Raw genomic sequence first — 144,179 nt, 5'->3', positions numbered from 1 at the left:
ATTTGCAAATTGTCAGGAATAATCCTGACACCGTTTAGGAGATCTCCCTCTCCACTTCTGTTTCTTGTATGTCCACCGGGTGTGCTGCTGTTTCTGCCTGCTCTGGGTTTTATCCTCTCTGTCTCTGCCTGTCTTTATAACTTCCTGTTTTCTGTTTCATGGTTGCCTTTGTTTTGTGTCCAGACTTCTGTCCTGACCTGATCTGATGTTTCTGTTCTGTTCCTGTGTGAGTCCTGGTAACGTATTAAAGGTCCTTGCCTACAATTTGGTTTGTCCATTGTCCAGTCCTGTTTCTGCCCTCCTGCTGCCGAACTCTGCCTGTGACCCCGACTACAATTCTTGCGCCATCTGCTTGTGACCCCATTTACGATATCTGCTGCCTGCCACCGGCCTCAGCCTGACCCAGATGACATAGCTCTGCCGCCTGCCCTGGACCCATGTCCGTGACCCCGATGATCCTTGCCTTCTTCTTGCTGTTCTGGCCATCGATGTCCTACCTGCTCCTGAAGTCTCCCTCGTGACACAAATCTTGATGAAAAAATAAAAGTTAATCTCATAGTAGTCTATATTGTATACAAATATGCATACGAGGGTGCTATATTCAAACCCATGGTCGTACCTTTTATTTGTTGATAATATTGTGACTCAAAACAAAAATATTTTTTATGTAAGATAAAATGTAGTAATACATAAGTAAAAAAGGCAACACGAGGGTTACCTGTATGATGACGTGTACGAATTTGCTTAATGACATCCATACCTTCTTGATGAGGAATATTTGTGCATAAGCAACACATCCATTGTTGTAAGGATGAAAGGCTTGTCCTTCAAATACAGAGTCCAAGATTTAGATAAAAAAATTAAAAGAATCCTTGATTTAGGATTTCATATGTGTGACAGGGTGGATTCACTATCCCAATAATATACATGGGAGTCTTATGTATAGCTCTGGAGTCCGGCAGTGACCTGGTTAATCCCAGCTTCAGAAAAGACTGGGATAATTAACCAGGTCCCAGCTGCCTCATTAACGGGCTTTAAAAACCCAGATCTCTCACTTATTCCTGCTTCCGGTCTGAACCAGGGAGACACACGCTGGAGCTCTTGAAGTAGTCATAGATGATGTTGCTTCTGGTTGCTCACACATGGTGGTATCGGAACCTGGATTGAGAGAGAAGATCGTAGATTTAATAAACTTTCGAATTTAAATAGTTACATTTTGAGCCTGAAACGATCAGAAGCTACTACAGGTAAAAATGTAAGGCATTTGGATAATACTTTTAGTTCAAAATCTGATAATGACCTGTTGGTCAGATTAAAAACGATTAATTTAGTCTTTTGTTTATTGGTATCAGAGCTAGTGGTCTTAATGGGTGTGTCCTTGGCTTTCTTTTGTTCCTTCTCGTGGGTTTATCCTCAGGACTTTCTCTAAAACAGGTTGTGCAGTGGAAGTGGATGAATCTGTAGAGATGTTCAATGTCTTGAATTTGTGGTACAGTTGTAGCAAGACTTACTGTTTTGAGTACCGTGACTGCGTGCGAGATTATAGCCATGTGAACACTTGTTCGCTGTGGCTCAAGTGCGGTCCACTACGGTCAGCCAGCATAATTATTTGTGGCATTTATTTATGTAATTGCAATTCAGTATGTGTCCGGCATATGGCACACTGAATATCGCTGCCCATGCCCATGTGGGACCTGCCAAAACTGTCACACATGTTTCTATACAATATACAATGTAACAATGTTACTAGCAATGTCTAGAAACACTTTTTCTTATTAAGATGGCAGCCAGACCCCACCAAGCATCATATCCTTCCTGGGCTGGGTGTTCCCCCGTGGAACCATGTCTGGATGATACTTTTCCTTACCAGAGTAAGTGTGTGAATACAGTATTCTAATAATTGCATGTTGTGTGTGTTTATGTATGGTACAAATGATATACCCAATATACTGTTGTGTTTAACTCTCTTATTACTTTGTTTTATAGAGGGACACTAGGTGACCTAACATGCTCTTCTGACTACGGCTCAGCGATCAGCAGGAGGAGCAACAACGGCTTCCTTGGCACGGACAGGGACAATGACTTCCCATGGTGGCATGAGGAGGGTGAAGGCAACTATGAGGAGCTGGATGGGGTCTCGCGGATTCTCTAGACTGATCCCGTGAGTATCGTTGTCTGTGTGCTGTACTGTACGAAGTGCTGATTTCAGATGCAGAATGTGTATTGAATGACTTGTTTTCTTTTAAAACTGCAGCCAGAATTTCAAATCCAACTTCTCCATCTTCAGGAGAAGGAAGAGGAGGAGGTCCCCACCCTCAATAACTTGTATTCTTGATTTGTCCATGAGTTCTGGGAACCCATTTGGGTGTCTGTGTAGATTTCTGTGAGGGTACTGGGTGCCTCCTGTTTTCCCTGTTGCACCAGCATTGCTATTGTATAGACTTTTAACCTTTTGAGTGCTGCCTATATCCTATACTTTCTAGATCTATTGTTATATTCTTCACTTGCTGAAACCATGATGCAGGGCTATATTGAAAGTGTACGGGACATAGGAATAATTTTAGATGACTTCAGATGTCGTTTAGTGGTAAGAGCACTGAAGCTGGGTGAATTACTGTAGGTTATTAATTGAGACTCAGAACTGTATGATTAATTTATTACATACGGCAGATTGCACATTGAATATCTTTGCCTGTGCCTGCCAAAAACTTCACACGTGTTCCTATACAAGATACAATGTAAATTGTCACTAGAAATGTCTAGTTTGAAACACCATGACGTTGTTAATTCTGACCTTGTCGGCGAAAGGGCTCATCAACTGAATCCTGTATCCACTTCTTCACATAGCCGTCAAAGCTCATACAATTATGTCTTTTGTTGTTGTTTGTTTACAAAGCAGTCGATTTTATTCCAAAATCAGGGGAGCGCAAAGAGTCAGCAGACTAAGAATAAACAAAATAGACACACAATAGTGTAATACGTCCCTACAGGGAATAAATAATTTCGGGGTCAGTAGATGATCCCACACATGTTCTCAGTTAAATCCAGCATAAATCCCAATCTCTGCCAATTGTTGTATCAATGGTCGGTGTAGCAGGCAATCTCAAGAGAACACATGAGACAATAGAGCAGACTGTCTGTAAACTTTCTTTATGTATCAAAAAATAAAACAGTTAAATGCACACTCACAATGTGAATACTCTTTAAAACAGTTAGCTAAAGTATATCTGAGCTCCCAGGCTGTGGTCTCACTGCCCCGGCTCATGTCAATGTCATCACTGCGAAATGCTCAAAGAACTAGATTGGTCGTCACTTCAATCTAGGTGCAAAGTTCACCTTTCCTGTCTTGCCTTCAAATACTTTATGGGCAAGCTACCCATCTATCTGAACAAGCTCCTCACCCCTACCACATGCAGCACTTATCATCTGAGATCAGACTCCAAAAGACTGTTAATGGTCCCAAGGCTCAACAAAGGTTCAGCAAAGTATCTGGTTGCTCCTCCTTCTCTTACCGTGCACCCCAAAACTGGAACAATCTAGTGGAGACTCTCACAGCCACCACCAGTCTAAGTTCTTTCAAAACTAAAGCTGTCTCACATGTTAACATCTATAACTGTTACATACATCTATAATATATATTATCTCTAACTGTGCATGCAATGTCTTGTATATAATGTTTACCCTGTTCACTTATTTAACTATGTATTGTAACCATGTATTATTTTCATCTTAACTCTATGCCCAGGACATACTTGAAAACGAGCGCTAACTCTCAATGTATTACTTCCCGGTAAAACATTTTATAAATAAATAAATGACTAAGAAATAACATGAACGTCTCGTCAGTGCATCAACTACCTGGATGGGGAATGGAAGATGGGACGCCGTGTCTCACTCTGTCTACAGACTCGCAGACTCTACGCGTTTCACCTTTACAGGCTCAGGTGTTTTATTATATTGTTATTTTGGTTTCTAGTATCACTTTCACAATTTTATTTTATCACTAATTTCACAGCTTGTATTTACTTTATTAAGTCACATCTGTGACACTTAATATCCTGGATCTGCTACAGTATATGCAATTTGGCTTTTAGGACTCAAGCATAAAAATTTATGGTAATTATACACTTTTTCTGGAAATGAAATATTAGAACATTTTTGTGTGTCCATTTGCTTAACAAGTACCATAGCGACTGAGGGCTGTATTTCTTTTCGCTTCCTTGATTAACGTCATGACATTTATATGTGACGTGACATCTACGTGGAATTCAGTCGGCGCGGGATTTAGCTGATGCGCTTTTTCGGTGATAAGGGAGAGGATATTCCCTAAGAAACTCCAAATGGTTTTGATTCCCCAAGTCCTGATGATGGTCCAAGCTGGGGGTGAAACACATTGACAATATATATGTAATTCCAATAAAGTAATCTTTTTTTAAGAATTTGTTTGTGTGCCCTCTCTTGGACATCTACACATGTGGGATCTACCACAGGAAAAGACCGCAGATCGCATTTGGTTTACCACATCTATTGAGCTCCAGTATAGTGATTAACAGGAGTGCATAATCCACCCAAAAATGTATTGTGCGTCTTGTTCATACATATGACTGTATTAGGAATTGTTTGCGTCTACTTGTGTTTGTCTTTAATGAAAAGAAAAACTTGTCGGACAACTTTGACACACCTATGACACACAATAGTGGCACATGCATGTAATTTATTATTACATATCAGTTGTTTATGTGTAACTGACAACATCCAAACTCTGCCTGTAACGTCAGCCCACAGCGGCAAACTAATAATATATATTTACTAATACTGGTAAAAAGAAAACAAATACACATAATTCTATTTTAACTATTGTGTGATTGTGGTCAGTGCCCCAGTTAAATGATATTCCTCCTCCCCCCATAAAAAGGTAATATTCCCTGAACATCCCAGAGCCACCAAACAAGTAAAACTGCTCAGGGACCTGAGTTTTAAGCCACACAGTAATAGCAGTGCTCTGGGTAAACCAACAGAGCTTTGTAAACAGAAACAACTACTCTTACAGCACTGTAAACTCTGAATATTTTTTTTAATTAATTAATCACATCAATATTAAAAAATATTTCCTTTTAATTTTTTTTTTAGACTTTACAATACCTACCACCTCCTTTGAATATTCCCACTTGAATACTTCCACCGTGCCAAAGAATGCCTTAGATATTTTCCCATCTCTGAAAAATCAGCCCTCCTAAAAGCTAACACCTTGTTTATTGTATGTTATTGTTCAGTATCTGTGTTTATTCTAAACCACACTGATTCGTGATCATTGGAACCTTAGTTTCTGTCCACAATCACATCTGATACTTTCTACCCATTTGCACTGTAGGTATTAGGTCTAGCATTGCTTCTTTGTGAATGAGCTTCCCTCACTAATTGAAATCCAGGATGTCCCTGCTTGTGGTTGAACCTGCAACACACGCATGCTAGTCTACCTCGGAAAGATTGAAGTCCCCTCCCCAAAAATGACCTCCCTTTTCATCCTAGTCATGTCCCTTATTAACACCTTGTCCATTTTTCCTATTCTTGTCCTGGAGGTCTGCAGTTCATCCCAGTATGAATGGTAAACTTTCTCAAAACACAAAATCCCAGCAAGCTCTTTTTGGGAACCCCTGAGCCCCCACAAAATATATATATATATATGTATATGTATTAGTATTTGATCTGGTAGTGTTAGGACTTGCAAACGGGTGTCTGGCTTGTCGTGGCTCGCAAGCTTAGAACGCTTTGGCCAAAGGGTTAAACTAAATGACTCTTTTTCAAGAGAATATATAAGTATTTTACTGTGTGTTTCTGTCATGTTGGATGTAGCATTGGGCTTCTCTGTCGTCTGGTAAACTTTCTCACCCATTTTTTGAATTGCCCAAAGTGTCACAGTTTTTTCTACAATGTATTCTATTAAAGTATCTCACATAAAAGGCAACTCATCCTCCCTTCCTACCCTTTTTGTATTTTGATGCTTTTCATATGAGGTCCGATGAGATGCGTATGTTTGGTGAATTTATGTTGTTCCATTGTATTGTATAATGCAGAAGATATAAATTGAGAAAAACCTCGCTCTAACCCGTAATGCAGAGACCTGTGTGCTACCTGGGAGATAGTGGATGTGCAGAGACCTGTGTGCTACCTGGGAGATAGTGGATGTGCAGAGACATGTGTGCTACCCGGGAGATAGTGGATGTGCAGAGACCCGTGTGCTACCCGGGAGATAGTGGATGTGCAGAGACCTGTGTGCTACCTGGGAGATAGTGGATGTGCAGAGATCTGTGTGCTACCTGGGAGATAGTGGATGTGCAGAGACCTGTGTGCTACCTGGGAGATAGTGGATGTGCAGAGACCTGTGTGCTACCTGGGAGATAGTGGATGTGCAGAGACCTGTGTGCTACCTGGGAGATAGTGGATATGCAGAGACCTGTGTGCTACCTGGGAGATAGTGGATGTGCGGAGACCTGTGTGCTACCTGGGAGATAGTGGATGTGCAGAGACCTGTGTGCTACCTGGGAGATAGTGGATGTGCAGAGACCTGTGTGCTACCTGGGAGATAGTGGATGTGCAGAGATCTGTGTGCTACCTGGGAGATAGTGGATGTGCAGAGACCTGTGTGCTACCTGGGAGATAGTGGATGTGCAGAGATCTGTGTGCTACCTGGGAGATGGTGGATTTGCAGAGACCTGTGTGCTACCTGGGAGATAGTGGATGTGCAGAGACCTGTGTGCTACCTGGGAGATTGTGGATGTGCAGAGACCTGTGTGCTACCTGGGAGATAGTGGATGTGCAGACAAAAGTACTCCGGGGTACAGAGAAGAAAGAAATCCCCTAGTTGGTGCACCACAGTTATAAAAGAGTAATGAAGGGATGTGTATTGGAGCAGCAAGATACTGCTAAGGCTGCGCTTATAGTGCCGGTGATGGCATGCGCTTATAGTAAGAGCGGCGCGACGGCTTGGTTGCAAACGCTGGAAGTCATCTCAATTTATTTCTCCCAGTGACCGTTGCCTGACGTCGATGTCGCATCACCGGCACTATAAGCGTAGCCATAGCAGGACCGATGTGACGGTCTTGCCCCCACTGTTTGGGTTCGTTCAGTTGGTTAGTTAAAATGTGCAAAACAGAAAGTGAATCCCTGCGCTTCTCCCATAGGGATAGCAATCAATGGGGAATATATATATATATATATATGTATGGTGTAAATATCTATAAGAAAAAAGGAGACTTTTGGTATACATCCTTTGATCAAATAATGCCAAGCCTGCTAACCACGTCAAGGTAAGTCTCTTCAGCAGGTCCCTACGCTAAATGCATACTAGTGTTATGTGAAATAAGCCCAGAAGGGGTTAAAATATCAAAGCATATGCTTGTATAACCTAGTGCAATTAAAAACTGGTATATACCAGTACAGATACTCACATGTAAGTGAAGTGGAATAAGGGGACCTTGCTAGGAGATTATATACCTAGAAGAGGAGGGGCTGGCCTGCCACAAACTGCTCAATAAGCAGTTGCAGGTGATTGGCTAAATATATTCAATTACACCATAGTAGTGTTGCCCTCTAGGAGCGTGCTGCAAAGGATTAAAATCGGCCCAACAAATAATGTAAAACAAATATAATGACTGCGCTTCTCCATGTAAAGAGCATGCAGCTAGTGAAGGAAATGGCCATACAAATGTGCAAAACAGAAAGTGAATCCCTGCGCTTCTCCCATAGGGATAGCAATCAATGGGGAATATATATATATATGTATGGTGTAAATACCTATAAGAAAAAAGGAGACTTTTGGTATACATCCTTTGATCAAATAATGCCAAGCCTGCTAACCACGTCAAGGTAAGTCTCTTCAGCAGGTCCCTACGCTAAATGCATACTAGTGTTATGTGAAATAAGCCCAGAAGGGGTTAAAATATCAACGCATATGCTTGTATTTGTGCAATTAAAAACTGGTATATACCAGTACAGATACTCACATGTAAGTGAAGTGGAATAAGGGGACCTTGCTAGGAGATTATATACCTAGAAGAGGAGGGGCTGGCCTGCCACAAACTGCTCAATAAGCAGTTGCAGGTGATTGGCTAAATATATTCAATTACACCATAGTAGTGTTGCCCTCTAGGAGCGTGCTGCAAAGGATTAAAATCGGCCCAACAAATAATGTAAAACAAATATAATCACTGCGCTTCTCCATGTAAAGAGCATGCAGCTAGTGAAGGAAATGGCCATACAAATGTGCAAAACAGAAAGTGAATCCCTGCGCTTCTCCCATAGGGATAGCAATCAATGGGGAATATATATATATATATAGATGGTGTAAATATCTATAAGAAAAAAGGAGACTTTTGGTATACATCCTTTGATCAAATAATGCCAAGCCTGCTAACCACGTCAAGGTAAGTCTCTTCAGCAGGTCCCTACGCTAAATGCATACTAGTGTTATGTGAGCAGTCTGTGGCATACTAGTCTTATTGAGCAGTTTGTGGCAGGCCAGCCCCTCCTCTTCTAGGTATATAATCTCCTAGCAAGGTCCCCTTATTCCACTTCACTTACATGTGAGTATCTGTACTGGTATATACCAGTTTTTAATTGCACAAATACAAGCATATGCTTTGATATTTTAACCCCTTCTGGGCTTATTTCACATAACACTAGTATGCATTTAGCGTAGGGACCTGCTGAAGAGACTTACCTTGACGTGGTTAGCAGGCTTGGCATTATTTGATCAAAGGATGTATACCAAAAGTCTCCTTTTTTCTTATAGATATTTACACCATACATATATATATATATATTCCCCATTGATTGCTATCCCTATGGGAGAAGCGCAGGGATTCACTTTCTGTTTTGCACATTTGTATGGCCATTTCCTTCACTAGCTGCATGCTCTTTACATGGAGAAGCGCAGTGATTATATTTGTTTTACATTATTTGTTGGGCCGATTTTAATCCTTTGCAGCACGCTCCTAGAGGGCAACACTACTATGGTGTAATTGAATATATTTAGCCAATCACCTGCAACTGCTTATTGAGCAGTTTGTGGCAGGCCAGCCCCTCCTCTTCTAGGTATATAATCTCCTAGCAAGGTCCCCTTATTCCACTTCACTTACATGTGAATATCTGTACTGGTATATACCAGTTTTTAATTGCACTAGGTTATACAAGCATATGCTTTGATATTTTAACCCCTTCTGGGCTTATTTCACATAACACTAGTATGCATTTAGCGTAGGGACCTGCTGAAGAGACTTACCTTGACGTGGTTAGCAGGCTTGGCATTATTTGATCAAAGGATGTATACCAAAAGTCTCCTTTTTTCCTATAGATATTTACACCATACATATATATATATATTCCCCATTGATTGCTATCCCTATGGGAGAAGCGCAGGGATTCACTTTCTGTTTTGCACATTTGTATGGCCATTTCCTTCACTAGCTGCATGCTCTTTACATGGAGAAGCGCAGTGATTATATTTGTTTTACATTATTTGTTTTAGGTTAGTTAAAATGTACAACTTTTAATACGTTTGTTAAAATAGGCATACCTGTGATATAAATAATAATACACATGATTCCGTGGTTAGAATCACTGTAAAAGGGTTAATTCTAGGTATGGTAAATAATGTACCTGTTTAACCACAGTGTGACTGTTACAGTGTAACTAGTGTTAGGTCTTCTTAATAAATTGATACGTGCACAAAAATGAAATAAAGAGGGCTAAATGTCTATGTGTCATAGACTAGTTGTATCTATTGAAGTCCTGGATAGCTACAGTATCAGTAACCACAAGACACATTTCAGGCCATTAGTAAGTAATGTATGCAGTAACTAGAAGGTGTCTTGGAGCTCCTGAAAACCTGGTCCAGATAACACTTCACCCAGTAAATCTCCCCTTAATGTTCCCATCTTTCTTCACCAAGTTAAGGTTTGTTCATTTATGGGAAATTAAAAAAGGAAATAAAATATTACAGAAAATGTTTTCCATCACAATCAAAAGGAAGGGCATTAGAAAAATAGAAACAATTACCTAAGATCTGGTGCATTCATTTTTTTTTAATGTTTTTCTTTGTTTTTCTTTTGGTTACAAATGTTGATTCAACGCACTTTTCGGTATAATTCTATTTTTTGAATGCCTTTGTTTTTGGTTGTGCTGGAGAATGTTTTTCTTTGCTTTATTATTCACTTACAGTCTGAAGACCTAGAGGGTTGTCTGCTATTTCGTTTTTTTTTGCTGAGAATACTAGTGGAATTATAGCTGGTATTGATGAAATAGTAAAATATATGTTGTGTTATAACTGACGATATTGACATATATTTTAAATATTCCAATAATTCTACACAACGTGCGTATTTCTTTCAGAACATCTTATACCAGTTGGATCTTTCCATGTTATCAAAGCTATCAGAGATAGCAGATTGATGCTTGGCTGGGAGAGGCCTGCACTGGATGAATTAGGCTGCAGCAACGGGATTTTTATTAAAGGATACCGGGTATGTACTGTATGGAAGTAAACGTTTGATGTTCTTGCCTAATGTAATGTAAAAAAAAAAATGTTTATTTGCTATATTGGGTTCCAGTCTGATTTGTTCACAGAACTTTGTCAATGAAAGAAAAATCCATTGTTTATTTTCATAACCGGATTTAACATACCAGGTAAAGATGGAAAACTGCTGTTAACAATGTAAAAAAACACAACTTGTAACCATTATGATACAGTATTTGGGTTCTTCTTTTATGGACCTAGTCCTACAGTACATAAATTCAGTATTCATTGGCCCAGTAACATTTAAAAAGGCATCATTGGTATTTAACATCAATTGTTTTTATCAACCTACTTCTTATAGCCATATATCACCTACAGTAAAGCAGAGAAGGGACTTTTTACCAAGACGATATGTCACTTGTGTTTTTGCTTTTGTTTTGGTTCTAACGTTTTTTTTTTTTAATCTGGAACATGGTTTTTGTTCTAAAAAAAAATGGTATTGTTGTTATCGGTCCAATCAGTAGAAGTACAGCAGCTTTACATTATACCGTATTTCTCGTTGCATATAGCACTGCAATGTTTACAGCTAACCTTAGCTTGTCCTGTTATTTCCCTTAGTGCTATTTGCCCCGTCCTTGTTTGTTACCTTAGCCTTTTGCTTGTAGCTCTGCACACTTTCTCCATTTTGTTTTCCCAGTCTTAATTCCCTTAGTGTACAAACAATAACCCCTGTCAGTTTTTACGTATTTTGGTCTCCTGATTTCTGTGGGTTTCCATGTTATCTCCGAGGGTTCCATACATCCTGATAACTATAGTCTGGAAACAGGAACAAATACTCCACTTTTTTTCAATTAGACGGTATTTATTGCTGTATGTCAGAACCTTTTTCAGGGTTACCTTAACACAGCGGTGCACAAACAAACAAACAAGTGGGGTTGGGAGATTTGTGTGGGGGGCGCAAGCGGTTGCAGATGTCCCGCGCTTCTCCCAAAGGTAATTAAATTAATGCCGGGGGATCGCGTGAGGCCTCTGCAACACTAAAACTTACCGGGATTCAGATGCATCTCCATGGCAATGCGTCTCACGTGACCTCGGAGCGTCATTGGATGCTGCTGCCAGGTCGGAGAGGGGGCGCGAGACCGGGGGAGGCCAGACACGGGGGCACAGCATCCAAAGTTTGCGCTCCCTTGCCTTAGCACAATAACATGAGGCAATTCCTGTAAACCACATTGCTTTTTTTTTTTTAAATCCTTATCTTTTGATAGCGGTTTGCTACTTAACGTAACTTAAATATTTCTACCTATGGACCAGAAATGATCAGTAAATTATTAAGTCTTTTTCACTTTGCCTTGAAAATAAGTCATGTTCATTTTGTAAAAGGAATTTATTTTAAAACCTTGCTTATGTTTAATGATTTAACTTTTCATTTTTTTCCAGATATTTATCAATGGGGAAATTCACAAGTCTATTATGAGTTCAGCTTGCACTAAGGTAAACCAACCCTGTGATACAGATGCAGCGGCCGTTATTCGAACATATCACGGAGCCGTTTTCGTGTGCGCTGCTGAACTCCACGCGGCCAATCACGCGGTTGCTTTGTTTGAATTTCATGGATCCCGATTTCTTCGGGTGCAATTCTTCGCGTTTCCGTGGCAGAAATGAATGAAGTGTAATGTGTACAGTACAGTACTGTGTCAATTTGCAGGTGTTTAAAAACCAGAACACTAAAATGCCATTTTCTGCACTCGATAAAAACGAGTCAACACGCGGTCATGACGCGCCACGACATGAGTATTCCGAGGTATACAACACGTGAAGTGTTCGAATAACGGCCTCTGCATCTGTAATATTTATTCTTCGTTAATCGGTTTTGCAGCCTAGATAAATTAATAAATAACTACTTTCCCTTAGAATGAAAGTAAATAAGAGGAAATTGATAGATACCATTATCATATACGCCTAGGGTTACCAACTTTTAGGAACAGGTGAAGGGATAATCGATGATGTTAACAGAGGCCAAACATTTATGTAAATTGACACATTTTGGACAGTGGCAAATCGATAAAAGCCAATATATTGCTGAACCATTACAATTCACCTTTAAGGTGGCATTTTTGATGGTTTATTTGCAAAATGGGGGGCTGGGGGGAAGGGGGGAATGGGAGCTCCTTGTGCAACTTTATTAGAAAGGCAATTCCAGCATACAAAGTACATGAAATAGTCCAAAGTAATGACCTGTTGATCTCTTGAGATTCAAGAATCTATGCTCATAATCTGTATGACCTCACTTATAATATACACAAATGGTGCGTTATAATATGGATTATAATAGAGTCTGCACATTACATTCCTCTTTCTTCAAGCAGAGATGTACAGTATGCATTGTCTGTATTTGTACACTTCTAAACCTTTAAGCACTAAGCCACAGATGTGAGAGCATTGTCAAATAAATCTCTTTGTATTTTAGACTTTGCTGGAAAATCTTGATCTCACTTTTCCACTTCAAATCAGCATTGAAACTGTTGGAGAAAGCGGTATGGTTTCTAAGCAGATTCATCTCCTATATGATGGGCAGATTAATAAAAAGGCAGCATGCTGCTGTATTTCTGAAACCTCACATTACAAATGAATCCCTACAGAGAGATATTGCAGTTCAAGTATTTGTCTGTTGCATTTTCATTTCAGCACACCTGATTCTCGCTTAATAAATCATTGTCCTTTGCTAAAGTTGTTAACTAAGTTTTTTTTTCATATTTCTGTCTTCTCACAGGAAACCCTTTGTTTTGTAAAAAAAATAATAATAATAATAATCTGAAACTGTATTGATGTGGGAGGTCTCCATATTTCTCTTTGTCGATCGCCTTTCTGCATAAATGGAGGTGTTCCTTAAGGTCAAGCCCTCTAAAAACGTTACATGTTCTTGCAACCTGATTTGTCCACGTTTAAAGCTGAAAAAACAAAAACAAACAAGTTATTGTCACTTTGATATTTAGGGCAAACACCAGGTACAGTAATGATCTAAACCACAGTTACAGCTGCAGCGGCTGTTATTCAAGCACTTCACGCGTTGTGTACGTCGGAATACCGATGTCATGACGCGGGATGTCTTCCAACCTAACCGCCTTAAGATGCGAGTGCGACAAGTGCAGAAAATGGCATTTTAGAGTTCTGTTTTTTAAACACCTTAAATTGACACAGTAGCACAGTACTGTACACATTGCAATTCATTCATTTCATTGCATATAAAGAAACAGAATCCATGAAATTCAACAAAGCAATCGCGATAAGCGCGGGTGCCTGGGGCGTTTGGCCGCATTCATGCTGCGTGGAGTACAGCAGCGCACACGAAATCGGCGCCGTAATTTGTTTGAATATCGGCCGCTGCAGCTGTATGTTTTAAAAACTGTACATTGGTTTGTCTCCACCCTGCAAAAATACATTTAATTTACATATAAGTTGGCATGTAAACAATTGGACAGTCTTAGTCTTAGTCACAAATGTAATTTAATAGATTTGGCCAGAAGGTTTGTTCAACAGATATTAACCCCTTTATAGCAATATGGGCCTAAAGTGCACTGTAAATGAAAGTAATGTATTGGGGGAAACTCTGGCATGGAAGGGATTAATGCAAGTACCCAGATAATTTACCAACGTAACTCCACTGCCGGTTGTAAGGAATAAGCCAATTTTTCATTCCCATTATCATTGTTCTGGCTTTAATAAGCAGAAAAGGGATGAACCCAATATCATTGCATCAAAGAGCCTTGAAGGATAGTAATCTTTAACGCATTTCGCTCCTCGCACAGTGTTTGTAAAAGTGCCGCGTGAGGTGTGAAACGTGTTAGGTTACCCTCCTTGTATTGCCATGTACCAATAAATCAAGTTAACGTTTGCCTGTACTCCAGCGCGGATATATTTTTGTGCTGTGCATCTCCATTATATTCATATTGCCATTTCTGTCATTGTCCGTTATTTATGGGTAGGCACCAACTAACATAACTTGATGAAAATTAGGACTTAGTTGACAGGTATCACATAAAAATTATAGTGTGTGTGCATTAATAGCGAAATATTTCCAAAGGAACAATCGTTTATGCAGATATTTATCAACGTAGATGGGTGTAGAAGTGTGCATTTCAGTCATGTTCACATACCATAATTTGCAGTATTTTGCAGCATATAAATTTGCACAGATTTCAAAGTTAGCCACGTAAAAGTCAATTCCAGCCAGACTCTAAAATATGGTTTTGGATGGTCTGGATATTGTTTGAATATACAATAGATTCTTTGGTGAAACTCGCCAATATCGCTAGAACTTCATTAGAACTGTTTTGCCTAAAAGGTATGAGCAAATGTTTGGCAAATGTTTCAAACTTTCTTGAAAATATGAAAAGAAATAGCAAACTCAATTTAGATAAGTTTGCACAACTCTTGTACTGTGACACCCCAGAACATTGGGATTCCATGGATCTTCCACACACTGGCAGCCATGCAGAAACAGCAGCAGCTTCAGTTGCTGCAGAGGGCACTGATCTTGGCTCCTCTCCTTATCAGGGGGGCACAAGCTGTTTATCAAGTTTTGTACAACGCACACGTCAAAGCTGCTATTCTGGATCATCCGGGCATCATGCTGGAGAACTACCGCTTTTGCATGACCAAGATTACCACAGATGACTGACCTTTTGTGCTGGCTAAATGCCTGACAGACCTCTGTAAGAGATGGCTGCACAACAACTATCATAAAAACGAGGTGATCCTGAGAAGATTATCCTGGAGCCATTTGTTCAGGCACTGTCACCTGGTGCAGAAGCTTGTTGCCCGTTCAGGAATTAAAATAGGACTATGTGGTTAACACTGAATGTATTCATGGGGATGTAAGGCCTTACCCCACTGCCAAGGTTACCATAGAAGTTGAAGGGTAAAAGGCAACCCTTGAAGTAGGCATGTTGTGTAGACTCCCTGATACTGTGTTAATAGGTTGAGACTAGCCACATTTTACCTCTCTCCTAGAGGCTCATGGAAAAGCAGAGGAGGCTAAAATTGTGGGATATCTCCAGGTGCGAACCTTGGAACATATCTCTCCATTTACCTCTGAGATCTATTCATAAGGTTTTAGGCCAAGAAAAAGTATAAAAGAAGAGGGCTGAGCAACAGACCTGACAGACCACTGCCAAGACTGGGGATATAATACTTTCTTCAAGGACCCTAGTATTAACAAGGGACCTTCTGGAAGAGGTACCAGGAGAGCCCTACGCCCAGAAAATACTTAAATATCTTGATTTTGGTTTCTACTGACTACTGAAAAGCTCGAACTGAGTAACTGTTATTTGTATAAACCTATGAAAAAGTGAAAAGAAATAAATGGAAAGTGGTAAATTACACTCATGTATACCCCTAGTTCAATTTGGATACTGACCATGTGTTTAGGTTGGTTCAGCACAGTCAAGCAAATGAACTGGTTAGAAAACTTATGGTTCTGTGATGAAACTGCAGACCAAATGTTGTCCAGGTTCTACTGGTTGGGGGTACACATAGATATACAAAGGTTCTCTACCACCTTTCCAGAGTGCCAAATAACCTACCAAAAAGGACATGAGTCTGCTCCCCTAGTGCCTTTGTCCCTAGTAGAAACCCCCTTTGAAAGGATATACGTAGACCTGGTTAGGCCCTTGGAGCCTTAATTGAATGAGTACAAATTTAATGGTCATAGACTATGCCATCCAGGGTACCCAGAGACCTTTCCCCTCTGGGGGTACCAACTTGATAGAGCTATTGTCCTGAGTTGGTTTACCATGCTTAGCGACAAGAAAATTAATTTCATGTCCCACCTTATACAGGATGTCTTAATGGAAGTGAAGCTCCATTTCATCCGAACCTCTGTGTACCATACTGATGGCATGCTTTATAGGTTCAATAACTTGTTAAAAAGTACAGAGCTGTATTCTTCATGTTCCCTAACCAAATAAACATAAAAGAACACCCAATCATTACAAAGCCTGGTGTTAAGGTACAATCCAATCCTCATGGGCTCCCTGAGAGGAAGAAAGCATGCCTAAAAAAAGAAATAAAGGATATGCTTTGCTTGGGCTTCACCGAAGAGTCCCATGCTGATTTGTGCAGTCCAGTTCTTGGTTACTAAACTGGATGGCTCAAACTATTTTTGGATTGATTTCGAAAAATGTCAATGCATCCTCTAAATCAGATGCCCAGGTTCAATGAGCTGCCAGTTTGCTTGGGGTTCGTGGATTATTTCTCAACCCTGGACCTCACCAAAGGCTACTGAAAAGTTAAGCTTGAGAAAGATTCTAGGCCCAAGACCACTTTCTCCACTCCCTATGGCCTCTTATCAGTTTGTAACAATGCCCTTTGGGTTACATGGTGCACCTACTCCTTTCTGAAGGCTAATGGACAGGGTCCCGGAGAACCACCAGGAATACACTGCTGCCTATCTGGATGACATTGACATTTATAGTTTAATTTGGTATAATTATCTTGCTAGGCCCTGGGCGATCCTTAATTTCTTACGAGAGGTAAAACAAATTGAGCCTTTCTAAGAAAGAAACCAAATACTAGGGGTATTGATTAGGCAGCGAAAAGCTGCAACCCCTGGTTGATAAAGTAGCTACCTTAAAGAATAGCCCAAGACCAACCACATAAACAAAGGTGAGGTCGTTTGTTGTCTCAGTCGGCAACTACAGGCTATTCTTACAGTACCTCACTTTTCCACAGTCAAAGCTCCTTTATGTGCTCTAACAAGTCAGCCCCTAACTAAAAAATACAATGGACAAAAGAATGTGAAAGGGTTATTAACTGTAATAAAGCGTTCCTGATAAGGTTTCTGCATTGAGGAGTCCAGCTTTCATTAAACCTTTTACCCTATATACGGATGCTTCCAAGGTAAGTCTCATATAAATAGGATTGTATGTGAATCAGAATCCATTTTGTCTTACTGACTTCCATGCTATATAAAACTTGGTGATTACAAATAGTATTTATAGTTTTGATGAAATTCTATAGCAGAGTTCATCAGAATGGAATGTAAGAGGTGTTAAAAAAGTTAATTAAAAAAAACGGATAGTTAAATCAGTATGACAAGAAATTCTTTAAGACGTAGTAATATTTGTAGCATAATAAAGACTTTTTTTTAGATACTAAGAAAACAGTTAATCAGTATTAGACAAGGGAGGGTTTAAGTCAGAATAAAGATTGATAGTATTAGCCGACATCTAAGAAAAATGTCTAGCAGATAAACATTGTTCTACAATGAATGTCTAAAAGATAAATGGTAAAGATAAAACCATTGTAATGTCAGTAAATTACACTATTCCATTAGATAGTACAAAAATGAGGTAACCTCACTAACTATCAATATTCAAGGAAGAGGTTCTAGATATATGAGGAAGAAGTGAAGAAGAGGGCTGTAACAGGGGAGTTATCCCTGTTCAGGAAATGTGCCTCTAATCCAGCAGTGTGGTGGTTAACTGCTGGTAGTCAATTAACCAACACCACCTGCCTGATTAGATTTCTTAGAAAAGCCTGTCTTTGAGACAGGAAAGGTTTTTGTTCCTGAGTATCACAAGTTGTGGGACTGACCATAGGAACAGATGTCTTGAGCCTGCCAGAAGAAAAACTGCACGCTGCTTGCAAGACACAGGGGAAAGCACTTCTGAACCTGAATGCTGATATAGCCCGAGGAAAAAGGCAGCAACCCAGGAACAGAGAAGACTTTCCCTCCAACTACAAGAAAACAGATAAGACTTTCCTTTATAAGACTTTGTATCTGCACATATCAAGATATATGTTTGGGGCTGGGAGACATGCTAAACTAAAGGGAGTTGTGGACTGCATAGGTTTCACTAGACATACTCCCAAGTGAACAGAAGCTTTGTTTGACCCCTTGTTTGGATGATTTTCTTATGTTAAGGAAACAGGCGAAATAAAAACCTTATTTAATTTCACCTTAACAAGTCTCCCTTGCATACCTCTGCGCACGTCCTCCTACAAGGGCACTTCAGTCTTGCAAAATGACAATTTATTTAGCCAAATAAATCTAGATATATGAGACCATTGGATATTTCTGTAGGGAGGTTTATCAATAACCAATTTAGATGGTCCGGACGGATCTTACAGATAGAGTTTAATTCACATGAATGGACATATGTGTCTAATGGTTCTGAAAAATGTGTGAAGAATGTACAAATGAATAGACACATAATGCAATTCAGATACATGCAGATAGACCAGGTACCCTGGCTATGGGAATAAGGTTTGAACGCGACACCAGGCATCTGAATATGTCTGAATAGAATATCGAATACAACAAAAAACAGAAATGCCCAAAGCTACTTCCAATGTGACAAAAATACACAGTGCAATACCTATATATCGCTTGTAAAAAGGGTAATTTAGTTTAACCCTTTGGCCAAAGCGTCTTAAGCCTGCTGCCACTTACAAGGCGTGACCGTAGCAGGGCCTAACACTCAACTGGGTTAAAATTCTTATTTACCTGTATAATTACAGGAAGAATGATCGCATTGGATCTGTCGTAACCTGGCAAAATGAAACTGACCTGCCAACTTGGAAAGTGGGGTGGGGCAAGCTTAAACCTTGGGGGGAGGAGGGGCCACTACCCTCCCATAAGCAACTGAGACCAGCTGCACACAATTAACAAAATACACAGATATAGAATATCACCCAACATTATGAACAAAGCAGCCCCCATGTTAATAACAGCTCAGTATAATTTTGGTCAATGGTTAAACTCATGTAACCTTCACCCCCTTGTTATTACCAGATGGTGTAAGTGGTTGAAGGGTTTGAAGGAGTTAGATACTGAACACCTGCCCCCTTAGATAGTATGTTGCACAGTGGCAGCCACATCCTGCTTCTGGAATATGATGAAAGGGTCACCTGGTCTAGGGTGATTCAACAGGGGCTAAACTCTGCCCATTTTCTGCCTAGAGACAGAGAGTTGGGGAGAGGTTATACATAGGAGGGAAGAAGAACTCCACCTCAGACCCCAGGAAGAGAGACAGTGGAAGGATCTCACTTGTATATAGAAATGTAAATAAGTAGTATAGGGTAGGCATCCACCTCTTTGTTTAAAATATAGGAAAGTGCCCTTGTAGTCAGCTCCCTAGAAAGATGAGGCGTATAAGTACAGGCTCCCAGAGGGGAGGCCTGTGTCCCCTAGGGATTACCCAAATTGTAGCCCTGGGACTGGCATAAAGAAGCAGTAATATGAAACTCCTCTGACTCATTCCTGTAGTCAGCATCCCCATGGAATTATGGGTGGAGCACCCTTAAAAGGATTTACCCCTGCCACTCCAGCACTGTAGCATGCATATGGGATCGGCAGGTCAGAGAGCAGAGATCCATATTTATCTAGTAAGGAAGGGAAAGGAATAATGATGTGTCTGTGGACACCCTCCCACTGTGAGCATCCCTGGTTGAGTATAAGGTGACACCCTTCTCCTGCGAGCATCCCAGAGAAGTTTAAAGTAGGGCCCAACAGACAGGGACCCTCTCTGCCATCCTAGCTCTGAAGCGCTAGCCAATGAGGATGGTCAGAGGAATGCTATAGAATCCAATGTCTCACTGAACAAAGAGATAAAGGGTCAGCCCAAGCAAAGATCCAGAAGAGAGCAACTATTTCAATAGTTATAAGACTGTGCCTCCTCAGGACGGCAGCCAAGCACCTGGGGACGTTATGTTTCTAAAAACCTGCTAAATAAAGACCATCTTGTTCATAACTATGAAGTTCCTGGTGCCCATCTTTTCTCCATCACCAGCCAGCTGCACGGACCCAGCACCCTGATAAAGTAATACATTGTGGAAGCCAAATATATAGACTATCTGATGTAAACTGCCTAGGAGCCGGGCAGGGAAGGTTACACTCACATAATACAGGATATCCAAGAAAAAGACGAGTGGTACGGTATGATACAGTTCTAGGCGGTATGGAATCAGTAGCTGGTATATTAAGTGGTACAGATCTTGATACCTTATCAAGTAAACTAACACAAATGGCATCATTAGGAGGTAAAATGCTGATTTAGATGTATAGTATATGCTTTGGGAGTAGAGTAAACTATTATACACTCCCAGGATAAAGTATAAACCACTATTTATAGGTCTATGGCAGCAGGTTATTTAAATATAACAAAAATAATGTTTAGTCTTAGGCCGCGCGTATTGGGCTCGCGACGGGCGACGGGACTGGTGACATCACCCGTCGCCGTCACTGCTAGCGAAAGTTATATTTCGCTTTGCGGCGGCGGCGCGGGCTTTCTGGCATTTGATTGGTTCAGGGGCTGTCACATGAGGCTCTGGCCACCTTCCCCTCCCGCAGGGGAGTGGGATACTACCCCTTACTCAACCAGGGAGTAAGGGAGCAGAGGATAGACCTTTGGGGCCTCAAGCTCCATGGGTAGATTCCAGGGACCGGAGGGAGAGAAAACGCACGACGCACTTACTAGAATTCCCTCCTACTGTCTCTGTACATTCTCCCTACCTACCAATTAGATTGTAAGCTCCTCGGGGCAGGGACTCCTTCCTTAATGTTACTTTTACAGTATGTCTGAAGCACTTATTCCCATGATCTGTTATTTATATTATTTGTTATTTATATGATTACCACATGTATTACTACTGTGAAGCGCTATGTACATTTATGGCGCTATATAAATAAAGACATACAATACAATACAAAAAGAGTGTACATGTTGGTATGCTGCATGAAGAATAAAGAACCATCCTTTGTTTTATACTCCTGCCTGAGATTGCAGTTTATCAGGGGGAGTGCAAGAGGGTTTTCCTGCAGGAACAGCACCCAGCTCTGCTGGGGCCTGCTGGAATTGGAGGCACTGCAACCATAAGAACTGAGAAGAGCCCTAAAGCCTGTCCTGTTAGTCTCCTACTAACACCAGCGGACACTCAGTGGCTGTAAGCCTAGCAGGCGAGCAGCACAATAACAACACCAGGTAACAGTGAAATCTCCCAGAGGGTGGTGGATCACCTGTTACACTAGTAGATTTAATCTCTCCTGTATTTTAACTGCATCCTGTACATACTTTATGTATGATTTGTTGGAGACAAAACAGAGTCTGCCTTTTCAGTCAATTCCAGTTTGTGTGTTTTGCCTCTTTCCCTCGATTAAAACTATAATTAAGTTGAAGCCTTGTATATGTGTGAGAAGAAGTTTTTATTATTAGACCACTCCATTTTCTTGTACTACTGGGGAATCAAACCTAATGTTGCTACTTACAAAAAAAAACATTAGTTTTTTCACTGAGGTTTTCTGAGACGTTAGTTGAGAACATGCAATTTTCCATATAGAGCGCCAACATATTGTACAACACGGAACAGAGTTATGTTTATTACATAAACAGAATGACATACGAAATAAGGAAAAACTAGTGCAAACAGATACAGACGGTAATTAGGGCCTTGCTCATTAGAGATTACAACCTAGAGGGAATAAGGGGCAATGTTGAAACAAAAGGTGAAGTGGCTGCTCATTGTGGGAAAGGAGTATGCCTTAGGAGAGAGTATGGTACAGCTGCACAGTTGATCCCATTTAGGTTTAAGGGTGCGGATCTTAGGGGGTGTTAGCTGGGTGTTTGGTCCAGCCACACACCAGGTCTTAATAGGATTGGAGGGGGAGGGATGATGGAAGATGTTAGGGATATGCCAGATAGGCTTCTTTGAAAAGGTGAGTTTTCAGGGAGTTTTTACATGTCTGAATGCTGGGGAGAGTCTCATGGTGTGTGGTAGGGAATCCAGAGACAAGGTGAAGCACGGAAGACGTCTTGTAGGCAGGAGTGAGAGAAGTCAGGAGGAAAGCTGGATGTCATGGGTAGAACGTAGGGGTGCATTTAGGGATATATTTGTGGATGAGGGCTGAGATATAAGTGGGGGGATTAGTGTTGTTCATAGCTTTTTAAGTCAGAACAAGTGTTTTGAATTTGATTCTAAAAGATATGGGAAGCCAGAATAGGGTTTTGCATAGTGGAGTAGCAGCTGAGTGAGGTAGATCAGTCTGGCAGCAGCATTTTGGATGTACTGGAGTTGGGACAGATGAACAAGGGGAATACCAGCTAGGAGAAGGTTGCAGTAGTAAAGGCAGGGCAGGATTGTGACGACTCAGGAGATTCCTTCCCCTCCTTGTCCCTCTCTCCCATCTCCTGTTGCCCTTTCTACTCCTTCCCACTCCTCTCCTTTGCCTTCCACCTCTCTCCCTTTGCCGCAGCGCCTTCCCCGCAGGTCTCGCATACCCACGCGGTCCGTGAGTCCCTGCTATGATCCTCCCCGCTCCCTCTCTCCCGCGGTGCCCGCATTACCTTCCCTTGTGGTGGCGTCCGTCCTGTTGCCTCCTCCATGCGTAGTGCCCGCGGCGCGGCAATCCGCATGCCTGGTGACGCGTCCGGTGCGTGCGCTCCCTCAGCCCACAGAGGGCGCGTGCACACGCTCCTCCGCTGGTCTCCCTGACCCACCTGCTCCCTCCTCTCTGCCTCTGCATGTCGTCTCGCGGTCGCAGGTCACGCGCGCGTTCCCCTGCTCTGGGCTCTGTGCCTCTCCTGCGTCCTTCCCTTGCTCCGTGTGGGCCGTCTCTGTATTGCAACCTCTGCGCGCGCATCCCCAGCTTACAGAGGGCGCGCGCACATGCTCTTCTTATCCTGTTCCCCATGTCTCCGCCTCCCAAGCCCTACAGGCCATTCCCCTGACTGCCCCTTCTGTCTCCTCCTCTTCTCTCCCTGTCCTATCCCTGTCGTCTCCTCCTCTTCTCTCCCTGTCCTATCCCTGTCGTCTCCCACTTCTCTCTCTACTCCTCCCCTCTCTCCCATTGGTATGCCCTCCTTTACAACCCCTGTCTGTCCACTTCTTCCCCGCTCTGCATAGTTCCTGTTTCCCTGTGTGTACCTGACCTATGCTGTGCTCCCTCTGTGTTCCTGTTGTTTCCTGCTCCTGTGTTATCTTGGATTTCCCTGGCTTTGACCCCTGCTTGTCCTGGAATACTCTGCTCTCTGGTACCCCTCTGAACCCTGCTACGCATACCACAATGCTTACCTCTGGCTTTCTAGGACCTGGCTTATACTCTGAAGATTCTACCCTCTGGACTCCTGAACATTGGCACACGGACACGACTATTCTTACGGACATCCCCAAGCGTTGCAAGTATATACTAACACTCTTCCAACAGGCCCAGCAATGCTATACCACACTCCGGGCTTGCTCCCACTGCTGTGGGTGTGTGGTATCATACCGTTCCCACCTCAGTACTGGGGTCTAGCCAGGGCTGCGGGCATACAGGCGTGACAAGGATAAGTAAGTGAATCAGGATTTTTGTTGCGTTCTGAGTGAGAAAAGGGTGTGTCCTACCAATATTTCAGAGGTGGAGATGGAAGCACTTAGTCAGGGAATTAATTGACGGATGAAGGAGAGGGCAGAGTCAAAGATGACCCCTAGGAGGAGGGCTTGGGGTGTTGATGAGATTGTGGTATTAATGATAATAAGGGAGAGTTTGGGTGTAGGTATGGCAATGGAAGTGGGAAAGAGTATAGGTTCTGTTTTGGACATGTTATGCTTCAGATAATGGTGGTACATCCAGGTGGATATTGCGGAGAGACTGCTGTTGACACGGGACTAGAAAGAGGGGGAGAGTTTATGGGAGGAGAGGTACATTTGTGTATTATTGGCATAGAGATGATACTGAAAGCTAAAACGTTGTATTAGTTCACCAGATGTAGAGTAAGAATAGCAGATGGCCAAGGACTGAGCCTTGTGGGACCCCAACAGAAGAGGAGGAGACACTAGATAAGGAAACACTGAAAGAGTGACTGAATAGGAAGGATGTGAACAAGGAGAGGGTGGCATCTTGGAGTCCAATCGAGTGGAGAGTAGGCAGGAGAAAGGGGGGGGGGCGAGTGGAAGCAGAGTAGAAGGTAGCAGAGATATCCAGGAAAATTAGTAAAATTACCCATAGACATAGCTGTAAGTAGGTTGTTGAACACTTTTGTTAGTGCTGTGTCAGTGGAGTGTAGAGGATGGAAACCAGATTGCAAAGAGTCAAGCAGGGAATAGCGAAAGTAGAAAGTAGAATGGAGCCAAAAGGATGAGAGGGGTTACAGAGGGAGGCTGGGTCAAGAGAAGGTTTCATTACAATGGGTGGGATAAGTGCCTGTTTAAAGGAAGCTGGGAATTTGCCAGAGATATGAGAGAGGTTCAAAAGGTGACAGGGCATAGGGCACCAGAGAGGGAGCAGAGGAGATGTGAGGGAATAGGGTCAAAAGGGCACGTTGAATGGTGAGATGATGAGAGGAGCACAGAGACCTCATCCTCAGTCACAGAGGAAAATGAGGGAGGGTGGATGTTGGTGTGCGAAGGGAGATGCCATAGGTGATGCGTGTGGAGTCTGACATGAAGAAATGTCATGTCTGATGGACATTGATCTTATCTATGAAGTAGGTGGCAAGGTCTTGGGCCATGAGGGCAGAAGGGGGTGCAGTTGGGATGAGAATGGTGTTAAAGGTGATGAATAGACATTGAGGGTTAGAGGACAACATTAGTATGAGTGAGGAAAAGTAGGTTTTATTTCAAGGGAAAGTGCAGTGTTATAGGAGGAGAGTATGAATTTATAGTAGAGGAAATTGACTTTAGAGCATGATTTTCTCCAGAAACATTCAGCAGTGTGTGGAGACTTTTGGAGGTAGTGGGTAAAACGGTTGCCATGGTTGTGGCTTAAATTTTCCGAGGAGACATGTGGTGGCAGGAGCCATCTTGTCTAAGGCTGATGAGAGTGTACTGTTGTATAGAGAGGTTGGTAGGTCTTGGTAGGAAAGGGTAAAGATGGAAGAGAGGAGAGGTTGTAAAGATGTTGAAAATTTGAGGTTTCTGTATGTGCGTTTGGAAGTAGGTGCTGTGGAGGGCCAGAGGGTAGAGTGAGGCTAAAGGTTAGGAGGTGATGATCAGAGAGAGGAAAGGGCATGCTAAAGATGTTAGACACTGAGCAGAATGGAAGAAAAACTGGTGAAGGGAGTGTCCAGTGCAGTGATTAGGAGAGGTGATCCAATGGGAGAGACCATAGGAGGACTATTTAATCTGGTAGTTCGGAGGAGGTTAAGGAGAGAAAATGGTCATCTGAAGTGGTGTTGGGATTATTGATAGGTGTGTTAAAGTGCCCTGGGATGACAGTAGGAGTGTCAGAAGAGAGGAAGTGAGAAATCCAGGTGGCAACGTTGTTAAGAAATTGAGAAGTTGGTCCAGGGGGGGTGATAGATGAAAACAATATGGAGAGAAAGGGTGGGGGAAGAGATGGACAGCATGGACTGTTATTACACAGATTCATTCTTAACTCTCGTTGACCTGAATGAGAGTTAATGTGGGATTGGGTGGGCTAACCGGCACTTGATTAATCTGCCCCTCTAGGCTGCAATGAAGATTCAAGAGAAATGGCTAAGGAGGGATTTGTGTGCTTAATTGTTTAAGAAACCTGGGGTTTGCAATCATGTGAAAATTTCATAGAGATCCTTGGTTACTTTGGAAGTGTAGATAACACAAAATAACACGTCGCTCACCATAGACAAATAACATCAAAATTCTACCTGGTGCATAGGGGAAGGAACACGAATAAATGATCACAAGGGATCACAAAATGCCCCTAATAACTGCACTCAAGGTAGGTCACACTAGGAGTAGTAGTGTAGACACAATGAAAGCTAGAAATAGTCTAACCCTTAAATAGGGTCGACCGCTAAAGGTCACACGAGAGTACACAGAAAATAATAAAGTTTTATTAAACCAATTAAAACCCGATGAAAACATGTGTTAAAAATAAGTAAAATCCCCATGCGCTGGGTGGAGGCAGATGTAGAGTACCTATATTCTATAGTACCTACATAACATAACCTTTGGGGGTCAAGTTGAGGATGCATTGCTTTGGGGGTCAAGTTGAGGATACATTGCTTTGGGGGTCAAGTTGAGGATGCATTGATTTCGGGATTAAGTTGAGGATGCATTGCTTTGGGTGGGTCAAGTTGAGGATGCATTGATTTCGGGGTCAAGTTGAGGATGCATTGATTTCGGGGTCAAGTTGAGGATGCATTGCTTTGGGTGGGTCAAGTTGAGGATACATTGCTTTGGGTGGGTCAAGTTGAGGATGCATTGATTTCGGGGTCAAGTTGAGGATGCATTGCTTTGGATGGGTCAAGTTGAGGATACATTGCTTTGGGTGGGTCAAGTTGAGGATGCATTGGTGCCACAGAGGAGGATGAGCCTCCATCCAGGCAAGTTTAAGTAACATGTATTTATTATAGGGTGTCCATTAATTGCCAATGTGGGTATCTGAGCCCCCATTGAGGGCATAGGTAATCACAGTGACAATCAATGGATTAAATGGCTAGTCTTTTTCTAGTAATGTGTATTGTATTGCAATGTGTAATTTATTTTATTGTAATGTATATTTTTATGCTTTTCAATGGGCAAAAGCACTATTAGCCATATTTGGCTAATAGGGCGATTGCCCATTACTATGTGGGGTGGATTTTTTTTTTTTGGGGGGGGGGGGAGTAGATTGGGTGGGTGATGGTGGTACTTGCCCCTGGATGGGAGGTTACGCCTCAGGGTGGCGGGTAGCAGGAGGAGTTACCATCTTAATTACCTTAGCAGTTACTAGCCGCTAAGGTAATTAAGGAGTCCATTAGATGGTATTTTAATGATTGGGCATCGGCCCTTTATTGGATGTTGGTGCCACTGAGGACAATGAGAAGGAAGGCCTTCATTCTTGCAGGGGTAAGGAACATATTTATTTACTATAGTTTTTCCATGTATTGCCAATGTGGATATCTGTGCCCCCGTTGAGGCTCGTGGCTAGCTTGGCAGGATTAGCACTGCGGTGGTCCCATTCAAAGAAGGGACTCCCGCTGAGTTACTCTCCGCATGCTGCTCACTCATTTCTTGGCCACGATCGAGCCTCAGACCAGCTACGTGCCGGCCCTTGCAAACATTCACCGTCACGAAGGTAGTGAGTCTTGCTACACCAGTATATATTGAAGCAGGGGCTACGTATGGTTTTCCTCTCTCCTTTGTCTTTTTCTATGTGTACTGGAGCTCATGTTAGTCAACCATCAATTAGAAATGATATGATATCTGTTTGTGCAAAAAATAGCCTCAAACTTACGTAACCTTCCTGCATAGAAGCAGATTATGCTCGTTATTCACTAAGCACCAATGTTGGGGTATCACACCGTGATCCAGTGTTAACTGCTACTGACTTGAATAAGCGGTTAAAGGGGCAATCCCGTCAATATAGTAAGTTGATTTATTTACATCATTGGAATCCGGGGATCCTCTGGAGCTGAATCGCTCAGTTTTCAGGCACCCCATAGTTCCTGAGATACATGATGATTTGGGGCTGCTGCTCACTCTTGTAAAATCCCAAATGGCCACCGGTATTGTCCCATAGGAAGCCAAAAGCGATGATTGGCCATTAGATCACGCATGATTTGGTGGCCATATTGTTACTCAGTAGGGAGTACTGGTACAGACGAGTCAACGAGTATTCTAAAACTTGCCTTAAACTAGCCAGGTACATGCTGGGTACATTTCAGTGACATTTCTGCAGAGGCTAATGGCTCATCGGATTAACACAGCAGGGGTTCCTGGCAGTCCCATTCAGTTTGAATGGGACTGCCAGAGACCCCCGCTGTTAATCTGATGGGCCATTAGTCTGTCTGCAGAAATGTTGCAGCATGTACCCAGCATGTACCCAGCATGTTCCCAGCATGTACCCAGCATGAACCTGGGTCTTTTTGGAGATTTCCCCAGGTTTGTTTTAGAATAATTGTCAGCACTACAGTTTCTGGTATGTTTCTGGAGGATCCCGCAAACTAAAAATACAGGCATACCCCGCATTAACGTACGCAATGGGACCGGAGCATGTATGTAAAGCGAAAATGTACTTAAAGTGAAGCACTACCTTTTCCCACTTATCGATGCATGTTCTGTACTGCAATCGTTATATACGTGCATAACTGATGTAAATAACGCATTTGTAAAAGGCTCTATAGTCTCCCTGCTTGCGCACAGCTTTGGTGCAGGTAGGGAGCCGGTATTGCTGTTCAGGATGTGATGACAGGCGCATGCGTGAACTACCGTTTGCCTATTGGGCGATATGTACTTACTCGCGAGTGTACTTAAAGTGAGTGTACTTAAAGCGGGGTATGCCTGTAGTGAGGTTCAGCTCCGGTGGACCTCTGGGTTCCAATTATGTAAAAAACAAAACAATAAAACAAGTTATAGGCAGGATTTCTCGTTTACTACCGTATTGTGATTTGATACCCTGCATCAGTGCTCCCCCTCCGTATTTACACATCACTCCTTGAATCACTCAGTGTCTCCTTGCTAAACCACTTTCCAAAATATTACCGGAAACCGAAATTGTATTTAATAAACAGGTTTTTTTTTTTTTTGTTTTTTTTTAAAGCCTCTTAACATTCATACTGTGGAAGAAATCAGTAAGGGTATGTGATAGAAACATTTAATTACATCAAAGGCATAAATATTGAACAGCACTTTTCAGAGTACAGGAAGTGTCAAAAGAAATGGTCTTGCTTTGAAAATAGGGGGATGTAATCCCAGAGGTAATGTGAGGATGGAATTAATTCACCAGCAGAACAGTTACTGAACAGAACAGCGAAGCCAGATACAGGAATTCAAATATTCTTAGTGTAGACATAGCAGGATGGAGCATAGTATAACAATGAATGCCAGGCAATGTCTGAGGTTTTATAATGAAGGGGAATGGACTTTGTGTATCAGGTGTATATGGTTGCTTTACCTTCTACTGACTACCTGCTTGTTGTAGAAAAGATCCAACAAAATTTTTTCTGTTGTTGCATTTATACATTTGTAGCTTTTTATCATTTTGAATAGACCAATATTAAAATAATAAATTTCACACAAGGTGCTTCTATGCATGAGCTGCTAGTCTCTTTTTGAGAAGGATAAGAACAGCTATGCCTTGTTTTAATTATTGTCTAAAAGGTATCCGCCTACAAAATAATTCTAACTTTTTCTGGGACCAATACAGGTATTAGAATTGTTCACATTTGTAGAGACTAATGTACAGTATATTATTTAGCCAGCATCTAAGTCCGATTCAGTGGTAACGTTACTCCCCTTAGGTGTTTTGTAGATAAATGCTTTAGTTACAGTTACTTATTGAACTTAAAAAAAAATGTATTTAAAAAGTTTGTAATACTAAGCTGGCATTGTTTAAAGCGTCAACATGGATAAGAACTCAAACTGTTCACTAAAAGAATGAAAAACAATGGCTTTCAAATGTCTGAATATTAGGTACACCTCCTTATTATACCGGTGGTTAAAGTAAACCATTTCACAGGCAGCGTTCTCTCAGGAATCTGAGCAGAAACAAAACAATCTTTGTATATATAGTACGGTACAGATAATGCTCACTGAATTATAATAAGCATGGTTGGAAAAGGATGCCAGTCCTGTTTCCAACTCTGTGACAGTTTTAACAAAGCAGGTAATTAGACAGCCTGAGAAGAAAACTGGAGACTTTCTAAAGACATGAAAAGGGCTTTATATATCTAACAGCACTCAGCATACAGATGCAGCTTCACACTGTATTTTGTGTGCTGGTGTAACCCAATATGTGCCTGATCATTATCCTTTAAAAGTACAACATTTCACTGCAAAGATTTGAAGTCATCATTTTGTTTAATGACTCCTATTATAAAAAGATAGGTGACTGTGAAAATACCATGTGACACGTCCATTGACTCTTTGTAGAGGATTAAACCATTTTTTATAATAATAATAATAATAATAATAATTCTGTCTTTTAGTATTAAGCTAAAGAAAATACCTCAACAATAAATGCTACAGATACATAATGTATATAGCTTAGGGGCTAGAAATAATGTTTATTTTTGCTATATGAAAATGAAGCAGTGATTAGGGCTGAGAATTATAAACCAATTATAAATGGGGGCTGTTGTGATTGGTCCCTGTGAAAAGTAATTTAAACCTCTGTTCCAACCCCCCCTCCCACACCCCTAGAGTACCTCTGCATGGATTTCACAATGAAATATCTGGATAACAAATAAAATGTAAAGGCAGTACCAGTTAATACAGCTGCTCCTTTTAAATCATCCCCTATGTCGATGAATAACAATATAACGGTGAACTCTTGATGAACTACGGTCTGAATGAGTCTCCAAAGAGTATATATCTCTCTTCCTATACCCTTTGCATTAATCAAAAGTGCGTCAGATATCCTTATTTAAAAACACATCCTGCTGGCTGCCGTGTGCTTCCAAAATTGGGTTACTATGGTAACCTCCATGTGACCTGTACAAAGTAGACAGATTGGTAAAGCTGTTTCCTCAGTCAATAATGTATTTAGGTCTGCGGCTGGCAATCCAAGGGATTAATTCACTTGGGCATTTTAATACATCCCTTTGAGTATTATTTTATACCTAGTCCAATTTTCCACTAGTAGTACTAATGCATGTTAAACTGTCATTTGGGTAGGAGAACCAATTCTGTTTTTCCCATCATGCCTCACACCTTTCTAGCAACTCTCTTCCAAAAAAAATTCCATTGGGCATTACATTCACTGGACTGTATCTCAGTGTATTTTTAGCCTCTCTCTGTAGCTACAGTGTCCAATATTCTAGGATAACTACTTAAGGGCTATAGGTGCCCAAAAGGAGCAATGTTTGGCATAGAGTGCATGATTATGTTTTTTTTTTACCCTTCTCTTGTGGGTCTGGACTGTTTTTTCTTTAAAGATGACTTCTTTTTTTCTGGTCTTCTTGCAGGTGTTGACATGTCATCTCCTTCCTGTCAAATGAGACATGACAGGCCTTAAATAAAGCCTGTGAAATCATATTTTACAGTTACATGGTACATCAATCAATCTGATTGGTAGATGTACCATGTGACCATCCATCAATTTTGGTTTAGAATGACCTCTTAACCAAACTTAATGTAATCACATGGTATATCCACCAATCCTATTATGGATGTACCATGTGATACCTCCCCTTCTTTTGGTGCTGTGACATCACCTTAAAGGGAGGGAAGCACATGGTACCTGATTGGTTGTACTTCCCTCCCTTTAAGGTGGGTGGTTAGGCATCCAGGGGGGTGGGGGGAAAGGAGGTAGCATGAGGGGTTAACGCCTTAATTACCTTGGCGATTACTGTCCGCTAAGGTAATTAAGGGGTAGGTGGTATTTTAATGGTTGGCATCATCCCTGTATTGGATGTTGGTACCACTGAGGAAGAGGAGAATGGCCTTCATCCTGGCCAGGGTAAGTACTACTTTATTTACTCTAGGGTGTCCATTGATTGACAATGTTAGTATCTGTACCCTTGTTGATGGAATAGGAAACAGTGACAATCAAGTCCCCCCCCCCCCAATCTAGTCCCTCATCCCCATTGGATGTTTGCTGTCACATGACCGCTCCTCCGCTCCCCTCAGCGCGTATATTTAAACTTGTCTGTCGCCTGCATTTCCACACACCTCCGCACGCATGCGGAAGCGCTCCTAAGGCTGCGGTCCCACTAACTACTACCTCACACGCCTGTGCGATCAAGCCCCGCCCCCCCAGTTCCTCCAATCCCAGTCCCTACCTTGTCGCGCACCTTTCCCCAGCGGTGCGCGACAGGTTTTCAGGCAGGCAGGGGAATTTGAGATTGGCATTTGCAATGGAGGTGTGGCCACACCCCCGCCAGCGGTTCAGCCAATGAGGGCGAACCAGCCGCGGGACGTCATGGCTACGCCCACGCAAACCTACCGCCACGACCCCTCCACCGCCACGCCCCCTCCCGTCGCAAACGTTCTCTCTCCCCTCAGACCACAGATCGCGGTGTAGCGCTGTGCACGCGCCGCCCCCCCCGCCGGGCGCGTGCCACAGTGCTGACTGGGGACTCAGCCTAAAGCCGCGCTGATTACAGATGCAGGGGGTATGGAATGTCAATAGGGGAGTGTTCTGTCTACCTTCAATACCTTTATTCACTACAAAAGCATCAGTAAGTCTTATAGCTCATTGGTAATGCTGCAGCCCATTAACAGCGTGGACCAGGGTTCGATTCTTGGCTCGGATGTTTATTTTTTTTCCATTTTATTTCCACTTGAGTGCGAATAGCCGAGCGGCCATTTATACTCGAGTGCGAATAGCAAAGCAGCTATTTGCACTCGACTGGGAATAGCCGTGCGGCTATTTACACTCAACTGTGAATATCCACCGCCCTTTCTGCATAATGGCAAAGACTGTGAGTCAGAATGTCAATATTTTAAAGGATAAAGGGGTATAAAAATGCTCACTCTGACTAAGTGTGAATGATAAAGTCCCAGTAAAATGGTCCATATGAAGTGGAAATTCATACATTGTGTAAATACATTTAACGCCCCTTCCCCCCTCCCCCCCCCCCCAATGGAGATCGTTGGTAAATAGGGTGTTAGGGTGCTCACCTGTGGGTTTCCAGGAGCCTGGGCCTCAGCATACAGGGAGCTTGGAGGGTAGATATAGAGTCTGGTGCAGTGTCTCCACCGGCATAAACATAATGCAGAGTCCAGGACCATTGCAACTGGGGTTTATTGTAGCTGTGTAGAATCCTGCACAAAGCCATGCAATACAGACAATGTATGCAATACAGACAAGGTCTGTCACACCTCACCCACCCACTCACTTGGGCAGATGCACAATTCCTCACTGTCAGTCCTTAGGACATCCACCCCTTCCTGGGCAGGTAGGCCTCAGTCTCCAGTATCATAACCCAGGGGTATCCTTCCCTCCCTGGGCAGGACAAGACTCCCCAGTAGTCAGAGCACCTCTCTCAGGAGCTCCCTAGAACCTCTCTCAATATCCAATATCCTAACTCATAGGTATCCTCCCCTCCCTGGGCAGAACAAGACTCCCCAGGAGTCAGGGTACTTGTACTCAGGCGCTCCCTAGAACCTCTTCTGATAAAAGGGGAGGGTCCCCAACTTATGTAGCCAGGGGGTGTTACCCTTTGCACTCCCCGTCTCTAGGCAGAACACACTGTTGCACAGCATCACACCACAGGCACATGACCTTCCAGAACCTTCCTAGCTCTGACTCATGCAAGCATTGTAACTTAGCCCTGCATGTGAGCTGGCTCTTAGCTGTGTGCAAGCTGGTTAGCCCTTTCACGGCCAGCATCTATCATAGCCTACATGCTAAAAGGGTCTGTTTTAGCATGGGGCTACATGCATTTGCATGTGTAATCTGAGGCCCTCAAAAGGTTAGTCTCCCTGATGTAAGTGCTTTCAATGAAATGTTCATTACACGAGCACTCTCTCCCCCTCCATCCAAACTGATGAACTGTAGAGGTGAAGTCAAGGTGAAACAATTCATCCTTTGTTTCCCGAGTGGACAGCAACACATTGCAAACAATACATTGTTAGCCCCTTTGGCATCCAGGTTACTAATCCTATTTTCCTAGCTATTCGTTTATTTTTTATTTTATCTAAACATCAAGAGAAATAGTGGCAACATCTTCTTAATTTTTTAGAAAGGTATGTAAATAAAAAAAGAAATACATCCAGTTCTGTAATATCTCAAAAGAATCCAGTAATTACACATTTCAGATATAAAATATGGCATTGTAATTATTCCACTTTGGTTGTAGGTGGAACGAGTGGTGGATTTAAATATAAGCTAAATAAGCTACAGTTTAGGGCCTCGCAATTTGAGGGGCCTCCAAATACTAACAATTAGGTTTTTTTCCAAGTACATATTTGAGGGGCTCCGAAAATGCAAAGGGTCCATTCGCGCTAAAACATAAATTAGAATAAAATCAATACTGTTTGAATCTTTAGTGACAAAAGTTGAATGTATGTTAGAAGAAACCTAGATTGCTTTCTAAGTTTATAATCAGTTCTCTCATGAAAGTGTGCCCATGTAATTATTCAAATAAAAATCTTACATTTGTATAGTAGGCGCCTCACTTACGGCACTGGTGTCAGCTATCTGTCGCCCGTATAAATATCCAGAGCCTGCTGCCCAAATTGGATGAGCAAAGAGCATGATGCCTTATCCATAAACGAAAAGCCATCGTTCTCACAGAAACATGACTAACCCTTAAAACTCCTGATGCAAATATTGCCATTCAGGGATACACCATTTCTAGGAGAGATTGGTCAAAGAGAGGAGGAGGGGTGTTATCTTATATTGCAGACACCTTATAATTTACACTGTTAAATTGCCCCCAAGCCCACCCTCTTTTGAAATCCTAGTTTGCAGAATCTGCCTCCCCTTTTCTAAGCCCACCTTGCTTGCTGGCATCTACCACCCCCCTAAAGCCCCTCTACAATCCCTGACTGATATCACCCAGTTTCTTGGCTCCATTTCCTCTCTGAATGAGAAGCGTGAGCTGCTAGTTCTTGGGGATTTCAACTTCAATCGGCTTGACCCTAAAAACCACAAAATTCAGATACAACTCATATTGCTTAACCTATCGCAACTCATTTCCCAACCCATACTGACAAACCTGAAATCGCACAACCATTCCTTGCTAGACTGTATTCTCTCCTCAAATCCCATCAGAATCCAATCCTCTGGAATCCTTCCTGACATTTTCAGTGACCATGCAATAGTGTAATATGTAAGGAAAATTTAAACCGCCCCAATCAAGCCATAAAGTTCTCCTCACTAGAACATTTAGAAACTTTAACCCACAACAGTTTCTAGCTGACCTTACCAACTGCCCTTGGACAGAATTGATTTAATTCCCGTCCCTGATTCTGCTCTCTACTATTTCCAATCCGAGTTCTTAAAACTCTGTGATATCCATGCTCCACTACGCAGAATAAGGGTACGGGGGGCTCACCTTCCATGGGTTACACCTGACCTTATAGAACTCTACCAGTTCAGGGATGCCTTGTGGAAAAGCTACAAAGTAACTGGCACTACCAAGGATCTCAATCACTACAGATGCCTGCGGAACATGTGCACAAGGCAAACAAGGCACGCAAAAGCACAATATTACTTTGACAATCTCCTCCAGAATACATAAAACCCATCAAACTTCTGGAAGGTTATCAACAATATATTCAAGCCTTCTAACCTTCAGTAACCAAGTAATATCACTATCACTAATATCACTATTACTCTGACAAACCCCACTGACATTGCCAATGCATTCAATGATTACTTTGTGGGGTGTGCTACTAACTTAATAGTGAAACGCAACCCAACCACAAACATGATTCTCATCCTGGGAGTACACATATAACCCCACCCCATCTCATGCTCTAACTCCAAGCCCCTGGATATCACCTGTGGTGTCCTGCAAAGGCTCTGTTCTGGGGCCCCTACTCTTCTCAGTGTTCATCAATGATCTTCCCACAGCGTGTAAGGAAGCTTCAATACACATGTATGCAGATGACACAATCCTATATGCACACAGCCATAGCCTCTCCGACCTTGAACACAAACTTCAATCTGACTTTTGAAGACTCTAAAACTGGATTTCCCAAAACAAACTGTATTTATACACTGACAAGGCTGTAACAATGGTATTTGGGACCAAGGCTAAACTTTTAAAGCTTCCAGTAACTGAGCTCCAGATCAAAACCAATGCCAACACCACCCTAACTCCTGTTACTAGTTTTAAATACCTGGGCATATGGTTTGACTCCCACTTAACATTCGGAATGCACATTGATACCCTGACATCCAAAACCTATGCTAAACTAGGTGTACTTTACAGGAACAAATCCTCCCTAAGTCTGATCGTCAGAAAGCGTATCACACAGCAGATGCTAATGCCAATTATCGACTATGGAGACATAGTATATGGCACGGCACCCAAACCCACCTTAGCAAACTTGACACCCTCCACAATTCAATATGCCATTTTCTTATCCAATGCAACTACAACACACATCACTGTGAAATGCTCAAATAACTAGATTGGTCATCATATTAGTCTAGGCACAAAGTTCACCTTTCCTGTCTTGCCTTCAAATACTTTCTGGGCAAGCTACCCATCTATCTGAACAAGCTCCTTGCCTAGGGTGACCACCCGTCCCCCTTTTGCCGGGACAGTCCCGGCTTTTCGAGAGCTGTCCCGGTTTCCTGTGTGTCCCGGAAATGTCCCAGTTTTTCCTCCATGTGTTCCAGTTTTTTTTTTAGCGTCGCCGGCGGAGCGCGAGTAAGCTGCCGTGCGCTGTGCGCGAGTCTGCAGCGGCACGGAGGAGACTGCAGCAGCCCGGCTGGTAAGTATTTTTTTTTTAATGCCCCCCCCCCCCCCGGCAGTTTCCTACCTTGTTGGCCAATCCCCTGCGTCCCGGCATTAAGCCCCACCCCCCGGCATCATCCTTCATCAAGGCCCGGCATGTGGGAATTGATGGAAGGAAGGGTGCCGTGGGGGGGGGGGGGCAGATCCAGGGTGCCTGGGGGCGGGGGGCAGGGCCAGCGTGCCTGGGGGGGTCAGGATAAGCGTGCCTGGGGGCAGGGTGCAGGACCAGCGTGCCTGTGGGGGTCAGGGCCAGGGTGCCTGGGGGCAGGGTGCAGGATCAGCGTGCCTGTGGGGGTCAGGGCCAGGGTGCCTGGGGGCGGGGTGCAGGACCAGCGTGCCTGGGGGTGGGGCTTCCGCTTCCTGCGGCAGAGCACACGTGGTGTGTCTCTGCCCGCTCCTGGCTCCTCTGCGCGGTGTCTCCTGCCCGCTGGGGTGATAGGAGGTGGGTTTTTGATCGGTTGCCTCCTGTCCTGGCGCACTCTTCCCCTACGGTCCCCTTGGTTCGGGAGATGGGCGCAGTGGCTGGCAGTGGTGGCTGCACGGTGTCCCCCCATTCTGCTGTTTGTACCTTTGCGTCCCGGGGCTCCTATCCACCCCCCCTTGGTGCGGGAGATGGGCGTGGGGGTGGGTGCAGGGGGAGGCGGGGAGCCTGCTCGTGGCTGTCTCTGTCTGTACTCCAGTGTGTGTGTGTGTGTGTGTGCGTGTACCTGTGTGTGTGTGTACCAGTGTGTGTGTGTACCAGTGTGTGTGTGTGTGTGTGTGTGTGTGTACCAGTGTGTGTGTGTGTACCAGTGTGTGTGTGTACCAGTGTGTGTGTGTGTACCAGTGTGTGTCTGTGTACCTGTGTGTGTGTGTATACCAGTGTGTGTCTGTGTACCAGTGTGTGTGTGTGTGTGTGTGTGTGTGTGTGTGTGTGTGTGTGTGTGTGTGTGTGTGTATGTGTGTGTACCAGTGTGTATGTGTGTGTACCAGTGTGTGTGTGTGTGTGTGTGTGTGTCTGTGTACCAGTGTGTGTGTGTACCAGTGTGTGTGTGTGTGTGTGTGTGTGTGTGTGTGTGTGTGTGTGTGTTTGTGTGTACCAGTGTGTGTGTTTGTGTGTACCAGTGTGTGTGTGTGTGTACCAGTGTGTGTGTGTGTGTGTGTGTGTGTGTGTGTGTGTGTGTGTGTGTGTGTGTACCAGTGTGTGTGTGTACCAGTGTGTGTGTGTGTGTGTGTGTACCAGTGTGTGTGTGTGTGTGTACCAGTGTGTGTGTGTGTGTGTACCAGTGTGTGTGTGTGTACCAGTGTGTGTACCAGTGTGTGTACCAGTGTGTGTGTGTGTGTACCAGTGTGTGTGTGTGTGTACCAGTGTGTGTGTGTGTGTGTGTGTACCAGTGTGTGTGTGTGTGTACCAGTGTGTGTGTGTGTACCAGTGTGTGTGTGTACCAGTGTGTGTGTGTACCAGTGTGTGTGTGTGTGTGTACCAGTGTTTGTGTGTGTGTGTGTGTGTGTGTGTGTACCAGTCTGTGTGTGTGTACCAGTGTGTGTGTGTGTACCAGTGTGTGTGTGTGTGTGTGTGTGTGAACCAGTGTGAGTGTGTACCAGTGTGTGTGTGTGTGTGTGTGTGTGTGTGTGTGTGTGTGTGTGTGTGTGTGTGTGTACCAGTGTGTGTATGTGTGTACCAGTGTGTGTGTGCGTGTGTACCAGTGTGTGTGTGTGTACCAGTGTGTGTGTGTGTGTGTGTGTGTGAACCAGTGTGAGTGTGTACCAGTGTGTGTGTGTGTGTGTGTGTGTGTGTGTGTGTGTGTGTGTGTGTGTGTGTACCAGTGTGTGTATGTGTGTACCAGTGTGTGTGTGTGTGTACCAGTGTGTGTGTGTGTGTACCAGTGTGTACCCATGTGTGTGTCTCCCTCACGCCCTCTCTCCCTCCCCCTCACCCTCTCTCTCACCCTCTCTCTCTCTCCCTCACCGTCTCCCTCTCTCCCTCTCCCTCTCTCCCTCTCTCCCTCACCCTCTCTCTCTCACCCTCTCTCGCTCACCCTCTCTCGCTCACCCTCTCTCGCTCACCCTCTCTCGCTCACCCTCTCTCTCGCTCACCCTCTCTCTCGCTCACCCTCTCTCTCGCTCACCCTCTCTCTCGCTCACCCTCTCTCTCGCTCACCCTCTCTCTCGCTCACCCTCTCTCTCGCTCACCCTCTCTCTCGCTCACCCTCTCTCTCTGTCTCTCCCTCCCTCTCTCTCTCGCTCACCCTCTCTCTCTCTCTCTCTCTCTGTCTCTCTCTCTGTCTCTCTCACCCTCTCCCTCTCTCTCTGTCTCTCTCACCCCCTCTCTCTCTGTCTCTCTCTGTCTCTCTCACCCTCTGTCTCTCTCTCTCTCTGTCTCTCTCAACCTCTCTCTCTGTCTCTCTCACCCTCTCTCTCTCTGTCTCTCTCACCCCCCCTCTCTCTCTCTCTCTCTCTCTGTCTCTCTCACTCTCTCTCTCTCTGTCTCTCTCACTCTCTCTCTCTCTCTCTCTCTCTCACCCTCTCTGTCTCTCTCACCCTCTCTCTGTCTCTCTCACCCTCTCTCTGTCTCTCTCACCCTCTCTCTGTCTCTCTCACCGTCTCTCTCTCTCTGTCTCTCACCCTCTCTGTCTCTCTCTCTCTCTCTCTCTCACCCTCTCTCTCACTCTCTCTCTCACCGTCTCTCTCACCCTCTCTCTCTCTCTGTCTCTCTCACCCTCTCTCTCTGTCTCTCTCACCCTCCCTGTCTTATCTTAACTGCCGTATACCTATACCGAAGTAACCTACCCTTCTTTCTTCCAGATCTGACTCAAGTTTCACACGGGAGACCTCGGAAGATAGGTAGAGAACACCTCCCCTCCAGTATAGTACCTTGAGGGACTGCGGATCAGGTAAGATCCCAGGCGGGATTGCGGCTTTAGAAATTGTGAAGAGGGGGCATCCTGACACTGGTTAAGGGGTTCAGAATCATTCCTATCTGGTTTTTTTTTGTTCGTTTAGTGAGGTCAACACACACACACACACACACACACACACACACACACACACACACACACACACACACACACACACACACACACACACACACACACACACACACACACACACACACACACACACCTATGTAACAAGGACTAATGGTAGTAAGTATAAGTGTACTACAATAAATAAACTGTTATGTAAAAAAAAAAAATGTCCCGGTTTTTCATTTTCAAAATCTGGTCACCCTATCCTTGCCCCTACCACATGCAGCACTTATCATCTGAGATCAGACTCCAAAAGACTGTTCATGATCCCAAGGCTCAACAAAGTATCTGGTCGTTCCTCCTTCTCTTACCGTGCACCACAAAACTGGAACAACCTACCGGAGACTCTCACATCCACCACCAATTTAAGTTCTTTCAAAACTAAGGCTGTCTCACATTTTAATCTGGTCTGTAACTGTTACATATGCCTATAATATATATTTTCTTTAACTGTGCATGCAATGTCTTGTATATAATGTTACCCTGTTCATTTATGTAACTGTATTTGTAACAATGTATTATTTGTCTTAACTCTATGCCCAGGACATACTTGAAAATGAGAGGTAACTGTTGTAGAGGGAGAAAGGGGGTGGCCCGGTATTAAAGGGGTTGCACCCCATATGGCCATCCCCTGACCTCACCAGAGAGACAAGGGGTTAACTGGACTGTGGCCCAGGGATGAGGTTTGCACCTTGTTATACCTTGAAAATGTATGTTCCCCTGTTCCCACGTTTTCATTATAAGCATGTATTTTAATGTTTTAAAGTGCATTTCTGTATCTCCAGTTCTGGAGGTCGCAGAGAGTTCATATTTGGCCAATATGTGGAGTCACTGTAGGCATTAAAAACTGGCAAAGGTCGACCCACTGAGCCCACCAGAATGGAACTTATTAATATGTGTAGATATTAAAGTGTATATGTATTTTATTTGGGATCTGTTCTGAAAATGCAGACGCCATTTGCTAGGCTAATAGGTCATGAAGGGCAGACGGCTGAGTAGCCTAAGCATGGTGATCAAAAAGTAACTGCCTTGATTGTTACCCAATGTCTAGGGATTAAGTATTAGTCAATCAACAACCTCTGCCAGTCTAATTGTTACCTGAGGGCATGGGTCTGTTAGTCTGTGTCTCCACATTAGAGAGTGAATACAGTTAATTGTTCACCAATAGGCTGTGTTCAATGTTAAGAATAGGTTTGCACAGGTATATAAACTGTGTCAACCCTACAGTTTTTAGTTGTGCTGGAGTTGTGCTTCTGATTCCATCTTGAATGTCACTGGACTGCTGGAGAATTGCTAGCGGATACTTCTCCATCCCCCAACCCTAAGTAAGTGTTATCTTCTTGTCTGTTAATTGTACTATTTTGCTGTGTTCACCTAATTTAAGGAATAAATTATATTTTATTATATCTAAGCCTCGTTCAGTTCAACCCAGATATTTGGTGTTCATTATATCTTGTCATAAGCTACCGTGACAACTGTCAATGTATTCTTCCTGGTAAAATATTTTATAAATAAATAAAAAATAAATAGTATGGGCCTCACTTACGGTGCTGGTGTCGGTACCTATTAATCATTCTTTGTACAATAATTTTTCAATCTTGTATTGTGCTTTATCTTTATCATAGTTTAGGGCAGTGTTTTTCAACCAGGGTTCCTAGGAACCCTTGGATTCCCCGGGCATGCCTAAATAGATTCCTATAATTTACAGGTCATTTTAAAATTGTACCAAATACAGAAGAATTTACAATGCATCTGATGTCAGACGTGCTGTTATAGAGGGTTGGGGTTCCTCAGAATTTCACATAGGGTTCCTAAACTAAAAAAAATGTTGGAAACCACTGGTTTAGGGCCTCGCGAAATTCTAAGGCTGAGCTCACGATGGCGGTGCAGGCGCACGCTTCTGTGCGCGCCCCCACACACACTCCTGCAGCCTCAGCGATGCGTGCGCTAGCTGCAGGAGATGGCTTGCGTCGATTGGGGGCATGGCGGGGGCATAGTGAACGCGTCACAGAGCAGGTTCACCTCATTGGCTGAACCGTCACACGTGACGCTGATGTCACGCGACTGCAGCCCGCAATTTAAATTTCTGTTGTGGCGGCAAAATGTAGCTGCGTTGGCGCGTGTAGTGCCACGGGCACTTGAGAAACTACCTTAGACAATCAGGTAAGAGTCCTTGAAGTGCGCGCGGACGCAGGAGCGTGCACGTTGCGACGCCACGACCGTGAGCTCGGCTATTTCAGCACTGGGTGAGACTGCAACCTTTTGTAATGAGCTTGTTATGTAAAAAACTCATACTGTGCAAAACCATCAGATGTCTTCTGGAGCACATGTTTTGCCTATAAAATCGGTATGATCCAGATCACTGTTTAGTAGACGCACCTTAATACATCCATACATTTGTTCTGTTTCATTACCTATTTTTAATTATCTTGGCTAAATAGTTACCAAAATGCATTCATGCTTGTTTTTTTTTTTTTTTTCCATCTGTGTGAAATAATAATAAAGGGAACAAAGTATTCCTTAAACCTTGATAGTACCAATTGGGGCATTAACACATGGAACGTCCCATTGAAGTAATTGGTGGTATTCAGGTCATAGTGCTCAGATCTGCATTATTGCTTAGCTCAGTGTTTCTCCACCTGGGTGCAGAGAACCTGGTGCTCTGTAACCCTCTGCAAAGGCTGCAGCAGCCCCAGGGGAAAACTCTGCAGGCTATTCAGTGGGAACCTCCCACTCTCACTGGAGACAGAGGCTGTGATCCGCCTCTCCTCTATTGTGTGAGGAGTTTTAACGGAGTGTGAGAAGGCGAGAGAAAGATGTGAGGTTTTTGTGTGGGGAGGATAGTGTGATGGCTTTGTGTGTGTGGGGAGGGTGAGGGAGGCTAGTGTTTACAGTGGGGTAGGATTAGGGGTAGGATTAGGTATGTGGTGTAAGTAAGAGAAGGGGGTTGAGTGTGGTGTTTATGATTAAGAACGAGGGTGAGTGTGCTGTGTGAGAAGGGCGAATAAATGTGAAGTGTGTTGTGTAAAAGGGTGAGTATGATTTGTGAGTGCGAATGTGGTGTGGAAGAAAAGGGTGGATGAGTGCTTGTGAAAAAGAGTGTGAGTGCTTGTGAAAAAGAGTGTAAGTCTTTGTGTGTAAGCGAGGGGGAAGAGGGTGAGTAAGGTCTGAAGAGCAGGATGTCCTTACATTTAAAAAAATCCATCAAAGAAAAATATCCAATTGAAAGTATTTATTATTGTTTAAATGAGAGACGTTTGTTTGCCTCAGTTTTACAGCCGTTTTGTAGCCAGGTTACTTGCACAATGGAACCTTGTTGTGGAATGCTCAGTGAGTGAGGACACAGGCCAGCAAGTTACGAATTCTTAACGTGAGGTGCATTTAAATCACACCAGTGAATGTCATTAGTTAGCACACTTATGCCAGGGATCACTTGCGTGGAAGTTAACGCTGATCGAGCTCCAACACACCCCTTATCAGAGCATAGTGAATCCCCCCCTTAAAAACGGATTTAGTATGCCGTGAAGTCGCTTTTTCGTTGCTGGAGAAGCATTTAGCCCCATGCATTTGAATAGAGCTAACCAATTTTCCATTACCGGAAAGTGGCTTCAGAAACATATTAAATGACAGTCTTAGGGGTTTTCCATTAAACTGCAAAAGTCCAATTCGAGCATTATTGTATGGAAACTCCTGTAAAAGTTGCACTGCTCAACACTATTGCAGTTTAATTATTACCCCCCCCCCCTTACATTGTAATCTCTTCAGGACAAGGACCCCACTCCCACACTTTCATAGTTGTATTATAATGGCCTGTATTTTTGTGATATGTATAGGGTGACCAGATTTTGAAAATGAAAAACTGGGACACATTAACCGGGACATTTTTTTTTTTTACATAACAGTTTATTTATTGTACTACACTCATACTTTACTACCATTAGTCCTTGTTACATAGTTACGTGTGTGTGTGTGTGTGTGTGTGTGTGTGTGTGTGTGTGTGTGTGTGTGTGTGTGTGTGTGTGTGTGTGTGTGTGTGTGTGTGTGTGTGTGTGTGTGTGTGTGTGTGTGTGTGATGACCTCACTAATCGAACAACAAAAAAAAAGCCAGATATGAATGATTCTGAACCCATTAACCAGTGTCAGGATGCCCCCTCTTCAGAATTTCTAAAGCAGCAATCCCGTCTGGGATCTTACCTGATCCGCAGTCCCTCAAGGTACTATACTGGAGGGGAGGTGTTCCCTACCTGTCTTGCGATGTCTCCTGTGTGAAACTTGAGTCAGATCTGGAAGAAAGCAGGGTAGGTTACTTCGGTGTAGGTATACGGCAGTTAAGATAGAGCGGGAGACGGGGAGGGAGTGGGAGACGGGGAGGGAGGGGGAGGGATACGGGGAGGGAGAGGGGGAGGGAGACGGGGAGGGTGAGGGAGAGGGAGACGGTGAGGGAGACGGGGAGGATTAGGGAGCCGGGGAGGGAGATGGGGAGGGTCAGGGAGACGGGGAGGGTGAGGGAGATGGGGAGGGTGAGGGAGATGGGGAGGGTGAGGGAGACGGGGAGGGTGAGGGAGACGGGGAGGATTAGGGAGACGGGGAGGGAGACGGGGAGGGAGACGGGGAGGGTGAGGGAGACAGGGAGGGTGAGGGAGACGGGGAGGGAGACGGGGAGGGTGAGGGAGACAGAGACAGGGAGGGAAAGGGAGATGAGACGGGGAGGATGAGGGAGACGGGGAGGGTGAGGGAGACAGAGACGGGGAGGGTGAGGGAGACAGAGACGGGGAGGGTGAGGGAGACGGGGAGGGTGAGGGAGACAGAGAAGGGGAGGGTGAGGGAGACAGAGACGGGGAGGGTGAGGGAGATAGAGACGGGGACAGTGAAGGAGACAGAGACGGGAAGGGTGAGGGAGACAGAGACGGGGAGGGTGAGGGGGACAGAGACGGGGAGGGTGAGGGAGACAGAGACAGGGAGGGTGAGGGGGACAGAGACAGGGAGGGTGAGGGAGACACACCCACTGATACACACACACACACACACACACACACACACACACACACACACACACACACACACACACACACACACACACACACACACACACACACAGACACAGACACAACACAGATACACACACACACTGATACACCCAGACATACAGATACACACACACACACACAGATACACACACACACACACACACAGATACACACACAGATACACACAACACACAACCACACCCACCCACACACTGATACATACACCCCCCACACTGACACACACACACACCCACTGATACACACACCCACACACACACTGATACACTGATACACACACACACACACACACACACACACACACACACACACACACACACACACACACACACACACACACACACACACACACACACACACACACACACACACACACACACACACACACTGATACACACACACACACACACACACACACACACACACACACACACACACACACACACACACACACACACACACACACACACACACACACACACACACACACACACACACACACTGATACACCCACTCCACCCACTGATACACACACACACTGATACACACACTCCACCCACTGATACACACCCACACACACCCAGATACACAGATACACACAGATACACACACACACAGATACACACACACACACACACACACACACACACACACACACATACACACAACACACAACCAGACCCACCCACACACTGATACATACACCCCCCCCACACTGACACACACACACACACACACACACACACACACACACACACACACACACACACACACACACACACACACACACACACACACACACACACACACACACACACACACACACTGATACACACACACACTGATACACACACACACACACACACTGACACACACACACACACACACACACACACACACACACACACACACACTGATACACCCACTCCACCCACTGATACACACACACACTGATACACACTCCACCCACTGATACACACACACACCCACTGATACACCCACCCACACACACACTAATACACACACCCACACACTCATACACACACTGATACACACACTGATACACACACTGATACACACACTCCACCCACTGATACACACCCACACACACCCACTGATACACACCCACTGATGCACACACACCCCCCACACCCACCCACTGATACACACACACCCACTGATACACACACACACACACACACACACACACAGATACACACAACACACAACCAGACCCACCCACACACTGATACATACACCCCCCCCACACTGACACACACACACACACACACACACACACACACACACACACACACACACACACACACACACACACACACTGATACACCCACCCACACACACACACACTGATACACCCACACACACACACCCACCCACTGATACACCCACACACACCTATACATACACACACTGACACACACACACTGACACACACTGATACACTCCGCCTCCTCTTGCACCGCCCGCCAGCCCCTGCACCGCTCGCAAGCGACGGAAGTCACTGCTCGCCGAGCTCGTGTACCGGACGGGGGGAGAACCCGCCCGCCAGACCTGGCTCCGCTCTCTCCCACCTATCGGGGATAAGGCCGCGCGCCTGTGCAGAAGCAGGGAGTTCTCCAAGTGTCCCCTCGAGCCATCCGCGCTCCCGTCAACCCTGCTCCCCCCCGCGCCTACCTCTCGCCCGAGCAGCAGCAGCAGCAGGGAACGGAGGCAGAGGGGGGGAAAGCGCCAAACAGCCAAACAGCCAACTGCTGTCCCTGCTCCCACCTCCCTGCCCGCGCGGGCCTCGGGGATTGGGGGAGGAAGCGGAGAAAGCCCCGCCCCTGGCATCCTCCAGCCAATCACCTGCAGCCCGGCATATTAGAAGCCCAACCCCCTGAAATTCAAAAGAATACTCATCGGCCGGGCTACCGCATCCTCGCCGCCGCCGAGCACTGCGCACCGCCACCGCGTACTGCGCACCGCCACCGCATCTACAGTGCAAAACAAACTGGACCAGGGAGAAAAACCGGGACATCGCCGGGACGGACCGGCAGCCGGGACTGCACAGAAAAAAACGGTACTGTCCCGGCAAAACCGGGACGCCTGGTCACCCTAGAACTTATGTACCATTGATGTAAAGCAGTGTATATTGTCAATGGTATATTGTCTATATATACACTATTACAAACACATTAGGCTGCGTCAACTATACCACTGACCACGCTCATGCGTGAGAATGGTGAGGTCACCAACTCTCCAAGCATGTTCGCTCGGCTGTCCGGCATATTATTTTAAGTGCATGCTGGGGGCCGGGGCCGAGCAGTGACTGGTGCTGATTGGTTGAGGAGGTCATGTGACCCTTCAGCACACCTGGAAGACAATTTAATCTGTCTCGGCAAGTGCCTAGTGCCCGCGAGCGTACGGGCTCGCGCTGCGTGAGCGTGGCCGAACACATTCGCTTTCATTGTGCTGACTGCACAAAGCGCGGTCAGCCACACAGTGGACGACACAGCCTAAAAGTGTCATGAAGATTAATTCATTCATAAAATACACCTATATATGTATTATAGATTGCAGCTAATGCTAATTTTCAGTAAACCCTTAACAGCTAAAGAATGATTCATTATTTTTTTTCAATACCATGGATTTCATAAAAATAAACTTTATCACTAAAACTCTTTCTATGACGCATAAAAACTGCTGTAATAATTGAGTAAACAATAACTGAAGCTTTTGTTGCAATTTTTTTAAAATTGTATCTGTTTGCACATATTGTACATATATCCTGTATTGATGTGCAATATCTGAAAGCTTATTATCTTTCATTCAAGAGGATCAATATATCATTGTTTAAAGCATAATGTAATTCAGCACATCTTAGGCTCCCAGGAGAAGGCTTCAATTACAACCCTTAAACCACAGTGTAATCAAACCTAGCTATTAATAAACTCTATAATGTTTAACCTTATTTAACAGCTCTCAAAAGTGTATTTTAGAAATCAATTATCTAGTAGGTTTGTTTATATTCATAATTTACCAAGTAGTTGTTTTATTTTTTATCCTTGGGTTGTTGTTTTTTTTGCTCATTAAGTATACAAATATTTATTAGACTTTTAATTTCTTTCGCGATTATATGTATAATTTATTTATGCAGTGTATGCAGCGCTTTACAAAATTACAATACAGGGGAAATCATGTTCAAACCGGATAAGAGCAGCAAGTAAAATACATCATACGGCAAATAGAGACACAGAACCGAAGAGCTTACAATCTAAGGCTGAGATGCCCTAAACTCCGTCAGGCTACTTAATGTGTTGTTAACGTAAGTTATTGTCAAGCTAATTGCAACAATGTATGCTCTAAGGACAGTAACGCAATGTTGAGCTATGTTTTTTTCCATAGAGAGCATAGCGTTAACTATAACAGACATTACTGATGATGAGATGCAAATGATATGCAAAAAAGGCACTATACTTTGAGAAAGTCAGTTAAGGTTAAAGCATGGTCTTAACATTATGTTACTTAAGGGATTGACCCCGCTGCCTACTACAGCGTCCGCTGTGGCGGATGCGAACCCTCCCCTCAATGGCGCCGGGCCTGCTGCGAGGGGGGACGCAGCGCTGAGGCGAGAGCTGCTCCTGCTCTCAATAGAATCGCGTCGAGCGATACTGCACGCCCCCAGCGGTTCAGCCAATAAGGGCGAACCTGCCGGGTGACGTCATGGCCGCGCCCCCGTCACTCCCCCGCCACGCCCACCCCCCGGTCTCTCTTACTGCAGCTCCCTGCAGACCAGGTAATCGGCTGCACGTGCCGCCAATCTCGCGGGCGCGCGTTGCAGCTGAGTTACCGGGCCTTAGCCTAAGTCATACTGTAGCTAATCTTGGTTTTACTCCCAGCCACACCCTAAAATTGGGCTTTGACAGTGCCTGGATGGGTGTAACGTCACAGTTAGGCTTTATTTAAATAACATAGCATTATTCCCTAACATTATTTCCCTCCACTCCAGCAGAAGCCCCATTTCAGGGTCCGAATAGGAGTAATGCTAAGACTTACATATTTATTTATTTTATTTGCATTTTTTTCTAACCAGGAATTTTTTACAGACACAGGGCCTCATGCAGAGAGCATCGAATTTTCAAATTGGCGAATTTCATAAAAAGTAGCTTTTTTGGAGAGTTTTATTCTCCATATGCAGAAATGTGCGAATTCTGCTATATTTAACATGGATGCGTGTGGCGAGTTTAAATGGGAAAGATGCGCGATTCAGAAATGTGTAAACAAAAAATCGCGCATTTTTTGTCCCCTTTACTATAGGCGGCGAGCGCCATCTTCTTGCCAACTTTTCCTTGCGCGGCAAAAATGAGAAAATCGCGCCATTTTCTTGGCGCGAACAGCCGCTACATGCCGTTCGTACCTCTCTGCATTCGGAGAATTTTAAAACTGGCGAGATGAATGTTCTCGCCAGCCGCGCGGCGAGATTTTGAAATAGGAAAAAAAAAATGGCGCGTTTTCCGTAACTCGCCATTTTCTGCAGTTTTCTGCGCGAAATTCTACAAAAAATGGCGAGATTTCAAATAACGATGCTCTCTGCATGAGGCCCACAGTCCCTGCCCAGATGAGCTTACAAACGGCGTTTCTGGTGTGTGAAGCACAAGGAGATAAAGTGACTTGCCCAAGGTCACAAGGAGCTAAGTCCAGGAACTAGGTTTCCGTGCTTTAAACTCAGTGTCATTGCTTTACAGTCAGTGTCTTTACTCACTGAGCCGCTCCTTGTCCTTAATATATCAGGTTACTGAAAGATAACGCATCGTTATCCTACAGTATAGTGGCATTAACCCTATTTTAATGAGATATAGGGTGTTGTTTTTGCATATAATTAGCTTGGTGGATAAAGCATTAAGTTAGGGAATATAACATCCCCTCCTGTTGTAACCTCCTTGTAAGGCTACAGCCCCAGTCACTGTGTGCACACGCGTGTCGGAGCATCTGGTGGCGCGTGCACCAATTTAAGCCGTGATCTGCGGTCCTAGGGTCACGATGGGATGTGCGTCCAGAAGATTTTGGGTGGGGGTGCGACTAGCGCTCGGCCGCCAGGCCAAAAGACAAAATTCTTGACTTTTGGCAAAGGTGGTCGCACATCGTGCTTTCTGCAGGCGCGGGCAGGCAGTGACTGGGGCCGGCCCCATAGAGGGCTGTATCATGTTCGCAGCACGCACGCCATAGCACACGCAGCCTTGAGCAGTGGGGACGAGGCCTAAGGGCATTCAGCTGACAACTCCCTGCATGCTGTGCTGCATCAGGCAGTCACTTCTGAGGCAGGAGGATGTGACCCATGATAGAGAGAGAAGCAGCCATAGGAAAGACTGTCGAAGAAGGGAGGAATCTTTAAGAGCGGCTGCAACAGCATGTCGAGGCACTCCTCCAGGGTTCCTGAGTGATCTCAGGATGGACTGGCTGGTAGTTTATTTTATTTTAGTGTTTAAAGATATAATGGAATTGTTTATTTATTGTATTAATTTTATTGATTGTGTATAACTATGTGTAATATTGTTAGTATGATTTGGAGTAAGTCAGTATCATCCCATCAGTGTATACTAGTCCATATATTAAAATAAAGAGATATTAGTCTGTTTTGAATCAATCACCAATTAAATGGATTGCACTATATAAGGTCTGATAGTATGGAACAGTCATTATCGACTCCTGAGGAATCCCAAATAGGTGAAACACGTTGAGTCAGAAGTTCAGAGCCTGTTGCAAGCCCTGTGTGCAGGGCGGATGGGATAGATTGCAGCGCCAAGCGAATCCACAGAGCGTAAGTGACGTAAGACACCCAGAGAGACTGGGAGTTTGGAGTTTCGAGGTCGGAGCATCAGTAGCTTCAGTTGCTGCTGTGCTATTGTAACAATGCTCATCACTAGACCGGAAGCAACCCATGTGCCTGAGGTAGGATATTAAATCACAGACCTGAACCGTGAGATAGAGTTCTGAATTGAGTATGGATTAGTTGGGGTCACAGGTAGTGATCAAAGCAGGTGACAGAAGTGCAAGGTCGGGTCACAGGCTGAGATCAAGGCAGGGTGCAAACAAACAGGAATGCTGGGGTCAAGCAGGAACAAAACAGAAACCATGCTCTGGCAGTTTCCTGGAGGAAGTCCTGCCTTTTTATAGACAGGACGCCAGTAGCAAAGATGACAACTGTCACTGTGATTTATAATAAATCTGTCAAAATTAGTTGTATAGTTCTGTCTATGGATTTAAATATATATTGCCATGCTCAGTAGCACTCTTCTGTGACACTTATATGCTTATATATATGTTGTGGTTATTTTGGGGGTTCAATATGAGCTTGTGGGTGTCCTGTATGTTTTGTAATGTACAGGTTAATAAGAGCTTCAATCAGACTTAGAACTATGCAACTAATTTTGACAGATTTATTATAAATCATTCTTCCTGGTAATGCACAGGTTATTAAGAATTTATATTAGTGTTAGGTACCCTTGAGATGTGGTCTGCCGTGTAGTGGCTCAAGGGCTTACAACACTTTGGCCAAAATGTTAAACTAAAAGACCATTTTATTCAAAAGATATCTTTACATATATATTTAGGCACTGTACCGTGTATAGGTTTCACTGGATGTGCACTGAGCTCTGTCTGTGCTATATATATAAACCTTATGGTATGATAAGTGTCTAGTAATTCTTTGCTAGAATAACCTATTTATTTCATAGGGTATATCTGAGATTCTGTAATATGTTATATTCTTGCTCTTGATGCAAACCCTGGTCAGTGTAGTTTCCATTTCTCAACCAAAGATGTGGTCTCTGAAACAGAAAATCTGACCTACAGATGCATCCGGATGTTTTCTTCTGCTAGCCCAGGAAAAATCTAAGAAATTTTGGAGCTATCTCACAGAAACGCTGCAACATTTCTGTGAGATTTTTATTTCTGTGAGATTTTTCAACTATTTGAATGCAGACTAATGGCCCATCGGATTAACACAGCAGGGCCCCCTAGGTTGGAGGCAGGGGGTCTCCAGAGCTGTACAATCCAAACTTCCAGTGACAAAGGCGCTTCAGCACTGAATCCCTTCAGTATGTAAATATTATAAACAGAAAAACAGGACTGGATAAGGGGGTAGATAGACTGAAGAATGTAGTAAAGTCCCCAGATGGACCAATGATCCCCGAAGGGTAAGGTGTGTGGCTTGAAAAACCCAACCAAACCCTCATTAGGATGGTTCCTGGACTCACAATAGGTACTCCCAAATAATAAGAAAAGTACTCACAAGAACCCCTTCATCCTGAAGTCCTGCCAGGCGTGCAGCCCAATGTAGAGATGCTGGTCTGGAAAAACAAAAGGAGATACTGGCGCACAGCCAAGAGTGGGTCCCAAACAAATTGAATTTAAAAATATATACTTTATTAATCCATCTAAAAGGTGCCTCCATCTTTTTAGATGGATTAATAAAGTATATTTTTTAAATTCAATTTGTTTGGGACCCACTCTTGGCTGTGCGCCAGTATCTCCTTTTGTTGGTCTCCAGAGCTGAACTGCATTAATATCAGCTCTGAGGACTCCTGCTCCCTGAGATACATACCTCATGCGATTATGCCGGTATGTAATGCGGACCAATAGGAAGCTGCAAGGGATGGCGTGGAGGCTTCGTATTAGCCAGCGTGACACAGTACCTTTAAACAGCAGGGGCGCCGGCAGCCCTTTCAGAGGTATGTATCTTGGGAAGCAAGGGGTCCCCAGAGCTAAACTTAATGCGGTTCAGTAATCATAAATATGCCAATGAAAAGTACTGCTAATATGTTGGTCTGACTCTACAGCAGTAAAATATGGGCAAATATGGGCTGATCCTGTTCCTATGTTTCTTTGAATGTGTTATAGTAGGGGTGCATAAACTTTTAAGTTCATGCCCCTCTGTCTGCGCTCCCACCCCTGCTTGCACCTCCCCCCCTCCTTACCTGCTCCCGGGCTTCTGCGGCATCATATGACGTTGCGGTGCATTTGACACCATGTTGTCATGTTGATGCGTCTCCGATGAACAGTCTTAGAGCACGTAAGAGATGTTGCAGAGGCGTCACACCTCCTCCGGCATTTAATTGTTATACATGGGTTTAAATATGAATTGATGCCTCATATAATTATTAATATCGTAACCAAGCTTTCCTTAGAGTAACTCGTTCTTCCTCAGCTGCTGCTATTTCAGGGACCCAGATATTTTCTTTGCCAGCAACCCCATGCTTTTTCTCTGGGCCTCCAGTGTTACCAAGACAACACATAACTGTTACAATGTTGGAAAACCTTTAGTTCTTACACATATTTCCATAGCAACTACCCTTAGAAAATGATTTACCTCTTAAATGCCAAAAAATTCCAAGAACTAACAATCTACAACTCTAAACATCCACAATTGACCTTTAGGTTCGATACAGTACCCTATGAGTGCATTATTCTTGAAAATGCAATACCATGCAAGAAAACAATAAAATATTTAAAAATGGGAATTTCTACCATGGATTAACAATATTGGATCTATTTACCTTCAAAAGTTGTGCTTTTATTTGATTATCTACTGTAGATACCATATCTACAATACTCTTCTGGCCAGGGCCGCCAACAAGAGGGTGGGGGTTGGGAGAGAGCCGGGACATGTGTCCCCTAGGGTTGCCAGGTGTCCAGTATTGAACCGGACTGTCCTGTATATGGACACTCTGTCCAGTAAAAATGGAGGTAATACTGGACATGTATGTGTCCGTTATTACTTCTCTGGACATAGTGACCCGGCCAGCATGGGGGGCCGCGGGATTTCCCTGAGCAGGGAAAGAGCAGGGTCTCTGCTTTGGGGCTTGGCAGCTTCCTCCATCCTGATTTGCTGCTGCTGGGTAATGCAGCCAATCAGGAGGAGGTGTCAGGAGCCTGGGGGTGGGGCCAAGGAGAGGAGGAAATAGCATGGAGATGTGAGAGAGGTGTGTGTGGATGAATCTTCACACCTTTCACCATTGTGTTCAGTATTTTTGGTGAAGCCACCTGGCAACCCTAGTGTCCCGGGCCTGCAGCTATGGGCAGCCCAGCGGCCGTCGGTGGAAGTTGGACCCAACTTCTGCATCCAGGTCTCCTGTTGCTGCCGGGCCTGGCTCTTCCCAGCTCCTGCGGACATCTCCCCTGTGCCTAGCCTTTCTCTTTCACCGGTGCATTCTGAAATCTATACCCAACTTCCTGGCGGGGCCCAGCTTCCGGCGTACACTGGCAGGAGAGAGAGGCCAGGTGCTGAGGGGGAGAGAGGCAAGCCTCATAGGAGGTCAAGCGTGGGAGAGGGGCCAGCATCAGCTGGGGAGAGCCGGGGCACCAGATGCATGAGGCCACCAGCAAGATGTGTGTTGTTAATTAGGGAGAAGTGAGAAAAATACATGGGGAGTAGGGGGAATAGAGGAGGTGACTCACGAGGGTGTGAATATGTGGGGGGCTCGCAAGGCTGCTGACATGGGGGAGGCCCGATCAAAAATCTAGTCCTGGGCCCCAGGAAATCTGTTGTGACCCTTCTTCTGGCTGCAGGCTGCAATTTATTGCAATTTATTGCAATTTATTGGGCCCTACATAGCAAAAATAAAATTTTGGTGTCATTATTTTGTCGCAACTTGTGCTGAAAAATACCTGTACCAGTGTAGGAGGACGTGCGTAGAGGTATGCAAGGGAGACTTGATAAGGTGAAATTAAATAAGACTTTTATTGCGCCTGTTTCCTTAACACAGCAAAACATATGCAATAAGCCAAACAAAAACCTATCTCCGCTTTGGAGACTATCTACACATGTAGCTCAGCCCTCTCTGACTGGGTTGGTTAGCTAAGCTATTCACCAGCCCCAAAATATAAACATATATACAGATACATAACAGTTCCAAAAGAAAGTCTTATCTGTCTCTCTGGTAGCTGTAGTGGGGAAGGCTTCTCTCTTTCCTGGGTTGCTGCCTTTTCTCAGGTTCTGTCAGCATTCAGGTTTAGAGGTGTTTCCCCCTGTGTCTTGAAAGCAGTTCTGCTGTTTCTTTCTGGCAGGCTCAAGACATCTGTCCCCATGGTCAGTCTCACAAGTTGTGAGACTCAGGAACAATCTCACTTCCTGTCTCAAAGACAGGCTTTTCTAAGAACCTAATCAGGCAGGTGGTGTTGGTTAATTGACTACCAGCAGTTAACCACCACACTGCTGGATCAGAGGCACATTTCCTGAACAGGGATAACTCCCCTGTTACAACCAGGATGCGTCTATGTATTCATCTTAGCTGCGCCATTTCTGGGCATGTTTGCGTCTGTCTGCGACAAGATGAGAAATTCATTATGTAAGTGGGAGGAGTGACATTTGCATATTTGCGCAGGTGACAGGTCTGTATTAAGAAATATGTGGCTTTCATTACTTTTCTTAAGTTCATTTTATTGGTAGAAGGCATTTTCCCCACAGATCTTAATTAATCCTTAAAGTCTAAAAGGGATTACTGATCTCATTAGGGGAAAATGTAATTCCTTCCTGATTCCAAATAATGGCAATCAGATTTCTCCCTGAATCAGCATCTTTCCCATGTTTACTTGTTTGGTATATCCCTGTATACCTTTTCTTTCTAAAAAAATAAATGTCCAACCTCTTGTGGACATGACCATGTGTCGTTTGTACTGCCTATGGAATAAATAGTTCTTTTAAAAGCTCCTTGTACCGTCCCAGAATATATTTGTATTTAGTTATCATATCCCCTCTTAACATATGGCTTTATTGAGCCTGTTCCTTTAAACAATGTACAGCACAAAACACAAAAGTAAACCTACTCCATTTTGGAGAATAACTATACAGTATATGCCCTAACTATCTGTAGCTGGCTGGATAAGCCAGTTGCCAGTCCCAAAAACATATACTATATTTCTCAGGGAGCAATATATAAGAAAGTCTTATCTTGTTCTCCATCTGCAGGGTTTGCAGTCCAGGAATATCAGTCTGGTCTTTCCTCTGTCAGCACAGTTGTGTGCGATGGAAATCTGTGTGTCAAGGCATAGAGGTCTGGTCCCCTGTGTCTTGTTGTCAACACACAGTCCTCCTGTGTGCTCAAGACACTCTCCTCATGTCAGCACCGTTGTATGCTAAAGAAATCTCTCTCTCTGTTTCTCACATGAAGCTTTTCTCAGAGCTCTGATTAGCCAGGTGGAGTCTGGCTAATTGAGTGGCTGCAATCAACCAGCTCCCTGCTGGATTCAGAGTCCTGAGGCAGCTTTCTTTAAACAGGGATAAGCCCCTTTTACAGGGTCCTTATTGTTCTTCCGAAATATTGTTTTCCACAACTACATTCCAGGAGATATATCACGCCTTTGCTGTTACATGAGATATCTTTAATTTGATATTTTTGTTAAATGTGAATTCCTTAATTCCCTAACATTTATCTCTTTAAGTTTCAGGGCTATGTACTTTTGTATTATTTTGGGCTTTGAGCATGACGTTTGGTCCGTCCCACCCCTGTGATCAGCCTCATACCTACCAGCTGATGCGCTCCATGAGAACTTGACAGTGTTTGTACCTGACTGGCAGTTCGCATTATCGGACCCGTGACGTCATCTTAGGCGTGCAGTTACAAAAATCTTCAGCCGCATTGGTGACGACACTCCCGGAAGAAGCCCTTAGTGGCGAAACGGCTGTCGGAGGTGCATGATGGAGACGAAGTCCTAGAGCTGTATATTTTTTTCATTGTCTCCCACACAGCTTCACGGGGACTAAATTGATGGCGATTTAGCTGTTGCTATCCTATGCAAGGAATCCTGAGGTTTCGAGCAGAGGCACATCATATGGTGATATGAACTTTGATTCTTTACCCGGATAATTTTTCTCATATTGATTGCCTCTAACCATCTGCTGCTCACTTACGTGACATTTACCTTTTGCCTTGGGAGCAGGATCCCACCCTTACATGTACTTTACCACCTTGTTCTTATTGTAGACCATTATCTGTGTGTGCAGCTATTTGCAGCACACAGATGATCATTTATCCAGCTGTGTGACATGACTTATTGTCTTTATTATTCCTTTTGGCTTGGTTCTGTTTACCTCCTGACATGAATTTCCCCACACCACGTACTTGGGGAGTATAGGCTCTATTATTGTTTACCCCACTCCATGTGTGGAGTCATTGCCATCAGGTTGCACATTACCATCCCTGGTTTGTCTATGTGTGTGTACCATTGGGGTTTCCTTATGTTAGGTTTGTCTACTACTTAGACCCCTGAGTGCGACATTTGCTTGTGTGTCATCCATAGCACTTTTTCATTTCCCTTTTACTTGTGGTTTTCCTTGGGGACCGGCCGGTCACGACTCCAGGTGGGATCTTTTGATCTCCACTCGGAGTATTAGGATCCCTTTATTTCATTACATTGAGGTCTCCACAAGTTTTAGGGTCTGTTACACACCCCATGACGTACATATTAGCTCTTTCACTGTTTTTTTCCGTCTGCTTTGTGTTTTTAATTGTATGTTTTTTTTTCACCTTGTTCTTCATTGTTGTCTTGGTTCATGTTTAATCAACCTTTTTTGCTATTATTTATGTTTATGATCAGAGTGCTTGTTTTGGGATTTCTTTGTCTTTTTGTATTTTCCTCCTTAATTTTAGTGTCTTGTGTATGATTACAGCAGCAGCTCCTACAAGACTTATGAGGAGAGGCTAGCTAATTTTGATATGTTTACATTAGAAAAGAGGCATCTAAGAGGGGATATGATAACTATATACAGATATACTCAGGGTCAATACAAGGATCTTTTAAAAGAACTAATCATCCCAAAGGCAGTACAAAGGACACAGGGTCATCCGTTAAGGTTGGAGAAAGGAGGTTTCACCAACAACAAAGGAAATGTTTATTTATAGTAAGGGCAGTTCAAATGTGGAATGCATTACCCATGGAGACTGTGATGGCAGATACAATATATTTGTTTAAAAAAAGGTTGGACATATTTTTTAGATAGGAAAGGTATAAATGAATATACCAAACAATGTGAAGGTTGTTGATCCAGTGAGACATTTGATTGACAATATTTGACTTCAGAAATGAATTTATTTTCCCCCATGTAACGGGGAGTAATCCCTGTTCAAGTAATGTGCCTTTAATCTAGCAGTGTGGTGGTTAACTGCTGGTAGTCAATTAATAAACACCACCTGCCTGATTTAGATTGCTTACAAAAGCCTGTCTGTTGGGACAGGAAGTGTCTCCTTAGCTCATACCTGAGCTGAACTTTGGAGAGAGAGGAGAGATTTGTCTTTACTCTCACAACCTGTCTTGAGCTCTGCCAGAAGACACAGCATAGCTGATTTCAAGACACAGGGAAAACTTCTAAACCTGAATGCTGACACACCCTGAGGGAAGGGCGCTGAACCAGGAACAGAGGAGATTTTCCCTCCAAGGAACATATAAGACTTTCATTCTTAAGAGACTTCTTATATCTGCTTATTTCATGCTATGTGTTTGGGGCTGGGAGATATGCTTAACTTAGGGAGTTGTGAATTAATTGCATAGTATTTCAATAGAAATACTCCCAGGTGAATAGAAGCTTTGTTCCCCCCCCCCCTGTGTTTGGATGGTTTCCTGATGAAAAGCAAAAGGCACAATAAAGCCTTGTTATAATTTCACCTTACAAAAGTCTCCAATTGTGTACCTCTGTGAACGTCCGTCTACACCCCATAAGAGACATCATTGAATGATATTTCACTGGGTTTTTTTGTTTGTCTTCCTCTGGATCCAAATATTGTTATTACAAATATAAAATAAGTATCTCATCTAAATTTAGCATAGGTCGAACTTGATGGACATATGTCTTTTTTTTAACCTCAACTACTATGTAACTATGTTGTGATATAAAATTATCTGAATATTGATCTAGAACCAGATTAGCAAGTTTACTTGTCATGCAGGCATTAAGTGCCTTATTTACTATGCAGTGTTCAAACATAAGTTGTCCTTCTGCAGCTGTAAGACACCTTAAAGTCAATAAGCTGTAAGTTGTTTTCCAGTTAAAGAAAGGGTCCTATGGCAGGAGACTGCTTAGTAAATATGGGCCTGTGTGTGTAGTTGTGCATATCTCAAGACTTGATGAGTGTTACTGTGCTTAAATACAGTAATATGTTTTACTACAGTATAAAAATTAAAAATAAATGAAGAAATGCTATGTGGGTCTTAAATTATCTTATTTCCTTGTTTGATAAAATATTGTAGTTATTTAATAATTTGACCATATCACCACAAAATACTTGTTGAATTTTTTTTCAGGCAAAATAGGCCAGTTACAAACAGCCTATTAACGAATTATGTTCTCAAGATTGTATTTTTCATAGATTGATCTCATTTTAACATTGCTTACTTTACTTCAAATAATATATTAAGCAATATTTTGGTTTTATCACTTGATTTTGTTTAGAAATATAAATCAGTGAAAACTACAACATGAACAAGCCCAATACTTGTATCCTCATTTATATGTATGTATATTTTTATTTATATAGCACCATCCGTGTACATACTGTAGTTCTTCACAGCAGTAATACATGTGAAATAATAATAATAATAATAATAATAATAATAATAATACACTATTGGGAATAAGTGCTTCAGGCATAAATGTAAAAAAAGGAAAAGGAGTCTATGCCCTGAAGAGCTTACAATCTAACTGGTAAGTGGGGAGAACTTAGAGACAGTAGGAGGGTGTTCTGGAAAGTGCATCTGCAAGGGGTCAACATCAGCGCATATGAGATGACTAATATCAGCCAGTGGAGCTATCAATATGCTTCGTTAAAGAGGTGTGTTTTAAGAAAGGTCCGAAGAGAGAGAGGGTGCCAGTCGGATATTGAGGGGAAGGACACATTCCACAGGTGTGGGATAGTGAACGAGAGAGGGGGTTTTAGTTACAAGAGGTGTCAGACGACATCTGGGAGCAGAATGCAAGAGGAGGGCAGATTTATAGCGACAAATTAGCGCTGATATGTAAGAAGGGGCAAAAGAGTGAAGAGAGAACGAGTGAGAGAGAGAAGGCCTGTGTTAGAAGGAAAGGGCGTATCTGTGCAATGTTATAGAGGAAAAAATTACAGGTTTTAGCTATATTCTGAATGCAGGAAAGGATCTCCAAATGTGGATAAACACACTCCCTTTTGGTAACAAAGGCATTTCATTTGAATTGTAAACTGCAATTAGAGATCCATTTGAGATCTTTTTGAACTAACACAATCTGATTTGTGACAGTCAGTGGTATGGGTATCAGAAATGACATCAGAAGACAAAGGATGGGGGTGAAACTTACATTTTAAAAGCTGTGGTGTCACTCGAACCCTACAAGATACTTATTATATAGTTGTCAGAATATGCAACTACCCTCCAGTTCTCTCTAGTTCCACTTTATTTGTCCACTCATTATATTTCTCCGGTTTCTCTTTCCTCTGCAGATTGTGTGACAACACACTGTACAGAATAAAGGAGAAAGAGAGACAGCACTCTTGAAAGACTCATGGGCTGGATATATCTTTAAAAGGATAAAAGCAAACTTCACTTCTGGTACCCAAAAAATCTTCATTTATTGCATTAGAACAGCAGCACAGTTACAATGTTTCAGGCCAAAACAGACTATCCTCAAGTAAGAAAGGTCGCCACACCTACCAGAGGAAAGTCCAGGTTGGCCTGAAACATTGTAACTGTGCTGCTGTTCTATTGCAATAAATGAAGATGTATTTGATACCAGAAGTGAAGTTTGCTTTTATCATTGCAGGGATATGTATCCAAACAATGAGTGTTTAAAGAGTGCTGTCTCTTTCTCCTATATTCTGTGACTAGTTTTACATTTTTTGGATGAAGCTGTTTTAGAGATAAGCACCAAGTGAGATTTTTGTAGCAATTTTGTATCCAACTTTTACCCACTCGATAGTATTTGTTCTATGCAACAAACAATTACATACATTGGATCACCCAATGAACAGGCATGTGTTCCTTCTATTTCCCACCTCATCATGCTGAATAGCACTGCAGTTATTCATCCACCTACTGCACTGCTCCCATTAAAAGGGAAATGAAGGGAGACACAAGAAAATATTACAAGATTAGAACAATTCTATCTCAAGAGCCCTTAGAAAAGGCCAATGATAGGAGACTCTTTTGTTCTAATGTTTAGTATGATTTCATGAGATTTGTTTTTGTTATTTATTTTTTGAAGTATGTTTTGCTGATGTTGATTTAAAAACAAGAAGTTACCCATTACAGCGCTAGCAACTTCTTCTTGATGTATTAATTAATGTTTGCGTATTATGCCATAAGTTTAGTAAGGGATTTCAATTTTATTTTTTTGTTGGACTTCTATGTCGAGACTCAAAATTTAAATAGAAATATTAAATGCCTTTTTTTAAACTATTGACACACTGGACCTTCTTTGTATAATTCGATTTATTGGTAAATCTTATTACTTAACTATTTTCACACTAATGAGACCCAAAAGGTCGAACAGCTGTCTGTAGGTAGCTTTACTGTCCTTGCAATTCTTTAACCCAGGCTGTGTTGAAAAATATGGGTAATACAGCAGGCATAAGCTTATAGGGGGTCCATGTTACAATGGATTAGAAGCAAAGGGTGACAGTGTGCTTATTTGCATGTCATTTCGAGAACCCTGGCTGCAGTGGAAGCATTGTATGCTGGAAGATAATGCTGAAAAGCAGAGATGCAGACCTGTCTGAGACATGTGAATGTGCTCCCAAGTGATATTTGTATTTGCTATAATGCAAGTGGTATACATAAGTATATATACTAATACTGCATTATTACACGTTTGTTCTAAGTAATATCATTTTCTAAATACATTTTAAGTTAAAAATATCCATACATATTACATTTAATATTAACCCTCGCAATTAAATGTAAATAATCTCGCACACAAATAGCCTAGTGAGTGTGACTCAATATAGCAGCAGTCTGCCCTGGTGCTGAAAGGACAGCTCCTGGGGACAGGATCTGTGTACTAATTTTAGAGCTGGCAGGCCAAGTGAAACTCCAAGTTGTTGCTATGTATAATCCGTGTAATGCTCTCTAACTATTTATATTCAGCACGTCATCTGTTAGGGAATCAGATCCTCCTCCTTCCTCCAGGGCTTCTTTTGTTAATGGTGTTTTATGAAAGACTTTTCAAGTCATTCTCACGGCTCCTGCTGATGATTTGAACTGCTGGTCACTGTGAGTCGTATTTACTTCCATGTCAAAAGTTTCCAATGTAAACCATTACCTCCCCAGGCTTCAATCCTTCAGCCTCTGCATCCTTAATCCTTTACATCTATTAAACAGATTATTCTGACTGCCAAGGATTTAAGTACAATGTTAATTTCCCATTCATAGAATTTCTATTTAAAGCTGTTAAACATAATTTACTTTTTTAAATTGTGTGTGTGTGTATGTGTGTGTGTGTACATATTTTTTTTTTTAAGTAAAGGTACTGTATGAGATGATTATAATAATCATGATTTTATTATTGTAACCCACCCTTTAAAGTTAACAAGGTATATGTAGATATGATGAGCATGTTTTCAAATCAGTGAATTACTGCCCCGCGTATAAAATTGAATGATAAAACAGCCAACACATAGATACTTTACCAGATTTGTCACAGTGTATGTTTTTTTTTCTCCTTTCCAGCAATTGATTACGAAGAGGTTAAGTGTCCACCACAGTGGTTGTAATTTCTGCGAACTGTGCTTTCCATACATATTAAAATGTATATAGCAGTGCAAAATCCTGTTTGTCACTGCATCAGATACAGTACTACACTAATACTGTAGGTCCCAAGCACAAGATTCTACTTCAAATAAAGATTTGGTTGAACAAAGCAAGATAGCCGAGACCAGCTGGTTGAGTCAGGCAGTCTCTTTGTTGTTTGTCAGTCCTGATTTATTCTATGAGAATACCCAGCTGGGTCACCCCTGTCGTAGGCGTCTGTTCAATGAAATGGGGCCACAATGTTCCTTAGCAAGGAGAAGATAACTATACAGCATGGTGAATAAAGGGCCACATAGTCTTATTTAAAGGTCATTACAAAACTGCTCTGGTTGATCCCACATGTCATCCATCCTGCAGCCCAGAGCATTTTTATGCTCCAGCACTGCAGATCCCAAAAGCATTGAAGGGCATTAAAAAGCTTTGCATTTACTTAATTCTCTCTTCTCTTCTTCCAAGCAACGCTGCCTACTGCTATTCTAACTATATCTTTTGATGATTCTATAAGTCAACGACATTAAATCAGGAGGCTGCAAGCTACAAGACTATAATTTCTATAAAACAATATCTATTGCTACAATAAGGCTCACGCCCTGTTTATATTTACATAATACACACACCTCCACAGACCAGACCAGAACAAGTGTCCACCCCTTATCTCAAAGCTTCCCTAATATTTCAGGCATCATACAATAATTACTTCCCATAATGCCACAGTGGTCTGTAACACATTACAGTATCTGTTTTCTTACAAGTCTCTTCTCCAAGTGCATCCAGTAAGTTACAAGAGTTTGTTGAGGTTATAAAATCTACTTTACAATTATTATGCATATGATGAGCTGCGTGTCATGTTGTTGCATTAAAACATCTTGCGACATAGTCCTAACATTACCAGCACCAATACAGATGCTACAACACTGCATTACAGGCTCCTGTAATCAGCTACGTTCCTTAGCAAAATACATAGAAACACACCCATCACTATGCCTCAAAGACTCCAGAGTCATTAAATCTGTGTCCACACAGCAATCCTCCAGGAAGAGGAGGGGACAGTGTGTCTCTCTTTTGTGGGAGGTGAAAAAAAACAAAACAAGCCAGAGAGGTTTTCTCCTGGAGGTGTCCCCCTAGAGCCTGGCAGGTGACTCTGCAGACACTGCAGATCCTGCACACATGTGACCAGCCCTTGGTGGAGAGGAGACCAGTGCCTGGAGTGAGTGGCTGCTGCTTGGGGCTTCTTCTCGTCCCTGATAGGCACCAGTCCTAGGAACAGAGAAGCCCAGCACCTAGCAGCATATACAAGTTTACATGTGCAATCCACTGGATGGTCGCTGCTTCCCTGATCCACCTTCCTTTTTTTATTAGTGGCTGCTGCACATTTTCCCTTTCACGTGCTTGCAACAATAGGATTGTATCTCCTCTGGCTTCACAGAAAAGAGCCGCACTGCTGCAATTTTTCCCCCCTATGCTCTGCAACCCCATCTAGTATAAGAGGGTTAAAGGGGGGTGGGGGGGCACACCATGGCAGCAGAGAAGAAGAGGAACTGGAATAAGGAAGATGACCTCCCGGTGTATTTGGCCAGACCGGGGACCACGGCTCAGACCCCCCGGGTGAAATACGGGGGGATGTTTGCCTCGGTGGAGGGGGCGTACGAGAACAAGACCATCGATTTCGACGCCTACAGCGTGGGCAAGAAAGGGACCCGCACCCCCCGGAGCAGCAGCAGGCCGGAGATGGATGGGGAGACTTTCAGCGAGACGGCCAGCGATGTGAGTGAGATCTCCGGCTCTGCCATCAGCTCCCCCGGGGACAGGGAGGACAGGACCCCCGGCATCGAGATCAAATACTCCGCTGGGAAGGAGCTGCTGCAGGGCCAGGACAATGGCAAGGTACCAGTGGGGAGAGGCCGGGCACCATCATCAGTCAAGTGCAGCACCATCAGTGGGGGGTGGGGAGGGGCAAGGGGGGATCAATACTTGCCATCATTTATCTTAAGGATGGGGGTTTTCTCTCTTTCTTTCTTTGCACCAGGTTCATACACAATACCCAACTGATAGCATACATTGTATTTTTTTTTTATTTGAGTAACCTGGTCCCGATTATATCTTGGGAAGGCCTGGATAAAAAAATGACCCCCCATTTTATTTACTGGTACCAGTTTGCCTATGTAAAGTTGTCTCAAAATAGTAGTCACAACATAATAACTGTAATTAAAAACGGTGAATCTACCTATAGAAGATCTTTATTCTCCCTCGCCCCCTCACCCCCCCTCAACCACCTTTTTGTGTTTCTTAGAAAAATCATATTCATGGGTTTATGGGGCTGCCAGTGTATGCAGGGCACAGTACAATTTGCAGACAGAGTGACCCCCTTCCCTTAAGAGCTTGCTACCTATTTTTTGTTGTGTGTGTTTCATTGGGAGATAAAGTGACTTGTTCAAGGTTATAAGGTGTTGGCATTTGGTGACCCTATGTGTAGTTGCAACCACGTACATATCACTTTATAATACAAACTAAACACGCATATCAATTTAATTATATATATATATATATTACATCTACATGATATATTTTAATAACTAAGAAAAAGCAGTCAATGTAACCACATGTTATGTGAGAAGCTTGTTACTCATGTAGCATAGATTTCCTGGCTTCCTATATGTAAATGAATTTGGAGTATCCAAGGGGACAGATTTTAGTAGGTGGGTGTGAATTAATCCAATCAGTTGTGTAGAAATAGCTTAGAAATATTATCTACCTAAACAATAGATGTTAAGGATATGTGAGTACTTAGTACCTGACAATCCAATACTTAAAATCAAAAGACAAGGATTTCCTCTGGTTTATATTGTACTTTGCTGGAGTGAATCAGTATAACAAAGAGGAGTGGTGCTCAACTGTATCTGTGAAGCCTTCTAGTCTTCCGCTCCTTGTGCTTGCCTGCTGTCCCATCAGATTCACTTTGCATTTTAATTTGATAGGCTTTGCCAAGACTGTCTGAAGAGGTTGTTTGCTCAATGCATGAGATCCCTATGAATGAAAGACTGTTTTCTGTAGTCTTACATTCATAGAGAACTCATGCAGTGAGTAAGCAGTAGACATCTTAAAAGACTGATGCAGCCCTGGTTAACTACATAATGCCTGATGTTGTTTTCTGCTGAGCTATGCACTTGACACCCTCTTATACATGATGAAACCTTTTGCTGCTCTGTTACAATACAGCTGACACACCTACTCCTTTTAGGCTATACTTCCCCAGGTAACAGCTTTCCTAGTCATCTTCTTGTAAGCTTTGTGTTACTCTAATATAATTTTCTCACATTTAAAATAGATAGAGATGTATGTTTTATATTTTAAAGTGTTTCTTATTCTATACATTTTCCTTTTTATGCCTCAGTTGAGTTTCATTATTTTTTCCCTTTTCTGGATTTCGCTTAGAAAAAAAAACACTTAAAAGAAATAAGAGCCAAATCATGGGAGTTTATTGTAAAGTTTTTCAGCCAGAAAACAGACCATACTGCTGCAAAAGATCAGCATAAGATTTGTCAAAGAAAAACCCAGTTGGAATAAATAGCATTATTTCCTTGATAAATCCGTTTGCTTGTGGGAAACTCTGATACATAGCCATGTATATATATGTATATATATATATATATATAGAGAGAGAGAGAGAGAGAGAGAGAGAGAGAGAGAGAGAGAGAGAGAGAGAGAGAGAGAGAGAGAGAGAGGGAGAGAGGGAGAGAGGGAGAGAGGGAGAGAGGGAGAGAGGGAGAGAGGGAGAGAGGGAGAGAGGGAGAGAGGGAGAGAGGGAGAGAGGGAGAGAGGGAGAGAGGGAGAGAGGGAGAGAGGGAGAGAGGGAGAGAGGGAGAGAGGGAGAGAGAATATGAATGAGAGAATGAAAGAGAATGAATTATTAAATGTAATTTGCAATACAGGTAGAGTCACTAGTGAACACATCTACATCCATTACTCTGCTTGTTAGCTTACTACTGAATATAGGCCTAACTGTGTAGAATCTCTGCAGGACTTTAAGGCCCTACTCAATAACTCAATACACTCAAGTTGTGATCCCTATCTTGGTAATAGCCCAGCTGAATTCATTTAAAATGAATTAATATGTCTAACATTTGGAAAGCTATGTATATTGAACTGTTTTTTTTAAAACAAATAAAAAGAGTACATTGCGTCAGAAAAAAAAAATTCTCCCCTAAAATCGCCTGCAGCACATGTAGATATGTCGTTATTCGTGTCTTACATTTGCCACATATTGTCTTATTCTTTTTATCGTGTGTGTCATGTTCATAGAGATAAATGCGCAAAGAATTGTTTGCGTCTACTTGCATTTGTCTTCCAGCCCAAAAATATTGACAATTTCGAGGCAATTCTGCCGCACAAAAGTGGCGCCTGCTTGTAATAATGTTATACGTATTATGTGCATATATGGGCCACCGACGACATCAAAAGTTCACCTCTAACTACACCCTCTAGTGTTATTTCTTTCTTAGTTAAAAAGAAAGTCGCTGCACATTATGCACAACACATCGAAGCCTGTTTTATACATTGGTGCACCAGGATCCAAGAATTTGTTAGTCTTCTGGGCATCTTCCTGTAGACAACATTGCTTTTAGCTAAACATTTATACATGGCCTCCCCAAAATATTGCACTGAACATGCCAAGTTTTAAGGATATTCCAGCTTCAGTACAGGTGGTGCAGCGGAAGACTGGTCCTCTGATTGAGCCACCTGTGCTGAAGTAATTATAGATTTAAAACCTGACCTGTTGGGGGTCCTTGGGGACTTGAGTTGAGCAGCACTGCTCTACACAAACTTAAATACACTGCATTATAAAGCCGCTGTGACTACAAATACATACTTTCCACTGTGCAAAGTTTATTTGTACCAGAGAATAATGGCGATCTGAAAAGACATGATTGGATGGTTTCAGAAATTTCAAGTTCAACTATCAAAATGTTATACAAACATATTCTAAACACAAGTAGAAACATTTTATAACTTCTCAGGAGAAATATAAAGAAAAGATAAAAAGATAACAAATAAAATGAATATACTAAGGAGTACTTTGATTTTACTTCCAATATTTTTTGTAGTATTGTACCTTTAAAGATTCCAGCTCTAATACTGGTGGGTTTTTATAATACATTGCATACTAGTGCAGTGGTCTCCAACCTTTTGCTTTAAGAGGGCTGGCAACAAAAAATAAATTGGATAAATAAAAAAATTACAATCAAATGAAGAAAGTTTTGCTTTTACTTAATCCCCCCTCCTCACAATCAACCCCCTCTCACTCAACCCCTCATTTTACATTCAGTCTCCCTACCTCTCACTCAAGCCCCTCTCCTCACACTCAATTCCCCATCCTCACACTCAATCCCCCCTCCTCATGCTCAACTCCAGCCTAATCAAACTTAACCCCCTCCTCCTCACACTCAACTCCCATGTCCTCATATTCAGCCCCTCCTCCTCACACTACACCCCCTCCCTCACATTCAATCCCAATACCTCTCACTCAATTTCCCCCCTCACTCAACCCTTTTCCACTAACTCAAATTCCCCTCCTAACACTCCCTCCTCCACCCTCACATTCAATCCCCCCTTCTCTCACTCAATTCCCCCTCCTCTCACTCAATTCACCCTCCTCCCAACCAATTCTCCCTCCTAACACTCCCTCCCCCACCCTCACATTCAATTCCCCTCCCTCTCACTCAATCCCCCCCCTCCTCAAGGTTAATCCCCCCTCCTCACAGTCAATCTCCCCTTCCTCTAACTCAACACACCATCCTCTTACCACTGTACTAGTGTGTAATGTATGTTGCATTGAATACAAAATTTTGTTTGGGATCCTTTCAGCAGTAAAGGAACTAAGTTGGTCTTCAATGTGCTGAAAGGGTTATGGGGCCATACATTGCAGTTGCAATAAATGAGCAAATTCAGCCATGTTACACTTTCATTACATCATCACTTTTCCCAAACAAGATATATTCAGTACTTTTCCATATTTAGCACAAAGACAGAATCACGTGGAATAATGCTGCAGTGATTTCAAGCCTGAAGTGATGGGATGCGGAACAATGTTCATAATGTGACGGTACTGGAGTGTATTATTATCATTTTTAAAACCAGAGACAGAACATAAAACACAGACAGAGCTCAGTTTTAGCACATCTAGTACTGTGTATGAGTTTCACTAGATGTGCTAAAACTGAGCTCTGTCTGTGTTTTATGTTCTGTCTCTGGTTTTAAACATATATTGCCATGCTCAGTAGCACTCCTCTGTGACACTCATATGCTTATATATATGTTGTGGTTATTTTGGGGGTTTCAATAGGAGCTTGTTAGGTGTCCAGTGTGTATTATTATCAGCATTTATTTGTAAAGTGCCAACATATAGCGTGGTGTGGGTATAGAGATTTGATCATTATATAAACTGTTACATACAAATGTAAACAAGCACACACAAACCGATACAAAGAGGCAATGAGGGCCCTGCTCCTGAGAGCTTTCATTCTAGAGGGAGTGAGGAACAATTTTAAAACAAAAGGTAAGGTGGCTGCTCATTGTGGGATAGAGTATACCTTAGTATGGAGTACAGTATGGTCCAGCCTTACAGCCTCTCCCATTAATGTTTGGGGGTGTGGATGTTGGGGGTGTTAGATAGGGTGGCATTTGGTCTAGCGGCACAGCTTGTGCCAATAGGATTGGGGAGGATGTTAAAGGTAAGCTAGATAGACTTCCTTGAAAAGGTCAGTTTTGAGAGAATTTTTAAATGTCTGAAAGCTGGGGGAAAGTCTGATGGGGCGTTGTAGGGAATTCCAGAGAGAGGGGACAGCATGGGAGAAGTCTTGTAGGTGGACATGAGAGGAAATTATAAGGCTGGAGGAAAGGCAGATTTCATGGGCATAGTGTAGGGGGAATTTAGGTATATATTTGGGCATGAAGGCTGAGATGTAAGGGGGGGAGTTAACCCCCTCATTAACTTAGCGGTAGTACCACTAAGGTAATGAAGGAGCTAACTCCTCCCGCAACCCTCCTGGTAGGCATAAACACCCACCATGAGCCAACTACCACCTTCATCCACCCCTACTTCCCCCAATAAACTGGGCACTGGTATTTAACCTCTTCATTACCTTAGCGGTTAGCCGCTAAGGTAATGAAGCTGCGTGTAAATGTATTTTTATTACATAGGATGGAAGCATGGGGTCTCCATAGCTGGTATTAATATGTGTCAGCTCCGGAGACACCTGGCTTCAATCCGATGTAGAAAAAATAATTTTTTTCTTCGGAGCCACATTGCAGATCCCATCTCACCACCCTTCAGGGGCCGAAATGAGAATGAATGAGTTGCAGCTGCGATGTGAATCTCGGAGCTTCTAGAATAGCTCTATTTGCCAAAAATTGCGAGCTTGAGGATTTTTTTTTCTTCCCACATGGTTTGTCTGTGTGGGAGCGCAACCGATCGGGAAGAAGCACTTCTTGAGCAAGTTTGGCATCTTATTGGAACTTTCTGAATAGCTACACTTGCAAACTCGCTCGAGAAGTGCTCAAAATTCTTGATAAGTCACTTATCGAAGCTACTAGAATAGGACCCTTAGACTTAGGTGAGAGTAGGTCATTGGCCACTTTTGTTAGTGCTGTGTCAGTGGAGTATAAAGGGTGGGAACCAGATTGCAGAGGGTCAAACAGGGAGAAGAGAAAGTGAATTAGGCGATTAAACACGTCAGTCAACAAGTAAGGGCTGTTATACACAGCGTGCGGCCGCGCGTGCCTATGCGAATGCGCGTGCACGTGCCGCATGCTTTTCGTAATTATAGTGAGAGGGGCAGTATACTGGGAAGGTACAGTGTTTGTGTGTGTTTGTATGTGTGTGTGTGTGTGTGTGTGTGTGTGTGTGTGTGTGTGTGTGTGTGTGTGTGTGTGCGTAATTTATTATTTATTTAAAAAAAAAAAACAATTGGTAAAAATAAAATATTTATTAAGTTTGTGCAGACTCACAAATACATACACACATATACACACATTCATACATACACATGCATACATATATACACACATACATACATTTAGCGCCGGTCGCGGCGCTAAGGAGATTCTTTTCCCTGTCTTCCCCGCTCCCTGTCGGCTCCCCTCTCCGTGCCGTGCGCGTGTGCGGCCCTCGTATAGAAGGGCTGACTCACGTCAGCCAACTAAAATTCCACGCGTGCGCACGGCGTAGCGCGCGCCCGGCACTATAGAACGTGCCTAACATGGAGCCAAAGTGGAGAAGAGATAGTTAGTTACAGGGTGATAGTTAGAGAAAGAGGCTGTGTCAAGAGAGGGTTTCTCTAGTATGGGCGTGATGAGTGCATATTTAAAAAGGAGACGGGAAAGTGCCAGAGGGGGGAGGGAGGTTGAAAAGGTGAGTTAGGGTGAGGCTTAGTGTGCCAGAGAGGGATGTTTCTGAGTATGTTTTTTTTTAATATATATTCATAGATTTGGGCTTCTTTGTTTTTTGTGTATACATTTAGCCATGCCCAGTAGCGCTCCTTTTGACACACATACATATATATATATATATATGGTAATTTTGTGGGTTTCTTAGAGCTTGCTGGGTATCTGTGTGTTTATTAACTGTGTCCAGCTGGTTTCAGCTGTTTTGGATGTTAGTGGACCCTCCCCCCCAGGGTTTAAACTCGCCCCTCCCCACTTTCCAAGTAAGCAGGTCTTTTTCATGCAGATGGTTGGGACAGATCCAATGCGATCTTTCTTCCTCTAATTATAGAGGTAAAAAAGAATTTTAATCAGTTAGTGTTAGGACCTGCAATATTTGGTCATGCCTTGATGTGGCTTGTAGGCTTAAAATGTTTTGGCCAAAGGGTTTAACTAAATTACCCTTTTTCAAGAGATATATAGATATTTCACTGTGTATTTTTGTCATATTGGATGTAGCTCTGGGCTTCTTTGTTTTTTGTTGTATACCCTTATGATGTACGAGGAACACCAGAGGCTCTTATGATGTATCAAGTACATCATGGTCAAATGCTCCTTTTCAAGGGGGCTCATACTGCTGACCGCTCCAACGGAGCAGTCAACCCACTCCAAATGGAAGGGGAGCTCAGTCTACTTTCCCTTTTCTGTATCCCGGTACCAGTCATATCACCAGGAGCGACAACATAATGCGGACATGCCAGGGTTCCTGTGGCACTCTGGACTCCCGGCACTAAGGTTTATGCGCATGAATGGCAGTGGATATTTGAATCTCTCAGGGGGGCAAATATTCAGCAGGTGATAACACCACAATGTAACTATATATGTATAAAGGGTAGGATTGCTTAAAACAGCAGTCGTAAAAAGAAAAGAGACATTTGTTTTTCATGGTGACTAATGTGAATTGCTGCTTTAAGACTTACGGGCCTATGTAGAAAACAGATATAAACCAGTGCCTTAACGATACAGTCCAAGCAAATGTCCAAATGCACTAATAAGTAGGTGGCATCTAGTCCTTATAGGATGATCCAATCCATAAAAATGGAGATGGCTTGTTGAAGATGGTCTGGTTATAAAACCAGAATCCTACTTACAACACAGCAGTTTGTTTCAAGCATGTGAGTCCAACTGTGGCAAAACAGCTCCTTCTCTCTCCTCAGTCATCGGAGAGGGGGGAGGGGATGGAATCTACTGAACTTCCCAATATCACCGGTGCACTCTTCAACAAGCCATCGCCATTTTTATTTAACATAGTTGTTTTCAGTATTTTTAATAAATTAGTTTAATTGTTCATTTTGGTTCGGTTTGTGTTTTATGTTAATGTTTGTCATTGGAGTTTTATGTGTGTATGTTTTTGATGTTATATGTAATTTCAACTAGCAGTATACACTATGATTTTTCTTTGCGTTTGATTTCACATATCACGTGACGCCATCCACGAAGTCTGCAAGCCAGTCTAGGATGATTGGATCATCCTATAAAGACTAGATGCCACCTACTTATTTGTGCATATGGACATTTACTTGGATTGTATCTTTAAGGTGCCGGTTTGTATCTGTTTTCTGCATTGTTTTCTCTGATTTGGTTCGGTTAGTATTTCCGGGCAGCCTTGGCTCATTTATATGAGTTTACTTTGCACTCTGAAATATTAGAGTACATTTCACAGTATTGTTTTATTGTTTACTAAGCTTAAGCGCTTTTTCCAGCACCTTTCTTTTTGTTGTATTATGGGCCTATGTACTAAGATTTTTAAAATAAATCTTTTTCTTTTTGTGCCTCAAATATTCAGTGCCGAAAAGTAATATGAACCATCCAAAAAATGAATGTACTTTATGAAGACTTCATACATATAAATGTACTGTATAATTTGTTGTTTGAAATAATTTTTGATGCATCCTTCATGTTGAATACCTTATTGATACTGTGTAAATGAAAACAAAAAAACGGTATATTTTTTTATTTAAAACTAGAATAAGTAAATATCAATTATTAGTGTTATATTATTTGTAATACCAGTTATCTTAAATAATGAAACATCTGTTTTGCGTAAAATATTGTTGGGAGATGTACATACGGTAGCAACTTCATTTTGCGATAATTCTATTAAGAGTCTTTTTAGAGTCTACGCCAAGTTGAACACCGCAGACAGGGTCGCCGACAGCTTTCCCGAGTTCCAGAACAGAGTTTCTACTGGGCGCCCTGTGTTGGCAGCCTTGCAATTCTCTTTTATTCACCATCCCCCCTTCTCACACTCACTTCTTCCCCATGTATTTCTCTCCCCGTTCCCCCCTCTATCTCACTCTCTCCCCCTCTCATTTACTCTCCCTGTCTTATACTTTACCTCTCTCTCACCCCCTCTCTCTCACTCCTCTTCTCTCTCTCTTCCCTCCCCTTCTATCCCCCTCTCTATCTCATGTCACTTCCCCTCACTCACTCCCTTCTCTTTCTCACTGCCCTTGTCTTTCTCTCACTCCCCCTTTCTCACTACCCCCTCTCTCACTCTCTCTCTCTTTCACACTCCCCCTCTTCCCACTCCCCCCTCACCCTCACTTCTCCTCTTTATCTCACTTCACTTTAACTCTGTCTCACTTCCTCCACTTCCTCCTTTTTTTTCTCACTCCCCCTCTCTATCTCACTCTCCCTCTTCACCCTGTCCCTCTTACCCCTGTCCCTCTTTCCCTTTTCTTCCTCTTCCCCTCCTTCTTTACCCCCTCTTTCCCTTCCACCCTCCCCCTCTACCCCCCCTTTCCCCCTCTCCCTTTTCACCCCTCTTCCTCTCCCTCTCTCCCCTCTTTCCCCCTCTCCTTCTTTCCCCTCACCTGCTTCCCCCTCTCTCCCCCTTCTCTCCCTTTCGTCCCTCTCTCCCTTTCCCCCCTCTCCCTTCTCTCTTCCCTCTCTCTCACTCACACAATCCCCCCACTTCTACCACTCAATGCCCCGAATCCCTTCACTCAATCCCATGAGTTCTTAACACAATATACTCTAATTTTGTTTTAAAGGTGTTATACATAACCCCCTATATGTATAAATATACAGTATTGTGGTCAATTTGCAAAAGCCTGGCAGCTACAAAACTGGGGCATATTAAAAACAGCACTCTGATCCTTCCTCCTTCGCGTTTCGCAACTATAGTTTTTTGCTTCTTCAAGGAAACAACAAACTAAAATTGCAAATCACGTAGGAGGAAGGATCAGAGGAGTCTTGTCCTGTTGAGGATTCATAGCCAGGCCAGAGTTCTGACTAGTGATGTCACCGCAGCTGCAGTGCAGAAGGTCCTGTCAACCGTCAGCACGAATCTTCTCAACTACCCGCATCTCTCACAGATAAGCATATTGATTTTGTACATTGTGAGTGCGTTTTTTCAACTTTTACCTTTGAATAAATTGTTTAATAGTCAGCACATTGGGGGTTGCTTTGTGCTTCTGTCTTATAGATTTATATACATACATATGTAGCCCCATTTCCCCCTGTATCAGGGCGATTACGTGTACTGCTATACCTGTGTTGCAAACAGGAGGCCTGATCCTCCACCACTGGGGAGCTTGGGGTGTATGTATATCTACTAAGTAGCGCTTCCACCTGAGATGGATCCTCACATAGTAGGATAGCCGCTCCCAAGACAATATGCCCAGTAATACACACACAGAGTATGGGGAACAGTATTTACTGGGAGGTAATAAACAATGACAACAATAGGAACAGCAATAGATATATATGTATACCGACCCATGGAACATCCCCACAGTACTTGGGTGCAGGGGCACCAGTGTCCCAGTGTCCAGACCCCAATGACCTTTCCCACCCTCAAGTATGAGACAGCGCTGCCCACTTTAATGTTGGTGCATTTATGTGGATACCTTCCCGGGTGCTCCAGCCCCTGGGTGTAGCTGACCAACAGTCAACGGTCAGTCTGCTCTAACGACGCCTTCCTCCTCCACGTGGGGTAGTCTCAAGCAGGAGCGTCCCACCATATTTAGTCTCTGAACATAGGTGGTCTGATCCCAGACCACAAGTTACGCGTCACTGCATGGCGTAGATACTCTGTCCCTGATACTGTACAACACAGGGAAAATTGTCCCTAACTATGGGCTTCCCTATACAGCTGCAGGTGCCTACTGTGAGTAGGGGACTAACTGCAGGGGAAAGCTGGCTAGTCCCAGGGCTACTGGCACCTGGGACCCTACCTCCCTCTTCTATACCCTGCTCCCTACTTCCACCTCTCGCACTAAACGCGCCAAATGTATCTCTCTCTGTGCCGAGATCCTGGAAACCCTATCGGCTGTCTTCCCCTATGTGGTGTGCGCCCCTGAGGCTGCTGGGACTTGTAGTTCCCTTGCGGATCTATGGGTGTAATGGCCGCTGCTGGCCTTACACTGCACATGCGCCAGGTGTACAAAGATGGCCGCCGCAACTCTAGATACTATCTGCGCATGCGCAAACCTTCTCTGCGCATGCACGCGCACAAACAAAATGGTGGCGCCGTCGGCGGAGCACCGGCAACCTGCTCGCCAGCACACAATCTCCCTGCAGCAACCACACATATATATGTAACAGATTTTCTGGCCTAGCCTGACCCACCCAATCTCACATTGGCCCCTGTGGTCTAACCAGTCCCCATTACATGGTCGTGTCTGGTGGTGCACCTGTTGGCAACAGGACTCCTGAGTCTCCCGCATGATGTTGTGTGGGGAATGCCAACCCAGATAGGCAGCTGAGGTAGTGTGTTAGAGTCCTACCTACATACAGTGCAGCGCCTCCACCTCATCAGGATCTCTGCGTCCGCAAGGAGATGGTTCTGATGAGGAACTCCTTGGTGGTGCCTTCCGCTGTGGAGTAGCTTCACACTCACTCAGTGGGGTTGTCGTGAAACAGGGCATCTTTATTGATGATGGTATGGGCAAAATGCCCCTTGCAGCGGTCAGCTCAGCCGCTCATCTCTCTGCTGCACTCCATCTGGAAGGTTCATCCTTCTCCTAATGGAGTTGCTTTCCACCTCTCCCCTCAGGGAGATTCACCAGCTTGTCTCTCTTGAGCTGCCCAGACTCACAGCTATTGCATTAGCCTCTGCAACACTGTTGCAGACCTCCACATGACTCTCCCAAACAGAGTAAAAACACCAACTGAACAGAACTGCTTTAGGAAGTGCTGTGCCTTATATAGACTCAGAAAGCAGCCACACCTCTTGTGTCACTAGCAGTGGACACAGAGCATGTTACCACTCCCCTTGTATACATATGACACCTCACCAGGTTGTGAGGGCAAACCTCCATGATTGTTACTGGCAACCCTGCATACTTACCAGGAATACTGCCAGTATGAAAGAGATATGTACACCAATTTTACACATGGCTACATATATATCATAGAAAAGGAACAAAAAGCACTCCGTAATAATAGTCACTGGTGTGAGTGCAGATCCTATAACCCCCTTGACAAAGGTCCCATTCGTGGACCGAAACGTTGGTTTTGTGTTTATTTTTTCAATACACTTGTTTGTTCAATTCTGGAGTGCTGTCTGCTGATTTCGTTTCCAAACGGTATCGTATTGCTTAGATAGATAGATAGATAGATAGATAGACTGAGATATCAGGGTTATGTGTCAAAGTCTCCTAGCTTCCCAGCTGCAAAACTGGTACCAAAAAAGAGCTAAAAATATTGTTTTTCCCCATTCTTGGTGCTGGGAGACTTGGATACATAACCCACTTTGTGCTTAGAAAATGGAAACCTAAAGTACATTGTTTTACAGTGTGTTTTCCCTTTTGAAAAATAGGACTGTAGGAGTTTGAAATGGTATAGTGATACACTGCATTATCATACAGTGCGCCATGTTTATTCTTAGTGGGAACTTAAATCACCCTTTCCCAAAAACATTATCCATGTAACTCTTTTGCTGTCAAAGAGGTATCGAGTGGTTTAATTTGCTATCAAATGCCACCCCATGTATGTATATATTTATATAGCGCCATTAATGTACTGTACATAGTGCTTCACAGCAGTTATATAATCAAATCAATAACAAATAATACAAATAACACAAAATGGGAAGAAGCGCTTCAGACATAAGTGAAACTTGGAAAAAGGAGCACTGACGCACTAAATTACCATACATGCATTATGAATGGCTCCTTTCATAAGAATATGAAAACATGGCTTTTTCTATGCATTGTAAAAAGTAATATGGAAAAATATATATTTGTATATACATCAGGTACAATCCTGAAGTAAAATGTGTTAACAATGAAAGCCAGGATACTTAATAAAAAAAAATAACTATCTCAAAGCACATAGCTTGTATTTGCAGAAATTAGACAAACGATCACTTATTGCATTCTTGATAAGCTAGTGAAGCTGCAGAGACTTGCGCGTCAGCTACCCCGTATATAACACTGCTTCTTTACATACTGTATGCATTCACATACACAATGCGAGCTACAGTACCCTTCTTTTATATCGCTTGCCCTTTCTTCTATCCTGTGATCTCGTGTATGATATAAGGCATCTGTGTGCCACCCCCCTGCTCCCTGGGATAAGGAAAGGCAGTGTCAGCCCCTCTGTGTGGCCTGAGCCCCACGTCAGCCAGGGACGCGATGCCTGCCCCTGCTGCATGTAGCGCTGTTATTGGAGGCTGGGTGTGTGTGTTGATGGGAATATGCTGCTGCTAGGAGGAAGCTTCCTGGGTTGAGCCACGCTCGCTGCTGTCAGGAGGGCACTGCCAACCACTAGGAGGAGCTCTACCCAATCTCCAGGGTGGGGGGGTACTCTTCCCTGCTTCACCACAGTCGAAAAGGTGGCATATTTTTTTTAATTTAAAAAGAAATAATCATTTAATTGAAGAAACTTCCACCCCCCCCCTTTTTTTTTTGTACTTGTTTTTCCTATACCGTTGCTCTGTTTGCCGGTGCAAGATCAATCATGTTTTACCAAGGGAAGAAGAGCATCCCACACATCACGGTAAGAGCAGAGGAGGGGAGGAGGGAGCAGGGAGCAGGGTTTCAGCACCAGCCCCTGGTCCTTTGTTACCGTCAGCAGCAGCTTGATGCATTGCTGGGGCAGCAGCGAGCAGTGTGCAGGGTGCACGGCAGGAGCAGCTCACTCATCTCACAGCCCCAGGAAGGCGGGTGGGAAATCCATACTGGGCGTATCGCTTCTAGTTGGGGGTATAGGGCGAGGGCATCGTTGTCTGCCTGCTAGATTTTTTGGGTATAAAGTCAGCAAAATGATTCATCCTATGCATGGATCTATGCAATCATATATGCCTATGTACAAGCTGTGGGGTGTCTCTCTGTAAGGAGGGGCTTTGCTTTACAGGGGCTTCTATGCACAGTGATAAACAAGGCATAGGGTGTGGGTATGTGGTGTGGCAATAATCTTACTTGGCATGGCAGGAGGGTCTTTATAGAGGGGTTTGTTTCCTTTACTCCGACGTGATCGAATCCGTAGGGGAAAAAAATAAATAATTGGTGATCTACTCACAGATTAGTGATCTGCTCAGATCTGTGCTGCTCCCACCCTGGCTGTGATTGTGTTCTAATGTTTGTGACAATGGAACAGAATCGGGCAACATATTGTTTTTGTTCTATTCGTGTTCAATATAATAAATGAATCGAATACATTGTATGCAGACTTCTGTGCTACTCTGTGTCTAGTTGGATGTAATGTTTCTTGTGCCGTTGTAATGTAAGGGATTACTGTATATTGGCAGAGTACTCAGCGCCATGACAGATCCAACCCCCCCCCCCCCCCAGTTCTATTATTAGCACAAGCCAAATACTGTGAGACATTTAAATGGGAATCAGATCAAAAACTGCACATACTGTATCATTGTCTCGTAAATAGTCGAAATGAAGAATATCCCTCTGATTAATTTCACTGTTCATTACAGATAACAGAACATCATTTTATCTGTATAATAAGGATTGATGATCAAGAACAGACATGGCATTATCTTTGAACAAATAATAGGCATGTCAGATCAATGCTAGTCTTGTGGTTCTCCATTTATATACTATACTATTATAATATATATATATATATATATATATACACACACACACACACACACACACACACACACACACACACGTTTTAAGTTATGGTGTGTGAAAAAGGCAACAAGAAACCTCCACCGTATTATATATATATAATACAAATGGCATTATCATGTTGTGATAATATGCCAACATGGATATATGGACTTAAGGTTTCAATTCCATTTTTAATATAAAAAAATAAAATTGTGTGAGGGTTTGCTTTTTCCAGTTTGATTTATTGCATATGTTGAAACATTAAAATACATGGAATTGGGACATTTCTATCTGTTTTTACAATATTTAATTGTGCCTTTGCTTACTATCGGATTACAATAATAATGCTCAAAGTGAATTCCCACTGGCTGAAAAAATATGTATTTTTTGTTTTTGTTTACAAGCCATCTTGAATTTGCTTTCAGACTACGACATTTTACAGTAGTATTCGTATTGCTTTCTCTGTTGTCAATTTCCTAAGAATTGGTTTATTTCTCAACTCAGATCATTGCAAATTGCTTATCTAAGTCCTTTAGTACTAGAGAGTATGTTGTCAGGCTGTTCAAATATATGGACTTTCAGGCTAAATGTGAAAAGCTGTTAAAGGTTTCTTACATTTTAGAACATAGAAAGATAACATTTGACAGCAGATAAGAACCATTTGGTGCACCGAGTCTGCTCATTATCCTATCTGATGTGAAACCTCACACTTTATTCGATCCGTGGCTTCCTTTTATACTAAGGATTACCTTATGCCTGTCACACATATTATTGAATTATTTTACAGTACGTTAGCACCTACCAGCTTTGTTGGGGTGCTATTCCACTAATGCAGCCCCCTTTCTGTGAAGAAGTACCCCCTCACACTTCACCGCCACTCCAGTCCTCATGCATCCCCAACAGGTCAGGGTTTCAGGATATCCGTGCTTCAGCACAGGTGGCTCAATCAGTCCCTGCTTCAGCACAGGTGGCTCAATCAGTCCCTGCTTCAGCACAGGTGGCTCAATCAGAGTCTCAGACTGAGCCTCTGATTGAACCACCTGTGCTGAAGCTGGGATATCCTGAAAACCTGACTTGTTGGGGCGGGGGGGGGGGGGGGGTGGAGCTTGAGGACTGAAGTGGAGCGCCCCTGTTTTAGCCCATACATATACGGCGGAGTTCAAGATTATTTTGATAGGTCCCTTTGGGGATTGATAAAATAGAAAAAAAAACTGTGTGTGCTGTGCATGCGCATAGTAAGTGAAACTTCTTTGTGTGTTGTCAGCAACATATAAAGTAACAATAATAATATTACTGCTTAGAGCATGAGTAAATTTGATTGGCGGGGTCACGTTTATTGGAAGCAGTAGGGGTGGGATGGGGGTGTGCGTGCGTGTTTCAGTGTGTGCGTGCGTCAGAGTGTGCGTGTGTCAGTGTGTGCGTGCGTGTGTCAGAGTGCGCATGCATGTGTCAGTCTGTGCGTGCATGTGTCAGTCTCCATCTCTCCAGTTTTGCCCCATCAGAATAGGTGCCACTAAAGAAGTTTCACTTCAACATGTTTAATTACTTATAACAATGATATCTTTAATCCGATTATAACAAATAAGGGTTAGGTATTTTGCTATGTGGAAATGGGTCTTGAATGTATTGGTTCCCTTACAATCTCTATAGACTACTATATTGTAACACAGGGGCGCACAAACTTTATTTGCTGTGCCCACCCTGCCTGCTCTCCTCTGTCGTTGAGCCCCCCTCCCTAACCTCGTGCGGCGTCGCAGGGTCATGTGCTGTCGTGACCTGCGGCGTCATTTGACGTCCCGTTACCATGGCAACCGTGACGTCACATGACCCTGCGGCGTCAGATGACGCTGCGTTGCCATTGTCACGCGTCCTGAAGCCGGCTGAACCTCGGTAAGTAGAGGCCTCGCTCAAGCTCCCCCGGCATTTAATTTAAATGCCTTGGGGAAGAGCGCGGGGCCTCTGCAACCGCCGCGCCCCCCCCAAAAAACCTTGCAGTTTGCGCACTGCTGTTGTAACACACTAAAAAGGACAGTACCTCATACGACGAGAGCGGTCACAATGAGCATATTCGAATCATTTCCATATCCTTGAATACATCTGTAAAAGAGCCTGCAACATAGGTTTGCCCTGGATGCATCAACTCATATTAAGTGCCCTTTAGAAAATGGGTATACTTTGTCTGTAAACATGAAGCATTTCTTCTGAAATATAATTAGCTGTCATTTAAGTTCTTCTTTTTTTTGTCAAGGGACAAAGACGCCAATCACCGTCTTATTTGTATTTATTACTTTACCTATTATTGCTGAAAATGTTTCGCTATTGTATGTACTGTAGGGGTATTCCTGGTAATAGCTTCTGTGGTAGATTCAGAGTGTCTTTTTTTTATCATTTTGTAATTTTCTTGTAAATTTTACAACAAATGATCACTTTCTGGAGGCTTATTTAAATGAGCTGCAATTTAAACTGACAAAGAAAGGTGCAAAGAGCTATCATCAACATGATAAATGTGAGGGTGTCATATTAGGGTGCTGACTGTGAAACAGTATCTTCTAAACCAACATCGGGCACAGATGTACCAATGACATTTCTCTGGCACTGGCAAAGTCCAACTGTTCCTGTTTTTTGGCTTTATTATTACTTATCAACAACAACATTTTTTTAACAGTAAATTGCCCCTTTTGGTTTTTATAATGCGTGTTTGCGTGTCTATACCAGAAATGCTTTTTCAGAGGGTGCTAAAAAGGAAGAAGAATTTGTTTATTCAAATTGCAAAGATATTGAATGTAATACAGATGTAAAGAATAATTTCACATCTTTAACTGGTTCAGTGATTTATTCCCGTAACTGTAAATATGTGTAGTGGTTTATTCAAATGTATTACATACTGTAGGTTACTAGTACCAGTCGGTGTAATGTAGAGAACAAAATAGTACCGTAGTATATTGTAGTTGTAGATATAAAGGTTATGATTTCAAATGATTAATTAGTTACACTACTGGCCCAAATTTCAGTATCCATGGTTTTGTTTTGCACTGACTACCCAAAGGTTTCACAGCAGGGCTCAAAATGTGAGCAATTGAGAATAGTGCACCGATGCTTCACAAAGAAGTGGGACTTAAGTGATTTCTTGAAGGCTTGGAAGGCAGGGGTTTTGCTGATGCCAACAGTGAGCTTGTTCCAAAGCCTGGGACCTTCTGCTGAGAATGCTCTTTTCCCAAATCTGTTGAATTGAAATTGAGGGCCAGTGAGCAGTAGTTGATCTGTGTAGCCTGGTTGTATGTATATCTTTATTTATATAGTGCCATGCAGGTGCATAGCGCTTCACAGCAGTAATACACGTGACATAATAATATAACACATAGTGGGAATAAGCACTTCAGACAGGACAGTAACAATCGGAAAGGGAGTCCCTGCCCCAAAGAGTTTACAATCTACGTTGTAATTAGGGAGAACTTACAGAGACTGTAGGAGGGTGTTATCGTAAGTGTGTCTGCAAGGGGTCACGGTCAGTGCATCTGAGATGTATGGTTGGCTGATATGGAGTGATATGTGCTGAGATGCCTGTGGGTGCTACTCCATGTGTGGCCTTATAGATTGCAGAGAGGACTTTGAACTCAATTCGCTGTTTGATTGATAGCCAGTGAAGTTCTAGCTACGATATTCTGAATTGCCTGCAAACTATTGAGGTGACCAGGGTGTGAGTGACCTTCACATTTTTCACATTAGGGTCTTCTTCCCTATGATGAGGCTTCAGTTTTTTTGATAGAGCCGAGGTGGTAAATATATATTTCGAAATAGCCTTTAAAAAAACATATTGGTTAAATGAAGTCCCATCATCATATCAGCCATGTGACGGATATCTGAAGCACGAGTCAGTTGTTACATAGCAGACGAGGTTGAAAAAAGACATATGTCAATCAAGTTCAACCTTTATTAAATCACAAGTTGCATGTTCACCTATTATATTATACTTCATATTGATCTCTTTCAAAGCATATTTACATTGTCATTCACATGATCAAAAATAATAAATTAGCATTAATAGTTTTTTTAAATCTGTTTTGAAAGTGCAAAAAAGTTGTGTTTGTTGACAGCAAATATAAATATTTGTATATGTTGTCTGATAAATTACTTTTGTATGAAGCAGCACACTAAATATTGGCTGGCATTTTGTGGGTGTATAAAAATACCTGACATTTTTTCTTTAGATGCTGTCTATTAATTAACACAATATTAGATCATTTTTAAAGATAATTTGAAAAATGTAAAACAGGTTGCAGGGTGTTCCTCTGAGTTTCTGGATCCCCGTATAATTGTCAGAAGCTTTTGTTGGGGGGGGAGGAGGGGGAGAGGGAGGAGGGGGTGGGGGGTGACTGGGCCTTGAGGGTGTATGCCATTCCTTTTATTCTGTCCAAAAACATTTGTTTTGTTGGAATTGCCCTTCCCACGTCTTCTTTATAACAGTTACATAAATACCTTAACATGAAAGAAAACAAATTGTGTTTCCAGTGATGATCTGATATTTCCCTGCCTGCTTTCTAAGGCCGCGCTTATAGTGCCGGTGACAGCGACGCAACGTTGCATCAAAACACATGCATTGACGCTGTTGCGTGCGCTTGTGGTAAGCGCAGTGCGACGGCTTGGTCGCGATCGCTGGAAGTCACTTCAATGAGATTTTTCCAGCGACCGCAGCGTGACGTCAGCGTCGCTGTCACCCTCCCCGGCACTATAAGCGCGGCCTAAGGCTGCTCTTATAGTGCCGGCGACAGCGACGCAACGGTGATGGTGACGTCACGCTGCGGTCGCTGGAAAAATCTCATTGAAATGACTTCCAGCGATCGCGACCAAGCCGTCGCGCTGCGCTTATTATAAGCGCACGCAACGGCGGCAATACACATATTTCTACGCGGGCTGATGAGTGCACCTTGATTGTGTGGATGGGATTGGCTGCATAATTGTTTGTTCTGTACTTTTTTTAAATATATTCTTCCTAACTCAATAATAATAATAATAATATATTAATGATAAATATATTTATTATGCAACAAAAATATTTGTGCGGCAGAGATTACACTTGAGTTTTTTTTAGTGCACCTGGCATAGGGGGATTTAGTGAATTGCACTAGGTCACAATATTATCAATGTGGTATTTGGTTGGGATGACCTGTTTCAAAGGAGCAATAATACTACCAGCCAAAAATGCTGTTCCCATTTTATTCAGAGTCATATCAGATATCTACCAGCAAGAAATATTTCAAGTTCCATAAAATAATGTGATCGCATCAGAGTCTTTCCTTGTAGTATTTGTATCAAAACTTTACATTTCTTACCCTAGTTCTAAAATCATGTAGTGACTGATTTTGCCTAGATACTGTATTTTTTTTCCTTCTGGCCATTGGTAATTGACAATACGATAGCTATGGGGTAAGACATATTCATCAATAGCTTTACAACTTGTTGTCCTGTGTGTTATCATCCACATTTACTTATTTAGCCCTATGTCTTAAGGCAAAAAGGTGCAATTCTAGGAGAAAAACAATTGTACCAGATGAGAAAAAAATCCTATTCATTTGACAATATTTGCAAAAATTCAAGTATAATATTGCTAATTGGGGTCACATTCATCAAGTTCCCAATCTGGCGTTAACTTCAATGGGAGTTACCAACAGATCAGATGTATTAAATCGTACTGGTGCTGGATCAAGACCTCCACAGACTTGATAAATAAAACCCAGATATTATTGGGAAATTCTCAACCTTATAATAATAATAATTTTTATTTCATATAGCTTTTTTTCCCCCAATGAGAATCAAAGCGCAATCCGCTAAAACTGATTTTTTTTTAAAGCTTTATTGCTGACTGACGGACACACACAATACTCCAATGCACATCACATCCCATCCCTCTGGCTGCACATCACCCCTCCCCAGCCTGCACATCACCCCTCCCCAGCCTGCACATCACCCCTCCCCAGCCTGCACATCACCCCTCCCCAGCCTGCACATCCCATCCCCCCAGCCTGCACATCTCTCCCCCAGCCTGCACATCAAATCCCCCTGCCTGCACATCACATCCCCCTGTACATCACATCCCATCCCATCCCCCCATCCTAGGGTTGCCAGGTGGCTTCTCCAAAAATACTGGACTCAATGGTGAAAGGTGCGTCAGATCACTCTGTCCAGGGAGGAAAATACTGGGCACATACATGTCCAGTATTACAGTACCTCTCTTTTTTTACTGGACAGCGTATCCAAATACAGGACAGTCCAGTTCAATACCGGACACCTGGCAACCCTGCCCCCTACCCATCATCCCCCCTGTACATCACATCCCGCCACCCCCCCTGCCCATCACATCCCCCTGCCTGCACATCACATCCCCCTGCTTGCACATCACCCCCCTGCACATCAAATCCCACCCCCCCTGCCCATCACATCCTGTGAACTTTTTGTTGGAGCATTTTTAATACCGATTAGCACACAAATTGAATGTTGACACATTGTGCCATGTTGAATTTAATTTTATGTATAGCTAGTGTCACAAAATTTACATTAATTGAGTAATATTTTTGACTAGTACTGTGGAAATTATAAATGTTGTTGTCCTATACGATGAAACATCTGTGCTGCGTCAAATACATTTTTGGTTGATACACAGCTCTTCCTTCTGCGCTAACAATATGAACAGATTTATGATTTATGGCAAATTGAACCTGGCAGATTTTGACGCACTCTCCTGTTTTTGGCGCACAGAAACGTTATTTTTTAGTACATACCTTTTACATTTGAACGGCTAGTGTCGCGCATTTCTATATGAAACAAAAGCTGTGTGTGCGGTGCACGCGCATAGTAAGTGAAACTTCTTTGACTTTTGTCACAGAAATTGACTTATAACGCGCGTGCTCGGCACACATGTGTCAGTGTGTCAGTCAGTGAGTATGTATGTGTTTGTTTGTGTGTGTGTCAGTCAGTGTATGTATCTGTGCCAGTCAGTGTATGTATTTGTGTCAGTCATTGTGTGTGTGTGTGTGTGTGTGTGTCAGTGTATGTCTCTCTCTCTCTGTGTTGTGTGAATGTCTCTCTGTGTCGGTCAGTGAGTGTATGTGTGTCAGTCAGTGTGCGTGCGTATGTGTGTCAGTCAGTGTGCGTGCGTATGTGTGACAGTCAGTGTGCGTGTGCGTGCGTCAAAGTGTGCATGCGTCAGTGTGTGTGTGTATGTGTTTATTGGCAGCAGTACCAGCATCATGAATGTTGAGCGGGTGGGGGAGCTCACAGTGGGGGGGAAGGAATAGGCACATCATTCAGGGGCGGTGTTCGGTACATCACTGGGGTGTGCATGCGTGTGTCAGAGTGTGCGCGTGCATGCGTGTGTCAGAGTGTGCGCGTGCGTGCGTCAGTGTGTGCGCGTGCGTCAGAGTGTGTGCGTGCGTCAGAGTAATTGTGTGTGTGTCAGTCAGTGTGTGTGTGTGCGTCAGAGTAAGTGTGTGTGTGTCATTGTGTGTATGTGTCAGTCAATGTGTGTATGTGTCAGTCAATGTGTGTATGTCAGTGTGTGCGTGTCTGTCAGTGTGTGTGTGTCTGTCAGTGTATGTGTATCTCTCTGTGTGTACCGTATGTCTCTCACTCTGTGTCCTGCCCCCTCTCTCCTGACTCCCCCCACCCCTGACGGAGCTGCGGACCCGGGGGGCTCAGTCTTAGTCTTCTGAGCAGATACCCCCCCCAGCCCCCGGCGGCGCGCTCAAGCTCCCCCCTTCCCCACCCCCCGGCGGCGCGCTCAAACCACCCTATTCCCAGACTGTTAGGAGCGGCCTCCCTCCTCCTGTCCATCGGCATAGCCGCGGGCGGGGAACGGCGCCGCTGCCAGACGCTTCTGCGCATGCGTGGCGCGCGGCATGGCAGCGGGCGGCGGAACAGCGGCGCCGTGGCAGTTAGGAGCGGCGGCTATCGCCGCCGCATGTGAGCAACTGGGTGTGGGTGTGTGGGAGGGTGAGGGGTGTGTGGGAGGGTGAGGGGTGCGGCGGCGATTAGGAGCGGCGCCGGCGGCTATCGCCGCCGCCACATGTGACAGGGGGCGTGTGAGCGGAGCGACGTCCATTACGTGACGTCACTTCCGTTTCACATTTCGCCCCCCCATCTATCCAGTTTTATCCCATCAGAGGTGCCACTAAAGAAGTTTCACTTCAAAAATATTTTGTTGATGCTTATAGCGAAGATGGAGAACATTCAGGTTAATCATACTGTAGGCACACACAAGCACAGTTTAAATTACATTTATATACGTCAATAATGCAATAAAAAGCATTTTGGTGTGCTTAGTATTAGTGCATAGGTTACTGTCGGTTTTACTGTAGGTGAAATATAACCTTATTTAAAACCAGAGACAGAACATGAAACACAGAGCCCAGTGCTACATCCAAATGACACAAATACACAGTACAGTGCCTTAATATATATATATATATATTTTGAATATATATATATCACAACAAAAAAGCATCCATATAATCAGCACACGGGTATACCAAAGTAGAATCTAAGTAATATATTTTATTAATGATGGGTAAAAACAGGGGATGAAATATTAAAAAGGGAGTGGGAGTGTTTTGGAGAGGGAACCCTGACTTTTCACATTAAGGAACATACCTGTGTTACTGGCTTTGCTCTATTAGCTTTTGGTGATGTATCAATTCCACCCTATGTGATTACATGCTGCTTATGCTTCTGGACTTTTCTTATTGGCACTTATTTTTTTAATTTCATCATAGTAACCACTGGATGAGGTTACTGATATCCTCTCCATGATTCCCTAGTATTCAGTCCCTGCAGCACTGAAATACTGTGTGCTTAATGTGGTTGCCTGTGCCACGTTGGCTGGTATTTTCCTTTGTACCAATATTGCTGGTTGGGAGATCTATTTCGGTTGCTATCTGCTTATTCCATCTATAGCAGTATTATTGCACCCTATGCCACGAATTTAGTCCATTACGCCAGTACACCCTCACAACCATTGAGTTGTCTTTGTATCATATCCAGTTCCCAAGGTTATTAGAATTGTCGTTGTGGAGACCCCCTCCCTTTTTAATATTTCATCCCCTGTTTTTACCCATCATTAATAGAATGTATTACTTAGATTCTACTTTGGTATACCCGTGTGCTTATTATATGGATGCTTTTTTGTTGTGCTATAATACCATTATCCATTGAGCACCACTGTCTATTGATTATATATCACATATTTGGGTAACCTTTATATTTGGCGTGCATGCGGTATAACTTTGTGTCTTATCATATATATATATATATATATATATATATATATATATATATATATATATATATATATATATATATATAGATATCTTTTGAATAAAATGGTCTTTTAGTTTAACTCTTTGGCCAATGTGTTGTAAGCCCTGGAGCCCCGCCAAGGCAGACCACGTCTCAAGGGTCCTAACACTAAAATAAATTCTTAATAACCTGTACATTACCAGGAAGAATGATTTATAATAAATCTGTCAAAATTAGTTGCATAGTTCTAAGTCTGATTGAAGCGCTTAATAACCTGTATAATACCAGGAAAAGCACTCTGTATTAGATTTGTCACAATCAAACTGCACGGAAGTTCCCATGGGTGTGGAAGGTGGAATGGAGTAAGCTTTAACCATTTAAAAGTCGGAGGGTGAGCTTCAAACTAGGGAAGGAGGAGCCACCCTCCAAATCAGCTAGGACCAACTGAACAAGATTTACAAAACATACAGGACCCCTATAAGCTCATATTGAACCCCCAAAGTAACCACAACAAATATATATATATATATATATATATATATATATATATATATATATATATATATATATATATATATATATATATATATATATATATATATATATATATGCGTATAAGTGTCAAAGAGGAGTGCTACTGAGTAATATATAGATATATATCTATATCTATATCACCACTACTATTAAGGTTATGGTGGGTAAAAAAAGTGACAAAAACCCTCCACAGTAAAGCATAAAGCAACTGTAAATATTACTGTATGTTCATTTGCATGTCTTAGACAGGTCTGCAACCCTGTCTTTCCCCATTGTCACCCAGCATACAGCGCTTCCACTGCAGCAAGGGATTCCGGGAAATGACATGCAAATGAGCACTCAGTGCCACCTTTTGTCTCAAGCTCATATTACTCAAGCCAATGCATGCTGCTTTAAACACAGCTTTTAGACAGAGGCTGGGATGAGATGCAAAGCCATTAAACCCACTCACAGACATGTTTCAACCTTGATCGGTATCATCAGTGTGAGGTTGGTCTTAATGGCAAAGCAGGTTTGAGACTAGACTAGGTAATCACCACTACTATTAAGGTTATGGTGGGTAAAAAAAGTGACAAAAACCCTCCACAGTAAAGCATAAAGCAACTGTAAATATTACTGTATGTTCATTTGCATGTCTTAGACAGGTCTGCAACCCTGTCTTTCCCCATTGTCACCCAGCATACAGCACTTCCAAAATGAACATACAGTAATATTTACAGTTGCTTTATGCTTTACTGTGGAGGGTTTTTGTCACTTTTTTTACCCACCATAACCTTAATAGTAGTGGTGATTTCCTAGTCTAGTCTCAAACCTGCTAGCCATTAAGACCAGCCTCACACTGATGATACCCATCAAGGTTGAAACATGTCTGTGAGTGGGTTTAATGGCTTTGCATCTCATCCCAGCCTCTGTCTAAAAGCTGTGTTTAAAGCAGCATGCATTGGCTTGAGGATTGGCTTGTGTAATACGAGCTTGAGACAAAAGGTGGCACTGAGTGCTCATTTGCATGTCATTTCCCAGAATCCCTTGCTGCAGTGGAAGTGCTGTATGCTGGGTGACAATAGGGAAAGACAGGGTTGCAGACCTGTCTAAGACATGCAAATGAACATACAGTAATATTTACAGTTGCTTTATATCTATATCTATATCTATATATATGATAGAGATAGAGATAGATAGATCTTTTGAATACAATGGTCTTTTAGTTTAAGACTTTGGCCAAAGTGTTGTAAGCCCTTGAGCCCCTCCAAGGCAGACCACCTCTCAAGGGTCCTAACACTAAAATAAATTCTTAATAACCTGTACATTACCAGGAAGAATGATTTATAATAAATCTGTCAAAATTAGTTGCATAGTTCTAAGTCTGATTGAAGCTCTTATTAACCAGAGTGCTTTTAATGGTATAATACAGGTTAATAAGAGCTTCAATCAGACTTAAATAATTTTTCCTGGTAATGTACAGGTTATTAAGAATTTATTTTAGTGTTAGGACCCTTGAGACGTTGTCTGCCTTGGAGGGGCTCAAGGGCTTACAACACTTTGGCCAAAGAGTTAAACTAAAAGACCATTTTATTCAAAAAATATATATATAGAGGAAATGGCTGATGCAGAACTTTCCAAGAGCTGGCCGGGAATGGCGCGAACAGCAGAGCCCCGCCCTGATGGGGGGCATGGCGCGAAAGCTATGGCTGCTCCTTCATGGACAGTGACTCACTCGGCCCCTGTGCTGAGTCAACCGCTTAGTCTATGGGACCCTCCCCTGATTTCCACCAGGGGGAGTGACTTTCAACTATGGCCTGTGGGAATGCACCCACTGGGCCCAGGGACTGATATCCAGACGGCGCCACTACAAAAAGTAGTTCCGGCCGCGGAAATGATTTGCAAGAAAGAGGGATATTTTGCACGCAAAGCTGCTGCAAGGAGAAGGCGGGAACTAGCCGCGGGAAAAGAATCCAGCTTTGAGGAGGAAACTGGCGCGAAAACGCAGACCGCACCCACCAGGACTGAGAGAGGCGCGGCCTTAATTAAGGGGCATGATATTCCCCTGTGGGACCCACCCATAATTGCAACCCCTGGGGGCGGGTTCCAGCTATGCCAGCGGAAGGAGGAGCCGAAGCAGGAAGTGGCTGGCCCAGAAGCTTCTACCGGTCAGTTGCGAGGAACCACTGACCTGGAGAGACCCACACTGAAAGTGGTCCCCACAAAGAGAATGGCCTGCCCCTCCGCTGTGGGAACTATGGTCTCCACCCAGCCCTACTCAGTACCCGGCGGGCTACTAGTAGTAAGGGTGGCTAACACCGAGACGGTGGTCGGGCTCTGCCTACAATGCGGGCTGCCCGGAGGCACGGTCAACATGGCGGCACGTTGCCCACATTGCGGGAGACTGTACTTATGGCCTATGCCAACGTTTATACCGATACAATCGGCTGACCCCCCGGGGGACCAGGCTAGGCGAGCCGCCGAGTCCCCTGGCGCACTGTGGATAGGACGTGCGAGTCCCGGAGAAAGGGGACTGGAGCCGGTCAAGTCGGCTGGGTCGGCCGCAACCGAGACAGTCGGGTCACCTCCTGACCGCACCGAGAAGGGAGAATACTCGGACGAGGATCTCCGTGAACTAGCGGAGGTGACATCGAGGCCCAGGATAGAACCAGGGAGGACGACACCCCATGGTACCAGCAGCTGTCAGAAAGACAGAACGTCCCCCGCAGATCGGCGAGCCGAGAGACGGAGTCCCTCCGCCTCAGAACGTGGCGGCGACGGACGAGAGATGCCGGCACCCCTGCGGACGGGTAAGAGGAGTCCCTTCACTTACCTTGCCCCAGCAGACGGTGTAGGAGCAGAAGGGCCGTGCCAGGCCCGAGGCGCACGTGGAGAGACGGCATCACTTCCGGTGAAGACGACGCCGGAGCTTCCGGATGTCGTCATCGAAGAAGAGATCCCGAATGGGGGTCCAACCCGCGATGACGGTGTTTCCGGTTCCGGGGAGGACATCACTTCCGGTGGCGACAGCGGAACCCCTAGAAAGAATGCAGCGACGCTTCGGCGATCGGGGGAAGGTCCCCGATCACCTCCAAGGCCCAGAAGTTGGATGGGCGATCCGAGGACTGAGGAGGGTGAGATATCCTCATTGGACCAGTCTACGGACAGCCAGGAACGGGTCGTAACCCCGTGGGGTCCTATCACTCGCCCCTATGCCCCATCCCCTGGCCTAGATAAAGCCCCTGCCCCTGTCACCTGTTCCACGGGATCCCCGCCTAGCCTGGAACTCATGGACATACCTTCGGGGGGGGAGGAGAGACGGACTGGGGAAAGACAGCGCAGTGGCGCTACGGAGGGCGATTCTAGGGGAGGGGGAGAGTTGAGAGTGGCCGCGGTAGGCCGGTGGTTGCCCCCTGCAGTTCCTGCAACGGTGAAAAAGGCCCTGGGATCTTATAGGTGGTCTGTACCGCGATCTGAACGGTCGTCGGGGGTATTTTCCCTTGAAGATGATAGGGAGTCAGGGGGGTCAAATAAATTTAGAGAGAACCGTTGGTGGGCCCCACTATTCGAAGGATACTCCGCCTGGATGGACCGCACTCGGTTCCTCATCCGGCGAGAAGATGTAGTGGATTACTGGTGGGCTGTGGGAGAGTTTACACCTGAGCAAAGGGACAGAGAGTTGCAAGAGCGGTGGCTGCAGATTGAGCATAGGGAGATAGAACCCATGGGTCCTAGTATCCTATCAGACCCCGTGGACCCTGATGAGCCCCTATCATGGGTGTTACCTGGGAGGGCCGGTAAGGCTGACCTGACCAGGATAAGTAGGGCCGAGCGAACCATAATGGCTCGGTATAAATCATCCCACGGGTTGGAGTACCCGTATGTCCCTGAGCCTCTTATGGATGAGATAGAGGACAACTGGGATAGGTGGCTTAGGGAGGCCATTGAAATGCACTTAGTAGGAAGAGGGAGTTCCGTGATAGGGAAGAAGGCCGAGGAGCGCATAGAGCACTTAGTGCGGGTATGGGGCATAGGGAGAAATATTTACAAGCACAGGGTGACATATAGGCCTGAGAGGGGACTGCCTAGGCACTATCACGTCACGGTCCTGGACATGGGCGGTAGAGAGGTTAAGAAACCTGACCCGAGTCACTATTTTTAGGGGGTACATATACATTACGCGGGTTCGTGGCTGCTGGTCGGGGCGGGCTTGGCGGAATGTACTGTAGTCATTTTTGTTATACACCATGGAAATTTGTACGTGAAGTTAACCTAATTATGTGTTGTATTTCAGTGCTTCCTGGAAAAGGGTATACAAATTTAGGTCCCAGCGAGGACGATGGGATTCACCAGGGGGAGAATGTTGCGGTCATGTAAAATGGCTACAGTCATCTCTCCTGCTGACAGTAAGGCCTGGTAAGTTGTGGGCATGCCAGCAGTAATTATGGAGGTTTGCCCTCACACCCTGGTGGGGTGCCCTGTGTATGGATGGGAGTAGTCACATGCTCTGACTCCATGGTTAGTGATGTCAGAGGTGTGTCAGCTTCCAGAGTATACATAAGGCACAGCACTGAGTCTAAAGTTAGATCTGCGTCCAGTTCTGCTAGAGGAGGAGGAGTTCTGGCAGGAGTTCAAGTTCTAGTACTAGCCTGAGTTACTGAGAGTTCTAGTTATGTTATAGTAACTGAAGAGGAGACTGTGTCCAGGGACCTGGCACAGGGCAGTGATCCCTGCGGGGATAGGGAATCCCTATCTAAGGAGAGATACACCTTTTAAAGGGAGGCACTGACTGGACATGAGTGGCTAGATATCTACTGCGAGGGGCAACTAGCCCACATCAATCAATAAAGATGTTCTCAATCACAAACCCTCTCATGTACATGTGTGGAGTGAATGTACAGAGAGGAGCACCACGGAGGAGTTCCTCAACAGGATCATCCCCATGCGGACGCAGGGACCCTGATGAGGTGGAGGCGCTGCACTGGAACTAGGTGAGACTCAGCACACTACCTCAGCTGCCTGTCTGGACGGGTCCTCCCCACACACCATCATGCGGGAGACTCAGGAGTCCTGTTGCCAACAGGTGCACCACCAGACACTACCACACTGTAATGGGGGCCGGTTAGACCACAGGGGCCAATGTGAGATTGGGTGGGTCAGGCCGGTTCAGAAATACCGTTACATATATATGTTCAAATAACGGGGGGAAAAAGGGGGGGAGGGTGGGGAAAAGGAACCTCGCATCTACTTTTACAATATTAATGCCACCATGAGCCAAAAAAAAATAACTTTACATTAGTAAGAATTGGCGGTGCTCACGGGTTGAAAATAGTATGAGTGAAAAGAGAAAAAAGTAACCCGTATGGGAGCACTCAGGTATGCAGTTAACATATAATATTTTATTTATTTGACACAATGCAAAAAAGGATGAATAAACAGTACATGATTAAAAACACTTAAAAAAGGCTTGGACCCCTGTCACGGGTACTACCCATAGACACATAGTCATTCCCTAGTTTTGCCCATTTGTGTCTATGGGTAGTACCCGTGACAGGGGTCCAAGCCTTTTTTAAGTGTTTTTAATCATGTACTGTTTATTCATCCTTTTTTGCATTGTGTCAAATAAATAAAATATTATATGTTAACTGCATACCTGAGTGCTCCCATACGGGTTACTTTTTTCTCTTTTCACTCATATATATATATATATATATATATTGTGGTTACTTTGGGGGTTCAATATGAGCTTATAGGGGTCCTGTATGTTTTTAAATATAACCTTACACAGCCTTAGCACGCTCAAAACCCAAACACACTGCATTTATTTGTGTCGCTTGGACAAATATGACAAATGATTTAGTTCAACTTTATCTGTTTTTTTTCTTCCATAAATATGGATAATTTAGTAAATCCTTTTGCAAAAACCCGTCAGCAGGTCCTACACTTCCGATTTTATACTGTCTTTTGTATGTCTTCAGTTTGACGTGGTTCAATGATCCATACTTATGAAAAGAAAAAAAAAACAGATAGTATTGAACTAAATAATTTGTCATATTGGGTTTGTCATATTGACTTGGGGTCTCTGTCTATTGTCAAATATAACTTTGCAGTGGCATCTTAGAATGGAACTTCATGAGAATACATTTGGTGACAGGTACCTTTCCATCAAAGTTTCATTACGAAAGATGCACCGAAGGGACAAGAAGCATTTTACAGTGTTGCACACTATGGAAGGGAAAGGAAAACCATTTGTGCCAAAAGGATTATGCTAGGTTTGCACCTCTCGTATAACAGTGAAGTTTCACTCACACTACTTTTAGCACATTGGTTTGAATAATTCAATGTATATGTAAAAACATGCTAAATTAGTCAATTCAACAGCACTATTCAAATGTATTTCTAATTAGTGTATTCTGAAGTGTGGCTGCAGGAAAGGGCTGTTTACCAATTTGGTAAATATATATTACAGCAAAGCACATTAAAGATGTCTCAAAATCAGACCTTATTGTTGTGAGAAACTTTACAAAAATGTGAAAAATGTTTAAAAATAAATGTTTATTAAAAGCATCTTGATGGCAAATGCTGAAGGCAGTAACCTCCACAAACCTATTACATTTTGCACATATATAATGTATAATATTATACATGCCTATATTTAGACCTACATATAGATGAATATGTAATAAATAATTATATATGTAGCAACCTTATTGGGTTATCACTGTCACAGTTAACATTACCTTGGGGTATACTAGAAAATCTTATAAGGTGGGCAGAGATTTTGCTATGATCTGACAGGTCTGCACCAGTGTATCCACCATTCTATACTACCAAGCAAGGTCCAGTTTGGTTTAACAACTTATTTATTTTTATTATATTTGATAAATAGATTTAAAATAGCATAAATACTTAAATAGAAAGCAGAAAAAAGCTCCAATTTTTATTTAATTTTTTTATTCACGTTTCAATAATCCAAAACAAATGGATTTTTCAGGTTTTAGAGATTATTACAAAACACCAGAGCCAGTGAGTATCTCTACTATCCAATTTATTCTAAAAATAAAGGGAATAATGAAATCCTGTGCACTAGTTAAAATTCTTGGCATTAATTGCCCAGGAATACCCAGAATTTTATAAACGACAACATTGTAGTGCGATATCAATCTATAACTTGACAACAAAAAAATGGCTGCATAAAGAAAACAACAAAAATATAAATAGCAGAAGCTACTTTAAAGAAAATAAACTTATATTAAGCCTTGTGGCACCATATTAAATATAAAAAAGCCATTTAAATACTTTATATGTGTACCCAGCGGATTCTATTCCAGCACCTGGGCACAGTATCTTGAAACTACACTGACGGCCTCTGGCAGGTCAAGCCTTGCTCTGCCCCTCCTCTGAAGTTCGCTGAGACATAAAGGCCTCCGCCACCCCTCATCCAACGCTCCCTGCGTCTTTAAGGGCCACTAACTTAAGGCATGAAGGCCTTAGGAGGAGGGCATTTGAGCCATAACTTAATCTCATAGACCTTTGGGCAAATTCAGTTATGGATGGCTTTGGAGGGGGTTTTGGCCACAATAGAGGACTTTGGAGGAGGGAGTGGAATGGTCCTTGAACTATGCAACCATGCAAAACCATGCTTGCTTGAAACAGCAGGATAGCCAGGGCTTGATTGAAACAGAATGGTGTGGTAGATACCACTATTCAACCCAAGAATTCCTGCAGGAGAACACAGCAAGATGCCAGCTGAATGGAAAGAGGCCTTTAACTTTTGGTCAGCATGGGAATGTGCCCAGCACTTGTAGAATGCAGTTCGGTAGCTGTTGGCAAGTCCTAAAGTAAGGACAGCACTGCACTGGCAGAAAGTAATTAAAGTCAGGGAACTTAAAACATAGCAGCTTGACCTGGGTTTGGAGAGAAATGGAATGCTTGAGTTAGAGAGAGGGAACAGTGAGGGTGAAGACTTAGAGGAAAACTCCAGGGCTAGACATGAAAGAGAAGTGTCATTGACAGATGTACAGTAAAAAGGGTTTGCTAGAGGTGGGCACGATGGAATGCCAAGAAGACATTGATGTGATTCATCCAGCTGGTGTAAGCATTCACCATGCTGGGCAGTAGAAGCATGAGGAAACTCAGTCCAAAATGTAATATACAGGCCAAGCTTGGACATGGAGAAGGCAGTACACAGTCTGCAACTGAATAAGGTTACCTGCAGGAGCAATATAGCAGACATCTGACGTAAGTTTGGATAAGAGTCAAAGTAAGCAACCAGCCGGTTAGCTCATCTTAATAGTCAATCTGAGCAATGCCAGATTACAGTATGTATAGGCAAAGGGATTCAGCTGCAATTAGTGAAAGTGCTGTAACAAGGAATACAGAAAGCCTGGACTGGAATAACTACAGCCAGATAACAAATACAGGCTTTAGTTGGCCAATTATTCATGCTGTCTCTGACCTAGAAAAATATATTTTTTCAATATACAATTACGAAGTATTGAAATGCATGATTTTTATATATAAATGTACACACACAAATGTACACTGCTTTATTCATGACGGAAGATACCCCATATAGCCGTATGAAAAAGACACTGACCCAACTGATTACAAAGGAATCACAACTAAACAGCGACATCTACTTCCTATCAGAATATAAGAGAAGGAAGTGGATACCAAATGGGCTGAAGATCAAAAACCCACTTACAACAACACACAATTCCCATTTCGCTGAAGAACAATGCAAACGCCACAGTGAGAAACTGAGAAACCAACTGATCCATCAACTATATGGAAAAAAACAGGAATTAGAACGGCAAAAATGCACAATACTCCAAACCCTGCAATTGCAAAGCAGTGCAAATACCAACAAACTAGAAAAAGATATGCAAACTCTGCACAAGAGACTGCAGCGGAACTTAATCAAGAAGAAACAGAAGAAACTACAACTCCTTTCTCATTATGACTGCAGACCATGAACACAACATAAGGGATTTCAAACCAACAAAAAGCAGGACAACTACTTAGAACTAGAAACCAGAACTAACTTTTCAAGACAGATACACAACCTCAACCCAGAAGAGCACACAGCCTGCCATGGAGTTATAAACCTGTCTGATTATAAACTCTCAAAACCTGAGACCTCAGTTCTCTCCAAGGGACTAACATTCTGTCCCACCACCAAACTGGATCAAATCCAATTATTCTCAGACCTAGAAGAATTCTTCAGGAGACTACGACTGAAAGAATACTTCCACAAAAAAGATAGCACCCCCATAATGATGGAGTACAACAACAAGAAGAACACGTACTTCACACCACCTATAGGACGCAACATCATACTTGACAGCTACATACAGAGCTTAAGATCACAAGGAGAGATCTGCAATCAAGGAACTGCGAAACAACCACAACATCACCATCAAACCAGCAGATAAAGGAGGCGCAGTGGTGCTTATGAACACAAATAAATACATAGAAGAAGGCAATAGACAACTCACAGACAGCACCTACTACAAGAAACTCACACATGATCCAACCCAGGAATATACAAAGCAACTCATGAATCTCATTCAAACATTCCCTAACCACCTGCAACCACAATTGAAGCAACCAATACCTGACAACCCAGGAGTTGGGATCTTCTACATGCTTCCCAAAATCCACAAACCAGGAAACCCCGGCAGACCCATTATAACAGGTATGGATACACTCACGGAACAAATATCGGGCTTAGTGGAGAACATCATCAAACCTTTAGTCAGAAGCACCAACAGCTTCATACAAGATACCACAGATTTTCTCAATAATCTTAACAACATCAACCAATTACCATCCAACACACTGCTAGTTACCATGGATGTAGAATCCCTTTACAGCAACATCCCCCACAAGGATGGTATTGAGGCATGCCTGCATTTCCTTACAACATCTCCCCTGGATCAGAAATACAGCGCTGATGTAATTACCAAACTGATAGAATACATCCTCACACACAACTACTTCAGCTTAAACAAGGAAATGTACCTACAACTGATGGGGACTGCAATGGGTACCAAGATGGCACCGCAATATGCCAATCTTTTCATGGCAAATCTTGAACAAAGATTCCTAACTACATGCCTCCACAAACCCTACAAATACTACAGATACATTGATGACCTGTTTATACTATGGACAGAGGGTGAAGAAAACCTAAAACAATTCCACGAGTCCCTGAACTCATTCCATCCATCAATTAAACTCAAAATGGATTATTCGGCAAACCTAATAAACTTTCTATATACTACAGTGACACTGAAAGATGGCAAACTACACACATATGTATACAAGAAACCAACTGACAGATGCAGTTACCTCCACAACTCCAGCTTCCATCCCACTCATACAAAACAAGGTATCATACACAGCCAGGCTATAAGATACCACCGCATATGCTCTGACACTGAAGACAGAAACAGGCATCTCACAACCCTGACCGAATCGTTCAGACAGAAGGGATACAAACCAAAGACCATTGCCAAAACTATTACATCTGCACTAAAAGCCCCACGAGAACTCCTGCTACAATACAGACTGAAAGAACCTACCACACGCATACCACTAGTGACCACATACAACCCTACCCTAGAGGGTATACGAAAAATAATCAAAGATCTACAACCCATGCTGACAGAGGATGCGACATTAAAATAAATCTTTCCCAAACCTCCCATTCTTGCATTCCGGCAACCACCAAACCTCAAACAGAAATTAGTCAGCAGAAAACTTCACAACGATTTTAAAGACATGGATAATGGCACAAAACCGTGCAGCAACAAACGCTGCAAACTCTGCAAACATATTTGCCAAGATCCCACTGCCAGTCATAACAATAGAACATTCAATGTTAAAGGATCATACAGCTGCACATCCAGGAATATAGTGCATATGATTCAGTGCAACAAATGTGACCAAGGTTGCTACATTGGGGAAACCAGCCAAAAACTACAAGGAAGAATGAATATGCACAGACACTCTATACTCCATCACGAAGAAGGAAGATACTGTTCACCTGTGGGACATCACTTCTCACAACCAGATCATTCCATAAATGATTTAAAAATCAAAATCCTCAATGGAATGTTTAAAAGCACCCAAGAACGGAAAACAATTGAACTCAGAACGATAAGACTCTTTGACACCAAAACCAAAGGACTTAATGTGGACATGGGTTTTCTCACACCCTATCAAAATTGTTTGTAATTATCCTGCTTGCCTCCATTTTTATCCACACTTTCTCTCCCCCCCAGCATCCCTTCCCCTCCCCACCTTTCTTTGACACTGTCCCCTGGCTTCAAACACTCAACACCCTACCTTATCAACAGTACATATCTGTTGTTGTTTTTTTGTTGGTTTTTTTCCTCTCTCTACCCTGTTTTAGCCATTGAATCCTTTGTATATCAGTATTGCTTGACCTGAAGAAGAGAGGATAACTCTCGAAAGCTTGTCCTATGACATTAATTGTTAGTCCAATAAGAAAGGTATCACCTAATACTGAAGAACTCATTTATTCTGCACTATCGCAACTGGACTAACACGGCTATTTTCTGATATATATATATATATTACATAATGTATACAGTTATCCTCATCTAAATGGGAAATGCAAGAAAGGCACAGTGATATTACCATGACCACATTAAAGGATACACAGGGATATAACAGTGACTGAGATGTGACATGTAACACCACATAATACATCGTCTCAATCTTTTTTTTTTTTTTTTTGACACTTGTTCTCCAGTTTTAATGTTGAATGGGGCTTGCGCTCATTATTATTTTGCTTCATACTCCTTGTTTTCTTTTTTTTTTCAGAGTGACCGACTGCTTATAAAAGGAGGGAGAATTATTAACGATGACCAGTCTTTCTATGCAGATGTTTACCTCGAAGATGGCCTTATAAAGTAGGTGTTGAGGCAATATTGTAATTATTACGGGACACATTGTTTATTTACTCTGTCAGGAGTGGGCAACTCCAGTCCTCAAGGACCACCAACAGGTCAGGTTTTAAGGATATCCCTGCTTGAGCACAGGTGGCTCAATAAGTGACTCAGTCTGAGCCACTGATTGGGCCACCTGTGCTGAAGCAGGGATATCCTTAAAACCTGACCTGTTGGTGGTCCTTGAGGATTGAAGTTGCCCACTCCTGCTCTAAGTAGTCTAAGCAGAGCTGGATTCGGATCATATTTGGCCCTAGGTAATGTACCTGTTCGTACCCTTCTCTCTGCAGCCCCACAATGGGACTGGCTGTACAGTATCAAGACAAAAGGGGTGCAAATCTGTGGCAAACAATGCACCATACTGTATGTATCAAGAGACAAATCCAATTAAAACAATATTATTTTTTGCCCCAGAATTGCAACAGTTTTCAATGAATTCATATGCTCAAAAAGAGACAGCAATGTCATAAAGAGACAGTATACACAGTGAGACACACAGAGACAGCAATGCATACACAGCGAGACACACACAGACAGAAATGCATACACCACGAGACAGACAGAGACAGCAATGCATACACAGCGAGACACACAGAGACAGCAATGCATACACAGCGAGACACAGAGAGACCGAAATGTATACACAGCGAGACACACAGAGACAGAAATGCATACACAGCGAGACACAGAGACAGAAAGACATACACAGCGAGACACAGAGACAGAAAGACATACACAGCGAGACAACCAGAGACAGAAATGCATACACAGCGAGACACACAGAGACAGCAATGCATACACAGCGAGACTCACAGAGACAGCAATGCATACACAGCGAGACACAGAGAGACCGAAATGCATACACCGCGAGACACACAGAGACAGAAATGCATTCACAGCGAGACACACAGAGACAGAAATGCATACACAGCGAGACACACAGAGACAGCATTGCATACACAGGCATAGAAAGACATGCTCAGTGGTACACACAAAGACACGAAAAGCATATGCATACGAGACATGCCTAGGCTAACAAGCAAGAGGTTACTCATTAAACTGCAATAGTGCTGATCAGGGCACTATAGCACAGAATCCTCCATTTACTTGGATTTAAGTTTATGTGCAATAGTGTCATGATTTCCACTATCGCAGATAATTAACAACTCCCACAGAGTGGCACAAGGAGACAAGCACACAGAACAGCACATACCTGTATAAGACATATACACAAAAGACAGACACAAGATGACCCACAAAGACTGCTAGAAGGATACAGGGCCAGATTCAGAGGTGCACATGGAGATAAGCATGTCTTGTGTTTGTATAACACCCTGTTTGGACAAGTTATCATAAGAACCCTTATTTAGTCCGTTCAAGAGCTATTAAACACTTTTTTTGCATTCTTCTTTAATTATAGTGAGAAAAAGATATTCTGGGGATTGTGGGAATTGGTACCAGGGGTCACAAATACAAACGTACTGGTCCTTAGTTTGTACCCCTCAGAACCATCACACTACCACCACTGATTGGAATTAAAGAATTATGGTGCACATGTAATTTCTTGTAACACTATTTGGATACTTTACTATTGGTACAACAAACAAATTCATTGTTTTATCATGACTGCAAATTTATTTAGACAAATAGGAGAGAATTTGATTGTTCCGGGTGGAGTGAAAACCATTGATGTCAATGGACGCATGGTTATCCCTGGCGGGATTGATGTGAACACATATCTTCAAAAGCCCTATTTGGGTATGTCAACAGTTGATGACTTCTACCAAGGCACAAAGGCCGCTGTGGCTGGAGGTACCACTATGATCAGTAAGTATGAAAATGTATGTCCTATTAGACAGTAAAGACCATGTGCCATGCTGGGAACCTTAGTATAAAAATGGTTAGAATTAAGAGTATGTATATCTTAGATGTGGTTATCACGAACAGCCCACCTGTGAGGACATCACATGTGTATGCGACAACGGTTAATACCTCCAGCTAACTTACTTATCTCCCCATATTGTCCCTAATATGAGCTATATCTACCCCCAATTTGTAACACTACATCTCAATATGCTTCCACCACCAGGGATAATGTGAAGGTCATACCTCTAGGAGTCCTCGGTCTCCTCCTTACGAGGAAAGAGACTACATGTATTAACACACACAAACATATTAACACACACAAACATATTGTAGCAAAATATGTCTGAAAATGTCATTACTCTCTTTAAAGCATCTTCACCGTTAAATTAGAGCCCAAAGACAGTACATATGACTTTAAGATTTAATATACAAAAATAGTACAGTACTTACAGAAAAAATAAATATTACAAGAACATACAATATAATAATTGCAGACAGTTTCAAGAAATAAACAGGGACATAAAACAGAAAATGTAACATATGTTACCACATAACAATATCAGATCCATCAAAGAGGCTTGAAGTTAGAAATAAGAGAATCCACGTGTGTATTGGCAAAACACACCCTCTATGTTGCATTCAATTTCATATTATAAATGAATGTTTTTTTATCCTAACTTTGCCTCTGTCACACAGATGAACCCCACCTTTTGTGGGTGTGTCCTTAATTCCCACCCATCCGTTGTAACATTTGCAACGGCAGAATTAGTTTTAGACTCAAAATCTCTGAGTATAAAAAATAACCCATATCTTAACAGTGATGGGTTGTAATGTTGGACCCTCTCTGCTCCCCACTTCGGTACAACCTCAGACAATCACCCCCTCTGGGTCCCCTGTGACAGTCTGGTCTGTGATGATGGACTGTAATTGGATGCTCTCTCTTCGCTGTCTCGGACAACACCAGTCAATCACACCCTCAGGGTTCCAGCAACCATGTAGTCTGTGATTATGGGCTATAATGAGAAGCTTTCTCTACCCCCCACTGGCAGACAACACCCTTCAATCACCCCCTTGGGGCCCATCATATCAGATTCAAGATATCTTTATTTGTAGTAAAGACCTGAGCATGAATAGTGACTGTCACCTTCTCTGCTACTCAATAAAGTGGGCCCATTAATACTGGCCAGATTCGACTTCTGATAAGATCCATGAGCCAGAGGGAAAACCAGGCACTTTTAAAATGCCACCTTAATTCCAATGAACTTGAACCCTTTGTGTACTATACTACTAAAACACTGAACATTTTTAATAGTACTGTATTATTGTGACACTGGTTTCTCCAGAAATGGATACTATTTTTCTTTTCATCAGAACCAGTTAAGTGTCTCTTCAAACCTTAGCCTGTTCCCTTTGCTTGAGAAAGGGAGGGCATTGTGCATGTGGAAAGGTGAGCAGATTGTGGCTTGTGAAAACGTATCTCGCAAAAAAGGGAGCAGCTAAACACTCAGCTTACCATGTTTACAAACTATCTTCAAACAAATCATTTTAAAATACATCTGCGTCTTTTTTGTTTAAAAAAAATTTTTTTTTTTTTTTAGAGTAATCCCCTACATTTTTCACCTGCAATATATCAATATATCAACGCCATTAGTTAGTTTTAGCCGTGGGGGTTGCTGCACCTTTTACATCATTGTCTTCAGGTGGATATGAAGCACAAACTTGGAGGTTAAATGGGAGAAAAGGAGGCGTTTGGTGAAGGGGTTAATTGGGTCACATATGACCATGTGAACCAATTTTGCACGAATAGAATGAAGCTTTCATTTTTTTTCTGCGCATGATGTCAACTTTAAGATCTAAAATTGTGTTATCTTTGTATACTTTGTGCAGATTGGAGATAAGGTGAGTTTTGACAGCCGTACTAAAGATAGTCCAATGACTGACAATCTGTATGCTTTGTAATATCTGCTTCATTGCTATTAGTTATATAAACTGTTATGTAAAGATGATCAAATCCACCCACTGACTGTTAATAAAAACAAAATCACACCAGTGAATATATTTTGTTTAAGCTTTGAAAAGTATAAAGCAGAATTCTTGAAATAAACGTCTCTATGTTTAGTTGACCACGTCGTTCCTGATCCTGGATCGAATCTCTTGACCTCTTTTGAAAAGTGGCATGAGGTAGCTGATACCAAATCCTGCTGCGATTACTCTCTTCATGTGGATATCACTAACTGGTACGACGGAATCCGAGAGGAACTGGACATGCTCATCCAAGACAAAGGTTAGCAACAATATACTAATACATTTGCAGGTTTTTTGTTTTATTTAATAATATGTATTTTATGGGAGGTTGAAATAACTTGATGCAACAATTCTCAAATAAGGTAGTCCAATAAATGATGATTTATTCAGCTAACAGATATTACAGGTTATGCTGCAATCTGTTTGCTATGGTTTTTTTTTTAAAGTTTCCTTTGCACACCACACCCACACCCTAAGAACTGTCCCAGCCAATCAGGTCGATATTTGATAAACAACTCCCGTGACATGTCAGCAATATTGCTCACCGTGTCAGCAAGCAAACAAAGTCCTGTAGATGTCGCTGTTGACCATGAGATTGTAACCCCCATATAGAACTTCATTATTCTTCTGTCCTGATGAACAGATCTATTAAGATCAGTAGGAGTCACTTGTTTCATAATAACTGGAATAGGTATGTAGCTACCCTCTTTTTATCTTTTAAAGACACAATACAGATGTAGCATGATTCATCTTTATTTCATATAATGTGCGGGGAGAGAGGGACCGCTTCTCTCTGGGCTCTCTTAACGCAGCGGGAGTCCCAGTCAGAAGCAGTGACCTCAACTGCGTTAATCCTTATGGGAAATTAGTGTACTGAGTTTTTGGGCATCCAATCTGGCCGCGATCAGGCTCTGTTCAGCTGCATTCTCCTTGAGCGCAAAATCAAGTTAAATAATCCTCCATCTATAGTATAGTATCTGCTGGGCCACTCCCAGTTATCTTGGAGAATCCTGTAGCCTGACTTTCTGCTATTTATTGTCAGATAATCAGCAGTAATGTCAGGAACACAAAGTTGGTAATAGATGTTTTTAGCAGAAATTTTTCGCACAGAGCGTTTTCTGTGTTATACAGTATACAGAAGAAATATTTGTTACAAAGTTACATTATTTGACTGGTTTTCCAATGCCTACTTAACTCCTATATCAGTGATGCTGGTCGGCAAGCATGAAACTGTTAAACTGATTGCAAATAATTGAATTCTGAAGTTTGCTTCCATCAACGAATATTGGTAATGAATTTAAATGAGAAAATATAAGAAATATTTATTTTGTGAGAGAATATAAATGTGGCCACTATTTTTAGTACAAGTTAAAAAAAAAAAAGTGACTGATTTCTGCCACGATATTAAAATAAAGAAAAATAGAAACCGCCTTACAGACGCCGATTTCTTTTCTCTGCCTGTCGAAATGTGTATCCTCAAAATAATGAAGAACTGTAAGTACTAACTGGACTCTTCGACTCTAGTTTGGATATCATCTTCGTTCATACTGTCTAATATACTTGAACTCGCTTGTGATTTCTGCTTTGACAGAAAATAAAGGTTTACACATATTCATTCACCTACTATATTTGTTCAGATGAGCCACAATAGGATGTGTGTACTGGGCAATAGTCATCCAGACGATAGGGCAATAGCTGGGCTTCACCTATATTATAAGAGCCTCATTGCCCATATCGTCACACTTAGCGCTTTGGGGCAAGGTTTCCCTTTGCCTTTTGTTATTTACTTGCTGCTCTTATTTGCATTTTTTGGTACTTGCCTCTCGCTCTACAGGGCAGCAGCTCTAGCATGAATCTCTCTCAGATGCTGGATAGCTCCACTGTCACAGAATACTATAGAGGTCTACTGCTCATACTGTACCTGTAGCAGATAAGACTTGTAGTGAAAACTCTCCCTGACTTCCTTTCTATACTTTGCACATCCTATTAGCATACCACCCAGGTATCACATGTGTGCTCCTTTTTGTGCACAAAGCCCATTTAACTGGCAACCAGGAAGTGAAAGTGGTCTGCTCTTCCAGGAAGCTAGGAAAGTGTCCCCGAGTTTGATAAGCTACAGGCATGAGCAGTAGACCTCTAAGGTATGCTGTGATGGTGCAGCTACCCAGCATCTGAGATAGTTCAATGCTAGAGCTACTGCCCTGAAAGCAGCGGTTGTGGGTTCTGATCCTTTTGGGCCTGCCACTAGTACCCCCTTACAAGGTCGGTATAGCTTATGGAACTCTTGTGTGAGATGTGATTCATTTAAGTATATTTTGTATATTCCATTAGCAGGTATCTACGGTGTGCTTCTATTTGAGCACAGGTGTTTCTCCATGTTATTTGGAGGGAGGTATCTCTCTTCCCAACCTCCACCTTCCCTCCTCCCCCTAAATAACATCAGGTTAAATCCTTGTGCTAACCTGAATGGCCTTCAGTGGATATGTTAGGGGGAATATCTCTTTTGCATATCATTACCACTGACGGCCAGAAAGAAAATAACCATATACTATTTAAGGAGCAGCACTGGCTTGTAATTAGGTTAAATTCTTTTAGTGCAAAGACGTTATAATTAACCCCATGTTAATTTCGGTTAAATAAGCTAACAGAGCTTGGTGCATCTGGCCCTAAGTTTATATAGTTAGTCCAGCTGCTTCCTGTCAAGCAGGGTTTCAGTGATGTGGCTTTTGACACTATATTACTATTTTTATGAATTTTTGTATTAAGAAACATTACAAAGTTTTCATTACCAATACAAAGTCACAGGGGCATATGTATCGGGGCAAAAGTGGTGTAATTCTGGGGCAAAACATCTGCAACATATGAATCAAAGCAAAAATCCCACTAAAATCAATGGTTTGGTCAAACATGTCCTAATTACCCTATTATACATATTTATGTTTAAGACTATTCAAACTAGGCAACTCTGTAATGTAATTTCTTAATCTGCTAGTGAGGACACTTTTTTCTTTTCTTTTGGAACAGGTGTCAATTCTTTCCAGGTGTACATGGCCTACAAAGATCTGTACCAAATGTCGGATAATGAGGTATTTCTCCTCGTTTTAATTTTAAAGATCTTTTTCCATTTGTAAGTGAGCATCTGTGATTTAGGTTTTTTCATTTAATTAAAAAATACATTGATATTCAACGGGATCAATTGTCATTTATATAGATGTTTTTCCTAAGAGGCTATCTATCAGGGGAATTTGAGTATTCTATTTAATGAGGGGTTATTTACCCAAATTTAGTGGCTACAAAACGGTGGTAGTTTATTTAATAACTCAATTCAGTTTTTGTCACCAAATTTTAAACAAATTGAATAATAAAACAATTGTACCTTTTGGAATAAATTTATCAAGATAAAGTGCACCATTTTCCAAGTGTGCCTGAGCTTGCAAATGTGGGAGTGTTGCACATTCTTAAAATGAATGGTTACAGTGGTATTTATTTTTCTGGACATATTTTAACTTTTCTTCACATGAAAGATCCTGGACAGATCTGATGTTCTGTAAACTTTCCTGGTTTAAAAATGACAAGATATGAAACTTAATTGAGGGACCCACATTGCTCAGTTTAGAATAATGGGTTATATTTTGTCCGCCCTTCACTCTATCTAGCCTACTGCGTTTCATATTATCAACCACCGTCTTCTGCTTCATATTCTCCAATCTCTTGCATCCATGACGATGCAGTCTCCGTTTTGTCCTCTGACCTTTCTCATTATTCATTCACTGTCTTTGAACAAACTCATGTTCTGCAGATGTTGTGCTATATTTTGGTGTACCTCAGGGATTTGTTTTTGTAAGTTACCCCCCTCTCTCACTTTGCATACACTTACTAGCTGGCCTTAGTCGCTCTCTTTGCTTTTGGCTGTTACATATATGCTAACGACACAGAAATATACTAACACCCAAACCTTATACAGGGAATGTACTTCCAAGTTTAGGACTGTGTATTGGCAATGTCCTCCTGGGTGCCCATTCTTCTCTAGAAACCTAATACCTGTATGAGCAACTTTTACTCTTTCTTCTAAGTCAGACCTTGTTGACTATTTTTTTTAGCAGTCATTAACACTACATTCTATCCACTCTTTCAAACATATTGCTTAGGTACAGTCTTTATTTTTCAATGCTTCCTCCCTAATCACACATAATCACTCTTTATAAATCATGCCGATTCCTCCTTCACAACATTGCTAATATCTGTCCTTTTCTCCTTCAGTTTACCTCTAAAACTGTAATGCATGAACTCTGTGTGCCCTCATTCTCTCTCACCTTGACTAATGCAACCTTCTATCACCTGGCCTCCCTGCTTCTCCGTTGCGGGTCTTTCAATACTCTGCTGTTGGAATTGCGTCTCTGTGTTCAAGACGTCTCTGCCTTCTTCCTCCTAAAATCACTTGGCCTGCCCACCACTTGCATTTTGATGATTGCCGTTATTCTTGTTTCAGTTATCGCCACTGCCCTTTCATGCCTGATACCATTCTCACGCACTGCTCCCTACCATTGGAATTTCATTGCTCTCACTGCTTGCCACCTTCATGACCAGTTTGAGGAAGCTCTGTAATAGACTCTCCTGACAAACACACACCAGCTGCGCTTCCTTGCCTATAACACATTCTGCATTAATGAATACACTTACATGAACTCCTACAGTGTCTATAAGGCTGAGATAAAACTGTTTGCTTGAGCTCAAGGTGTGGCGCGTGCCTCACGCTCAAGCGATCTCTGCTCATACTGATTCAGGTGGGGGGTGGGCATGGCGGAGGTGTGGCTATGATGTCACGGGGCTGGTTCACCGTGATTGGCTGAACCGCTCACGTGAAGCGGCAGCCGCTTGAAAAGACAAATTCTTTGTCTTTTCAAAACGCGGTTGCGCCATCGTGCTCTGTCGTGCGCACACTAGGAGCAGCCTCTAAGAGATCCTGCAATATGTGCTTGGCGTATGCAAGCGCCATCACACACACTATAAGCTCTGCCTAAATCTACTTCAATACCACTTAGATTGTAGGGGGCAAGGACTCTTTGCTCCCAGTGATTATATTTGACATACGATGTCTGTAAAGTGCTGTGTACATGATCAGCGCTATATAAATAATAGAAAAATGGATACACACATTGTATTTTCAATTGACATATTTGGTTAAAAAATGGATAAAGTAGTAGCGTTAAAAAAAATAAACAAATACAATTGTTAAAAATGGGCAGGTTTGCAGGTTCAAAATCTGAACTATGTGAACTTTGAAGCTTGTTCGGAAGTTTAAGTTGAACTTTCACGCTCACAAACAAAAAAACACCAACTTCTTCAAAAAGTTTAAAGTTACACATTTTTCCCCTCAAATTACATTACAAATCAAACATTCAAAGCATATTAAAGATTCATTTCTAAAGTGACTGATTTATGCAGCATTCATAACATAAAAAGCTTTAAAATTACCATGTTTAGGACATTTGCGATCCTTCACAAAATGTATACATTTCAGTGAAAGAAAAAAATGCAACCATTTGCCAGGAGTCAGTGTAACAAGTTATTACCATTCCCACATTGTAAAATACATTTATCAACATATTGCCTAAAGTTACCGCCAGCCTATATTAAAATATTACAAATAAATACAGGTATTTAACTCTTCAGACACCATTTGGTGTTGACGTATATGTAACTTCGTATGTACTGTGAGCCTATGTAAAAACATGCTGACAAAGTAAAGCAGCAATTTATTATAACAGTATAATGTCGATTGCTATGTATTCTGTAAACTTTCTTTTGTTTAACACTTTCTGGTTTAATTTCTTATTCTAGCTGTATGAAATATTTACTTTTCTCAAGGGACTCGGTGCTGTAATCCTGGTCCATGCTGAGAATGGAGATGTAATAGCTCAGGTGAGGGGTTTTAAACTTTTATTTTTGATATACTATGTAAATAAATAATTCATTTCAGAAAATAAATAAAAATGGCAAATGTGGAATGGTTCTGGTCAGGGCCAGTGCTACCACTATGCGACTTAGGCGGTCACCAGGGTGGCACACATTGGGGATGGGGGTGGTGGCAGCGGAGCAGGAGGACGGTGGGCGGCAGCTGTAGAAGAGGACAGAGGAGGAGGAAGTCGGGTGGCGTTGTGAGTGGAGGAGGAGAAGGTGGGTGAGAGGAGGCAGAGGGGTGAGAGAGGAAGAGGAGGGTGAGAGAAGAAGAGAAGGAGGGGTGAGAGGAGAAGGAGGGGTTGAGAAGGAAGATGACAAGGAGGGGGATGATAGCGGAAGGGGAGAAAGATGGGGGTGAGAGGAAGGGAAAGAGGAGGCGGTGATTGGGGAAGGGGGTTGATTGAGGAGTGGGGGGTGAGAGAAGAGAAGGAGTAGGTGAGAGATAAAAAGGAGAAGGAGGGGGATGAGAGAGGAAGAGGAGAAAGAGGGAGGTGAAAGGAAGAGAAGGAGGTAATTGAGGAGGAGGGGGAGTGATTGGGGAGGGGGGTTGATTGAGGAGTGAGGGAATGGGAGAGGAGGTGTGGGAGGGGGTGCAGGGCTGGAGGTTCACCTAAGGTGCCGAATACCCTTGCACCGGCCCCGATTCTGGTCTTTCTGAGCCCAATGAGAGGACACAGTATTAGAAACGAGCATGCTAACCCTATTGGTACCAGCTGTGCGGCTGGACCATACTCCATCCCTCAATGAGCAGCCACTTTACCTTTTGTTTCAACATTGCCCCTTATCCCCTCTATATGTAACTCTCACGAGCAGCGACCTCATTACCTCTCTGCATCTGTCTGTGCAGGTTTATCCTTATTTGCATGTAACTCTGTTTATGTAATTATCTAATCTCCCCCATTGTACCGCGCTGCAGAATAAGTTGGCGCTTTACAATTAAGCCATAATAATGCAATGACTTCAGTCCAAATATAAATATTACTGGATGGCATTTTTTGTAGAAGCCATGAATTATACTACAATGTTTCCATTGCTAAAAATGAACCAAATCACAACCTTAACTCCGCCCCACATGTTGTGGTGATGTCAGCATACACTGATGACATCACATATGACAACAAATTTGTATTTTTTGCACCTGTTGGAAAAACCAAAAATATAGTTTACCAAACAGCATTTTAATAAAAATACAAATATTTTTTTTTTCATTAAGAATCAAGATTATTAAATTATCCATTTATAAATCTCAGTTTCTTTTGGTTTCTTAGAATTCCCGAGTAACACCGGTTACTTCCAGCTAGTAATAATATAATTTGGATAATATTTATATAGTTCAGCTTGAATAAGTGCATTCCCTAAATGTTTGTTTTATTTTGTTTATTTTTACTGATTGTCCTTATTTATTAATGATCTAGAAGAAAAAAAAATTATGCAAGGTAATTTTGTTTCACAAATACTGTATAAATATGACAAGCATTGAGCATTTCTGTTATGAATAGGAACAAAAACGGATATTGGAAATGGGAATAACTGGACCAGAGGGACATGCTCTCAGCAGACCTGAGGAGGTAATGTGCATTTATTTACTAGTGTATTTTACAGACAAAAACTTCCTTGGGAGTTTATTGGCTCTTCACCTTTTTATACAAGTTGCTTGGAGCAATAGGCTATAATAGGTCTTCTCAACTCCAGTTCTCAAGCCCCCACAACAGGTCAGGTTTTAAGGATATCCCAGCTTCAGCACAGGTGGCTCAATCAGTGGCGCAGTCGAAGCTGATGCAGGGACTGATTGGGACACGTGCTGAAGCAGGGATATCCTGAAAATAGGACCTGTTTGGGGGGGAGGGGGGAGTTGTCTTGAAGACTGGAGTTGGAAGCTCTGAGCTATAGATAACAACTACTGTAGATGAAATTTGGGAGCACAAAAATAGCATGGCTACTGTGCTCATTTCCATTCCCACACCAACATCTCAATATTTACTGTTAAGCACTGCACTGTATGATGGAACAAAGCCTGGGTGGGAAGCAGGAGTCTCCGGAGCTGAAATTAACTGCGTCCCACTTTTAAGAAGAAAAGAAAAAAACCTTGGAGGGAACTGCTCCTTTAATATAAATAAAACAATTTGCCGGTAGAAATAACAACGTCACTGGTCATTTGTACTGGGAGCTTACAGTCAAATATTTAATTTCATAGTGAAGCCTTATCAGGCGTGTCTTTGTGTTCCTGTGGATCAACATAACTTTGGATCCACAGTTAGAGGAGAAGTTGTGAGCTCCTACATGTTCTGTCTTTTCTTCCATTAAATACACTTTACACCTGCTAAACATGTTCAATGCATCTCACATAAGGCTGGCCATTTGTGAAGTTATGTAATGTAGCAACCTGTTTTAGTTAAATATCAGAGGATGTAAAACTGCAGAATATATATGATATTATTAATGTGTATATATAACATTTTTGTCAAAACCATTCAATGTTCATGTTTGATGTCTTTTTATTTTGTTAGAAGCTATAAAATATTTAGGTTACTGGGTTTAATATTAAGTTGATTTATTGACAGCCCAAAATATACACATGCTAAGAATAGGTTTCATTGACAACAATGGAAAGAAAAGAAGGTTATATATTTTGTTACCATTATTATGTTAACTCTATTTAAACTCCTATTACTGGTACTATCCAATTCTTTTTATGTGAAAGACTTAATCTGACTGATTGAAATGCAGCATATTTCCCCAATTAGCGAATGGTTTCTGTGAATGTGTTTTCTTCTTCCAGCTTGAAGCCGAAGCTGTTTTCCGTGCAATCACTTTAGCAAGTCGAATCAATTGTCCCGTGTACATAACCAAAGTGATGAGCAAGAGTGCTGCCGATATAATTGCACAAGCTAGGAAGAAAGGTGTGATGTTCATTTAACTCTGATATCCGCAGATTTGAACAAAGTGTACATTATTAGGACTGCATTATGCCAGCTACTACCAACACATGATTGCGCTGTGGAATTGTGCTGAGACCATACATGGTCCTCTGACCTCCAGGGCCCTCCAGTATTGTTGCCCAGTGGTAAAAAGAACAAATATCTAGTGAATTGGGGATCCCCAAAGGTTGAGGGGACGATAGGTTGGCTTTGGGGAATCCTTCGGATCAGGTAATACAAAAGAGCAAAGGAATCGATTACCAGGAATTGCTGCTTTAAAACAATATTACAAGGAAGATTATAATTTTTTTTCTAACTTAAATGCACACTTTGCCGCGTTCTGTGGCCTCTCTTCCAATGACATTGACTGACTGTAATAGTCACTTGAACAGATCACATGGGGGTTTATGTATCAAGGCAATCGTGGGAGTGAAGCTGGAGCAAAGAGGAACATTTTTATCATTGTGACAAAGTATTGAAGTATATTGTTACACTGGTTGTTGATGAACAGCTTGCGTGTGGGAATTGTCTAACTATCATATTATAATGGGATATATCAAATTATGCATCTCGGTGCATCATTTTCCATTGTCTTTGCTCCAAAAAATCCACTTGGTCTAAGATGGTGTATAACTTTCTTGCCAACAATATACAGTCAGTGAATGTTGAAAAGGTGACAAATAGACTTGTTACATTTGTCACAATGGGAGTTAAAACTAGCATAGTGCATGAAATATTTAAAACCAGAGACATAACATAAAACACAGACAAAGCTCAGTGCACATCCAGAAAAACTTATACACGGTACAGTGCCTAAATATACATGTATAAATAACTAATAAATAAAATGGTCTTTTAGTTTAACATTTTGGCCAAATTGTTGTAAGCCCTTGAGCCAACTGCACGGCAGACCACGTTTCAAGGGTCCCTAACACTAATATAGATTCTTAATAATCTGTGCATTGCCAGGAAGAATGATTTATAATAAATCTGTCAATATTAGTTGCAAAAGTTTTATTAACCTGTACATTACCAGGAAAAGCACTCTGTAATAGATTTGTCACAATCACATTGTAAGCAGGCAAGTTCCCCTGAGAGTGGGAGATGCTACGGAGTGAGCTTTTAACCATTTAAATGTGGGAGGGAGTGAGCTTCAATTAGGTAGGAGGTTGCCACCCTCCAATCAGCTAAGACTAGCTGAACAAGAATTATAAAACATACAGAACTTCTACAAGCTCATATTGAATCCCCAAAATACTCACAACATATGTATAAGCATATAAGTTTCACAGAGGAGTGCTACTGAGCATGGCAATATATATATTTAAAACCAGAGACATAACATAAAACACAGACAAAGCTCAGTGCACATTCAGAAAAACTTATATACGGTACAGTGCCTAAATATACATGTATAAATAACTAATAAATAAAATGGTCTTTTAGTTTAACATTTTGGCCAAATTGTTGTAAGCCCTTGAGCCAACTGCACGGCAGACCACGTTTCAAGGGTCCCTAACACTAATATATGTTGTGGGTATTTTGGGGGTTCAATATGAGCTTGTAGGAGTTCTGTATGTTTTATAGTGCATGAAAGCAAACCTTTTCTTACATTGATACAAAAATACCCTTTTTTCAGCTCTGGAAATAATGTCCTTTTATTTTAAAAAAATAAATCAAGAATTTAAAAATGTATTGTAACTATGTGGCACCCCTTACAAATGTGTGACTTTGCAGTGCCTCTACCCACTTAATATATGTGCAAAAAATAAAATTGATGTGGCGCTATTAAATTATTATTGTGGTTGTATTGTTAAATAAATTAAAATCTTTGTATATTATATATATAACATATACCATTGCAGTACAACATTTAAGAACCTTAATGAGATGAATAAATATAGCAAAACATAAGAAGATTGAGTCTTGTCAAGTAAAATATCCAGCATTAACACATTTTGTTGGGGGGGAAACATCGGTAACCTTCCCCTCCCACCGAAACCCAGCATAACACAGCTTGAAACCCCTGATATAAGTAAATAAGAGAAAATAACATCTCAAGTGGCATAATGCATGATAGGTGGAACACAGCAGACTATTACTGTTACAAATATGTATCATACTTTAATCCCTTAAGTGCCCAACGCATTTCTGGTACTAAAGAGGTTATCAACATTTGGTGTTATTTGTCAAAGTCTCCCTGCTGGAAAACTGAGGCAAAGAAGCACCATATTTATTAAGGAAAACCCAGTCCCATTGAAACCGAAGGGATTTTCTTGATTGAGAGATGTGGTGCAGTATTTTTGGAGCAGAGAGGCTTTGATAAATCACCCCCATTATGTCACGCTAATGATTTCTAACAGCATCTCTTACAAATCTTTTTACTTTTTTTTTTAATAAAAGGGTCCTTGGTTTTTGGAGAGCCAATTACTGCAAGTTTAGGAACGGATGGTACCCACTACTGGAGCAAAAACTGGGCAAAAGCTGCAGCTTTTGTCACCTCCCCTCCTCTCAGCCCTGACCCCACGACACCAGATTACCTGAACTCCCTGTTAGCATGGTAGGTTTACACTAATAGAGCCATCTGTGTGCACTGCGCTCTTTAATTATGTCCTCTCCTTTCCTTTCTTCTGAACATGTTAATGTGCTCTTTTTTTAACCCTTAGAACGAGAAGGTCCCTGTTAATTTTAAGCACATGAATCTTTCCATGATGGTTGCTGGATAGATCATTTTAAAGATACATGGGTGGATCTTAATCAATGCTGATCCATAGACATATATTTGGTTGATGTTTTCTGCATCATTTACATGGAAGAGATGCTGCCTGATGCAAAGGATTGTGTCTCTTATTTACGTAGCGGTCTTCTGCCATAAGACGCCAGGGCCGGAGGATGCCATGCAGCCCATTGCATTGAATAGGCTGTAGTGTGTCACTCCAGTACTGGAAGGTGCCTTTTTGCAGAAGACTGCTTGGTAATTCTGTCCCGTTATCCTTGCATGTATACATTTACCTTGCTCAACAATAGCTATTGCACAATATCATTCGTAAATCTAAATAGAAATGGGTAAAGAGGTGGTAGAGCGTAATGACGTCACTCCGGGAAGCGGCAGATTTGTCACTTGAAGGAGAGAAGAGAAACATATATAACTCTCTATGTTCGAACGAGGCAATAACTTGATGCGGACAATATAACCGCGCCTCCAGGCTTAAACACACAGTTGGTGTGCCTGTTCTTAGCTGCGCCTGTTCTTAGCTGCGCCTGTTCTTAGCTGCGCCTGTTCTTAGCTGCGCCTGTTCTTAGCTGCGCCTGTTCTTAGCTACGCTTGCAGCATTTATCCAACTTTTTAATCAGACACAGATATCCTACACTACCACTACCGGTAACCATTGTACCAGTTATAGATACCAATTACACGGCTGCGATATTAGACAGCTCAGTGTAATAATGTCACTTTGGTAAGTGACAGATCTATAATGTGAAGGAGAGAGGATATATACTGAGGCTACAATTTGATGCGGCCTTGCCTCCAGGTTGGATATACACCTGATTTGTCTGCTCTCAGCTGTGTTTGCGGCACAGATCTGCCACTACCGGAAGAGAGTGTGTCAATTAGAGATACGCGTCTTGTTGCATAAACGCTTCTATCTTCTGGGTGATTGAGGCATATATATGCTCACATTGTGTTTCTCATTCAGGAGTTCATTCTATACGCACTTTGAGTAGCACTCTTTATCGCAAACATTTAATGTGCTGATAAACTAAAGCCAATAACTGGTCATTGGGGACCTCACAGCTAATACTATTTAGACTGTGGATACGCTGTACATGTTTTAAATGCAGTTTTTTAAGATCATTATTTTGCTTGTAACCTTTTTGGTTTATCTCCTTTAAAGAGATCTAGTGCTCCAGGTCTGAATTTATCACCCTGGAGTTTCAGTACTAATTGCATTAATGGAGGTCCATAGACCTATATAAGTATATATTACCAGGTCTATGCACTTTAGTTACTAGATCATCTCCAGGAGACTTCATTGAATACTAATATATGCTCCATACTAGGGTCAGCAATGTATATACTGCTATACAATTGTAATAGTATATGTTTATAATAAGTGTGTTGTTCACTGGGATTGGCCGTGGCTTTATTAACACCAATCCTATTTTCACTATTTTTAATACTTACCAATAAAAGGTTTTATTGTATCTTATTTACCATACCTCACTGTGAGTGCATTCGAAAGGGATTTCTTTTTTTTTTCTTTTGGCTACATCTAAATAGAACACAGATGTTAAACTAATTGAAGTAATGCAAAACCTTTCATTATGATGAGTCTATACTGTATCTCCTGAGACAAACAATGATGAAAACGTTATTACTATTGTGTAAGTTAAGTCAATCTTTGAGGGTAGAACAAGATTAGATATGTTTTAAAGAAGACACAAGTACTTTACACTTAACCAACAATATTGTTTTAACTTTTTTCAGTGGAGATCTGCAGGTTACAGGAAGCGGACACTGCTCTTATAGCACTGCCCAGAAAGCTATAGGAAAGGATAATTTTACTCTCATTCCAGAAGGAGTCAATGGAATTGAGGAAAGGATGACTATTGTTTGGGACAAAGCTGTGGTAAGATTTCCCATCAGTTGTAATCCTTGATGGCTGACTGAAATCACTTGTGAGATTTCTATATACTGTAGGTCATTTATTCATTTCGATACACTGTACATTACAGGGCAGTCTAGCTTACTTAAAAGTTATTTGAGACTACTCACCTAATTGTTCAGAATCAAAGTACAGCTCAACCCCCTTATAACGCTGTGCTTTGGGTCCAAAGAATCACGTCGTGTTATAAGCGGATCGCGTTAGAAATAACGGACAATTGTATGCATTGTACAATAAAGCATTTAAGATACCAATAATCGTGTTGTAATGTATTCATAAATACGAAAATTGTGAGCCACGGTTGCATCGCTTAATAAGCGTATTCGCGTTGTAATGGATCGCTTTATAACGAAGTTGAGCTGTAATAAATCAGTGTTTCAAATTTTCACATCATATTTTTACCATAATACTAGCATTATTTGATATTTTTGTCAGAACAACAAATTCTGTGCTCATTGGGGTTCTCGCTGCTCGGGGCTCCACCATGGTAACAGGCTTTGCACCTTTAACTTTGGCATTTTAATCACATTTAAAAAAAAAAACATTTATAAGGAAATAAACTGCAGACAACGGCATTAATAAATATAAACTACATGCCACTGCCATCAATAAACTGTTTTCCAAGGTGGGCCAGTGTGGTTACTGGATGTTAGGGTAAAGAGAGTAGTCCAGGCACACGGTCTTATCACAAAGTAGAAAATTTAATCCAGCATAAATCCAACGTTTCGGCTGCACACAGGCAGCCTTTGTCAAGGTGGCTCACCTTGCCTGTGTGCAGCCGAAACGTTGGATTTATGCTAGATTAAATTTTCTACTTTGTGATAAAACCGTGTGCCTGGACTACTCTCTTTACCCTAATATGATTTGGGGACCTGGTAGCACGACCCCCCTTGTCTGTGGGCACCGGCAGGTGACATTTTAGTGCTTCATTGATTGTGTGCCAGATCACCTCTTTCTATTGCTTACTGGATGTTGCCATTTTTTTTTCTTTCAGCATATCATTCATTTGCTAAATTAATAACTCCTCAATATCAAATTGTCACACAGCCACCTACTAGTTTTCCCTGTGATGTGAAATGTGAGAGTTTGGGAGACATCTCCATTTTGTATACACTGTATAAAATACCGTCTCTGACACTCGTGCAACTGCTGATTTTAGACTCTCTGAAAACATGTGCATGTGTATTTAAACAAAGCTGTGGTCTGGCAATGGTGTCATTACGGAATGCAGTCTCTTCATATCGCCACATGTGATGTTTATTATAGGCTACAGGTAAAATGGATGAGAACCAGTTTGTTGCAGTTACCAGTACAAACGCTGCCAAAATCTTCAACCTGTATCCAAGGAAAGGGCGGATTGCGGTGGGCTCAGACGCCGATGTGGTTATCTGGGATCCTGACAGGATGAAGACATTTTCAGCTAAAAGTCACAAATCAGTAAGTGCATTTGTGCTCTCACATGTTATTTTCTGTTGGGTGATACATTTATCAGCTTTGGGGTCACTAGTATTTAATGTAAAGGTAAGAACATTACAGAGAGCTAAGGTGACAGAGAGAGAGAGGGTGAATGTCAGCCATAGGTCATTGTCTAAAATGCCCAACTAGTGTTCCCCCCACATTTGTTGTAGGTTGCGATACCTTTTAGGGTACCAATATTATTGTTCCTTATAATGCAAATAAAATTATAGTGTAGAGAGGTTTCGAAACCATATTGGTTTCTTCTTTAAGTGTACAGTGTCACTTTCCTTTGTAAAGTCATTTTTAAAGAACACACAATTTATTATGTAAGTGATATGCATTAAGGATGGAGTTAATGTTTTTATTTTGATTTTTTTAAACTATAATGGGTAATAAATTCCCAGTTATTTATTAAGCAAATCAACCTGTATTGCTGTTTTTTTATGCAAAAGTATTTTTGTGAACATTCCTATGAGCAATTTTTTGCACACCACGAGTGATGGGGGGAATTAATAGAATGCCTAGTTCTAAATGTTTTCCGTACAAAATATTTGTAATCCTTAGGCTGTGGAATACAACATCTTTGAAGGGATGGAGTGCCATGGAGCTCCACTGGTGGTAATTAGCCAAGGAAAAATTGTGTTTGAAGATGGCAACTTGCATGTTAGCCAAGGTATGGGACGGTTCATTCCTCGGAAACCCTTCCCAGAATACATTTACCAGCGTATCAATACAAGAAACAAGGTTGGTTAATACATTGCCAATACTACTAATTGCAGCTCCCTGTATTGTTAAATCTGTATTCCCACATTTGACAAGCAGAAATACAATACAGGTTATGATTAAATGCAGTGTTTAATGTCTCCATATTATTATTATTATTATTATTATGCATTATACACTAGAGTGTCAAACTGATGTGTCCACAATAACAAAAAGCTACACTTGAGTGGGTTTTCTGATGGCACACTTCCTTAACCCAGAATAAGGGCAGGATACAACGGCTAAATAAAGTAGTAGAAATGGTAAATACAAACCGAATTTTAATAATTTATAAGATTAATGGACAGGGTTTTTTTATCATGTTTTCATTACTTTTTATGGTGCCTATAATTCTGTAATGCAATGCATTATGGGAGACAAATATCATACATAATAACATTTATAACAAAATATCAAATGCAATAAAAAAAAAAAAACCAGGGAAACAAATTAGAAACACCAGCTAATGGTGTGGAAAGTATTTTTTCCCTTCCAGAATTATGCCATTTTTATTGGTAGTATAAAGGGAGAAACAGTGGAGATGATATTATAGATGAGAAGGTACAGTATCAGCAGATGCCATCCAATGGCCCTGGAAGTGAATTGGTTTTCTGAGATGTTGATATTTATTTATCTCGCTGTTGATATATTACGATCTACTTATCACACAAGCAAGGTTTATATGTAAATCTCAACCCCCTTGTAACGCTGTTCTTGGGGTCCAAAGAATCACACGGCGTTATAAGCGGATCACGTTAGAAATAATGTACAATTGTGTGCATTGTACAATAAAGTATTAAAGATACCAATAATCGTGTTGTAAAGTATTCATAAAGAGGAACATTGGGAGCCACGATGGCATCGCGTTATAAGCGGATTCGTGTTGTGACGGATCGCGTTATAACGGGGTTGAGCTGTATTATACATCTGGACTCTTGAACAACCTGGTTCAGGGAGCTGAGAATCAGCTATAGCGAGTCAGTTAGTAAGGGTGACTGATGACATTGCAGCAATTTATTGGCACGTTGGTAGGAAGCTGCAGAGATGACCGTCTTTGTTAATGGTAAATATCCTCTATTTTGTCAGGGGCTGGGGAGGTCTCCTGGTGAAACTTCGGTCGTGCAACATCAGGAGAGACTCCCTAAGTCTAACTCTTCCAAAAAGTAGGGGGGCAGATTTAGCTGGGCTGAAAATCTCAAACTTAATAACATGTTAATGTTATATAATGTATATAACAAAGGTCATGTACAGATTGTTTATGGGCAAACATAAACTTATTGGAAATGACAGAGGAAAATGATGTTCTAAACAAGTGATCGCAATCCATGATATAAAAGTAAAACACAGGGGAGGGAGTAGTATTTTACTATGTATTGAAACTTTTTTAGGGCTTGCAGTTGGTAAGATTTTGGTCTGGGATTCATCAAGCCGTGATGCAGGGAATTGCACCCCTGATATGGTCAAATGACAGTTACCGCCAGATCCGGGTGCGATGCCCTACTGTACGTCTTAGCTAGAAGGAATCCCAGCTTTTGCCTCTCCTATATGCAGATTATATTTATAGCATTTATACAAACTAAACATACACAGAAAGATATTAACAATATTTTTGAGCCTCAATATAGAACTTCATGCTTTGAGATACTTAATAGGGTCACATACACTTACAGTTGTTACTAGCATCTGATCTGTTCATCTGATATACTGCGTATAATCACTAATCACTCAGTTTGGCCTGATCCAGTGACTAGATATACGTATTCTGTTTATGCGTATAGTAATTTGAGTATATACATGCCCATTTTTCAATAAATGTATTTTATTCTAGGTGACAGAATTGCAGGCAGTGTCCCGGGGAATGTATGATGGACCAGTGCATGAAGTTCCAATTCCAATCACAAAGTATGCAACCCCTGCCCCATCAGCTAAATCCTCACCTGCCAAGGTCCAGGGTCCTCCAATTAGAAACCTTCACCAGTCCAATTTCAGTTTATCAGGTAAGATTATAGCAGACTACAGTATGACAAGTATGACACGTTCCACTGCGCTTGCCATAATTAGGAAAAGATATTGCATACAAGCATACATTCAACACAATAAAATAATGGGTACAGCATATTATCCCCTTAGGTGCCTTTATGATGTCCCCTGGTGGCCCTTGTTACATCCAGTGGATGTCTTTACTTGTTTGCTGATTTTTGTAGAATGCTGTAACAGGGGAAGACACCCTGCCCCTTCCTAGTACGCATTCTGTCTGAACCAGTTCTGGGTTTCCAATATACCTAGAGCTGAAAAGCTAAATTCTCAGCTCCAGGTGCACTACATTAATTAACCAGGTTGCTGGCCATATATCAAGATTGACTTTACTGCTCAGGCAGACTGTAGGAGAAGGGTGCAGCTGACCAACCTGCTAATCTGCTTCCAGCCTATAGGGGCCAACTCTAGAAGGTCTGAGAGACTGAATGCACAAATCTCATTCATGTCAATAAGCATTTTCTGAAATCGTTCACTACAGAGCAACACCCAGGTTAAAGTCTTATGAAGGACCAGAAACTTCCTTTGTTATCTTACTGTATGTGATAGATGAAGTTTTTATTGTTTTGCCTATTTTGTAAATCTCTTCTAATTTGATCTGAGTCTGGTGTTCAGCCTCCAGAACTCAATTGGAGTGGAAGATAAGGATCACATTTGTTTGCTATCCAAGGGATCGAGTGATCACAATTTGCTGGAAGGCCCATAGCACTCTGGTGCTGCAAGCCACCCCGCACTGAAAAGATTAAATTCTTGGATGAATACAGTACATTGGCTTACTGTAACACTTGCGTGAGCCCACAAACAAGACCTGACCCCGGCACTGAGGTGGGAAAAATATGCAACACACCCACAGTAGCGGGGGCGAGCCCAGAAGGTAGTTTGCAGCGTTGCTGGGTCTGGGTATGAAGAAAGGGTTAATCCAATACTTGCCGGGGTCCGTGGGTTGGAGAGGTACACGTAGTTGGAGTCCGTAAGCCTGTGGTCTGGGGTTGGAGAGGTACTCGTAGTCGTTATCTGTAAGCCAGGGGTCCAGAGCCAGCGAGAATCCAAATGCAAAGCCAGGTCGGTACACGAGAGGTTAACTGCAGAGAACAAGACAAGACTGGGCTGGACAAGACAGGCACACGCAAAGGCTACACAAGGTTATGTTCAGCAAGGTATGACAGGAAGAGGCAGTCTTTTATAGGAGACAGGAACCAGTAGGAGAGGGGGTAGATGCCAAGGATAGGCTGCAGGAGACAAGGTCTCATAGCTAGACTTGCCACGCAGCTGGGGGTCATTGCACGCCGTCATGCGCGTGCACCGAGCATATGCGGAGGTGTGGCGCATCCGAGGGGGCGGAGCTATGCTCGGTGACCGTGCGTAGAAGGAGTGGGAGCGCGCGCACACTCTGTAACAGGAGCGGTGATGCGCGCATCAGCGGGGGGCGGATCTTCGGCAGCTGCTGCTGTGGTACTATAGGCAAGCGAGGAGGGAGCTCGCCGCAAGGGACGTTTTCCCCGATTCCTCACACTTACATGAATTGTAATATGTTGAATTGTGATCTGCTTTAATACATTAAGATGTAACAGAACAAGACTATGCCACACCATAAATTATTTAGCAGACTTGTGTTGGTTTAAATAATCGATCTGAGTTTAGACCGAAACCAAACACTATCTTTTTCTACTATTCATATCCGTATATTGCTTGATTCTTTATTTAAATCTGTGATTGTTTGTCTGAATCCTGTCTTACAGGGGCCCAGTTAGACGATACCAACCCTCGTCGCACAGGACATCGTATCGTTGCTCCACCTGGCGGTCGTTCCAACATCACAAGCCTTGGGTGATAACACGGAGCGGGGAAAGCTGAGAAAAGGGATTACTGGAACAATGTTCCTTTCTGTGTCAGTGTTATTGAGCCCACAATTTTTTTGGTACGAAGGAAAAATGGTCTGTTTTCTATAGAAGGAGTTGATCATAGTGCGGTGAAATGCTTGGAACCCCGTACCTCACCATTGTGCATAGTCACCTTAAAGCATGGGACGTCCATTACTGTTTTAGAGCGTAAAAACTTCAGTTTTGTCTTGTAGCTAATTGATAGTTCCTTTGCAGCATTTAGTTGTACTGTAGGTAGTGCATGGCTTCCTGTTATTTATTTATACGGTGTAGTCTGTAAGTGAGTTTCCATAGATGCCAACAGCTATCTAGACACAATACCAAGAATCATCTGACCACCGTTAACTAAAAGAAATGTGGACAATGTATCTGTAGAATGCTAAATGTATCATGTTTAATTTATTTTTAGATTTAGTTTTTTTTTTTTTAGAATAACACAGCTGAAACACACAACATTCATACTGTATAAGCTAGAGTTATCTGTCTTATTGGTCAGATTCCAGTCACTTTTTACCATTTGAAATCCTAAACAAAGCCAGAAATGGCACACAAAGTTTCTTTAAACCATGCAGCAAAGTTTTCTTTATGCATGGTGTTTTGATACTGTCAATCTAAGTTAACCGTCTTCATTTTTACAGTTTTGTACAAAGTTTTCCTTTGTAATCACATGCATTTTTACTTACAATTCTGTATGAAGTTCTAGATGTGATTCTATTACTGAATTCAAAGCTTGTGAAATAAATGACATGGAAACATAACTGTCTTGTTCTTGTGTCTCAATTATCTATTGGAATGATTTGTGACGAAATGGCTTGTTTTCGGTATGGTGAAATACAGGGGAAAACAGAGTTAACAAAGCATTAACTTTCAATATCCATACTGATTGGGTGATAGGCACCAGAATAAAGCAGTGTCAGAGTCAGTGGGGGGGACCCAATAATTGAAGACAGTCAAAGTGGGTCTGGGTTAAAGATAGATCCCATGAGGCAAGGTACAAACAAACCGAGGTTATGGCAGTCTAGAGCAGGGGCGCGCAAAATGGAGATTTTCTGGGGGGGCGTGTGGCTGTTACAGAGGCCCCGCACTTCCCCGAAGGCATTTTAAATAAATGCCGGGTATCACGCGATACCTCTGTAACTTTTTACTTACCTTGCGACGCGTCTCCATGGCAACCGGCATCAAATGACGCTGCAGGGTCACGAGACGTCACTTTGCCATGGCATTTGACGTGGTGGTGCGAGCCGGAGAGACGGGAGCGCATTAAGGTAAGTTTGCGCTCCACTAGTCTAGAAACTGGATGGGTCTCGAACAAGCAGAGTCTTGAGTACATACAGTAGATAAATCAAACAGACAGAGATGCTGAAACAATATGGCTGAATCGTAATTATCTGCCATCTTGGAAACTTCAAAAGGCAGCCAAGGATCATTTCTAAGTGGCTGATTGTGATCAGGTGCATTGAAAAGCAGATTAATCAGGTATGCCCGAGTTGAAGGGTACACAGAGGATTGGGGCTTGCCAGCTGCTGATTTAGCTCTTAAATAGTATTGCAAAATCTGATGTAGTCATGTCCCCCTTTGCCACCCCTCCTTAACTCCGATGCGGGCATGGGGAGGCTGTGACGTGTGCCGGGAGTGTTGCGGGGGCGGCTGGTGAGGCAAGCCGGTCGTCGGGAGCTTTGCGGCGCACCCGGCTAGCGGGGGCCGCCATTTTGGATTTTGCAAGCAGGCACAGTGTCCTTCCACAGTCCAGCGGCCATCACAGACTTGCGCATGCGCAGTGCAACAGTGCAAGCGGCAGCAAACAGAGAGAGACCTCAACGGGAACTACAACCCCCATGATTCCTAGGGGCATTATACCACACGGCCTAGAACAGCCAATAGGGCACAGAGATTCTCCTGCTCTAGAGATAGTTACATTTTGCGCGCTTGGAGCCACGCAAGTCAGTTGGAGCCAGGACAGACAAGGGGAAGGTAGGGTCTGAGTGTCAGTGGCACTCAGACTAGGCCAGAGAATCCCCTTAAGTCCCAGATAGGCCCTAATCACGTGTAGCTTGTGGCTGCTTCAGGGAAGGCTCTTAGATAGGGATGCCTCCCCATTTTACTGAAGTGTCAGGGACCCAGTGAAGACGCCGCGCGGTGATCGCGGCCTGTGGTTTGGGATCAGCTCACCGCAGTGTTATCAAAGACTCTTAAAGGTGAGACCCGCCTACAGGAGTCCACCCATCGCGGAGGCCCACGTCGCTGGATCAGACGGATCCTCGTTGCTAAGTCGGCCGCACAGAGTACTGGAATACTTGGCAGGTACCTCAACAAAGTACACCAACAGTTCACGGGATAGCACTACTCCCTACACTTTTGGGTGTGCTGAACACTCGGAAAGGGACATCAGGGTATTGGTGTCTAGCACACGATGTACTTTGGGACACTCACTGGTGGTACTGGGCTGGGTGTTCACTATACTGTGTGGTGTTATATTATATGTGCTGTCAGTAAAGGTTGTTATTATATACCGTGTGTGTTTAATATTACTATTGTTTCCTGTGAGGGGCTCCTCCCACTACACTGGCATCCCTCGCAGGTGGAGGCACTGCACCGAGATGATAATTATACCACCCAAGGCTCCCCGTGGCGGAGGCTTGGGCCCTCTGTGAGCTACAGTAATTTTATTGAACATCTTTGAGGGACCACATGGTCATCATCTGAACAATATACCTGTAGGCCACAATACAGACTATTTACTGAAATGACTTGCAGTTTCAGATATTCACAGTTGTTGCCACATTATGCTTGAAAATTAAGAAGAGGCCGGCCAGTTATTTCGATGTCGGTGATATATTTGAGTAGAAAAAACATAGTTCTAAAATTAAAAAAATTAAAAAAAAACCTTGGGCATTAAGCAATTGTGTCTTTTTTTAATTTGTATTTTTCAGTGCTTTAAAACATTTTCACAACAACCTGTCACAGAAAAGGGCAATTGTGTCTTTTTCCAAGAAAAATTAAATAATATTTGTGTGCCAAGTATTATTATTTAATTATTTTATATTCTTCTTGCTTCTTAACTGCTTCTTGAATCCAGAGGGGCATAGTCCAGTGATCGGCTATGGAGCATTAAGTTTCATACAGCTAGTCAGGCTTTCAGGATGCAACTGCATAACATCAGGAGAAATCTCCCTCTTCAATGTCACAATACTCATTATCCCTGATACAGAAGGGGCTTATTATCCTCCATGGTCCAAGTTGCTGTATAAATTACAATATTTTTCTTCTGTGTCTTAGACGTCTTTCTTGGCCTTCTCAGAGAAGAATATCAGATGGATTATCAACAGTGAAGAGAAATTGAATGTAAAGTTCAGTCAGGGTTATCTGAACGGAGCCAGGTGACCAGAATCAGTGGGACGTATACATATTACATTACAACATTATATTTAAGAATCATTTGATAATCTAAAAAATATTCTTTGGAATTGGTGATGGCATGATGACCTCATTAAGTGCATAGTTACAGAATGGTGTTTAGCGAAGAAGATAAGCACATTATAAAGTGCTTGAGACAAAGAAAGAATTATGGTCCAAAACGCATACATACAATTTTTCCTGATAAAGGGTGGTCTCTAGGAGGACTGAAAAAACAAATTAGTAAAACAATGTATCGTTCAGGAGTGGGAGCAGGGGGATCAACACGTTATTGATTATGCAATCAGACAGTGGCGTTCTCGTATTGGGGCGCATGTTCCAGCAGGAGGACATTTTGAACCATACTTTGAACTCAAACTTTATAGTAACTTTAGTGTTTCAGATTAGATTACAACAGTTTAACACATTTTCAAGGAAAAACTTCATTTCTCATTTAATGAACATGAACCTACCGCAGTGTATCTGGTACTTGTTGACAAAATACAGTGACATCAATTTAGTTAATCAGTTGATTGTCCACATTGTGCTTCATATATAGTGTTAATCTACATAACAGACCTACAATTGTGCAAATTTTCATGGGGATTGAGCGAGAAATATATAAGAAATATATAAGATATGATAACAAGCTAAAGGGGTCCCTTTTTTCCTGAACACGATGTAGTACCTGTAGAGTACTACAGGTACCTATTTAGTACAGGGTGTAGGCATATGCAGATTCATCCCATGGCACGTGTTAACACTATAACACAGAAGGTATATTGATGCACAGTCCTTGGTAACAGGGCTCTTTCTCAGACAGGATTGTGCAGTCCTATGTGTAGCGTTTCTAGTTCAGGAACAACCCTAACCAGATAGTCTTGGAAGGTCTACCGTAGGAGCATGCAACAGCCAGCAGAAAACAACAAGAGAGCCTGCCAATAAAGCCTTTTAATCAGTGAACTACTTGTCCCCTGCTTTCACTCACTCACTCACTCACAGGAAAACAAGTACTGGACTGCAAGAATGTAGTAACCCTAGTCCAGGGCAACAGAACTTACCTGGTTACATAACCCCCCCCCCCCACACACACACACATTTTGTTATGCAAAAAAGGATTTCAAAAACATACAATATATAGATGCAGACAGTTTAAAATAAAAATAAATAAAACAAAATTCCTAACACAGCTCAGCTATAACGCAGATCCGCTTATAACGCGGTTTGAGCATGTACCCGAATTAAAAAAAAAAAACAATTTAAATTTGTTTAAAAAAAAATTTCAGTTTTTTTTGCACACTGCACACTGCACACTGCACACTGCACATACTCACAGCCCACTACACACACTCACAGCACCTGCACACACTGCACACTGCACATACTCACAGCCCACTACACACACTCACAGCACCAGCACACACTGCACACACTCACTGCACACTGCACTCACAGCACACTGCACAGCACACTCACACCACACCTCCCACTCCCCACCTTTGGTGTCAGCTGCTGAGATTGGAGCGGAGCTGGCATCGGGAGGAGGAGGGGGGGTGTCGGTAGAGAGAGGGTGGTGTGGATGCCGGTAGGGGGGGTGAGTGAGGAGCAGGCTGGGACTCGGAGGGCCACGTGGGCTAGGCCCAAAACTGGTTGTGCCGAGTAGGAGTGTTGTGTCAGAGACACACAGACTGAGGGTGGGCGGGGAGGGTCTCTGGATGTCGGGTGACGGGCCGGTAGGTGTAAGGGCCTGGGGGGAGGGGGGAGATGGTTGCCGGTGGGGGGTGGTAATGCCGGTTGTATGGAGGGGGGTGAATGCAGGGGGGACCGTGTGGATGCCGGGGGGTACGGGGGGACACCATGTGGATGCCGGGGGGGTCGAGTGAGGAGCAGGCTGCGGCTCGGAGGGCCACGTGGGCTAGGCCCAAAACTGATTATGCCGTGGAGGAGTGGAGGGCGGGTGCGGAGGGTCTCTGGATGCGGCGGGCCGGTAGGTGTGGGGGCCTCGGGGGGGGGGGAAGGTGGGTGCTGGTGGAGGAGGATGGTAATGCCGGTTGGGGGGAGGGGGGTGGATGCCGGTGGTGGTGGGGGGGGAGAGACCGTGTGGATGCCTGTGAAGGGGGGGGGGGAAGGAGCAGGCTGCGGCTGGACTCGGAGGGCCGCTGTTGGCGGGCCTGGTGGCTGCTGGGGGACGTGTAGGGCTTCCGGCCACCTCTTCCCTCCCTCCCTCCTCCCGATCGGGCGCGCATTTTTTTTAAAATTTGCGCGACCCCGGTTCTAGCGCAGTCGGATCGGGTGGCCCCCGAGGACAGCGCTATAACGGGGTTGAGCTGTACATTACCAATTAATAATAGTAGATTCTTGAAGAAGTCATGAAACAGGAAATATGAATTCTGTTCTATGGTTTCAAAATTGCACTTTTTAAACCTAAAACTTTGCCTCTATGACAAAAAAAAAAATACAGTAGAAGCCAGCTCTTGAAGGTATGTCTATCTCCCAACCATCATGCTCTTCCCTGTAACAGGTTCATGCCTGGATTTTCTGAGAGAGTAGGCATTTTTATATCTCAAATTAATATGAGAGTATGAAATACCCCATAACTCTCTCCCTGTAATCACTAGATTAATGATACCCACGTCCTTGCTTTAACATGAATCTGACCCATGCATAGACACCCCTTTGTGAGAGTCCCACTTTACCCTTGCGATTAAAACGAATTCTTTAAACGAATGAACTCTTCCTTTGTAACAAGTTCCTATCTGTGTCTAATGTATTTTTTTCCTGCTCCCTGCTCCTTTTTGCTATGACTGAAACTTGTTCTCTCTGTCTGACTGCACTACAAGCTGCTCTCTATTATGGTTGCTTTCTTTATTGCACACTCCTCACCCTGATGGCAGGTGTGGAGGCATGGGGCTTCTTTTCTCCTCCATTTGCTACTTGTCTAGTCCTGTCCATTCCTCTCTTGCTTTTCCTTCATTTAAGGCTCACACTTCTGCTTTTCTCTCCTCTCCAGGTGGCTGTCATCTATAGCTTCCTACCTCTTTTATCCCTCTTCTGTCTTTCTTTATGACTCATTTTCCCTCTACTCCAACTTGGCTTCTCTTCTTTTTGAGGACTTCAACTGCCATATTGATGATCCCTCCCTTTGGCTTCTCGTTTTCTCTCCCTAACCTCTTATTTTTGGCCTTCACCAATGGACTACAGCAACCACAAAGATAGCAACTATCTGGGCCTGCTTTACACTAAAACCTGTTTGCTCTCCGATTTCTCTATTTCACCCTTTCCTCTCTCTGACCATCACCTGATCACTCCACTGCACCATTATTTATACACCTCTATACCAACAACGTCATTACCCTTCAATAAAAAGCATCCCCACAAATCCTCTATTCACACTCTCTATCTACTCCTTTCTGCTGCTGGGGATATCTCTCCTAATCCTGGACCCAGCCATATACACACCTGCTCTCACCCATGCCTCCCTGCCACCTCTCGCCCTGCTAATGGTGTTAACCTATCTGATTTAATACTGACTAACCTTAAAACTCACCTCACAAATCAAGGATCCCAATAGCCTGCACACATGGCTATTGCCCAACACCCACAGTCACTCTTACCAACAATTGTGGCCAAGCACTGCCATCTACAGCATTTATTCCCTCACCTGCTGTCTCAGTAAGTCTCTCATCTAACCACTTAGATTGTAAACTCTTCGGGGCAGGGATTTCCTTTCCTATTGTCTGAATTTGCTGCACTTATTGTATTATTATAATGCCCTGCACTGTATTCTTTGTGAAGCGCTGAGTACACTTTTGGTGCTATTTAAATAAAGATATAAATATACCAGAGAAAAGAATCTCCTATCATGAGAGCACTCCAAGGAGTAGCTAAACCTTAATAGGTGACCAAGTGGTATACATTGATAGATAGCCAGGGTAGTAGCTCAACAGAATCGGAAAAGTATTGTGATAAGGACTTCAAAACGTAACTTTATTATGAGAAATCCCCAATAAAATGGATCGCAAACCTAAATAACAGAACAATGGTGCCTAATAAACTTAGCAAATTAAAATGGGTGTGTAGCTTCAAAGGTACTCCTATAAAATGTGTGTCACATGGGTTGGAAAGTGCTAGGTAGGCTTATCTTAAATTCATCTATAAATCAGATAAAGCATAAGTGCTTGTATGCAGTGAGACTTAGGTCCCCTGTATGTCTGTCTGAATGGTGAGATAACCTATTCAAAGTATGTTTCCATGGACAGAATTAGCGTTCTCAATGATTGTCTTGGTAGCTAATATATTTGCTTTACCAAGATATAAAGCCAGAACAGTCTCTGAACTCACAGCACCCCAAAGTATTTAAGGGGTTATGAAACTTCTACATGAATTGGACTGAGGAGCAGTCTGTTTATGACTGGCTTAATATCTCTCTTGTGCAGTTCATTGGACTGCTGGTAAGTAGTTTACACCGATATTACTTAGCCCATAAGCATAGTTGCGCAGTGTGTTTAAAACAGGTAGTGGCTAGTTGGGTGTCTCTGCAGCCCTCAATCGGGTAATTCTGCAGACAGCTAATAGAGAGCCATGCCTGTTAATATATCACTGCGCAACAGGACACCTAGAATATGGAGTACAATTTTGGGCACCAATCCTAAGAAAAGACATTATGGAACTAGAGAGAGTGCAGAGAAGAGCCACCAAGTTAATAAAGGGGATGGACATTCTAACTTATGAGGAGAGGCTAACTAAATTAGATTTATTTACATTAGAAAAGAGGCGTCTAAGAGGGGATATGATAACTATTTACAAATACATTCAGGGACAATACAAGGAGCTTTCAAAAGAACTATTCATCCCGCGGGCAGTACAAAGGACTCGGGCCATCCCTTAAGGTTGGAGGAAAGGAAATTTCACCAGCAACAAAGGAAAGGGTTCTTTACAGTAAGGGCAGTTAAAATGTGGAATTCATTACCCCTAGAGACTGTGATGGCAGATACAATAGATTTGTTCAAAAAGGTTGGACATCTTTTTAGATGGGAAAGGTATACAGGGATATACCAAATAAGTATACATGGGAAGGATGTTGATCCAGGGATTAATCCGATTGCCAATTCTTGGAGTCAGGAAGGAATTAATTTTTCCCTTTAATGGGGTTTTTTGTTTGCCTTCTTCTGGATCAATAAGTAAGTATAGATATAGAATAAAGTATCTGTTGTCTAAATTTAGCATAGGTTGAACTTGATGGACGTACGTCTTTTTTCAACCTCATCTACTATGTAACTATGTAAGGTTATAGGCTGGGCAGGCTGTTAGTGACTGGTTCAATGTCTCTCTATTTCCAGGTGGTAGTCTGCAGCTGTTCTGACCTTAGGTAAGTAATATTCACATTAATATAGCTGCTGGAGAACGCAAATACCGAATATATATTAGACAGGAGAACAGTCTGATAACGACAGGTGTCTTTATAGATTGATGTCATGAAACCCCATGCCTATTGTGATGATTTTACATGACTGGGCAGAGGAGTAGTATGTTTCTCCCTCATTTCTGCCGAGACCTGTGTTCCATTACCATACCGGCTCTTGCCTCCACTTTGTGTTCCTCCCTCTCTTCTCTTTGCTCCTCTCCTGACCACCTTGCATTGAACTATAACTCTGCCTAATCCTCATCTATTGATCTACTGTAGCGCCGACGAGTATTCTAAAACAAATCTGGGGCTATCACCAACAAGACCCAGGTTCATGCTGGGTACATGCTGCAACATTTCAGTGACATTTCTGTAGACAGACTAATGGCCCATCGAACTAACAGTGGGGGTCCCTGGCAGTCCCAATCAAACTGAATGGGACTGCCAGGGACCCCAGCTGTGTTAATCCGATGGGCCATTAGTCTCTGCAGAATTGTCACTGAAATATTGCAGCATCTACCCAGCATGTGAAAAGGTGAACAAAGTAAAGGTGCGCAACTACAATATATAAGTGATGTGATAAGTGTGATGTAATTAAATAGGTGACCTTAATTATAAATTGAAGTATAAGGAGCGTCTGCAGCTGTGACACCAGGGATGGCTCTGGTCCCCCCTATAAGCACACAAAAAAAAAAAAAACACAGCGCACAACGCTCATAGTGCATTAAATGATATCTTTAGTAACCAAAATAAGGAGGTAAGTATTGTGCGTACATTTAAATAAAATAAACAAGCATTTCAGGGTTATTGTTACCCAAACACCAACGGACATCCGTGATAGTCTCGTGGCTCTCTCCTTCTCACTCCAACAGCCTGGGTGTAGGTCCTGGATAATCTCCACTCCAATCGCTGGTAATTCAGCCCCTCGCCTTGAGGTAAGGCTAGTACAGTCTCACGTTTAGGTGAACAGCAGTCTAGATTGATCTCCGTTTAGGTGCGCAATGCCCGTCACTGCACAGGTCTGATTTTCAATGAAGCAACGGAGCACACGCTGTTTGGCGTCTTGGTCGAACACTTCCGGGTCTGTGACGTCATAAAACCGCGAGAGTTCGTCGCAAGTCTACAGTCACCTGATGAAGAGACCCATGTGGTCTCGAAACGCGCTGGACTAAAGAACTTTGCGAACCCTCTACATCACAGCACTCCAAGAGAACCGGTCCGGTGATCTGTAGACTTGCGACGAACTCTCGCGGTTTTATGACGTCACAGACCCGGAAGTGTTCGACCAAGACGCCAAACAGCGTGTGCTCCGTTGGTTCGTTGCAAATCAGACCTGTGCAGTGACGGGCATTGCGCACCTAAACGGAGATCAATCTAGACTGCTGTTCACCTAAACATGAGACTGTACTAGCCTTACCCCAAGGCGAGGGGCTGAATTACCAGCGATTGGAGTGGAGATTATCCAGGACCTACACCTAGGCTGTTGGAGTGAGAAGGAGAGAGCCACGAGACTATCACGGACGTCCGTTGGTGTTTGGGTAACAATAACCCTGAAATGCTTGTTTATTTTATTTAAATGTACGCACAATACTTACCTCCTTATTTTGGTTACTAAAGATATCATTTAATGCACTATGAGCGTTGTGCGCTGTGTTTTTTGTATTTTTGTCTACCCAGCATGTACCTGCATCTTGTTGGTAATAGCGCCAGATTTTCCCAGGCAAGTTTTAGAATACTCGTCGGCGCACCTGTACATGGCCCTCTTCTTCTCCACTTTTTCCAACCTTCCAAGTCCAGACCTTGTGTAAACTGCCATACATGTGGGCTGGGCCCCCTTTGTGGCGATAGTGACCACCCTCGTTACCTCCGCTGGCGGGGTGATGGCGAGTGTCGCCGGAGCCAAGCGGCAGACCCGCCGGCGTTTCTGGAAAATGGAGGCCAAGCAGGGAGCGCTCCGGAGGCTCCACGGCGGCCCGGCAGTACAGGGCGCCGCCATGTTTGTTCTTTGCACATGCACAGTGTAGATGTGCGGCGGGAGGCTCCTGTTAGGGCGCATGCGCAGTACACACGCGCGGAAGGGCAGCCAATCACAAGGAGGCTATAGCAGGGACTACAAGTCCCATGAGCCTCAGGAGCGCACCACATGACGCCAGGGAGCCTATATGGCTGCAGCAATTCCCTGCTTCCAGGGATTGATACATTTCGCGCGCTGAGCCCACGCAGCAGTCAGGACCAGGAAGAGCTAGGGGTAGGAGGTGAGTGCAGGGGTCTGTGACCCACTGCATTAGGCCAGCAGCCCTCTAGGCCCCAGTTAGATCCTGAGCCATATTATAGCTTGTTGTGCTTCAGGGACAGGCCCTAGGTTAGGGACCCTGCCCCTTAGTGTTATATATAGTGGCAGTAAGGGATACAGCAGACGCTGCGCTTCCCGCAAAGAGGCTTGGGATCAGGCCTACTACACGGAGAGAGCAAGACTATCTTCAGGGTGGGATCTCCCCTGACAGATCACCACGCTGGTGAAACCAGGACATCGCGCAGGAGGTCGGCGGATCCTTTTCGAAGATATTTAAGGGCCCAGGTGCTGTCGCACTGGGCAGTTATCGTATCTTACGTGCACCAACATACCTGTATACCAGGCACTGATCACGCCTAATAAAGTGGGGGTTTACACTTGAGACACTTAAGGGACAGAGTGGCCAAGGGCCTCAGACATTACAGTGGACACGGTGTGGGGGTACACGGGGGTGGGAGAAGGGTTATACTTTCTATGAGGGAGAGTATTGTTTATGACAATTATAGAGTGATAAGTGATATAGATGTGTGTTCAGTAAAGACCGTTTTGTTTATGCCAGTGAGTATTACTGTGTTTGTGTCCTGCGAGGGGCTCCTCCCAATCTGTTGGGATCCCTCCCAGGTGGAGGCGCTGCATCAATTGGTGGAAATATATCACCCAATGCTCTCCATGGCAGAGGCTCAGGCCCTGCGAGCCAACAGGTTTATAAACAGCATTAGTAGTTCTGTGTTCAGGGGGAAACAGTGCTACACATGCATGCTCGGTCCCTGCACTCGCTTCTATGAGCACCACTGCAGGAAATCTTTTACAGTACTTGCGCTGACAACCTTCACTACAAATTCATCCTATCCCTGTTTCAACTCTGCTCTCTCTTTGGCTAAACAAAGCTTTTTTCATTAATCAATACTCACAACTCCAACCCACGCTGTCTCGTCTCTGTCTCTCTACTCAGACCACTAGCTTTTGTATTCCGCCATTTCACCTCAGAACTTTGCTGACTATTTCAAGACTAAGGGGGATTTCATTCATCAATACATCCTCTCTGTATTCTCCTAATATTCTACACCTCCTTTTCCTAACTCGCCTCCTGCTTTCCTTGACACTTTTCCCCTCTAGGAGGAAGTATCGCTATGAGAAATGAGTGTCCCCATCGTGCTGGCCAGGCAATGGGGCTTCCTTAACCAGACTGACTTTCTTCTTCCATCCAGGTTAAGAGTAGGTTTGAATGAGACGGACAACAGAATCAATTCAGCTCACAGCAGCATCACCCAGAACTGCAGCAGCCCCCTGTCTCCCCCTTCTCTGAAAGGAATGCATGTAGCTACACACTCCCAGACACGAACCATTAACCGTGAAACAAGTGTAACGGGTTTTCCCCCACCCAATCTCACATTGGCCCGGGTACTCTAACAACAAACCCCCATTACGTGTTCGTGTTTGGTGGTGCACCTGTAGGCAACAGGACTCCTGAGTCTCCCGCTTGATGGTATTAGGGGATGAGGTAGTGGGTGCGAGTTCAACTTACATCATGTGCAGCGCCTCCACCTCATCAGGATCTGTGCTTCCGCAGGGAGATGGTCCTGGTGAGGAACTCCACTGCCACTGCTGAGTAATCTCACACTCACACAGTGGGGGTTTCGTTAACAATGCCATCTTTATTGTAGTTTGGGATGTAGCAGACTGCCCCATGCAGCTGCCGGCTCTAGCCGCACATCTCTCCGTGCTGTCCCTTTGCCAGGTATGCCCTCCCAAATTGAAGTGGGATTCCCTCTTCTCCTAGGGAGATCCTCTCTGTGCCAGGTCCCTGGACACAGAGTGGCTTAGACAGGCCGATTGGTCAACCTGGACCGCTAGTTACTGCACTAGGGTCACAAAGTGTTCCTACAATCCCTTATGCAGGAAAATACAACTTCCCAACAACTTCCCACAGCTGCTGGAACAAAACTCTAACTAACTGTGTTGTGCCTTATATACTTCAGGAGGCAGGCGCATCCCTGATGTCACTATCCAGGGACTCAGAGCATACAGCCACTCCCCTCCATATATAGGGCACCTCACAATGGTGTGAGGGAAAACCTTCATAACTACTGCTGGCATACCTGTACTTACCAGGACTTACTGCCAACAGAGAGGACAGTAATATACCATTATTATGCATGGCTATACAAGTTTGCTAGAAAAAGCTCGATTTGTGGGGAAGTGAATGCATATTATGAAAGTTTTCAGATTGGTTGTGGCTGTGGGAATTGAATGGACATTCTTGTTAGATGGATTTTTTTTTGTAGGTGTGGGAGTCAGGCAGTTTTGTTTTCTCACCACGAGTGTAAATGAGAGGTATATGTGTTTTTGGTTATGTTTGGTTGTTTGGCTGTGTATGAGAGGAGTGTGATATCTGATTATTTTATCATTTTTGTGTTCCGTGTTACAAAAGAAAAGGGGACATCCCCTTAAATGTTTTCTGTATGTTTGTGGCTGATGGATGTTAAATTGTGTTTAGGAATAACCATTACATGTCATGGAGTGATATGTTACAGTGTGTCACTCTATAACATTTAATAACTTAGTATTGAAGTAGTCCAGGTCAAAATAAGCCTATGTAGTATAGTATTTTAAGTCTATTAATGTAATCCTCTAAAACAGGGGTCTCCAAACTCAGTCCTGAGGGGCCGCCCAGTCCGGCTTTTATGGATATCCCGTTTCAGGGTGGCTCAATCAGTGGCTCAATCAGTGGCTCAGTCTTTCACTGAGATATCCATAAAGCCGACCTGTTGTGGCCCTAGAGGACTGAGTTCGGAGACCCCTGCTCTGAAAGTATAGGTTTCCCAGTGTGGCAGTGGTGCAAAGACTGTCTGTTCCTTGTTTGGACTCTTTTCTCGATACCTCTCAAATGGGACCACACCGTGTATGAACTAGCTATTGAGGGTGTGGAATATTATTTGAAAGATTCCCTTGCACCCTGTTTCCCAGTATTGATTTTTTAATTATATTTAATAATTTTACTCTATAGCTCACCAGTATATTTTACCAGACCGTAGCACGGGTTTTGGTACCCCTTGGTCTGGGGGACACTATGTTATAATATACTGTATATATGAAATAAGTATTAAACCAAGTATTTTATTCTGCTGTTATAAATAAGTTAAGTACATTTTTGTTTTTGTTTTATTTTGGAATAGATCATTTTTCAAGGACCACTGGCAATACGCCCAGATCTCAGTGTTAAACAACATGTTTTAGGAGGCGCATCTCAGAACTTTTCACTTATTTCAAGAGGCCTTTACCAACTCATGTACTGTACAGGTATATGCCATTTTGACTGTTTTGGAAGTAAGTTATTACTAAGATTCTTTGTAGCTTTCATTAGTGACACCTTTTATTCTTGTGTGATATCCTTAATCCTGTTGCCTGTGTTCTTCTTTCCAAATCCTAATTAATTTGGGAAACAAAAACAATAAAATAAAATAATAAAACAGAATTCCCAACAATGACCACTGGAGGTCACTGTTTACCCTTGTAAAAACAAGAATTCTGTTTATGCTTTTTTTCCAACGAATGTCATGAGAATTGGTTCCTATTGGTACTGTAGATGTCTGTTTATAAAAGATTTTAGACTAAATTGTGTTTTATATGCGCTACATAAGAGCACAATATGTGTTCTTTAAAACAGTTAAAATTAAGATCTGAAAATATGCACTTGGGATAACAACAGTCCATAAGATTTAAGAAATGTATGTATGTATGTCTTTATTTATATAGCGCCATTAATGTACATAGCGCTTCACAGTAGTAATACACGTGACAATCATATAAATAACAAATAATACAAATAACAGATCATGGGAATAAGTGCTTCAGACATAAAAGTGACATTGTAGAAGAGGAGTCCCTGCTCTGAAGAGCTTACAATCTAATTGGTGGGGAGAACGTACAGAAAATAGGAGGGCATTCAGGTAAGTGCGTCTGCAGGGGGCCAAGCTTTATGTATCGTGTATAGTATAGTATCTTTTTATGTTCACTTAAAAATAAAGAACACTACTTTTGGTTCATCAATGCCAAACACATAGCTTCAGAAAGTGCAGAGATTACATTGAAGGCTTTATATGAATTTTATCTGTGCAACCACTATGCAAACTATAAAACACCTCATAATTTAAACAATTGTAAAAGCATTTGCGGTGTTGATTGATGTTTAAAATAACAAACTTGTAATTGGAGAAACGGAATACATTACCATACCATAAACTCTCAAATCCGTTGCAGTCTCTAAAAAGTATATTAAAAATGAATACCTTTCGCTTTTTATATTGATGAAGTTATAACAATGTCACAGGAGACCAGAACAGAGGGATCAAGCATCAGACAGGACACAGGGATCAAATAAAAGTATATTTATTCCAGCTGGAGCCAGCAGACACAACACACCATCACCAACATTGCTATACGCAGTCCCAACAGGAGATACAGGGGGAGTCCTAGCAGTCCTGGGTGTCCGGCGCCACCGACATGGCTTACTCGGCGCAGCTTCCGTTCCTGTGGGGGATCGGGAATTCTAGGCAGCTCTGGAGGCAAGTCGCAGGCAGGCAAGTTTAAATCTCCTGCTTCAAAAAGACAGGCAGCCTCTGGCACAAGCTCAGAGTACACCGCTTAGTTCCTCTACACACTAGCCTCAGCAAGGTCTGCCTCTTTTCTAGGTTACCAGTCTCCATAGGAAATCATGGAGAACGGGGCTGCAACCAATCACAGCGCAGATGCTCTGTTTGAACCAATCACAGCACGAGGGCTCGCATGTGTGGGCCAATCCGGGCAGAGGGTGTGACAGGGAAGCTGAGGTCAGGCATTACAAATCAGCCAATGAGAACAGCGCCTACCTGCCCATGTTCTCAATGCTAACCTGCTAACGTACTTCTTCATGAGATAGGCACCTCTGACTTGGGCAGACATTGGCTCCAGAGAGCTGGCCGGCCCATCCCCACTCTCCCCTGTCCTCATCCCCCTCGTGGAACCAACTAAACCATGAGCATGCCCAGAGAACAAAGAAACACAAAGTTACACAAGCACAAATACATTTCACACAAAATAAAGGTTTACACATATATATTCACATAATATATTTGGCCAGATGAGCCACTATAGGATGTATATACATACAGGGTAACCCTGTATATTCATCCAATCGCTGGGTTTCACCTTTATCACGAGCCTCATTGCCCAGATCGTCACAGACAAGTATATAACTTTAGTTGGTTGTTTTGTTCTACACCACACTCCTAGTGTGAATCAATGTTAGGAGCTGTGCTAGCAACATGCAGCACACTGTGTATAATACCGGGGCACGTTACAGCAATCCAGAAGCGAGTGCAGCCAGACTTCATAAACAAAAAACAATTGCATTGCTTCCTAAATTCGATTGGTAACACATATTGTTATGGGGTAATGAGATGACTGCATTACTTTACATTGGCATACCGTATGATTAATCAAAAGAGCTACCAAATGTTGCAATAATTAAAGTTGTTTAAATACATTCAGATGGTGTGTTTTGGTTTCAGATGCAAAAAAACAACTGCTTATTATACCAACAGATTCTCTGATTGTATAACAGTGCGATCCAGTTCTATTTTTTAACTCCTACTCCCATGTATTCTGTGATGCAGATATAAACAAGGTTACAAAAGGCGTATGTCAGTGGTAATTGCCCCGAATTGTCGCTGTTTTTGAAGCAGGCGAACCTGGGTTGAATGCCAGTGTCAGCACTCCTTGTGACCTTGCACAAGCCACTTTGTCCTCCTCTGCATCAGGCACCAAAATGAAATCATAAAATTATTTGGGGCAGGGTCTCATTATGCCTCTAAAATTCTATGTACAGGTGCGCAGACGAGTATTCTAACACTTGCCTTAAACTTGCCTTGGAAAATCTGGGGCTACAACCAACAAGATCTAGGTACATGCTGGGTACATTCTGCAAACATTTCAGTGACATTTCTGCAGAGACTAATGGCCCATCGGATTAACACAGCAGGGGTCCCTGGCGGTCCCATTCAAACTGAAAAAAAAAACCTTTTTGTTTTATTGTATGTGGATTTTGCCCCGCTGATTACGGGAGATTGGGTGCTGCAGGGAGGATCACATAGGCAGTGAGGAGAGGGGAAAGCGGAGGACAGCGCATACTAAATTAATTTCAAGAACCCCCGCTATTAATCTGATGGGCCATTAGTCTGTCTGCAGAAATGTTGCAGCATGTACCCAGCATGTTTTCAGCATGTAGCCAGTATGTACCCAGTATGTACCTGGGTCTTGTTGGTGATTGCCCAGATTGGTTTTAGAATACGCGTCGGCACTACAGTACATTAATTGTCAGCACTATATAAGAAAAATTATTATCATAACACAAAATACTACAGGATCTTTGACCAAACTGTCCTCAAAATAGAATTAACTTGTATGCATACATTCTCCTCAATAATAAGATCTAACATCTGTATTGGTCCAGGAGAAAAGTATAGTAAACGTAGGTTGTGATACCTTTTAGTGGACCAATATTAGATATAGTTATAGTGTGCAGAACTTTCCTAACCTCATAAGTGTCTTCTTCACATGTACTGTGGCAGAACCGTATGAAGGAAGCGTATATGTCCTAAAGTGATTAAAAGGGGTGGTGTTAGACTCTATAGGGAGTCTTCAATTGGAGTGGTGGCAAGATTAACAGCAGGAGCTAAATATGCTAGGTGTCAGAAGTAGATAAAAGTAAAAAAAGAAAATACCAGCGCAAGAATTCACATAATAAATCTTTAGTAGAACATATATAAAGTATATATATAAAAAGTATATATATATATATATATATATATATATATATATATATATATATATATATATATATATAAATAATAGAATATATACAGTATTACCAGGTTTCCCATATGTATCACAAACTGATCTCAGAAGAAACCACCAGGTTGTAAGGCAGAGTAGTGAGTGTCCGCACACAGAACGAAAGTTGTGCCATTAGTGAAGGCACCCGCTCCCGGTTCCATGGTGTAAACAATCAGGCTTCAGGCGAGGGAAAAAAGGCAAGTTCAACTTCAGTTGCGCTGCTATTTTCTTTTGTACTTTTCTCTTATACTGATGTTTTGAGCCATCATTTTATACTAGCTGCATTTTTTCCACTTATTGAGCAGGAGTTTACCTAATTGTTTACCACATTTGGAAGTGTCACCGTTAGTTTTGAGCGCACCTCTATTCATTTGTCAGAGGTAGATGCTTCCGCCATCTCTGCCTAATTTGGGGCAGAATTAGTATTCCAGCCTTGTCTAGACATCTGGAAGAATTCATCTTGCAGGAGGATGGGAGTGAAAAACGAATTTCAGTTACCATTCAACATTAACACTGGCTAGTTTGTTGACATCAACATTTCAAAAGGGGTTATGTAAATGCTTTGAAAAGGGAAAGTGGTCCCAGGTTGCAAGTGGGACAATACCAGAGTGTATTCTTTTCAAAATCTTTCAGAAACCGTCTCAATATAATGACTCTAGATCTGCTTAGAAAACACTGTGAAGATTCTTGTCCACGTTAGACCTGAAAACATCTCTGGAAAGAACAAGACCTTGAAATGTCTTTTTATGCCTAAAGGCAATTTATGCTTTCACGATCTGCAGGTAGGGCCGCCCACGTGTGGGGAGCACATGAACATCTTTCCTTACAACCCCTGCAGTTGATCCCAGAAGATAAGCCCTGTTGGAAGTTGGGCCCAACTTATGCAAGTTGCTGCCGGGTAGGGCCCCTGGGTGGGAGCGGGAGACAGAGCATCAGGAAAGTTAACAGCGGCACTGTCTGCAGGTCATGTACAGTAGCCTTGCAAAAGAAGCATCCCAATAACCTGGACTCATGGCTACTGTCCCACACCCAGAGTCACTCCTACCAACCATTGTGGCCAAGCACTGCCATCTACTACACTTCTTCTCTCACCTGCTGTCTCTGTAAGTTGCCCAACATACCACTTAGATTGTAACCACTTCGGGGCAGGGATTTATTTCCTATTATGGGACTTTGCTGCACTTATAGTATTATTATAATTCCCTGTACTGTATTCTTTGTGAAGCGCTGAGTATACTTTCGGTGCTATATAAATAAAGATATACATACATACATACATACATACATACAACAGCATTCAACTTAAGTTAATAGGCCAATTCAATTTATTGTGGATTAAACAAAAACAGAGACTGCCAATCCTCTGCTAAGGAGCTAATAAGGTGGTAAAGGCTGCAGAAATTCCTGGTTAAATTATAAAGCAAAGAATTCCTGTTACAAAGTGATTGGCCCTTCAGCAGCATCAGACATGTAGAGCACGTATTTTCAGTATTGGCCAAGCAGATGCCAGAATCTCCATCATTAGAAACATTTTACGTTGCCAGAATGAAGCAGGAAAGGGCATGTTTTGAGGGTGCTCATATGTCACTGTGCATTATTCATTGAACTGTGCCCCTAATGCCTTCGTATTCGTTGGAGATTACTTGTTTATATCAGTGTGAATACCTATCGTGTCTCATGTCTCTTTAGTATTAAAGACACACAAAAAAAGCCTGTGGAAAGGAACTGTGAATTA

The 144,179-nt window shown here is 42.8% G+C and overlaps 1 protein-coding gene across 2 annotated transcripts; it reads left to right on the top strand.

Moving 5' to 3' along the window:
* Positions 1–63,724: 63,724 nt before the first annotated feature.
* On the top strand, positions 63,725–125,239 carry CRMP1 (collapsin response mediator protein 1). Of its 2 annotated transcripts, none has more exons than XM_075569612.1 (14): positions 63,725–64,513; positions 100,786–100,874; positions 102,553–102,737; positions 104,896–105,060; positions 107,826–107,887; positions 110,643–110,723; positions 112,262–112,330; positions 113,542–113,662; positions 116,084–116,240; positions 118,170–118,311; positions 119,614–119,784; positions 120,370–120,549; positions 122,396–122,564; positions 124,341–125,239. In XM_075569612.1, the coding sequence occupies exons 1-14, from the start codon at positions 64,145–64,147 to the stop codon at positions 124,430–124,432; spliced, it is 2,052 nt and encodes a 683-aa protein (XP_075425727.1). In that variant the 5' UTR covers positions 63,725–64,144; the 3' UTR covers positions 124,433–125,239. The 2 variants fall into 2 exon arrangements, with proteins under 2 accessions (XP_075425727.1, XP_075425736.1); XM_075569621.1 differs by lacking the exon at positions 63,725–64,513 and adding an exon at positions 77,805–78,055.
* Positions 125,240–144,179: the final 18,940 nt, after the last annotated feature.

Source organism: Ascaphus truei, chromosome 1 (genome assembly GCF_040206685.1).
Source record: "Ascaphus truei isolate aAscTru1 chromosome 1, aAscTru1.hap1, whole genome shotgun sequence".
In the NCBI taxonomy this organism is placed as follows: domain Eukaryota; kingdom Metazoa; phylum Chordata; class Amphibia; order Anura; family Ascaphidae; genus Ascaphus; species Ascaphus truei.
Note: the sequence above shows the minus strand (reverse complement) of the source record. Positions and strands in the feature narration are given on the sequence as shown.

Excerpts from the sequence above, each read along its gene's own strand:
- CRMP1 (XM_075569612.1), top strand. The coding sequence starts at position 64,145 with ATGGCAGCAGAGAAGAAGAGGAACTGGAATAAGGAAGATGACCTCCCG. Across the intron at positions 102,738-104,895 it reads TGGAGGTACCACTATGATCA|TTGACCACGTCGTTCCTGAT; the intron begins GTAAGTATGAAA and ends CTCTATGTTTAG. Across the intron at positions 119,785-120,369 it reads CAGCTAAAAGTCACAAATCA|GCTGTGGAATACAACATCTT; the intron begins GTAAGTGCATTT and ends TGTAATCCTTAG.